Source organism: Myotis daubentonii, chromosome 4 (assembly GCF_963259705.1).
Source record: "Myotis daubentonii chromosome 4, mMyoDau2.1, whole genome shotgun sequence".
Taxonomy (NCBI): Eukaryota; Metazoa; Chordata; class Mammalia; order Chiroptera; family Vespertilionidae; genus Myotis; species Myotis daubentonii.
The window spans coordinates 47,963,284-48,107,061 of NC_081843.1; the positions used below are offsets into that span (position 1 = coordinate 47,963,284).

General features: G+C 40.6%; 2 protein-coding genes and 1 pseudogene across 6 annotated transcripts; 2 read left to right on the forward strand and 1 right to left on the reverse strand.

Moving 5' to 3' along the window:
• Positions 1 to 2,375: 2,375 nt before the first annotated feature.
• Positions 2,376 to 55,985, forward strand: TICAM2 (TIR domain containing adaptor molecule 2). Of its 4 annotated transcripts, XM_059693855.1 has the most exons (4): positions 2,376 to 2,866; positions 7,593 to 7,838; positions 14,978 to 15,105; positions 53,412 to 55,985. In XM_059693855.1, exons 1-4 carry the CDS (start codon positions 2,669 to 2,671, stop codon positions 54,055 to 54,057), a joined length of 1,218 nt encoding a protein of 405 aa, XP_059549838.1. In that variant the 5' UTR covers positions 2,376 to 2,668; the 3' UTR covers positions 54,058 to 55,985. The 4 variants fall into 4 exon arrangements, with proteins under 4 accessions (XP_059549838.1, XP_059549836.1, XP_059549835.1 ...); XM_059693854.1 differs by lacking the exons at positions 2,376 to 2,866; positions 7,593 to 7,838; positions 14,978 to 15,105 and adding exons at positions 44,585 to 44,697; positions 47,639 to 47,694 and having other exon boundaries at positions 53,298 to 55,985; XM_059693853.1 differs by lacking the exons at positions 2,376 to 2,866; positions 7,593 to 7,838; positions 14,978 to 15,105 and adding an exon at positions 37,179 to 37,425 and having other exon boundaries at positions 53,298 to 55,985.
• Positions 55,986 to 88,954: 32,969 nt separating this feature from the next.
• Positions 88,955 to 123,797, forward strand: FEM1C (fem-1 homolog C). Of its 2 annotated transcripts, none has more exons than XM_059693830.1 (3): positions 88,955 to 89,258; positions 90,119 to 90,859; positions 120,535 to 123,797. In XM_059693830.1, exons 2-3 carry the CDS (start codon positions 90,316 to 90,318, stop codon positions 121,842 to 121,844), a joined length of 1,854 nt encoding a protein of 617 aa, XP_059549813.1. In that variant the 5' UTR covers positions 88,955 to 89,258; positions 90,119 to 90,315; the 3' UTR covers positions 121,845 to 123,797. The 2 variants fall into 2 exon arrangements, with proteins under 2 accessions (XP_059549813.1, XP_059549814.1); XM_059693831.1 differs by lacking the exon at positions 88,955 to 89,258 and adding an exon at positions 89,548 to 89,912.
• A 2,861-nt stretch (positions 123,798 to 126,658) lies between these two features.
• LOC132232493 (ubiquitin-conjugating enzyme E2 C-like) lies at positions 126,659 to 127,074 on the reverse strand (annotated as a pseudogene).
• Positions 127,075 to 143,778: the final 16,704 nt, after the last annotated feature.

Sequence of the window (143,778 nt, forward strand, 5' to 3'; positions counted from 1 at the left end):
TAAAACACATGTGATTTAACAAGTAATTATAAAGTTGAAATAAATGTAACTACCTCTAGGCAAAAAAAAAAAGCATTGCAAGCACCGAAGAGCCCCCACCTCACAGGCCACCCTGTGTTGCTTCTCACCTATTACCCTGTTCTTCCCTACTACCCTGACTTTTGAGATAGTCATTCCCTTGCTTCTTTGGATCACTGTATTAGGGAAAATAGTATCATTTAGTTTTTCCTGTTGTCAGCCTTCGTATTCTGTGTATGAGGGGTCTTGTTGCTTTACATGCTCGCCCAATCTGGTAGTGTTGCACTTTAAAGTTTTTGCCTATTTATTTCTCTTTTGCCTAGCTTCTGTTGCATTATGTTTATATAATTTTCCTATGCTGCTATAATGTTCATTTTCATTGCTATGTAATGTCCCATTTTATTAATATACTCAAATTTATGGGTATTTGGGGTATTTCCAGGTTGGGATTCTTATTAGGCTTTAAATATTCCTGTATATGTATCATGATATACCTGTGCATAAGTTTCTCTGAAATAGCTGTTCTCAAATTTGTGATCCCAGAATTTTTAAAATTAAATAAAGTTTTTTTAAATTTCAAATTTTAAATAATGCCACATTGTATCCCAACGCGGTTGTAACCAGTTTCCACTTCCACAAGCAGTGTATGAGGGGTCTTGTTGCTTTACATGCTCGCCAATATCTGGTAGTGTTGCACTTTAAAATTTTTGCCTATCTGGTGGTGTGTAATGTATTGCATTGTGATTTTAATCTAATTCACTTTCATTCTTTGTTTATATTGCCATTTTATGTATAAAGAAATTGAGGTTTAGAAGAGCAATGTTACTTTTCCGAAGTCAAGAGTTGGAAAGTAGAACCCACAATTTCGACTTTGAAATTGTCTTCTTCCCACTCACAGATGAAATAATGCTTCTTTTTAGCCCAGTTCTCAGGAAGGTGCGATCTCCCCCAAATTTCAGCTCCTTGGAGCTCCTTCAGCCTGCCATAGAAGTTCTGCGACTCGCTGCCCAGGAACACCCCCTCCACCCCATCCCTTTACCCCACCTCCTCACTGCCCCCCTCACTTCCTGGCTCCCACCTACCTGCCTCTGTTTCCTTCTCTGCTGACCATCTTAAAGCGCATGAGCCTCCCCATGGTCATTTATTTTAAAAAGGTATAATACCTAATTCATGTTTATAAACACGAGAAAATGTATAATTTATGAAATCAACACCTGCTAGCTACTATTAATATTACCCTCTATTATTTTTACGTACTCCAAGACAAACTTCCTCCTCAGTAAAACAGGCATCATACCTACTTTCTAGGGTTACTTGAAGGATCTAAAAACATAATAAATGTAATGTGCTTAGCACAGAGCCTGATGATAATGAACACTCAATAGACGGTCCCAAAATTCACGCTCCTCGCTAAACTGCTTTCCCCATATTTGTTATCATTTAAGAGAAAACTCTCTGCAAATAGCTAAGCACTCTACTACCCGTGGGTAGTCCCCTACGGTGAAAATGAGAAAATGAGCTCTTCACCACTCCCCGGGAGCGCTCAGCTCTCACTGCACCAGCCCGTGCAGCTCACTAGTACTCTCCCTGGCGGTAGCTCGCTCCTAAGTCCGAACGCCCTGACAGGGGCCCGCCGGCCACACCCCTTCTCCTAACCCTGCCCCACCCGCTCCCGACACTGGCCCCGCCCTACCCGCTCCCTACGCTGGCCCCGCCCCACCCGCTCCCTACACTGGCCCCGCCCCACCCGCTTCCTACACTGGCCCCGCCCCACCCGCTCCCTACGCTGGCCCCGCCCCACCCGCTCTCTACGCTGGCCCCGCCCCACCCGCTCCCTACGCTGGCCCCGCCCCACCCGCTCCCTACGCTGGCCCCGCCCCACCCGCTCCCTACGCTGGCCCCGTCCCACCCGCTCCCTACGCTGGCCCCGCCCCACCCGCTCCCTACGCTGGCCCCGTCCCACCCGCTCCCTACGCTGGCCCCGTCCCACCCGCTCCCTACCCTGGCCCCGCCCCACCCGCTCCCTACACTGGCCCCGCCCCACCCGCTCCCTACACTGGCCCCGCCCCACCCGCTCCCTACACTGGCCCCGCCCCACCCGCTCCCTACACTGGCCCCGCCCCACCCGCTCCCTACACTGGCCCCGCCCCACCCGCTCCCTACGCTGGCCCCGCCCCACCCGCTCCCTACGCTGGCCCCGCCCCACCCGCTCCCTACGCTGGCCCCGCCCCACCCGCTCCCTACGCTGGCCCCGTCCCACCCGCTCCCTACGCTGGCCCCGCCCCTCGTCCCAGGCTGCGGCGGAGGCCTCGCGAGCTTCCACGTATACACTCCCACGTCTCTCCCCTCAGTCCGAAGAGAGTACATCCGGGTCGCTGGGGCAGGTGCCTCAGGCCCCGCCCCTTCCCAAGCGCTGGCTCCTCACTTCCGGCCACCTCAGGCCTTTCTGCCGGTTCCGTGCGGGTTTTAATGCCTGCTCCCCAGGTGGCTCTCGGCGCCAGGTCTGGGTCTCTCCGCACCCCCATTTGCCCCCAGCGGCTGGCTCCTCGTCCCCAATCTCACCGAGGCTGAGGCCTGCGGCGCGGAGAGTCCGCGCACACCCGACTCCGCGTCTCCTCTGCTGCGTTGAGGCCGCCGCCACCGCCTCGGGATGCCGCGGCTGGGTTCTGCCCCGCGCTGGGCGGCCGCTGCGGGCCGTTGGGGCTGCCGGCTGCTCGTGCTGCTGCTGCTGCTGCTCGTTCCGGGACCCGGCGGCGCCTCTGAGATCACCTTCGAGCTGCCCGACAATGCCAAGCAGTGTTTCTACGAGGACATCACGCAAGGCACCAAGTGCACCCTCGAGTTCCAGGTACTCCGGGCTCGGCCCGGGGCCCCGCCCTCGGGTCCGGGGTCGGGAGGGATCTGCAGGTGCCCCCCTGCTGACCTTGTGTCTTTACCCCGTGGCCGATGCAGGAATCCGCTCTAGGTAGCTGAGAGAGCTTCTGGTTTCCCGCTTCTAAACCGTGGACGAGAGACATTTAACACCAGATATTAAGATACAGGAGTTTCACAAATGCTTTCCGTAGCTGTGGTTTTCCCCCCATTCTCTAATGTCCTTCATGAAGGCCATTGGACTTTCTTTTTTAAAAAGACTTTACTTGTTTAAAAAAATTATTCATTCCTGTTCGATAGTGCCCAGTGTCTGTCCCCACTCTCTACTCCCCACCTCTGCTTTAATCAGATTTGAGATGCTGCCAATACCTACCTCCATTGCTTTTTAAGTTTTTTCATTGATAGTAGACCTGTTGGTTAACGCCGCCCTCTCTTTGGAAGAGCATCCTTCTAGGCCAGATGACCCTCAAGGTGGTGTAAAAAGAATTGCTGCAATAAATGAAAGGCCCCTTCTGTCTTAGGGAGTATAGTTTTAAAAAAAGAAGCTTTGTTTGGCAGGATGCAGTTTAAGTTGGTTAGGACAATCTTTGCTCTTGTTTCTATTCTCTTTGGTAGACTTAACTTCACGTGTTTGAATAGCTGTTCGGTGCTGTGTGCTGTGATCAAAACACCGAAGGGTGTTGTTTCATTCTTGATTCCCCGCTTTTCCTACCCTTCTTTTCTTAATTAGTACCTGCTCATTCATCAAAACTGCTGTAAGAGCAGAAAATGGGGGATAGACAACCTGGTCTTTGGGATCAGTGAAGGCCTCCTTTGGGAAGTGATTTTAAGCTGAATTGTAAAGAATGAGTTGCACATAGTTCATTAAGGGGGAAGAGGGAAAAGGCTTTGCAAGGACGCTGTGTACCTGATCATTTGAAAACCATAGAGAGGTCCTATATGTTTGGGAATAAGAAGCCAGAAAGGGGGGCAGGGAGGAGGGGGGTCAGCAGGGGCCAAACCATATAGTACTACAAACAGCACCTGTTATGTGGCAGACAGTATGCCAAGCATTTCAGGTATATTAATTCTCAGGGCAACTCGATATGAAATAGGTATATTTCTTATTCCTTTTTTATTGATGAAGAAACTGAGGCTTCCATAGGTTAAAACACAAGGACATAAAACATAGCAAGTAGCAGAATCAGTATGCAGTTCCAGGTTAAACTCAAGACTTACTTTGACCTCAGGAGCTTATGTAGACATGTACAGTCATTTAATATTAAATGCAACAGTGAAAGTACACAGTAGGTATTGTGGGGCCATAAAAAAAAAGATAACTTTCCCCCACCTTCAAAGTTCTTCCAGCTGGACTTATAATCAAATTAACAGAAACAAATTAACAGGAGAAAATGTACAAAGTTTATTACGAATGTATATGCAGGGGTACCATATATGAGACTCAAAACCCATTGGGCGGTTGAGGCTTATCTCCATGTTGGACAAAGCAGAAGGAGTGGTCAGGGTCTGGGATTTCAGAGGAGAAATAGGCAATTCACAGGTAACCCAGAAAGAGCAGAACATGTGGCAAACAAATGCCTGCTAGGCAAACCAGGGACAGTGGGCGGAGGCTAGGAACAAACTGGCTTTGCTAAACTATTTCCTGTCTTATGTGATAAAGTGAATATGCTGAGGTTCCCTTCCTGAAGCAGGTTTTTTAATCTGAATCTCTTTGGGAAAGGGGGTGGAGATGGGAGTCAGCAGAGGCCAGACCCTGGGTGGGAAAAGTGGAGGTAACAGCCTTTGAGAGTCTTTTGTTTCTTAACCAGCTTAAAAATCAATATTCCAAAAGGCACATTTTGGAGTGGCAAAATTTTGGTGCTGCCTGAAGGAGGAAGGATCATGGGGAAACTCAGCCAAGGGGCTGATGTTTGGTCTGAGTCAAGGATTAATAGGAGTTACAAGGCCGAGGGACGAAAAAGGACATCCTAGGCAGATGTGTTATGTTTGTAAGACTTAAATCCAGCAGGCCTGAAATTAGCCTTAGCTGGCAATGAAATAAATACACGGAGTGTTAGTGTTGCTTTGTAACTGTGGACCCAAGGGCTTTGGGGGTAATTCCTACTAGTTTGTTGGCATTTTTTTATTGATAATAGTGAGGCTGATGATTTGCACCTGGTCTCTTTGAGACCGCCCAGAGTCTTGGTATTAAGACTGGTTACCTATCAGGAATATGCCTGTGTGACCAGCAAAATATAAAATACCCAGCCAACACTCTTTTAGGTTAGTTCCAAGGTGTTCCTGCGCGCTTGGTGGTACCTGATCTGAGAGAGAGAGTCCTAGTATATGTCTAGCCACACCCCTCACAGAGGGAGGACAAAGAAGCCAAAACCTGACCTCTCCTTGACCGGTTTCTGTGAGACAGCTTTTAGCTGTGATGTTTTCTTTTCCTGTAAAAAAACGGATTTGTAAGTATTGTCATTTTGAGTCCTGTGGTTCTTCAGCAAAAAAACTCTGTTAACTGTTAGAAAAGATTTAAAGCAAGGACTTCTTCAGAGAACTTCTGGCAATCTGCTATTTTTGGAACACAGAATGAGAAAGGGTATAAAAGAAGAGCTGAGGCTACCTGGAGCAGGTACAGAGGAAAGGTATGCCATTGTTAACAGGTTTGGATTTTTCTGTAGAGGAAATCAAAAGGGGATTTCTGAAAGGAAATGTAATTATCAAAAGGTTTTAAGCAAACGGGGGATGGAGAAGAAGAGGGAGGTTGCCCCACCTCCAGGAGACATGTGAGGAAGGGGAGACTATTGGCATCTGCACAGGCAACACACTCCCCACAACAAAGAATTATCAAGCCCAGAATTATCTAATCCAAGTTGAGAAACACTTGATTAGAGGGATGAGCGATTGGGTTGTGGGAAGAACTTCAGTAAATTGTGGCAGTAGTCCTCTCTGGGTGTGGATTAGGAATGGAAAAGATGGGATGAATTTGAGAAAGGCAAAAACATCAAGAGATTCCTTTGATTTAGCTGGACTGCTGCGGCCACTTAATTTGAGATGATTTCCAGTTTCTATCTTATGTGACTAGACAGGTTGTAAAGGGGTTACTATTATCTGAACTGAGAATACTTGTTTGAAAATTTGTTGGAAGAAAAGTGGCAAGATTATAAGTTCTGGCCCTATTCAGTTTGTATGTATGTACTTATTTGATTATTTAAAGTACAACAGTCAATATGAATAATTGGGTGTATAAAATGATGTAATATTTCTTCCCCCCTCCCAATCCGGAAGAAAAGTTGTTGACTTTTGAGGGGAGGGGTAAAATGATAAGACACTGTTTTTATGTCAAAACATTATGTCTCTAATATTAGTTTTACATATTTTTATTTATTTATTTATTTATTTTTGGCTCTTAAAGTTTTACATATTTTTAGTTTCCTAAGTGCATAATTTCATTTAATTATCAAAATGATCTTGTAGCATAGTACAGTTATAAGAGGTCATATAAGTAACCCATTCTTCTCTGAAGTCCAAAGTTTGATCTCTTTTCTACAGATCTAGAATGTCAATAATATGCTAATAACCAAAGTGTTAAAGCTTGAAAATACAGGCTTGTGTCACACAGTCTCATGTTGTTTGGGAACCCTCCAACCCATTGTCTCTTCCTCATGAATTCTTACCCAAGTGTTTATGTGCACCCTGATTTCTTCTCCTGTCCCCTCCCTCTTCCCACTCAGTTCTTTCTCATATAAGGAGGCCTTTCTCCTCTTTAATCCTTTTCCCCTTTCCTCTGGTGATTGTCCAGTTACTTCAGGAAAAATCTCCCCCTCCTCTCTTCACTTGGACAACACAAGTTGCCCAAATGGTGACCGATTAAGCATAAGCCTTTGAAAATAGCTCCAAAATCCTCTTCAGAAACATGTTATCTCTTCCCAGCTTTCCTTTCAATGTACTTGCCCTTAAATACAAACTTTCCAGATAAAAGACCTTTTTGTTTTTATGTTGGTCTGTTTTTGCTTTAGTCATTAATCATTTCTGTTTCTCTTGGAAACCAGTTTATAAATGATAATACTCTTAGAACAGCCGGTAAGTCTATTCAATTCGCAATGTATGTATCAAATTCTATGTAACTGACTTGTAAAATAATTTAAACACAACCTATTTGTAATTTGGCAATAAAATTAGTTTGAGTTCTGTGATGGGGTGTAATGCTAAGGACTGACCTACCTTACTATTTCACTCCTCTATCTATGGGTGTGCTTGGATGATACTAATAGGAAACTAGATGAGAAAATTTACAGAAGAATAATATTACATGACACTAAGCTTAAGGGTAAAGAGTACGACTTTGGAGGTCAAGTTTCATCTTAACTCAGTTTCTCAGTTTGTCAGATGGAAGGGTGAAAAAAACCTCTGGTAGGGTTGTTTGGGAGAATTAAGTGATATAAGAGATCTACATTAACCAGAATAGTTGTCTGGCTAGTTAGCTAGTTCCTTCTCTCCTATCATGAGGAAATTTGTTCAGTTTTTATAAACCTTTAGTTGAACTGAAATCTGCCTCCCCAAGTTACATCCACTGGTAGAAATAAAAAAATGTAAAATTGTCTGTGATAGTAAAGGTCCTTAGCCTATAACCTTATTGCCATTTTAACAGGAAATCTGGTTATTTCTAAAACATGTTAATTGCAATGATCTCTTTTTTCTCTCTCTCTCTTTCTTTATAGGTGATTACTGGTGGTCACTATGATGTAGATTGTCGATTAGAAGATCCTGATGGCAATGTGTTATACAAGGAGATGAAGAAACAGTATGACAGTTTTACTTTCACAGCCTCCAAAAATGGGACATACAAATTTTGCTTCAGCAATGAATTTTCTACATTCACACATAAAACCGTATATTTTGATTTTCAAGTTGGAGAAGACCCCCCTTTGTTTCCTAGTGAGAACCGAGTCAGTGCTCTTACACAGGTAAATAAAAAGTCAACGATACAATGTTGGTGTGTGAAACACATAGTTTATGTGCATTAACTCAATAAACACAGAATTTTGATTTTTTTTAACATAATCATTAAGACTTATCTTAACTCTTACAGTAGATTAGGCATTTTACAGAGAACCTTAGACTTTTCAGTGAAGACCAGTGTTAAAGGATTTTATGAACTTTTAAGTATAAGGAAAATAAGTATTAAAATAGGAGGATCATTTGAGTAGAAACATAGTGGCAAAGGAAATTTAGGAAGTCTAACCAGCTTCCAGCATTCTGAAGCATTTTCATGGAGGAATGTTGCTACCATAGCTTAGCAGATTAATATAACTAGATGCAAAATGATGCCTTAATTAATATATAAAGATACCACAGGTGGTATACCAATATTTATGTTCTTCAAGCTACTGTTACAATAACTTTTGCTGTAACTTAGGTAAAATATTAAAAGATTAATGATAAGTCATCTAACAAAAATAGTTAAGGAAGCTAAATTGGGTTTTATTTTGAAGAATAGCTCAATGAGAAAAAGATAGCAAAATAAATTTAAAGTCAGTGAACAGGTACTGTTGAGGTGATGAAAGGGCTAATTTAGTTCTAGTTCAAATACAGTATGAGCTCAGATTATATCTAAAAGATACTTAGGTATTCAGAGGAATTACTTAACCCCTGCTTGTTAAAACCTTAAACTGGTATTTTATTGTTCCCACGTTTCTTGGCAAAATCATGTGATAATAGAGGCAGTTTTTAAGAATGTGTAAGAAGCCCTAGTTGGTCTTGCTCAGTGGATAGAGCATTGGCCCTCATACTGAGGGATCCGGTTCAGTTCTGGTCAAGGGCACATACCGTGGTTGCAGGCTCAATCCCCGGCCTTGGTTGGGGAGCGTGTGGGAGGCAACCAATAGATGTGTCTCTCTCACATTGATGTTTCTATCTATCTCTCCCTCTCCCTTCCACTCTCTCAAAATCAGTGGAAAAATATCCTTGGGTGAGGATTAACAACAACAAATTAATTTTTTAAAAAAAGGATCGTTTTACTAAATCACCATTTTTTAACCAGTAATAAAATACTGGATCTAGAGTAGGCAGTAAAACCACTGCTAAAATCATCAGGTGAAAGGCAGATGGGAAACCTTATAATGGGTAGATGAGACTGATATCACTAAATCTAATGATATTTCACAAATGGAGAGGTAACTAGACATGTGTCTTCTGATAATAGGCAGTAATTGAGTACACAACATTGCCTCTGTGATGTTCCCACTAAGAACATTACACCTGAATTCCATCAAATCTCTAGTTCCAACTACCAGTTTATAAGAAATACAAAGGATAGAAGAACACCATGGGAATACAATTACCAAAATTCAGAAAGTGGGAAATGCTACAGAATTGAGGCCCCAATTTCTTCAATAAATGGATGAGAAAGGAAAAAAGGGAGAGAATCAAAAGATTAAAGAAGACCTAAAAGACATGTCAACCAAATTATTGTGTTGACATTGTTTGGATTCTGACTTGTAAACAACTTTTGAGGCATTTGGGGAAATTTGAATTCTAATTTTATATTTGATATAAAGGAACTATTTTTAATTTAAAGTGTTACTTTTCAGAAATAAATTAAGTATAGAAGTATAGCTGAAATGATAAAATATCTTGGATTTGCTTTAAAATAATTGGAGTGGGGAGGAAAATTGGTGGGGAATAAATTGGTGGGGAATATAGAGAGAACAAGATTAGCCATATGTTAATAATTATTGACATAGAAGTTCATTGTTCTATTCTCTATACTTTTGAATATGTATGAACATTTTCACTTTAAAGGTACAGGAAAGAGAAGAAAACAACACTCTGAAAAATTGTACTCAATCTATTTTCTCTAATCCAACTGTGTTCTTTTTTTTTTAATATATTTTTTATTGATTAAGATATTACATATGTGTCCTTATCCCCACGTTACCCTCTACCCCCCCCCCCCCCCGCTCATGCGCTCATCCCCCCCCCAACCCCCCCGTTGTCCGTGTCCATTGGTTAGGCCTATATGCTTGCATATAAGTCCTTTGGTTGATCTTTCCCCCTTACCCCAACCCTCCCCTACCTTCCCTCCAAGGCCCGACAGTCCAATCAATGCCTCTCCGTCTCTGGAACAGTCCTTGTTCATCAGTTTATGTTGTTCATTATATTCCACAAATGAGTGAGATCATGTGGTATTTATCCGCTCTCCACTTCCATCCATGCTGTGGCAAATGGTAAGAGTTCCTTTTTCTTCTTCCTCTTCTTAAAGAATACCTTTCAGCATTTCATATAATGCTGGTTTGGTGGTGATGAACTCCTTTAGCTTTTTCTTATCTGTGAAGCTCTTTATCTGACCTTCATTTCTGAATGATAGCTTTGCTGGATAAAGTAATCTTGGTTGTAGGTTCTTGCTATTCATCACTTTGAATATTTCTTGCCACTCTCTTCTGGCCTGCATGGTTTCTGTTGAGAAATCAGCTGACAGTCGTATGGGTACTCCCTTGTAGGTAACTGACTGTCTTTCTCTTGCTGCTTTTAAGATTCTCTCTTTGTCTTTTGCTCTTGGCATTTTAATTATGATGTGTCTTGGTGTGGTCCTCTTTGGGTTCCTTTTGTTTGGGGTTCTCTGCGCTTCCTGGACTTGTAAGTCTATTTCTTTGACCAGGTAGGGGAAGTTTTCTGTCATTATTTCTTCAAATAGGTTTTCAATATCTTGCCCTCTCTGTTCTTCTGGTACCCCTATAATTCTGATGTTGGTACGCTTGAAGTTGTCCCAGAGGCTACTTACACTATCTTCATATTTTTGGAATCTTTTTTCTTTTCTTTTTTTTTTTTTTATTGCTTAAAGTATTACAAAGGGTATTACATATGTATCCATTTTATCCCCCCGCCCTAGACAGTCCCCTAGCCTCCCCTATCACCCAGTGTCTTATGTCCATTGGTTATGCTTATATGCATGCATACAAGTCCTTTAGTTGATCTCTTACCCCCCTATCTCCTGCCCCCCAACCCTCCCCGGCCTTCCCGCTGCAGTTTGACAATCTGTTTGAGGCAGCTCTGCCTCTGTATCTATTATTGTTCAAAAGTTTATAATGGTCTCTATTGTCCATGAATGAGTGAGAGGAATCTTTTTTCTTTTTTCTTTTTTGGTTGGGTATTTTCTGTTTCTTCGTATTTCAAATCTTTGACTTGATTCTTGGGATCCTCTTGTCTGCTGTTGGATCTCTGTATATTATTCTTTATTTCAGTCAGTGTATGCTTAATTTCTAGTTGGTCTTTTTTCATATCCTCCAGGGTCTCACTAAATTTATCGGCGATTTCCATAAAATTCTTGAAAAACCTTAAAAGTGTGGTTTTGAACTCTATATCCAGTCGTTTGCTTTCCTCCATTTCTGTCATTTGTGACCTGTTTCTTTGTCTCCGCATTTTTTATGCTTCCCTGTGTTGGTAGAGTGGTTTTGTGTGCTAGGTGTCCTGTAGGGCCCAGTGGCTCAGCCTCCCCAGTTACCTGAGGTGGACAGTCTTGGTGCACCCCCTTGTGGGCTTTGTGCACAGTCTTGTTGTAGTTATGCCTTGATTGTTGTAGGATCACTGGGAGGAATTGACCTCCAGGCCAATTGGCTGTGAGAATCAGCTGTGTCTGCAGTGGGAGAACTTCTGTGCTGGAGACACCCTTCTGGGGCAAGACTTGCTTCAGTGGGGCTTTAGTGCTCACTGAGTCTACGCCCTGAGCGTGTGTCCCTTATGGATCTGAGGAGTTGTAATCTGGATGGTCCCCCTCTGACCACTGGGTACACTGGCTCTTGGATCTAAGGAGGTGCTAATTTAGCCTCTGCCTGAGGTTACCCAGCAGGAGCTACGAAGAGAACTGCAGATTCCCCTTCCATTTTTGGAGTTTGGAGGTGCCCTGATGAGGCCCTGCTGTGGGGCCTCTGGCCTTCTCTTGGAAGTTCTGGGTCTGTCTGGCCCCACTGCAATTTGTTAGGTAATTTTCAGGTTGCAAAGGGCCAGGGCATTCATATGCAAAAGCCTCTGCTGCAGCCTGGGTGGGGCGGGGTCTCAGGGAATCAAAGGGCGGAGCAAGCAGCTATCGCTGGTCCTCAGCCCTGCCGTAAGGGGCCCCGCGTCTCAGTGTTCCTTGGCAATTGCTGCAAGCACCTCTGAGGGAAAGCTGCCCTCCAGTTCCGAGTTCTGCCCGCGGCCAGACAGTCCAGTTTCTCCCCGTATGAGTCCTGGGTCCCCAGAGACTTCCTGGAACTGGAGTTCAGAGCAGTCGGGAGCTTGTGACTCCCTCTCGATTTAAAAAGACAGCCGCGTCCTCAGGTACCAGCCCCTTTCCGCGCGTGCGCTCGAGCCTCCGTACCTTTGCACTTTACTTCCGCAGCTCCTCTGAATCTCAGTGTGCTTTTCTCTTTTCTTCTAGTTGTAGAATTTACACTCAGCCAGCCTTCCTGTAGTTCTGGATGATGTCCGTTTTGTCTTTTCGTTGTATTTTTGAAGTTGTGGGAGGCAGCAATTTCCTGGTGTTTACCTATGCCGCCATCTTAGTTTCTCCCCAACTGTGTTCTTAATCCATACCCCATGGTCAGGCTTCAAGGAATCCTTAAACTTTCTAAATTTGTGCTAAGTCCTTGCTTTTATGCATATTTTCCAGGGGAAGAATCCTTAGACCATGTATTTTTGAGGATACATAGAAAGCAAAGAAATGCTAAAGCACTTCTCTAGCCTCTTATCACAAATTAGAAATCATTTTAGCACCATTTTGCTAATCTTTCATTCCTAGGGGCCAAACTAAAACAAGAACAGCAAAAATATTTGAGTATTCTAATAGGTAAATTCAACCTGTAGATCTCATAATTTTCTACTTTTTTTTTTAATTGTTTAAAGTTTTACATATGTCTCCTTTTTCCCCAATTGACCTCCCCCGACCATTCCCACCCAGGCAAGCCCCCACCGCCCCAGTGTCTGTCCATTGGTTATGCTAATATGCATGCATACAAGTCCTGTGGTTGCTCCTAAACCACGCCCCCCCCCCATTTGTCTCTGGATCTATTCTTGTTCATCAAATACAATTTTCTACTTTTTAAAAGTATTTTTAATGGAATATTTTTGTAATTCCTTTTATACATACTTTGGTAGAACTTTTTTAAATATTTGAATTATTTTCTAATGTCTACACTCCTTATTTAAAATTAAGACCAACTCAGATTTTTTAAATTCTTAATATGTGTTTTGTGATATAAAATAAGTACAGTATAATAAAGCATGTATTTCATCACCAGGATTACGTTTTCAGCAGTAGAAAAATATTAAGCTCTGGGATACAAAAAAAAAAAAATTAGACATTTAACCCTTAAAAGGTAAGTTGTCACCCTGGCCAGTGTGGCTCGGTTGGTTGGGCATCATCCAGTGCATGGAGAGGTTGCTGGTTCGATTCCCAGTCAGGGCACATGCCTGGGTTCTGGGCTTGATCCCTGATGGGGTACGGACAGGAGGCAGCCAATCAATGTTAAAACTCTTATTGATGTTGCTCTCTTCTCCTTTCTTTAAAAATCAATAAACTGTTCTTTTTATTTTTTATTTATTTTCAATATTTTTTTTATTGTTTTCAGAGAGGAAGGGAGAGGGGGAGAGAGAAACACCAATGATGAGAGAGAATCATTGATCAGCTGCCTCCTGCACACCCCCTCCCTACTGGGGATTGAGCCCACAACCTGGGCATGTGCCCTTGACTGGAATCAAACCTGGGACCCTTCAGTCTGCAGGCTGGCGCTCTATCCACTGAGCCAAACCAGCTAGGGCAAACTGTTCTTAAAAAAAAAAAAAAAAAGTAAAGTGAAGGCTCACAAACTGATTACACAGTGAAACTGAAACTTGTATCCCATTGAGAATATATATATTGGTTTGATTGATTGGTATGAGAGAAGAACTTATTTAACAAATTGGTAACTATTTTTAAAAAAAAGATACTCCAGTTTATAAGAAATACAAAATGTTCAGATTCACCAATTTTAAAATAGGTAAATAACTTTTGACTAACAACCTATTTTTGTGCCATACTTGATTTGTCTGACTAGAGACACAGCACACGAAATTTGTACATGGGTATGGTCCCTAGGCCTGGCCTATGATCAAGGCCATCTTCCCCCATTGCAGGCAGCCGGCCCCGCCCCCTGCCACCACCCACCCCTGGTTCCCCATTCACCATCGGGCGATTAATCGGAGCCTGCTGGCCAGGGCAAGGAACTGAGAGGTTGGCTGTTCCAGCCCCCTCGCCATCCCAGTCCCCTGACATCGGTCGTCCTCTGAGTGGGGGGCAACCGGTGGGGCAGGGCCCTTGACCTGGCACTGCCCACATCTGCTGCCACCCACCCCTGGTTCCCCATTCGTCATTGGGCGATTGGAGCCTGCAGGCTGGGGAGAGGGACTGAGAGATTGGTCATCCCCCCCCCCCCCCACCAGCCCCATCCTGTGTGTCCCGACCCGCGCCACCCTCCGCCCCGCCTCTCCCCCCCGCAGGTTGCCCTCTGTGTGTTGGGTGATCAGCAGGGTGGGGGCTTTGGCTTGGTGCCGCCCACCTCTGTTGACACCCACCCCCAGTTCCCCGTTCCCCATGGGCAATTGGAGCCTGCTCTCCAGGACCTGCGGCCTTGGGAGCAGCTCCTGCGTTGAGCATCTGCCCCCTGGTTGTCAGTGTGCGTCATAGCAACTGGTCTTTCCGCCATTTGGTTGATTTGTATATTACCCTTTTATTATATAGGATTGGTCAAATATGCTGATCTACCCAATTTCTTCTTCCTAAGCTTTCCTTTTTGAGGAATCTGGGTTTGAAATTTCATAGCCACAAACCTTAGCTGATTAGTACTTCTGCTGCTGTTAGCTTAGTGTTCCATCCTTACAGATGCCAGAGCTGTGACATTTTAGTTTTGGGCAAGCCGCTGCTTTATGGGATCTGTAACTTTACCAGTTGTACTAGTGAGAATGAATAAATGGTTGCATTGCCAGGACCTCAGACATAAATGTGTGAATGTTAATGAAATGAGAAATTAAAAATGAAAGATGGAGTGTACAGAAAATATTAAACATACTAACTGGAAATATTTCTCTTTAGATGGAATCTGCCTGTGTTTCAATTCATGAAGCTCTGAAGTCTGTCATTGACTATCAGACTCATTTCCGCTTGAGAGAAGCTCAAGGCCGAAGCCGAGCAGAGGATTTAAATACAAGAGTGGCCTATTGGTCAGTAGGAGAAGCCCTTATTCTTCTGGTGGTTAGCATAGGGCAGGTATTTCTTCTGAAAAGCTTTTTCTCTGATAAAAGAACCACCACAACTCGTGTTGGATCATAACTACGTTTTGGGAATTGATGCACCATTGCCACTGTAATATTGCTGTCCTCTGATTAATTTTAGGTAACTGAAGAACTTAATATTGGCAACATTTTAAAAACATTACTCATATACTTGTTTGGGGGAATACACAATGCATATCCCAAACTATGGAAAGGACACCTTTTTTTATTTGTAAAGGTATAAAAACTTTGGAACTTATTTTGGGCTATTCGTGTTAAATATTCAACACCAGTATACCAGTGATCTCTTTTCTTGGTTGTTTATATCTATTCTTCGCACACTAAACTTTGGTATTTTGATTCCTTTTTGCCATTTTAAAACTACTTTTCTTATAGGTAGTGAATATTTTTAAGACCTTCGATTTAATATCTACATGTGTTATGGAGGAAGAAAATTGCCTTTTAATTGTTTATAGTAAATTACGTTTTGTTTTTCAGAAAACCAAATGTGACTCACTATAGCCCAAGCCCTATTGTGCACTGTTTAATTTTCATGGGGGAAATATCTACCGTAGAAATGTTTGTTAATATTGATATAATTTTTAATTGATACATCATGGTATAACTTATTTTTCACTAGCTTGGAAAATGTCAGATTTTTGGTTTTGAGGTTTATTTTATGACTTATAACCAGATATATTATTTTTTTCATAAAGACATTCTTACCACGTAGAAAATAGTATGTTTCAGTAGCAAAATAGAGTTTTCAGGCCTTAAAAATCAGATTTTCATACCAGTTAGAATAAATACAGAATAATTTAAGGTACTGCAATGTCTTATAGTGTAGGGGCAAATGAAATACGAAAAATTTTATTGAGTTATCTGCACCCGTTACATTTTCGGTGCTTTTACAAAGAAAAAAGGTGATCTGTTTCATTTAAACATTTAATTGGCTCGTTCTTACCATTATGTGGCTTTAATGTTTTTGAGTCATTCCCAGCTTAAATTGATAATTGTAATATTAGTATCATAAAAGTGCCATTCATTTAATCCCAATAGGTGTGATGCACTGAGAAGTTGATTTCTTTGGATTTTTTTTTCTTTCTCTTTTCCTTTTCTATTGTTTTTTTGTCTTGCATATGTAATTTGTATAATTTCTGGTTAGCATCCCAAAGATTTAAAAATTTAGAATGCTGTGTGTATTTTTTATTTGATTGTACTGCATTTAATGAATATTAAATAGTGCATATTCTGTACACTGTATGGTTTAGAATGTGTTTGTATTTCATAACATAGATTGAGCTGACTGGAATAAGATTTTATTCTAAGATAGAATACAAGATATTGTAAAATTGTGTAAGTGTTTAAAGCTTTTCTGCTATAAAAAATATATATATGCAACTACTTTTTGCCATGCCTCCCTTCCCCACCCAAAGTGATAAGTGCTGAAAAAGACTCATATTGTACAGACTTTGATATGTGGTGCCATGGAATACTGATTGGATAGCAATTCTAGTCACCACTACTGACTAAAAGTGAACTCAACTTTGGCTGTCTTAAAATGCGTATATACATATATTACTGCATGTAAGAGCAAAAAGGAATTAAAGTTGTCATGCTGGCTAATTCAAATGCTGCAGTGTAGCAAGGGATAAACATGTTTTCAACTTTAACCCTTTAATTTTAAAATTTTTTAAGACCAAATAGGCTAATCCTTAATATCAGATTAAAAACTGAAGTTTAAGATTTTGCAATTTTATCACTTGGATTCTTATGTTGGAGTTGTCCCACAGCTTTGTAAGTGTCCCTCTATATTTAGATTTGGAAATTTTAAACACTAATGTTAATGTGATTCATAAGCATGGGTGTGTCTTAAATGTCCTTTCTGGTTACCTGTCTGCTCTGTTTTGTTCAGATACTGAGACCATAAGCAGAGTCAGGTACCATTAGTGTGCTGAGTTTGGCATAGATAATGTGATTTCATCTGTGCCTATCAGAATTTCATAATATTAGACTATTGCTACAAATAACTTTTGATGAAACTATTGAGATATATTAATATGTTTGAAATCACCACTGCTGCCTGTCGTAGAAAATAGTACAGGCTTAGTCTAATCTGTATGTAACGGGTTAATGTTTGATGGCTGCCTATACTCAACTGAGTATGTATATATAAATGAAAGAGTACAGATTTAGCCAGACATAAGTGTTAAGTAAACTTTTTTCTTCCTCCTATATAATTTGTAGCTCATTTTTCTTCTTTAATTCTTTCATAACTTGATGCAACAGTTTGAATTTCTCAAATATTTATATTTGAACACATGGTTCAGAATATTTAAACATCATTAGCTGTATATATTTTTAAAATAGACTAAATAGTGGAAAAGGACTTTGATATACAAGTGTATCAAGTGTATACTTAAATTTCAACTGTGAAGATACATTATAAGATTACTTTGCTAATAATCTAAACATTCTTTTTACTATTAAAAGAAATAAACGGTGTGTGGTCATTACTTTTCTTCTGGCTTGATGCTCATCAACTTTGAAAATACAATGGGCTAAAATCAATTTTATTCTTTTAGATTTTGTTCAAATCTCTGTACTACCCATATTTGCTTAGTTTATAAATGTGTAACATTGATAGTTAAAAAGGACAAAGCTGACCTTATGACTATTGATTTCAAAAATTAAATTAATATATAAATAAATCAGAGAGACTTTTTAGTTACTTTTGAAAAGAAAAATAAATTTCTCTAAACAGGTGTTGGTTCTGTAGGGTTGCACCAATCAGTACGTGTAGAATTAAAAAATCAACAAATTGACTTGTTTCTGTCAGGATTTAAGCTCCTTATGAACTTGCAGCTTGGAGTACATTTTTGTAACCACAGAGTGATTATTTATTTGGTATTTCATCAAAACATCTTGGACCGGCCAAGAAAAAATAAATGAAGAGAAAGTTCACAATATACCACTTCCCTTTAACAAAAAGTTTTACATTATATGTTCTTGTTTTCACTAATGAAGAAATCCAAAGAGGATTGTCCTTTTATGAGAAATTAGAGGCTCAGTGCACAAAATTAGTGTGCTCAGGGGCGTCCCTCAGCCTGGCCTGCACCCTCTTGCAGTCTGGGAGCCCTCGGGGGATGTCTGACTGACGGCTCTATGGGGAGTGGGCCTAAACTGTCAGACATCCTTAGCGCTGCCACAACGGCAGGAGAGTCTCCCGCCACTGCTGCTGCACTCGCCAGCTGTGAGCCCTGACTTCTGGCTGAGCGGTGCTGCCCCTGTGGGACTGCACTGATCACCAGGGGGCAGCTCCTGCATTGAGCATCTGCCCCCTGGTGGTCAGTGTGCACCATAGCAACTGGTTGTTCCGCTGTTTGGTCGATTTGCTTATTAGCCTTTTGTTATATAGGATAGTGAAAATAGCATTCAGCTATTTTGCAGGGAGCCATTATAGAGGCAGCATGCACCCTGAGCAGCATGAGTGGCACTGCTTTCATTATATGTTCATGTTATTTTAGGTTTCATGTGTTATTTAGTACGTTATTTTTTGGGTCTGGGAATGCTTAAAATTTTTTCCACATAAATGGTAATGGCTTATTTTCTTTACCCCATTTCTGCTTAGGAAAGGTTTCATAGGAACACTCAGCTTTCAGATAGCACAGGAAACCTGTACCACCTCTAAACTGCCTCATTTTTAACCTTTTTGCATTTCTTTTTGTTAATCCTCATCCAAGAATATTTTTTCCATTGATTTTTAGATAGAGTGGAAAGGAGGGGGAGAGACAGAGAGAAACATCTATGTGAGAAAGATACATTTGACTGGTTGCCTCCCACATATGCCCTGACCTGCAGCTGGGGTTCGAGCCTGCAACTGAGGTACATGCCTGTGCCCTTGACTAGAACCTTTCAGCCCATGGGGCGACACTCTTAACCACTGAGCCAAACCGCCTAGGGCCCTTTGCATTTCTTACTGAAAGTTTGGGTGAAAGGCAGTTTAGCCTACAGTTTCCTAAAAAGCTCTTGGTTGTTAAGTAAATTAACCTATATAATGCAGTGATGGCAAACCTTTTGAGCTCAGCGTGTCAGCATTTTGAAAAACCCTAACTTAACTCTGGTGCCATGTCACATATAGAAATTTTTTGATATTTGCAACCATAGTAAAACAAAGATTTATATTTTTGATATTTATTTTATATATTTAAATGCCATTTAACAAAAATCAACCAAAAAAATGAGTTCGTGTGTCATAGGTTCGCCATCACTGGTATAATGCCAAGTTGCCTCAAGTTTTTTCTTTCCCTTTATAATGTAGTCATTGGGGGACTTTCTGGGTTCTGGGCACAAGCCTATAAAAAATAGCAGTAAATAGAGATTAACATTTATTAAATGCTTACTTTGTGCCAGGTGTGCTAAATATTTTACTTGTATTGATACATTTCACCTTTGCAATAATCCTATGAACCAACAAATTCCCATTTTACAGATGAGAAAACAGGGGCACAAAGAGGTTAGGAAACCTGCCCCATATGACAGTAATTAGTAGAATCTGAATACAAACATTGCAATCTGGCTCCAGAGCCCTTTTTCTTATCCACTGTGCAGTATTGCCTTACAAACACCAATTAAAGGATAGATTTATGAAGGCTTACCTATCTTGATTTCAGGGTAGCTCAATATCAGTTTAGTGCTTTAACGTCAAGTTCAAATCATGGCTGCATGACTTCACACAACTGATTTTATTAGTATGTTTCTTCATCTATTACTAAGGTGATATCTACTATAATGATAATATAATGAGATGTTTATTAAATACTAGAGGCCCAGTGCACGAAATTCGTGCACTCGGGGGGTGAGGGTCCCTCTGCCTGGCCTGCACCCTCTCACAGTCCAGGAGCCCTTGGGGGATGTCTTAAGCTGTCAGTCAGACATCCTTTGTGCTGCTGCGGAGGAAGGAGAGGCTCCCACCACTGCTGCTGTGCTCGCCAGCCATGAGCCCAGCTTCTAGCTGAGTGAAGCTCCCCCTGTGGGAGTGCACTGACCACCAGGGGGCAGCTCCTGTGTTGAGCGTCTGCCCCCTGGTGGTCAGTGCACGTCATAGTGACCGGTTGTTGTGACCAGTCATTCTGCAGTTCAGTCAATTTGCATATTAGCCTTTTATTATATAGCATTAAGAACAGTGCCTATGATATACAAGCACTCAACAATAGCTGTATTTTTATCATTGGTCCAATTCTGGTTTCCTGTTCTTTTGTTTCTAAAGTTCTTACTTTGGTCTCTACTCATATGGTTCTTAAGTAGTATATAACACACATATGAAAGTGTTTGAACATCTATCATGTATATAATAGTCTGTTAAAAGTTTCAAAAATGAATAAGATAGTCTTACCTCCAGGAATATAACTTAGTTGAGGGAGGCAGGACAGCTATATGAGCAACTAAAGTTTCATAAGCAATGAAGCAGAATGACCTTGAAGGGGCTAAGGCATTTACAGGGTGCTATAGGAGGAAGAAAGCATATAGGTTGAAAGACTTATATCCCAAAGAGTTTAACTTTGTCTACCCACAGGGGAGGTCTGTGGTCTAGCTAGGTCAGCAATTGAGTGGAGTAAACTCTAATTCAGGGATAGGGACTATTAGCCTGTCCACATTGCTACAGGTGGGAAAAACATGTTCTTTAACTTTGTTAATAATAAAGGTGATGACCTCTTAACCTCTCCACCTCAGTTGTTTCCAAATTCTGGAGGAATATACAGAATGTTATCCCTAAACTATCAAATGTGCAATTTTCAGTCTGCATGTCTTGATTTTATCCACAAGATATCATCATTAGAAATTATCCCATTCCTTGCTGAAATCGAGATTATACCAGAAGTAACACTGGTTTAGCATAATCTGTTTTTAGTGCTGCTATTTGCTAGTGATTACTACTACCTTAAAAAGAAAAGGCAGCACAAGAACTTAAGAAATAATGTTTCAGCCCCGCCGGTATGGCTCAGTGGTTGAGCGTTGATCTATGAACCAGGAAGTTAAGGTTTGATTCCAGGTCAGGGCACATGCCTAGGTTGCAGGCTTGGTCCCCAATAGGGGGCATGCAGGAAGGAGATCCATGTGTCACTCTCACATCGATGTTACCCTCTCCCTCTCTAAAAATAAAATACTTTTTTTTTTTAAAGAAATACAACATTGCCAGCATCTTAGAAGGTTCCTATGTATCTTTTTCTGAACACATCCCTGTATTTCTCCACTAGACATTACCAATGTTCTGCTTGTAATGAAAATAATTTTATTTTTCTTTATGTTTTCACCCGTTATGTATAATAGTTCTCAAACTACTTTTTAAAATAATTTCCACATGTCACAGATACTTTTATAAATACAAAATCAAATACTTGAATGTTTTGTCAATGTCAAACTCACTTGATTTGCTTATCTCAGCATCAGCCTGTAACAGTTTGATATGGTCTATAGACCACACTTTGAATAGTACTGATGTCTGTATTACTGAAAAAATATTTCTTTTTTAATCAGGCAAAAAGTAAACTAATAAGTAAAATTTAATGGAGTGTTAAGTTCTATTTAATAAATTGCATATTACATGTCTTCTTTTGTGACTGTTTTGCTGAATCGTCCATGTTGATACATATGGCTGTAGTTTGATTTTGTTACTGTATAGTAGTCCATCATATGAGTGTACCACAGGTATATGTCTCTTCTACTATAATAGTTTTGGGATTGTTTCATGTTCTTTATTAATATGAACAAATCCATTATGAACACTCTTGTATATGTGTCCTATTGTACATGTGTATGATCTTTTGAGAATACATCTAGGAGTGGAATTATTTGCTCCTAGTGTGTGTGTATCTTTACTAGGTAATAGCTAACTTTTCTAAAACAATTGTACCAACTAGTGCTTTCACCAGCAACAACGAAGTATGTTCCACATTTGGTATTGTCAGACTTTAAGACTTTTGAAAATCTGAGTATTTCAGTTATTTTTATACATATATGTGCATATTGTTAAACTGATATTAAACTTCATCGTTGCTTAATTTGTATTTGTATTTTCAGGTAAATTTTTTTTTCTCGTGGGCTTATTTACCATTTTTATTTCATCTCTTGTGAAGTCCCTGTTCAAATCATTTGCCCATTTAAAAAAGTTGCATTAGTTTGTCATTTTTTAATTAACAGGATTCCTTTATGTATTCAGGAGACTCAATTTTTTGGTTATAACTATTTCAAATATCTTCTCACTGTCTGTTTTTATTTTTCTGTTCCTACTGTATCAATTTTTCCTGTATTGATGTTTTTATGTCTTGTTTAAGAAATATTTTTCTTTCCTGAAGTCATGAACATCTTCTCCTATACTATGTTCTAAAATATGTATAATTTTACCTTTTATTTAATTTGAGTTTTGTATGATAAGGTAAGGTGAGCAATCAGGTTTCTTTTTTCAATTTCTTGAAAACTCATGTTTCTCTATTGACTTATAATGCCAATTTGGTCATCTATTAAGTGCCCATATTTACATAAGTCTATTTTTGTGCTCTCTGCTCTATTCCATTGATCTGTTTGTCCTTACACCAGTAACATATTGTATTAATTTCTAAAGCTTTTTAAATTCTTGATAATTGGTAAAACAGGTCTTTATACCTTGTTCTTCAAGATTTTGGCTGTCTTTTCCATTTTTTGTACAAAATTTAAATTAGCACAATGCTCTACCACCAAGCCACACCGGCCAGGGCTATGTTAGTTTTCTATGCTACGTAACAAATTACCAAATCTATCAGTGTCAAACACATACTTTATTAACTCACAATACCTATGGGTCAAGAGTCTGGGCAAACCTTAGCTGAGCCCTCTTTTCAGGGTCTCACAGGCTGCAATGAAGTTGTCACCTGGACTGTGCTCTCCTGTGGAACTTGGTGTCCTCTTCCTAACTCGTCAGGTTGTTGACGAAATTCAGTTCCTTGCAGCTGGAGAACTGAGGCCCTCAGCCAGTGAGGCTTCCCCTCCACATAGGCAGTTCCCATCGTGACTGCCGCTTCCAGGCCAGCAGGAGAAAGAAGCTGCTGTTTCGAGTCTCTCCTTTCAGGGAAGGCCTGACAGGTCCTGACTGGGTCAGAGCCACCTGGAATATTCTCCCTTCAGAGTCAACTGAATAGGGACCTTAATTGCATCTTCAACATTTTTCCACCTTTGCCATATTCTATTGATGAGAAGCAAATTACAAGCTCTGCCACACAAAGGCATAGATAAGGGGCTGGGGAAGGATTTCAGGGACCATCTTAGAAGTCTGCCTACACGAGCTCCATTCTACAAGTCTTGATATCTACTTATCAATTTCAAAGAATTTTCTGATTTTATTACTCTAATTTGACCCCTAGATAGTATTTGGAATTATAATTCTTAATTTACAAACATAAGTATTTAAGTTCTTTTGTATTGATTTCTCATGTAATTGCAGCATTGTGATCAGAGGCCATATTCTCTATTATTTTAATTATTTGAAATTTATGGACAATTGCTTTGTGACTCCATTTACCTTCTTAATTTATATGTTGTCATATATTTTGTATACCTTTAAATATAAGTTATTACTATTTTATATAGTCAATATTAATTTAGATTTGCCCATATATTTACCATCTTTGTTTTCTATTCCTTGCTGCTCTTTGAGCTTATCTGGAATAATTTTTCTTCTGCTTGAAGAATACATTAGAATTTCCTTTAGTGCAGGTCAGCTGGTGGCAAGTTCATTTCCTTCTTTTTTTAAAAAATGTCTTTACTTGGCCTTCATTTTTTTTACCCTTCATTGTTGAAGGAAATTTGTGCTGAGTATAGAAGTGCACCTTGAAAGGAACTGTGGGTCGCTAGGCTGCGGTGGGCACAGGGGCAGGTCTCGACCCATCCTCCGTGCCCCCGCCCTGCCCCTTCCACCACGGCCCCGTCCCCTGTCTGCCAGCAACTCTGCTCCCACCACCTCTCCCACACATTGACAGCACCATACCCGCTTGCACCCGCTGACTTAGGAATGATTGGGGCCAGCACCAACAGCGGTGATAGCAGGGCCAGCGCCAGCAGAGGTGCAAGCGCCCAGCGGGACTGCAGCGTGCAGGAGCAAAGAATTTTCAGTAACCACCAGAGGCTCGCCCTGATGACAGCCACCGGCACCCCACCTTGGTCTGGTGCCCCCACTCACCTGCTCCACCATCTGCCGCAGCCACAGCCAATGCCCACCATGTTCCACGTGTGCCCCCAGGTGGTCAGCGCATGTCATAGCAACTGGTTGTTCGGTTGTTCTAGTCTATTTGCATATTAGGGTTTTATGTATATAGACCAGTGGGGTCCTTTGGCCTGGCCTGCGGGATCAGGCCAAAACCGGCTCTCTGACATCCCCCGAGGGGTCCCAGATTGCGAGAGGGCCAGGCCAGGCCAAGGGACCCCACCAATGCACAATCAGGGCTGGGAGGGACTGTGGGAGGGCTCCAGGGCATGTACAGCCCATCTCAATCTGATCGGCCAGAGCCCAGCAGCAAGCTAACGTACCAGTCGGAGCATCTGACCCCTGGTGGTCAGTGCACGTCATAGTGAGCAGTTGAGCAGTCTTAGCATATCACTAGCATATTATGCTTTGATTGGTTGAACGGATGACTGAACACTTAGCATATTAGGCTTTTATTATATAGGACTAGAGGCCCGGTGCACAAAAATTTGTGCACTCGGGGGGGAGGGCGGTCCCTCAGCCCGGCCTGTGCCCTCTTGTAGTCTGGGACCCCTCAGGGGATGACCACCTGCTGGCTTAGGCTTGCTCCCCGGGGAATTGGGCCTAAGATGGCAATCAGACATCCCTCTGGCAGCCCGGCAGCCCTTGGGGGATGCCCGCTTGCCAGCAGGGAGCAGACCTAAGCTGCAGTTGGTCATCCTTAGCGCTGCTGAGGAGGCAGGAGAGGCTCCCACCGCCACCGCTGTACTGGCAGCCAACAGCCTGGCTTGTGGCTAAACAGAGCTCCTCCCATGTGAGAGTGCCCTGACCACCAGGGGGCAGCTCCTGCATTGAGCATCTGCCCCCTGGTGGTCAGTTGTGTCATAGTGACCAGTCATTCCCAGTCCTTCTGCTGCTAGGGTCAGTTTGCATATTACCCTTTTACTATATAGGATAGAGGCCTGGTGCATGGGTGGGGGCCGGCTGGTTTGCCCTGAAGGGTGTCCCGGATCAGGGTGGGGGTCCCGCTTGGGTGCCTGGCCAGCCTGGATGAGGGGATGATGGATGTTTACAGCTGGTCACACCCCCTTCAGGGTGGGCATCCCCACTGGGGTGCCTGGCCAGCCTGGATGAGGGGATGATGGCTGTTTGCAGCTGGTCACACCCCCTTCAGGGTGGGGGTCCCCACTGGGGTGCCTGGCCAGTCTGGATGAGGGGCTGAGGGCCGTTTTCAGGCTGGCGGGTGACTGAAGCTCCCAACCTCTCCTTTTTTTTATTTTTTATTTTTATTCTGGGATTTATTTTCCTTCTATGGCTGTCACTGGAGCTGAGAGCCAGCTTTAGCTCTGAGGCTCGGCTCCAGCTCTGAGACCTCGGCTGCTGAAAGCAGGTATCTGGGTTTGTTTGGGTTCTATAATTGCAACATTGTTTCTTAGACTGCAGCTCAGAGGCCGGCAGCGGCAGGCAGGGAACATTGGCTTCCTCCATCACTGGAGTAAGCAAGCCTCCTGTTCGCTTTAGCTGCCTGGCTGCCGGCCGCCATCTTGGTTGGCAGTTAATTTGCATATCTCGCTGATTAGCCAATGGGAAGGGTAGCGAAGTTACGGTTAATTACTATGTTTCTCTATTATTAGATAGTATATCTTCCTGTTGTCTCCTGGCTTCTATTTTATTATGAAGAAGTCAGCTATCCATCTGTTGCTTTATTGAAACTAATCTTTTTTCTCTGGCTGCTTTCAAGATTTTCTCTTTGTATTTGATTTTCTGTCGTTTCATTATATTGTAAGTGAGGATTTCATGTATTTGATTACTTGGGTTTATTTGACAACTTGGATCTGTGAATTTGAATGTCAGTTCTGGGAAATTCTCAACTCTAATCTCTTTAAATATTGCCTCTGTCCAATGTGCTATCATTTTGCCTTCTGGGACTTCAAGAAGATATATGTTAGGCCTTCTTGGTGTATCCCCTATATCTCTATATTTTTCTTCTATGTGTTCTGTATTTATTTTCTCTGCATCATCTTAGATAGTATCTGATATAGCTTATAAGTCATGAATTCACTTTTTAACTTTAATTTATTGTAAGAGATTCATTGAGTTTATGATTTCTGTTTTTATTTATTTTAGTTATATTTTTTTCAGTTAGGTTCTTTTTTCTTATGTGCTCTGTTACTTTTTATGGCATCCAGTTCCTTGCTGCATTTATAAAATGAGGATTTTATTTCCACGGATTATCCTTTGTATCTGGTAATTTCATTATGTACAGCCTGTTATGATTATTTTTGTGCTATTTGTAGTCCATTTGCTTCTAATTAATGTTGTCTTGGTTATACTTATACTTCATTATCTTTGATTGTTTACTTGAAAATCCCAAAGAAGAAAAAAAAATAACTTAAGATCTGAGATGATTTTCTCTTCCTTAAGAGATTTATGGAGTTTGGTTTATTTGTTCATTTGTTATGTAAATTAACCCACTTATTAAAAGCTTAGCAGTGTTTCAAATGACAGAGCTTCTACTGTTTTTTCAGTTCCTTCAGTCTTCTGAAGGCAGACTTCACTGTGATGGCAGAAGTGTTGTAGGTCCAAGTACCACTAGCTATCATTTTCATGCAGGAACCACAGCCACACCCACACAATTCACCTCTTCATCTTGGTTTTGCCATAGAAAGAGCAAGTGTACTTGGCATGTTGGCTGACTTCAATTTTCTTCACCATTTCCCTGACGGAGGCACTATAATGGGTCTTTACTTACCAATAATTCTGACCTTGGTGCATTAGCATTGAAGCTGCTAAGTAGATTCAAGGCCAGAAGTTTTTTATTCTTTCTACCAAGTACAGTCTGGAACTTAGGCTTTAGATTTTCTGTGCTCCTCTAGATGACACACTGCACTGCAGTTTGTAACCCCCACTCCAGGATACAACCCTTGGATACCAAACCCAACCCTTGTCTTTCCTATTGTAGTTGATGATGAAAAAACAACTCTGGCCCCGGCCACTGTGGCTTAATTGGTTGGAGTATCCCATACACTGAAAAGTGGCTGGTTCAATTCCTGTCAGGGAAGTCAATCGGTGTTTCTCTCCACATTAATGTTTCCCTCTCCCCACTTCCTCTCTCTAAAACATCAATAATAAAAAAAAGACAGCTCTGCCACTCAGCTATTTCCTCTAAGATTGGCAATCCACTCCAAGGGCAAAAGTAGTTCTGGCACTGCTTCCTGAATTCCAATCCTGTCCCTGATTTTGACTTGGGAAATTCTCTCTCTCATGTCTTCAAGAAGACATGTGTTTCATCTTCAGTGGGAACGTTGGTCCCAATGACCTGTTTTCTCATTACCCACCTCCAAAAATTCAAGGTTACATTTGGGTCATGAATGAAATGTGTAACTTCTTTTTTTTTTTTAAATATATTTTATTGACTTTTTACAGAGAGGAAGGGAGAGGGATAGAGAGTTAGAAACATCAATTAGTTGCCTCCTGCACACCTCCCACTGGGGATGTGCTCCCAACCCAGGTACATGCCCTTGACCAGAATCGAACCTGGGACCTTTCAGTCCACAGGCCAATGCTCTATCCACTGAGCCAAACTGGTTAGGTTGAAATGTGTAACTTCTGTACTTTCATTTTCTACATCACCCTTGGATGACTCACAGAGTTCAGATAATGCCCAGATGATATCTTTTTATTAGTGACTCATTTATTCATTCAACAAATATTCATTTAGTGCCAAGTATGTTCTATCCTTTTTTCTAGAAATAGAGATTCAGTGATAAACAGCTTAATTATTTTGTTCTAGGAGTTAGCCAGTTTTCATGAGAGGCTCGAGGCTTGATCCCCAATAGGGGGCGCGCAGAAAGCAGCTGATCAGTGATTCTCTCTTGTCATTGATGTTTCTATATCTCCATCTCCCTTCCTCTCTGAAATCAGTAATTAATATATATATATATATATATATATATATTATAAAGTATTATTCTGTATGATGTTAGAGTAATTTTAGCCTTATAAAGTTTTAAATTCTAAGTCTATTTTGTTATTTATTCTACATGGTGGGAATTGGAGATTAACTTTAAAACGTTCTACTATTCAATAGATGTTTGACTACATGTCTACTGTGTGCTAGGAAATGGGAATACTGAAGTAAATATGGTAATTTCTTATTCTCAAGGCATCTGGAAACAGATCCCAAACAGAAAATTGCAATAGTAAACTTACAAAACTACAACCTGAAAATAGTAGTTCTCAATCATTGTGATATAAGAATCGCCTAGTCTACTTGTAAAAAACTGATCTTTCTCAAGTTTCTTCCCCTGACCCTGAGACTTTGATTCAGTAGATGTGGAGTGAATCTTGGAAATCCTCACGGAGAGTTCGATGCAAGTGTTATACCACATTTTGAGAAATAATAATAGTAAAACACTTTTGTAATACTATGTACCTACTATACTATGTTCTACATTCATGCTATATAGTTTATTTTCTCTTCTAAACAATGCTTTCCCACCATTTTACAGATTAAGAAACTGAAGCACAGAATGGTTAAGTTCACTTGTATAAGGTCACACAATTAGTGCTAGAACCAGGGTTCAAACACACACATATCTGCAGGGGCAGGCTTGTGTCTCCCATGTGTATGTGTAGCCTTCCAATCATGCAGAGACCTGTAAAGAGCTAATTTTGACTCTCAATAGCTCTCTCATTTCCAGGACCTTCCTGATAAATTGCTGGCTATTCCACTGGGCTGCTGCTCACCTCATGTGAGACCACAACTTCAGACTAACAAAGTGATGTCCCCATGTATTTCCTCCCAAGTTTGTGATTTTTATTGACAGCACCACTGGGTATGAACTTTTTGCCACCCATCCACTCCAAGTCAAGTTAGCTCCCTCCAGCAGCTTTTTTTTTTCTTTTCAATACATTTTTATTGACATCAGAGAGGAAGGGAGAGGGAGAGAGAGAGATAGAAACATCAATGATGAGAATCATTGATCAGCTGCCTCCTGCACAAGGGATAGCCCCACACTGGGGATCGAGCCCATAACTTGGGCATGTGCCCTGACCAGGAATCAAACCATGATCTGGTTCATGGGTCATTGCTCAACCACTGAGCCATGCTGACTGGCCTCTCCAGCAGCTTTCTTTGTTGGCCTCCCCCTGGTACACCAACACTGGAAAATGTGCTGAGTTTGGGAGATGAGAGCAGCTTCTAGCAAGAATGCCACAGACTCCTACCAAAATTTCAGCATGGTTTTTTTATAAATGAATACATGATTCTCAATTTGTTGTTATCTCAATTTCCAGAGCCCTTGAATGATTATTTTAGACAATTTTGTCCAGTGTATATTTGTTTTGGGGAGAAAATTTGATTTTCTAGAAGTTCCACCTACCAATTTTGTCAGGTCTAGGATTTGGTTTTACCCCACTTACAGTCTAATAAATTAATCTGTGACTGTTTCATGGATGCTGGCAGAAGACAGAATTCCTGGGTCAGAGACAGAGGACTTTAGTTACTTATGACACAGTAAGCAGCACCACTATCAGCACATTTGCATTGGTTCCTCCTCACAAGTCCCATGGGGGTATCATGAAGAGATCCATGTAGATATTGCACACACAGTGGACTTGTGTCACATCTGAGGAACACTGAGATTGAGGAATCCACCACTGTTATAGCAAGCAGTAAGTAAGCCTGTTCTTTGGTCCTAGTGGGAGACATTACCTTTTATCTCAAGATTGCTCACAATAAATACTACCCTGTGATATGGCTCACGTAAAGAGCAGTCAGGGTCTTAAATTATTGGTGTACTCAGTAAAACACATAGAAACACAAGAGCCCTAGCCAGTTTGGCTCAGTGGATAGAGCGTCAGATTTTCAACTAAAGAGTCGCAGGTTCAATTCCAGTCAAGGGCACATGCCTGGGTTGCAGGCTCAATATCCAGTAGGGGACATGCAGGAGGCAGCCAATCAATGATTCTCTCTCCTCATTGATATTTCTACCACTCTATCCCTCTCCCTTCCTCTCTGAAATCAATAAATTACATATATACATATATCTATATATATATATCTATATCTATCTATCTATATATATATATATCTATATATATATATGTATATTAAAACACACATAAGAGGCATATAGACAACTGTCTCCCAGCTCATTTCATTTAAATTTATTGGAATGGAGTTATCTTTTATCTTTTAAATGTCTTATGATCTGTAGTGATGTTTCCTTTTTATTTTTAGTATTATGTCCTTCCTGTTTCTTTTATTTTTTTCTAAGTAGTTTCACCAGTAGTTTATTAATTTTATTAGTCTTTTCAAGGAACTGTCTTTTGCTCTTGTTGATACTATGATAATTTTCCCCCCGATTTTCTAGTCTTATTTTATTTCTTTTTATTGGGATTTCATTTTCTGTGTTTTTCTAATGTCTTGATGTGGATGTTTAGATAGTTGATTCTCTGGCTTTGTTTTTTGATATGTATGTTTAAGACTAGAAATGCTGCTCTCATTAGACTTTAGCTATGTCCCACAAATACTAATATGTAGCATTTTTAGTAACATTCAGATAAAAACATTTTATGATTTTTGTTGTGGTTTATTTTTGACCCATTGGTTATTTTTAAATGTCTTTTGATTTCCAAACATGCAGAGGCTTTTCTAGTTATCATTTATTTTTGGTTTTCAGACTAATATGTAAGTGGTAAGAGAACATATTCTATGTTATTTCAGTCTTTTGATTTGTTTTGATTTTGCTTTATTGAGATTTGCTTTATGGCAAAAAATACAGACTAATTTTGTTAATGTCTCATTTTGTTAATGTCTCATGTGTACTTGAAAAGAGTATGTGTCTTGAAATTATATTGGATGCCATAATCTATGTCTGTCAATCAGGTCAAGTTCATTAGTCATGTTCAAATCATTCGTATCCTTACTGATTTATGTGAGAGTCTGCTGGGCATATGTAAGATATTCAGGGAAATGGTAAAGTAAGCTAAAGTGGACAGAGGATCAAGACCTTGAAAACACCAGCATTTAATGTCAAAGATTTCAGGGGAAGGAAGCCACAGGAAAAACGTTTTACATGTCAGAGAAGCCATCTCTTCTCTGATTTAATTAGCACTCCTTCCCATTTTACTCTGCTTCATTTCATTCATTCATTATCAATGAATGGACCTGAAATTTTCTTACTTGTTTACATGTCTATTGTCTGTCTCCTGGACTAGACTACAAAATCTCCAAGAGGACTGGGACCATGTGTGTTTAATTCACTCCGTATCCCTAGTGTAGAAGACACCAAATATTTGTGGCAGATGTTATCGGTGTACTCTCTTGAAAAGTATACTTAATAATTTGGATAGAAAATTCAAGTAATGGTCCGGCCTGCGTAGCTCAGTGATTGAGCGTCGACCTGTAAACCAGGAGGTCACAGTTCAATTCCCGGTCAGGGCACATGCCTGGGTTGCAGGCTCGATCCTAGAGTGGGGTGTGCAGGAGACAGCCAATCAATGATTGTCTCTCATCATTGATGTTTTTATCTTCTCTCCCTCTCCTTTCCTCTCTGAAATAAATAAAAATATATTTTTTAAAAAGAAAATTTAAGTAATAGAACTCATAATCAATTTAAAATATTTTCTTAGTACAGCATGTGAAGATGAAGAACAATGCAAAATTTGGAGCAATTTGTGACATAAAATGGAAAAATTCAAGTGAATTTGTCCTTGACATTAGTGATTTTAGGCTTATTTGTGCATGGGATGTGGGTGGTGAATGGGGAAATAAATGTTTATGGCATTTGCCATTAGTAGCATTGCAATGAAAAAAAAAATGGAAAAACACGGATTTGAAGGATTGTGAGAGGTACAGGCAGAGGAGACTGAAAGAAGAATTTCAACAAGTTTGATAAGCATAAAGTCCACATGGGTTTGTTGACACATATCTGCCAGTGCTTACCTTCCATGGCCCATCCTGTTGTTGGGTGGGGGTAGAGGAACAGGAAATAACTCTTAACTCTACCTGTGGCAGGAAGTAGGGATTGCCTGAGAATTAAAAGAGAAGGAGTAGGGGGCTATTTTTGAACTGGGTTCTTAGGATATGACTTGGATTGGGAGCCTGAAGTAGAGATGGTAGGATCAAGTTTTTGGCTTTGTAAGTGTGAACAAAAAAGGGGCCACATACTAAACCTGACAAGCTCCAGGGAGGCCTGCATGGCAGCCTTACAAACTCCGAGACCTAAAATAGGACTATAAGACAATATGACCCTTAATGGCCATTTATAAGCCTCCTGCTGCAGGAGAACGAAAGACCAGGAAGAACTTGCTAGACACCAGGAGTTGGACTAAAGAATTGAAACTGTCCTGAAGGCACATGTTGGACACCTGCATTCCATCGCATTCCAAACCCACCACCTCAGCCCCCAAACCCACTGACCACAAAAGCTTCCCGCCAGTGACTGCATATAACAGTGATGGTGAACCTTTTGAGCTCGGCGTGTCAGCGTTTTGAAAAACCCTTACTTTACTCTGGTGCCGTGTCACATATAGAAATTTTTTGATATTTGCAACCATAGTAAAACAAAGATTTATATTTTTGATATTTATTTTATATGTTTAAACTAGTGGCCCGGTGCACGAAATTCGTGCACGGGAGGGTGTCCCTCAGCCCAGCCTGCACCCTCTCCAATCTCGGATCCTTTGGGGGATGTCGACTACTGGTTTAGGCCTGATCCCAGGATATCCGACTGCCAGGATCGGGTCTAAACTGGCAGTTGGACATCCCTTTCACAATCCTGGACTGCTGTCTCCTAACCACTCACCTGCGTGCCTGCCTGATTGCCCCTAATTCATGCACGGGAGCGGGGAGTTCCTCAGCCTGGCCTGCACCCTCTCCAATTTGGGACCCCTCAGGGCTCCTGGCACCTAACTGCTCACTTGCCTGATGGCCTGATCCCCCTAATGCTCTCCCCTGCTGGCCTGACCCCTCTAACTGCTCTCCCCTGATGGTCTGATACCCTTAACTGCTCTCCCCTGCTATCCTGATCCTCCTAACTGCTCTCCCCTGCCTGCCTGATCACCTCTAACCGCCTCTGCCTCAGCCCTGCCACCATGGCTTTGTCCGGAAGGACGTCCGGAACCTCGTCTGGAAGATGTTCAGTCTAATTAGCATATTACCTTTTTATTAGTATAGATGCCACCTTGCCTAAAAATGCAGGTTGTTAGCAGGTTTTCCCATCATGGAAGGAGAGCCTGCAGTAGCATCCTGGGTTCTGACCAGGGCTTAAGCACTCGATGCTTTATCTCAGCAGATGAGATTCCTAGAAGACTCTTGGATGTACCTTGAACATTTCTATCGATTTTGCCAAATCATCCTCCAAAAATGTTGAATCACTTTAAACTCCCACCAGCAACCATGCATGTGCCCTCTGTCCTACTTTGATGCCAGTATCATTGATTTCCCCCTAGAAGCTTCCCTCCCCTCAGCCAGGACTGCTTGGCACTTGAGCCAAACTCACTGTTCAGCCCAGGACTTGATTTCCCGAGATAGAATTATGGAAGAGGAAAAATAGTTGTCCTCTACCCTTCTGAGTTCTTAGTGGAGGCCCTTGTAATGAAAGACAGATTACCAAGAGAAAAACCAAAGTTCATTAACATGTGTACCTCGTGTATATGTGGGAGATCCCAGGGAAAAATGAATAACTTCCCAAAGTAGCTTAGAATCCAGATTTAAATACCTTCTTTCTAGGGAAAGGGGACGGGATATGTAGGCCTCTTAGAGGAGAGTACATTATTTTTAGGAAAGATGTATGGGGGTGGGGGAGATAGTTTGTAACGAAGTTTGGATGTGATGTCAACTTCTAGTCTCCTGTCCTGTGACAGGAGTCAGTCTTCACTGGCTGATGGCACTTTTTCCATCAAGGGAACCTTTTGCGGGGTCCGATTTTAGGCAGAGCAGGAGACTTCAGTGAAAACCTCTCCTTGCATTTGCTGTTTTTCAAGCATCTGCAGGTCAAGATCGTCAATATAACAACATGGCATATGTTGGGGTGGTCTGTTCTCTGACCTTCAGAATAAACCCACAAAAGCTTGTTTCCTCTCTTAGATAATTTGCCACAGTAGTGTTATTCCCTGGAAACAGTATTCTGACCAGTATTCTGATCACTTCCTGGGAGTGATCATAACATACCCTGTGCTTGTAGAAAGGTGTGGGCCATATCACTAAATAATCAGGGTCAGTTTTCTCATCTTGTGGAAAGGGAGATAAAGTTATGATAGTTTATCTCCCTTTCCACAGGTTTCCTGCCGGTTTGTGTCTCTGGTGCAGCCCCAGTGGCCCCAGCGCCTCTACGGCCTTGGGGTTAGGGGCGGCTGGGTGCCGGCCCCCCTGCGGCCTGTGTCTCTGCTCCTCTGACCCCAGCCCAAGGCGGGGTTTGGGGCCACTGCCTGCCGGGACCCCTGAGGGCTGTGTTTCTGTTCCTCCTACCCCAGTGCTGAGGCAGGGGCTTGGGGTGGCTGGGTGCTGGTCCCCCTCCGGGTTGTGTCTCTGCTACTCTGACCCCAGCGGCCCCAGCGCCTCCGGGGCCATGGGGCTTGGGGTTGCGGGCTGTGTCTCTGTTCCCCCAACCCCAGGGCGAGGATGGGCTTGGGGCTGCTGGATGCCGGCCCCCCTACGGGCTTTGTCTCTGCTGCCCCAACCCCAGGGGAGGTGGGGCTTGGGGCTGCTGGGTGAGGCCCCCTTGCGGCCTGTGTCTCTGTTCCCACAACCGCAGCGCCCAGGCTGGGCTTGGGCCGGCTGGGTGCCCGCCCCCTGCGGACTGTGTCTCTGCTCCCCCAACCCCAGTGCTGAAGTGGGGCTTGGGGTTTCTGGGTGCGGCCCCCCCTGCGGCCTGTGTCTCTGCTCCCCCAACCCACCGGCAGCGCGCTGACCAAGCAGGCCCAGAGGCCCTCCACCAGCGGGTTGAGGCAGAACGCCTGCGTCCTCACCAGGCTTCCTCTGCCACTTGGAGCCTATGTATGCAAATTAGCTGCCATCTTGGCTGGCAGTTAATTTGCATATTGTGCTAATTAGCCAATGGGAAGGGTAGCGGTTGTACGCCATTTACCATGTTTCTCTTTTATTAGATAGGATGCCATTTAACAAAGAAAAATCAACCAAAAAAAAATGAGTTCGCGCCCTGACCGGTTTGGCTTAGTGGATAGTGGCTCAAGGGTCCCAGGTTCCATTCCAGTCAAGGTCATGTACCTTGGTTGCGAGCACATCCCCAGTGGGGAGTGTGCAGGAGGCAGCTGATTGATGCTTCTCTCTCATCGATGTTTCTAGCTCTCTATCCCTCTCCCTTCCTCTCTGTGAAAAACCAATAAAATATATATTTAAAAAAAAAATGAGTTCGCGTGTGATAGGTTTGCCATCACTGGCATATAAGAATGAAACTCTAGCTCCTGAGTGCTGCCATCATCATCCAATGTCCCCTTGTCTCAGTGCTGTGCAGCCCTTCCCTTGGGATATCCCATCCCCTACCCCCTCAATTTTTCTTTATCCACCATCTGAGATGGCTATTTAGCCTGCCCGTGTGCATCACCCATATTAACCTTTTAGTACCCATATAGGATGGTCTAAAATTAAAACTTTTTAACCAAAAACAGGTCCTGGCAGGTAGTCATATCCTGGGCCAGGATCTTTCTCGACCAAGGTCAATTTTTACCTCAACTGAGTCTGTCTGCATCTAGGATAACATGTGTTTGGAATGTCAGGGTAATTTCCTTGTTCCAGACCCCCTCAGGGCACAGTCTCCCACCAGAGCGGGAGACCGCAGAACCCCTCATTGTTATTGTTATAATGTTAATTGTTAACTATCCTATACCCACCTCCTAAAAAGAAGTATGTGTCTATTCGCATTACTTTTTATTGTCCAGGAGATTTCTCCACTTTGCCTTCTCCTACTTTCCCTAATCTATCACCAATAAATTTCATGTAACCCCCTTATGCCTCCTCTTTTGATTGTAATGTATAACATAAGATGCAAAACTGTAATTTTCTGGAGCATTTTTCTCAATTCATTGAGATTTTGCTTCCTGACAATTGTCATGTTTGGCTCAAATAAAGGCATAACTGTTCTTACAGGTGTTTCTTCCATAAGGCTTTTTATGCTTCTTTTACTTGATTGCTTTTTTATTTTCTTTCTTAATTCAGCGAAGTTTCCATCTGTTTCGGTTGTGGGAAAGGAACCTGAGAAAGGTGACTTTGCAGGGGCCTGGGCGGTGCGCTATGCCTCCCTGGCCAGGGATGTGGTTGACTGCAGGAACGTTCGGTGGCAGGGCCCCAATGGGAAAGGAAACGCCAAGGGACCCTCTTGGAGGACCAGGGGAGTCCCTGTACCTCGGAAAAGGTCTAGGGTCTGTCTGTTTGGGTAAGACAGGCCGTTCCTCCCTTTGGAGTTCAGGGGCTCCCGTCTGGGAAGCGACGGTTGATATGGTAGGATCAGGTACGTGGCTTTACTGGCGGGTTCAGTGTTGGGCGCGCGGGCAAGGTGGAAGCAGTGCACCCAGGTCTGTTAGGAGCAGATACAGTGCAGTCCCCCGCACGCCCGAGCCTCAAAGTCAGGGCTTAGGGGTGGGGGTGGGAGGGGGATGGGAGGGGGTCCAGGGACCAGAAGCCGCCGCAGCGCAGGGGGAGTCCATGTTTGCCTGGGCCAGAGTTCTGATTTCTTATCCGCTCTTCTGAATGGCCCGCCTCCCCCTCCTGCGCGGAGAGGTCCCGCCACGTTATAACCACCGCCTGCACACACACTCGCACTGGGGAGCTGCGCCGCCCGCACTGCCGATCTCCAAAGGTTGAGTCAGCGCGTCTGCGAGGGGTGGGGACTCTGGGTGCCGGGACTTCCGCGCGCAGCGCCGCGGGGCGCAGTGAGTGGGCGTGGGCACGGGCCCTGCAGCCGGGCGGGGACTGGACACTCGCCCTCCCGACGCCCCGGGGAAGTCGCGCCCTGAGTGGGTTCGCTCAGCGGGAGACGAGGACCAAAAAGCCCCGAGGGTGGGCCCGGTGTGGCCCGCACTCCTTCCAGGCAAGTAGGGCGTCGCGGGGCGGCCGCCGGGCTCTGGTGCGCTGGGGGGCCGGGCGGCCGCGCGCAGCTGCCCCAGCGGACCCGGCCCCTTGGCGAACGGGGCGCGGCCCGCTCCTGGGGTCCCCGGGTGGGCCCAGCGCCGTCTCTTCAGGCCGACGGTGCCTGACTCTGAAGGGAATAGCCACGAACTTTCTGCTGCCCTTGTAAGTTTCACGTTGACTGGAAAGCCCATTTTTTAAAGAAAAGAAACCTGAGAGCCATATGCAAATAGCCCCGCGTCTTAAATAGTTTGGTTCTGCATGAGCCTCAGCCAAGCACAAAATGCTGAAGGTTTCCATTGTCTTATTTGGCTTCTTGTCCAAAAATTAATTTGGATAAAAATAATTTGGGCTGACAACTGTATTATATTAGTTAAGGCCTCTCCAGTTTTTTCTGGCAGTAAACTTTAAAAAAGAAGGGAGGGAGGGGGGTGTCTTTAAAATATGAGAGAGTTGAACACTTTAAATAGTGTGTTGGTTATAAATGGAGTTAAGCAACTCCAGTTTATATTTCATTTAAATCTGAAAGTAGATGAGCTGGAGTAGAATAATGCCTTACTTCCTTTTGACAAAGTAAATGTTACGCATGCCCAGCTGTATGGCACTTGAAGTTTAAACCACGTTTATACTGTTGAATCATTTGCTCCTCGTGTAATTTTTTTAAAAATTCATTTAACAAATTCGGGACTGCTGATAAATCTTGTCTTTAAATAATTCTTCCCTCCCCCAGACCAAACATCCTTTCGAGGTCCCACCCATTTCTTTGCTCCCTTTTAAACAACAGCAAAAGGGGACATCTGTAATACTTTCAACAATAAAGATTTTAAAAGACAACAGCACTTCTTTCAATGACTTGGGGCCAAGTCTCTATTTCCACTCCTCCAGTTTCCTCCTCCACCCTCTCCTCTGGGCTTTTTGTCTCCATTACCCCCTGGCCATTGGTGAAATCCAGTATCTGTGCATAGTTTTCACTTCATATGACGAGGTTGACAGCTCCTTCTCCTTGATACTCTTTCTTCCTTTGGCTTCCAGGTCACCAGTTCTCCTGCTTTTCCTTCCACCTCACTGGTACTCCTGTGTCTGCAGGCTTCTCCTCTCCCAAACCACTAAGTGTTAAGAGTACCACAGAGCTCAGTTGACCATACAGTGGGGCCTTGACTTACGAGTGTCCCGACTAACGAGTTTTTCGGATACGAGCTGTCTCTCCGCCGATTTTTGCTTTGAGTTGCGAGCTAAAACTCGGGTTATGAGCCAGCTTCAGATACCCCACCGCTAGTTGGTGCAGCGAACATCACAGTGAGCGCCACGACATCAGCCCAGCATCATGCGTCTCACTTGTTCACTTTAAGCGGTTAGCTCTTTGTTGAAGCATCAGTGTTGTGCTCGCATTTGTGCTTGCAGTTATTTTGCAAAACTTCGTTTTTTGGGTGTCCGGAACGGATTAATGGCATTTCAATTCATTGTAATGGTGAAAATTGATTTGACATACGAGTAATTTGAGTTACGAGCTCCGTCACGGAACGAATTAAACTCATAAGTCAAGGCCCCACTGTATTCTCTTTCTAGCCATATTCATCCCAAGGCACTTTCTGTCCCAAGCCATACCCCATGGTGTGAATAACATCTGTAGCTGAAAAACTTCCATATTTTTATCTCTAGCTTTACTTCGCCTGAGCACCAGGTGCATACGTCCACCTGTTTACACGCCATCTCTACTCGGAAGTCTAAGAAGCATTTAAATGGAGTTAGTCCAAACAGAGCCCAGTCCTCCCTTCCATTTTCCCTCAGTTACCTTCCTCATCTCAGTAAATGTTAATGCCATTCAACTAGGCTGAAACTCCAGGAATCATCCTTGATGCTTCTTTTTAGCTCAGACCCTACATCCAAGCATCTAGCAAATTCTTTCTGTTGATTCTACCTTGAAAAGATGCCTCAAATCTGACCACATTTCACTGCCTCCCTCATGCAAAACACAATCTCTCTCTTACCTACATGACTGAAGTCTAAGATTTACTCTTCTTGCTTCTGTCCTTATTCCTCCTCAGTCTTTCTACAAATAGTAGTGACTTTTTTCAAGTATACCCAGAATTTTCACTTCCCTTAAAAACCTTTTGATGGCTACTTACCACAGTCATGAAAAACAAACTCTTCATATGGCTTCAGAGCCTTGTGTGATCTAACTCCTGGCTGCTTCTCTGATCTCATCCCCTACCTTCTCCCTTGCTTACTCCACTGTAGAGACACTGACCTCGAGGCTGTTCCCTTGGCCTGCGATGGCCTCTGGTAGACATCACAGGCTGTGCACCTTCACTTCCCAGTGCAAGTGCTCTGTCTCAGTGCTGCCATAGTCCTGTTGTGCCATTTTATTTATTTATTTATTGCTACTGACCCTCAGGTGGGTTGCTGTTAGATACTGGTATTCCATAAAGCATATGGCACCTTTAGAACATTGTAGGTTACTAGGACTCTCTAATATATTTTTTATATTTTTAAATTGATTTCAGAGAGGAAGGGAGAGGGAGAGAGAGATAGGAACATCAATGATGAGATAGAAACATCTTGATCAGCTGCCTCCTGCATGTCCCCCCACCCCCCTTGGGGATCCAGCCTGCAACCTGGGCATGTGCTCTGACTGGGAATCAAACTGTGACCTCCTGGTTCATAGGTCGATGCTCAACCTTTGAGTCATGCCAGCCATGCTGGACTCTCTATTATTAAAATGCACAACCATCTTTCTGTTGGGCCTCATTTTGATAAGATATACAGTTTACCCTTAAATTCTGTGTTTTTATAAAATGTTCTTCCTGTTTGGGGAGAAGATTTGCCCTTTAATGCCAGTTCTCGTTTTTAAATATAGGAAATGAGAGAAAAATACCATCCAGTTTACTGAAAAGAATATGTAATAATTATTTTTGTTAATTCCTTTGCTTCAGCAGGAAGCAGTGGTCTCTAATTTAAAGAATTTCTTAAAGGTACAGTAACAGGTACTTTAAACAGAAAGAAGAAAAATGAAGTAGCTTGTTCAGAAAATATTATACAAATTTTTAAGTGACTAAGCAGACATCAGATTATCAAGATTTTATAGCAAAATCTCCATTTAAAAGTATAAAACCTAGAAAACAATTTTTTTATTTACTAAGTTTTTTTCCAGATTGCATTATCATTGTAGAAAAAGGATATATATATATATATAGAATGTAGATACACGTACATTCACACACCTATGAAACACAGATAATCAACGTTACCTTTTTGGTGTACTTCTTTCCAATCTGTTTTCTCCAGTTTGTTTTACAAAGCTGAGATCACACTGTATATGCTATTTTACACTCTACTTTTTTTTCTCTTATTATTATGGAAGCATTTCCTCATGTCATTAAAATTATTCATAACATTCATAAACATTTTAAATGATTTAATAGGATTCAATCATATAAATAATATAATACAGTTTATGTTATTGCCATTCCCCAGCTTTTGGACATTCTGATTATCTTCAATAGAATTTTGGTTAGTCCATGATACTATGTTCAAGTTCTCTAATAAAAGGAAAATATAGTCATATAACACATTCTTCAAAATTGCAGTAAAATGTCTTCATACATCCTGTGGCAGGAGAAAAGCTGAACAAATTGGAGGATCTGGGAAAAAAAAAAGACATGTGTGCGGACTTGGAGGAACAGTGGGGAGCGAGACAGGAGCTGAGGTTGGAGCTGAAGAAGTCAGATACAGGGCAGCATTGACCATGTTAAGAAATTTTTATTCTAAGAGCAGTAGAAAGCCATTGCTGGGTTGTAAGTGGAAGTAACTTGATCCAAAGTATGTGTTTAAAAAGATCATTGCTGTGAGTGGAGAAAGGATTAGGTTGACCAAAGTACCTACAGAGACCAATTGGGAAGCAGTGCCGTGGGCTAGGGGAGAGATGGTGATCTAGAGTGAAACTGTGGCACAGAGGGAAAGGGGAACAATTAGAGATGTATTTTGGAGGTTGAATGACAGGATTTTTGATAGCTTGAAGGGAAAGTGTAGAGAGGAAGAGGACTGTGCCAGTGATGCCTCAGGTTGCTGGCCGTCATAACTGGAAAGTGGTGAAGCCATGTACCTTGACGAAGTATGAGAAAATGAGTGGAAGCTGCCTCCCAGGCTACCAAGGAAGACAGGTGAAGATTGCTGTGCTGTACATATTATAGGAGATGTGAACAGGACATTATGGGTGTCCAGGGGAGGAGTACTTAACCTAGAGACAACAGAAAATGCTTTCTGCCAAATTTGATCCGTGAGCTGTGTCTTGAAATGAATATGCCATATTTATGTTCACATAATTTTTTAAAAATGCAACATAATTGCTCTTTTAAAATCCAAGATATATTTGGATTGGCTAGTCCTATTCTGATTGAATCAGTGATTTACCTAATACAGTTGATAAAAAGCTATCTGTTTGGTTATCTCTCTAAACCAAAAACAAAAACAAAACTGTTAGTCATATTTGGAATTGTCTCATTCATTCATTCAGAGGGGTATTCTTTTTTTTTTTTTAAATATATTTTATTGATTTTTCACAGAGAGGAAGGGAGAGAGAGATAGTTAGAAACATCGATGAGAGAGAAACATCGATCAGCTGCCTCCTGCACATCTCCCACAGGGGATGTGCCCGCAACCCAGGTACATGCCCTTGACCGGAATCGAACCTGGGACCCCTCAGTCCGCAGGCCGATGCTCTATCCACTGAGCCAAACCGGTCTCGGCCAGAGGGGTATTCTTGAGTGGTGATTGTAAGTGAGACTTTGGAGGTATAGTGGTGAACAAGGCAGATTTGGTCATTGTTCTGGTAGACTTTACAATCTACTAGTTTACAGCCTGCCAGTGGGAAAAATGAGAAACTAAGCAGAAAATAATATATATCATTAGTAAAGTGTAATTATGATTAGTGCCATGAAGGAAAGATGCAGGGTGCTACACTCCTAGATAGCCTGTAACCTTAACTTTTCTCATGCAAGCTCTGGTATCCCATATGAAAAATACAGGCACTAATTAGTTGGGCTATAAATAAGTATCATTAGGTAATATTTGCTAATTATTTTATTTATACTGGGCCTCTGCCATCCTTATGAATTCTGCACGACCTCTAAAAGAAGAAAATAGATGACAGCTGATTCTTAATAATATTATTTCAGTATAAGATCAGGATAGATTAAAATTCTACCTTTTGTCCTAGTTGGTTTGGCTCAGTGGATAGAGTGTCGGCCTGTGGACTGAAGGGTCCCAGGTTCGATTCCGGTCAGGGGTACATGCCTGGGTTCCAGGCTCGATCTCTAGTAGGGGGTGTGTAGGAGGCAGTCACTCCATGATTCTCTCTCATCACTGATGTTTCTATCTCTTTCTCCCTCTCCCTTCCTCTCTGAAATCAATAAAAGGAATTTTTTTAAAATTCTACCTTTTTATGCTGGTGTTGGTTACCATAGTTGGGATTTTAAAAATATTTTCAGTGTGAAGAAAGACAAGTCCACATGTTCCTTGTCTGGCTGATAGGTCTGTTCCCTTGTGTCCTGGCATTCCTGGGCTGTCATCTTGGGGTTGGCAAAATTTTCCTGGAAAAGGTCAGATAGTAAAAATCATCAGCTTTATGGCCACACTCAGGAGCTAAGGCTTCTCTCTGCTTTCCTCAGGAAAGGGGAAGTTGAAGAGAGGCAGAACTGCCCAACGACCAAGAAGATAGCTCAGCTCTAAGAAGCTCCCACTCCTATTTTTCATCCTCTTTCTCTCTCCTAGCAAATTCCTTCAGTTCCTAGGCATTCCAAGTATCACTTTTCTTAATGAAATCTCTGGACCCTATGTTCATTTGTAACTATTGGTCTCTCCTTTCCTTCTCCAACCCCCCCCCCCCCCCCCCCCCGCCTCCTTGAGCCCTCACTTCCTGGACTCTTAAGCACACTGCAGTCTGGTGTGGTGGCTCCCGTCGTTCCATCATTGCTCCCCCCAACCTCCAGGTGCTAGAAGCAGTGGACACCACTCACTGCTCAGAACGCTCTCCTCCCTCAGTTCCAGGTACTGATCTGTGTCTGATTTTCCTGCTGCTCCAGGGCCCCTCCTCCCTCTCCTTTGTGGGCCCCTCCTCCTCTGGATGCCCGTCTGGCCTCGGTTCTGTCTCTGTTCTCTCACCTTACTTTCTGCCTAGGCTCAATTCCTCACAGAATTGAAGTAGTGACAAACTTTTATCCCTCATGAAGATGTTCTCCTATTTGTGCATCGAACCTATCTGTGCATGTGCCTACTGGACAGCTCATCTTCTAGGTTATGGGGACCCCAAGCTCCCTAGATCCCAAGCTGGATTAATTGTTCACCCCCGCCTCCACCCCCATTCATCTAGGCAAATGGCAGTACCACCAAATTACAGCAGGCACAGGTTTGGAAGGCATACCTGATTCTGCTTTCTGCCACCCACCCGCCTTTGTTACCTACTATAGGTCTTGTCTCCATGATCACTTCTTAGGGCAGGACTCTGCTTTCTCACCCAGGTTATTGTTGCACCAGCCTCCTCTCTGACTGTTCTGCCTGTCTAAGGCCGTACAGCAGGGGTCCTCAAACTACGGCCCGCGGGCCACATGCAAATACAAATACTGTATTTGTTCCCGTTTTGTTTTTTTACTTCAAAATAAGATATGTGCAGTGTGCATGGGAATTTGTTCATAGTTTTTTTAAAAACTATAGTCCGGCCCTCCTACGGTCTGAGGGACAGTGAACTGGCCCCCTGTTTAAAAAGTTTGAGGACCCCTGCCTTACAGGCTTCTAGCCTCGTCTCCTTACTGCAACTATTTTAACCTGCCTAAACTCCCCAACTGAACACCTACCAGGGGCTCCCTTTCTGCCAGCATGATCAGATTGGAAGTCCTGAACAGAGTAGGCCCCTGTGCTCTCAATCCTGTTTATCTCTCCATTCTAATCTCTCATCACTACCTTCTGCCCACCCTCATATACGTGGACTCGAGCCACATAAACACCTAGTGCAAAATGATCCTAACAAAATTTGCCCTCTGGTGCCTGTGTTTTTGCTAATGCTGGTCCCGCTGCGTGGAAAACATCCACCTCTCTCTGTGCCGCGCTAACGCCGTGTTCCCCACTGCAGGTGTCCTTCCCGAGTGCTTGCGTAGCAGCTGCTCTCCTGAATGAAGCCCCAGTGCAGTCGTCTACTTATCCTGGCTTCACAGCCCCAAAGTCCAGCAGGTTTTGGTACAGAGTAAGTTTTCAACAACACTTACTTATTAATAACATGAAAATGTATTAACTGACAAGAACCCATTGGTTTTGCATGTATTCGCCACAAGATGGAGCTGTTTAGATAGGACAGAAAACTAAAAGGCTGGAGGATTCAAGGCTAGTCCTAGATCAGTGATGGCGAACCTATGATACGCGAACTCATTTTTTTGGTTGATTTTTCTTTGTTAAATGGCATTTAAATTTATAAAATAAATATCAAAAATATAAGTCTTTGTTTTACTATGGTTGCAAATATAAAAAAATTTCTATATGTGACACGGCACCAGAGTTAAGTTAGGGTTTTTCAAAATGCTGACACGCCAAGCTCAAAAGGTTCACCATCACTGTCCTGGGTGCATTACTTTTAAATGTGTTAAATTTCAGAGGCTGTGATTTAAACACAAAAACTTTTTTTGTGGTAAATACATGGACAGATTTAAAAATTGTATATATGCTTGTATTTTATCAAATTATTAATGATTTTTATTTTATTTATTGTTTGGGAGCCTCTCTTCCCAAGTGGTCATAATGTTTTAAAAATGCAAACATTAACTCTTAATTTTAGGGCAACAAACTTTTAAAGAAGGTGGTATTAGGGTTCTCCAAAGAAACATGACTAATACTAGGTTAGAGGAGGGAGAGAGGGGAGAGATGGAGGGAGGAAGGGAGATTTATATTAGGAATTGGCTCACATGATTGTGGGGACTGGCAAAATCCACTTCCTTTTTCTCACTCCCTTAATAATTTCATATAATCTTTAGGTTTTAAATGCCAAATACCCACCTCCTGGCTAGACCTCTCCCCCAAACCCAGACTATATGCTGTTACTCGGCATCATTAGCAAATCTTGTCATACATTATGCTGTACATATCATATCGAATTACACCAGGAGGTACATAATGTCTAGTTGTCATCAGTAAGATTGATCATTTGGATTAGGGTGATGAATTTGTTATATCTTTGAATGTTTTTGTTATGATCATTGGGTTTTCTGTTTCAGATGCATTGGTTTTCATTTTATTGGTTGTCTTTTAAGAGAAATCTCCAGCCCTGGCTGGTTTGGCTTAGTGGATAGAGCGTTAGCCTGTGGACTGAAGGGTTCCAGGTTCAATTCCAGTCAAGGGCATGTGCCTTGGTTGCAGGCACATCCCCAGAGGTGTGCAGGAGGCAGCTGATCAATATTTCTCTCTCATCGATGTTTCTAACTCTCCTTCCCTCTCCCATCCTTTCTGTAAAAAATCAATAAAATGTATTTTAAAAAAAGAAATCTCCATAGCTATATCTTTTTTTCAAATTGCTTTATTGGGGTGGAGCGTGTCTTTTTTTTCCTTTCCATATTCTTTGATTTTTTTTTCAAGTCTTTCCCCCATGTTTAGCTGATATGGTTTTGATTTCATATTTACTTCACTCTTTGCTGTTTCTATTTTTTTCCTAATAGTGTTAGGTCCTTGATTTGTCTATAGCGTTCCTTTCCATCTAATTCTGTTAATCTCATTTTTAATATTTTTGTTTTTTGAATTACATATTCTCTTTTGTGTCTCCTAGAGCAGTATTACTCAAAGTGCTTGTCTGTAATGTAAGAAGCATGCATCCAATGTAAACTATGCTGCTTTCTTCATTGAGAATGTCTTACTAGGAAAAATAAGTCTGCAGAATTAAACAGCATATTTAACTGATGTAGTTGATGGACACTCTGGCACAATCTCCTTATCGTGACGTAGACTGGCACCAAAAAGTTCAGAGACTGGCAACTTGTCCATGCACTACACTTTGAGTTGCACTGTCCCAGAGCATAAGCATTTGTTGTGTAAATTTTTCTTTAGCTTGTTACGTATGTAATAACAGTAATAGCTGCTAAAATTTTGGGGGCATTGTTCTAAGCCATTTTGATCTTCATAGGTACTATAATTATATACTAAGACCCCTAAATGTAGGTACTATAATTATTACCATTATATACATGGTGAAGTCAAAGCACAAAGATATTTGGTAACTTGCACAAGGTTTCCCAGTGTTTTTTTTTATAGCAGAGCTGGGATTTACATTCAGACAGTCTGATTCCAGAGCCTTAAGGAAAATGGAATTTTTTATTTGTCTTTTGCATGCTATGGTTCTTCTTTATATTCTTTTTTATTTCCTGTAATATTTTTGCATATTTGGCAAGCTGTTCTTTCCATCTTACTCCTGTTTAATATGGGGTCCTATCGGAACCTCTTTAGCCTAGATATAAAGTGGGTACATTGTGGACCTTCATTCCCTCTTATCTCAGACCTGTTCTGATCTTTCCTTCAGAACCTCAGTTTCGGCTTCATTGGGACGGGTTATATTTTTCCACGTTTCGCTTGCCTAAGGGGATGTGATTAGCTCTGTTGGGCTGTGGTCAGTATTAATTGGTGGCTTCCATGGCCTTAGGTCTTTGCTGGAGCAAGGGAGGGGAGATGGGGGTGTCATTGTATCAAGTTAAAAACAAACAAACAAAAAAGGTTCAATCTCATAGAGAGCAATTTGGCCAAATCTATCATTATCACAAGGCCATTTGTTATTTGATATATAAATCGCATTTGGTAGAATTCTGCAACAGATGAACTTGCACACATATGAAATGACTTTTGCCCAAAGTTATTCATTAAAGCATTGTTCATAAGAGTAGTAGACTGGAAACAACTCACACATGCAGGAACAGGGGACAGTTATAGTACATCCACATGCTGGGAGATTGTGTCATTGTAAGTAAGAGTGAGGAAGTTCTCTATGTGCTGATATGGAAAGGAGAGCTTTAAAGGGAGCTTCCCGAGCTGCTTTTTCACTCTTCCTCCTTTCCCTTCAGCATTCCAAGCCTTCCTGCTGATCTAGTAGGGCCCTTTATCAACGGAGTTAATGGCTCAGAGTGAGCACGCTCAGGTTCTCTCCTGTCTTCCAGCCTTGCGAACCCCAGTGATGAATCTGGACCATCTGCCTGGCTGTGCATCATTGATGGTAGGAAAGGCAGGTCTCAGCACACAGCTTTCCACATCCTTTCCCCCTGGCCATCTCCTTACTCTCTCCCTTCAAATTAGAAGGTCACAGTGAAGCTTTTCAGACACTGTCATTCACTTTTTTCTGCTTACGGGTAGGTGGGAGTGTTTGAAAGTTGAATAGCACACAGAGGTTTCTGGAGTGTTTTGCTCTTTTTGCTGACTGGTATTTAAGAAAACTAAGGCATAAAGTTGTAATTAAAAAAAAAAATTTTTAGTTTAAAAGACTTTGTGATCTGGCTTGACACAGCATTTTACCTTAGAAGTTTTCGACATTTTTATGAATATCGTTTATTACTTAAGTGCACTTCCCTGCAGCAGCTAGTGATCAAGACAATGATAGTAAGTTGCTTTAACAAACCTACTCAATGAAGAAGTGAAGATCATTTTAATTGGCACAGTAAATCGATGTCTCTGAATGGCTTAACAGTTATTTTATTAGGCAGGGGAAGCTTCTTTCTGCAACTTTGCATGGTACAACCGGTTTTCATAATGCAGTAACAAAGCTGGCAGTTAATCCTAACCAGTGAAGAGAGTTCAGATTCATTTGATTTTAATTACTTGGAATGTACATATGTATGTATGTAGCAGTTTAGAATTATTATGCCTAGAATATCTCTTGGTAGTTGGCATAATATGCTATGGAGTGAGAACCTGAAGTACAGATATAATAAATGACAGACAGGAGCTGGCAGTGCCTTCACTGTTCAGGGGCAGCAGCAAACCCTTTCATGCTTTATATATATGAGAAAGAAGTTCTAGGTGTTTTTTCCTTATCTTTTCTTCCCATAACAATTTTTCACCATTTTGAATGGTTTCTTCTAAACCTGAATTATTTTGGTATATGAAGCTGTGTTTTTTGTGTCATTATCAATGTAATTCTGATTTCTTCCTGAACTATGGTCTTTGCCCATGACCAATAAACAAAAATGCTCTGGAAAATAAACAGAATGGGCCCATATTTGAAAATATGGAGCCTATAGTTATGTATTCTGAACTTTCTGTCTTTTGATAAAAGAATCCCCCTTGTCACTGCCTATTTTGGAGTTACATTACCAACATTATCTGAACATTTATTTAAATTAGATTCACATGGAATACTTTTTTTTTAATGTCTGATTTAATTCTTCCACTCTGAAATTAGAATCCTGTATAATAAAAGCCCAGTGACCAAACAGCAGAATGACCGGTCAACCAGTCACTATGATGTGCACTGATCACCAGGGGGCAGACACTCAATGCAGTGGGAGCGCCGCTGGGCTGACTGGGATGAACGGCACTCCCACAGTGGGCGGGTCCCTGAAGGCCACGCCCCCCACCAGTACAGGAATCCCATGCATCAGGCCTCTAGTATTTCAAATAAAAGAATGAATTTAGACAATAATGATTCTTTGTTGATTTCATTGGAGAAAAATCACAAGTGTTTGTTTCTAGATTTCACTTCCAAACTGAGATTTTTCCTCATGTAAATAAATACTTTTATTCAGTTTTCCCACAATTAGCTGGAAAAAAGTATTCCTTACTTTTTACAACCCTTACTATAATTTCTCCAACAGCCCCACTATAGCCATAATGGCTGATCTTAGACAAACAAAAAAGCTCTGAACCAGTGAGATTTGACATTTTTCATCTTTTTGTGCTGAGTCAGTAGGGCTGCCTGTGGCCAACTTCAGAATATTTGTATTATGTTTTGTATTTGATGCAGATATAAATTTTGTACTTAATATTTGAATATTCTATTTCTTTAAATGTTCATGTTTCTAGTCTATACAATAATTTGATAATAGAGAAGTTGGATTTTAACTGCAGATGGATAGAGTGGTATGATACCTCCACTATAATACCAAAGTAATTCATTTTTTTAAAATTAAATCTTCATTGTTCATATTATTACAGTTGTTACTCTTTTTCCCGCCCACAGCTCCCCTCCACCAGGTTCCCCTCCCACCCTCCGCCCTCACCCCCCACTCCACTGTCCTCATTCATAGGTGCACGATTTTTGTCCAGTCTCTTCCCGCATCCCCCACACCCCTTTCCCCCCCAAGAATAGTCAGTCCACTCCCTTTCTATGTCCCTGATTCTATTATAATCACCAGTTTATTCTGTTCATCAGATTATTTATTCACTTGATTTTTAGATTCACTTGTTGATAGATGTGTATTTGTTGTTCATAATTTGTATCTTTGCCTTTTTCTTCTTCTTACTCTTCTTAAAGGATACCTTTCAGCATTTCATATAATACTAGTTTGGTGGTGATGAACTCCTTTAGCTTTTCCTTATCTGTGAAGCTCTTTATCTGACCTTCATTTCTGAATGATAGCTTTGCTGGATAAAGTAATCTTGGTTGTAGGTTCTTGCTATTCATCACTTTGAATATTTCTTGCCACTCCCTTCTGGCCTGCAAAGTTTCTGTTGAGAAATCAGCTGACAATCTTATGGGTACTCCCTTGTAGGTAACTAACTGTTTTTCTCTTGCTGTTTTTAAGATTCTCTCTTTGTCTTTTGCTCTTGGCATTTTAATGATGATGTGTCTTGGTGTGGTCCTCTTTGGGTTCCTTTTGTTTGGGGTTCTCTGCGCTTCCTGGACTTGTAAGTCTATTTCTTTCACCAGGTAGGGGAAGTTTACTGTCATTATTTCTTCAAATAGGTTTTCAATATCTTGCTCTCTTTCTTCTTCTGGCACCCTTATAATTCGGGTATTGGTATGCTTGAAGCTGTCCCAGAGGCTCCTTACACTATCTTCGTATTTTCGGATTCTTTTTTCATTTTGCTTTTCTGGTTGGGTGTTTTTTGCTTCTTCGTATTTCAAATCTCTGACTTGATTCTTGTGATCCTCTAGTCTGCTGTTGGAACTCTGCATAATATCCTTTATTTCAGTCAGTGTATGCTTAATTTCTAGTTGGTCCTTTTTCATAACCTCGAGGGTCTCACTAGATTTCTTGAGGGTCTCACTACATTTATCGGCGGTCTCACCAGACTTTTTTTTTTTTATTGCTTAAAGTATTACAAAGGGTATTACATATGTATCCATTTTATCCCCCCGCCCTAGACAGTCCCCTAGCCTCCCCTATCCCTCAGTGTCTTATGTCCATTGGTTATGCTTATATGCATGCATACAAGTCCTTTAGTTGATCTCTTACCCCCCTACCTCCTGCCCCCCAACCCTCCCCGGCCTTCCCGCTGCAGTTTGACAATCTGTTTGAGGCAGCTCTGCCTCTGTATCTATTATTGTTCAAAAGTTTATAATGGTCTCTATTGTCCATGAATGAGTGAGATCATGTGGTATTTTTCCTTTATTGACTGGCTTATTTCACTTAGCATAATGCTCTCCAGTTCCATCCATGCCGTTGCAAATGGTAAGAGTTCCTTCCTTTTTACAGCAGCATAGTATTCCATCATGTAGATGTACCACAGTTTTCTAATCCATTCATCTACTGATGGGCACTTAGGCTGTTTCCAGATCTTAGCTATGGTGAATTGTGCTGCTATGAACATATGGGTGCATATATCCTTTCTGATTGGTGTTTCTGGTTTCTTGGGATATATTCCTAGAAGTGGGATCACAGGGTCAAATGGGAGTTCCATTTTCAGTTTTTTAAGGAAACTCCATACTGTCTTCCATAGTGGCTGCACCAGTCTGCATTCCCACCAGCAGTGCACAAGTGTTCCTTTTTCTCCACATCCTCTCCAGCACTTGTCGTTTGTTGATTTGTTGATGATAGCCAGTCTGACAGGTGTGAGATGGTACCTCATTGCTGTTTTGATTTGCATCTCTCGGATGATTAGTGACTTTGAGCATGTTTTCATATGTCTCTTGGCTTTCTGGATGTCCTCTTTTGAAAGGTGTCTATTTAGGTCCTTTGCCCATTTTTTGATTGGATTGTTTATCTTTCTTTTGTTAAGTTGTATGAGTTCCCTATAAATTTTGGAGATTAGGCCCTTATCAGATATGTCATTGGCAAATATGTTTTCCCACACAGTGGGTTTTCTCGTTGTTTTGTTGATGGTTTCTTTTGCTGTGCAGAAGCTTTTTATTTTGATGTAGTCCCATTTGTTCATTTTTTCTTTAGTTTCAAGTGCCCTATCACCAGACTTTTTGAGGGTCTTACTAAATTTATCGGCGGTTTCTAGAAAGTTCTTGAAAAACCTTAAAAGTGTGGTTTTGAACTCTATATCCAGTAGTTTGCTTTCCTCCATTTCTGTCATTTGTGTCCTGTTTCTTTGTCCCTGCATTTTTTATGCTTCCCTGTGTTGATAGAGTGGATTTCTGTGCTAGGTGTCCTATAGGGCCCAGTGGCTCAGCCTCCCTAATTACCTGAGGTGGACACTCTTGGTGCACCCCCTTGTGGTCTTTGTGCACAGTCTTGTTGTAGTTAAGCCTAGATTGTTGTAGGTATCACTGGGAAGAATTGACCACCAAGCCAATTGGCTGTGAGAATCAGCTGTGTCTGCAGTGGGAGAACTTCTGTGCTGGAGACACCCTTCTGGGGCAAGACTTGCTTCAGTGGGGCTTTGGTGCTCACTGAGTCTGCCCCCTGAATGTGTCCTTTATGGATCCGAGGAGCTGCAATCTGGATGGTCCCACTCTGACCATCGGGCACACTGGCTCCTGGATCTCTAAGGGGGTGCTAATCTAGCCTCTGCCTGAGGCTACCGAGCAGGAGCTCAGCCGTGAAGCAATGCAAGTTGCTGTGGGGCCTTGGGCCAGCTGCAGTTTGTTAGGTAATTTTCAGATTGCCAAGGGCCAGGCCTTTCATATGCAAAAGCCAGCGCACATCTTGGGCGGGGCGGGGGTTCCAGGGGATCAACAGTGCGGAGCAAGCAGCTATGGCTGCCCTCAGAGGCCCCGCTTCTCAGTGTCCCGGCAATCGCTGCAAGCACCTCTGAGAGAAAGCTGCCCTCGAGTTCCAACCGATGCCAGACAGTCCAGTTTCTCCTGTATGAGTCTGGGTCCCCAGAGACTCGCTGGAACTGGAGCTCAGAGCTTGAGACTCCCTACTGATTGAAAAAGACAACCGTGTCCTCAGCCGCCAGCCCTCTCCGCGTGCGCCTCCGTACTTCTGTACTTTACTTCTGCACCGGACCTCCTCTGAGTCTCGGTATGCTTTTCTCTTTCCTTTTAGTTGTAGAATTTCTATTCAGCCAGCCTTCCTGTGGTTCTGGATGATGTCCGTTCCATCTTTTAGTTGTATTCTTGAAGTGGTTGTGCTAAGCAGCAATCTCCGGTGTTTACTTATGCTGCCATCTTGGTTTCCCCCCAAAGTAATTCATTTTAATTTGGAGGTTTATAGTGCTAATAGAATGTCATTTAAAACTTCCAAATGTCTCCTATTATATTTGCCTGCACACTCGGTTTAACTTATCTTTGACTACCTGTAGTAGCCCTTGTGAAGCTCACAAAAGACAGTTGATTTTGTTTCCCAATGATCTGTGTGGCATTTCTTCCTTAGGACCTATATATATATATTGTCATCTTTTTGAGCTTTTGATGTTGAATGCAAGTTTCTATTTTTAATGTTTTGATTAAATTTACAATGTTCTTCTCTTTGTTATTTCTTCTTTTAGAATGAAAAGAAATGCTGAGAAATAAAACTTTTCTCTTCTAACTTGAATATTTATCATGGGTATCAGGAAGTCTAAAATAGATCCCTGCTCTCTTTCTCTCTCTTTGGGAAAAAGCCACAGTGTGGCTACAAGTCAGAGACATCATGAGTCGAATTCCAAGAAATCTGACATCTCCCTGCATGATGTTGCTGATCACAGCTGCACAACAGAGATGCCAACAGGAGAGCTGGCGGGAGCTGCGGGCGTGGATGGGATGTCTGAAGAAGAAGCAGAAGAAGAGGTGTTCTTCAAATTTGTGATATTGCACGCAGAGGATGACACAGACGAAGCTCTCAGAGTCCAGGATCTGCTTCAAAATGACTTTGGCATCAAACCTGGAATCATCTTTGCTGAGATGCCATGTGGCAGACAGCATTTACAGAATTTAGATGATGCTGTAAATGGGTCTGCATGGACCATCTTATTGTTGACTGAAAACTTTTTAAGAGATACCTGGTGTAGGTTCCAGTTCTATACCTCCCTAATGAACTCTGTGAACAGGCAGCACAAATACAACTCTGTTATACCCATGCGGCCCCTGAACAATCCCCTGACCCGGGAAAGGACTCCCTTTGCTCTGCGAACCATCAATGCCCTGGAAGAAAAAAGTCGTGGCTTTCGTACACAAGTGGAAAGAATTTTTCAGGAGTCTGTGTATAAGACACAGCAAACTATATGGAGAGAGACAAGAAAAATGGCACAAAGGGAATTCATTGCCTGAGGTGGACCACAGAACACGTGGCTGGCTCTCAACTTATAAAACAAATGATTTATCTTCGCTTGAGAAAGTAAATCCAGGAAAAGTTTAAATAAAAGAGATCCTATTTTTATAGGAACCTAGAGAGCACAAGGGAGATAAATTTCTGCCAGACAATCAAAGAACTGTGGTACTTTTGAATTTTCAGTAAACTCGAGAAAGTTTCAAGAACTTTGCTGTCACAGTTTTCCTAATTCATGAATATGACAAAGGATAGTCTCAATTCACAGTTCTTGTGTTGAATCTTGAACAAAAACTTGCATGATAGACATTTAAAAATATAACACTTTCGTCCTGGCCTACATGGCTCAGTTGGTGGGAGTGTCGTCGGATACACTGTAAGGTTGCAGGTTTGATTCCTGGTCAGGGCATATACCCAGGTTGCGTGTTTGATCCCCAGTTGGGGTGCAACAGGAGGCAACTGATTGATGTTTCTCTCTCACGTCAATGCTTCTCTCTCTCCCTCCCCCTTTCTCCCCCTCCCTCCCTCCCTCCCTCCGTCCCCCCCTTCCTTTCTCTCTGAAATCAGTAAGAACATATATCCTCAAGTGAGGATTAAAAAATAATAGTAAATATATTCTCAAAGGAAACACATAAGAATGGCCCCAAGAGATCTGACCACTCTCCCTCTTGGGACACCTCATGAATATTGTGATAAAGCATCCCCCATATTGTCACCCAGAAATCTGGTTAGCCAGAATAAAACATATGGAATGTTGAGTGCTGATGAACATGAAATCAGAAATAGATGTGAGAATGGTGGGGCTTTTCAAAATAATCCAGTTAAATGTGTATTTCTGTTTGCTGAAATGTACATACTTGGAAGCAAGTCCCACTACTGATTAGTAGCTCAATTGATCGTGTGCTGGTTAGAGACTTCATGGAGGAGGGTGGAGATGTCCCCTGGAGCCTGAAGCTCCTCATATTGGACATTTTCTGTAACCAGGACTTTAGTGTCCCACACTCATAGCAACCCAGAAAACCCCAAACAGACCTGTCCATTCCCTCACAGCCCTTCTGCCCAGCTGAGATTCAGGGAGAATCATTAGGTACAGACCAGGAGGAGTGGGGGTATGAGCCAGGTCATGTTATAATGTGAAGAGCACCCAATGGGAGATCAGGAGACCTGGTTCTAGTCCAGTCTCTGCCACTGAGGATGAATGTGACCGTGGGCAAGCTGCTTACCCTCTTTATCTATGAAATAAAAGGACTGGATTGATGGGTCTCTAAAAGCCTTGGTTCTCTCCAAGAATGTGAACAACTAGGAACCAGAAAAGGGAACAGCAAAAAATAGAATTTTGTAATATAGTATCAGGAGGCTTTATATATGTTTACAATGAAAGGGGATTCTTATGTTTACAGTAGTTCTCATGCTGTTTATTATATTTTTATAGTCACAGAAAAAATTATAATACATGTTTACTCCGATTTTTAAAAATATGTTTTTTTATAGGGACCCTCGAGCAAAGACATTCTGATTTTTTCTTTTTCCTTATCCCACTTCTCTGTGTCTCCTTCTAGTACTGGGGTCTGCTCACATCTTTGTACAGTCCACCTCTTTATAGTCAAGAACCAAAATGTTCCATGAGGAACATTCACCCTTAATCTTGCAAGTAAGTCTAGCCTCCTTCTCTACTAGTACTTATTAAAGAGATGATTGTTTTCATTGCATGGTGACATTTTCTTAATCTCAAGTTCTTTTCTATCATAGTAGCTTACTAACTCTTCTTTTTCAGTTTTAATAATAAGTATTCTTTTTTTTTTGCCATACTGCTTCCTGTATCTCAAATTTCATACACCAACAAATCATTAATCATCCACTCTTCATACTTGCCAAACTCAGAGCTATGGATGCTGGATGGTTTTCCTTAAATAAATGTTTTTATTCTTTACCCTCAACTAAACTTGATTATTACTAACTCTATTGAAGATGGTGGAAAAGTATTTTCAAAAGAAGCATTAATCTGTACGCCTCTGTAGAGCACCAAACACAATGTCTTACTTGATTTGGAGTTCAATGTAGTTTTTTTATGATGAAAAATGTTAAGTACTGAATAATTATATATGTTGAACTCAAGAGTTTTAACAAAAAGTTATCAAAATAGCTGGTTGGTGTGGCTCAGTGGTTGAGCATCGACCTATGAACCAAGAGCACCAGTTTGATTCCCCATCAGGGCATATGCCCATTGTTGGCTTGATCCCCAGTAGGAGGTGTACTGGAGGTAGCTGATCAATGTTTCTCTCTCATTGATGTTTCTATCTCTCTATCCCTCTCACTTCTTCTCTCTCTAAAATCAATAAGAACATTTTTTAAAGAAAATTATCAAAATAGCTAAACTAAGGATGAAAAGAGGTAAAGGTGTGGGCTAGGTCATGTGTTTGTGTGCCTAGACATACGTACACATACATAGATTTAGATTTACACGCACACCCAGAGGAATTGCTGGAGAATTGTGCCACATGCTGGATGGAGAGCTTCCATTCTGAGTACTCTAGGCCTATTGCCCACCCTAGAGCTTCACAGAAGAATCTGAATTGTGCCTTATGTGTCAATTAGGATTCTTTCAGCTGTAAGAAACAAAACCCAATGCACATGACCTACTCCATAAGGTAAACTTATCATCCACCTTAACAAGAGGTCCCCTAACATATGGTGCTTCAGAGGTGTCATTAAAAACCCAGCTTCTTACATACAGTATAATATTGCACCTTAAAAAGGAATAAAGTTCTGATACATGCTACAACATAGATAAAACCTTGAGAACACTATGCTAAGTGAAAAAAAGCCAGACACAAAGGGACAAATATTGTATGTACTTAGAAGAGGCAAATTCATCGAGACAGAAGAATAGAGGTGACCAGGGGCTGGGGGAGGGAAGAATAGAAAGTCATGTTTAATGGGTACAGAGTTTCTTTTTTGGGATGGTGAAAAAGTTCTGGAAGTGGATAGTGGTGTGATGGTTGCACAACATTGTAAATGTACTTAATGCCACTGAACTGAATGGTTAAAATCATAAATTTTGTGTCTATTTTACCACAATAATTCTAAAACCCCAGGTTCTTTCCATATCTTTGCTCAGCCATCTGCAGTGTTGCAGTCAAGCTCCCCTCAGTTGTACCATGATTGTTCCATTGTCAGGCACCATATACAGACACAACACTGTCTAGCCTATTAAGATGATGGGAGGGATCCACCCAAGTAAGGAACAATATTTCGTCACTGCTATATTGAAAATAATTTATACCCGGCGTAATTATTTGAGTTGATTTTATTATTTTAAAATTCTCTCCACCTGCAGCTAAGTGGATTCCTCCCACCACCTCCCCTGCCCCGTCCCTTCCAACGCCACTGCTGTGGAGCCAGCCCATCTGGGTTTGAATCCCACCCCGTCCTCATAAAATGTGATCTTAATGAAGATACCTAGCCTTTCTGAGTCTCAGAGTCCTTCTCCGAAAATAAAAGATAATACCTCCCTGGTAAGGTTATTTGGAGGATTCAGTAATACATGGGAAGCATTCAAATAGTGCCTTACACCTAGCTACTATGCCAGTTCTGTGCTACTAGAACTATTACTGTTGACTATGCACATTGAATCTGCACCACGGGATGGGGGAAAGGGCAGGTAGGAGTTTATAACCACTCATGCCCCAATTCTTAGAACTCTTGCTCCTTGCAGGAAATAGATTTTAAACAGAGAAAGAAGGATGTTGGGCCTTGTTTTTAGGTAAAGTACCCATCGGGACACTGAAAGTTGAGAGAAGCCCCCGAACAGCAAGAGGTGTGTGAGCTGTTGTGGCAGGAGGGAGCCTAGGCCACGGGGATGAAAGAGCATGGCTGGGACTGTGACAAGTTAGGGAAGTGGCGCCATAAGCTAGGAAAGCAGGGTGGTGGGAGCCCAGGAGTGCCAGCTCTGAAGCAGTTCCGGGGAATAGCCCAGATGCGGATGCCTCCGCTGTTCTTGCTCCTCACACTCAGAAGCGGCGGACAAATGGAGCATGCAGTTGAGTTGGGGTTTGAGGGCCTCATTTAACTCGATTATTTTCTGGGGTCGAGCAACACCTAGATAATTTTGCCTCATTTGGGAACACAGGTTTGATGAAGTAGCTAGACTGTTCCTTCTTAGGGTGGGCAGAGGGGGTAGTGAGAAAAGAACTCATTCACTTTGCTCCTTCCAGACTAACTGGATCTCTACCCTGAATTCAGGTTGCTTGCTGGGCTTAATCCCTTCCAGTGAAAGGCATGGCTGTTTTCCATTTCATTCCGTTGTTCTTCACCTTTGCAGATCCTAAGGTATTAGCTGGGCTTTGGGGTGGACCCAAAACCTCCTATGTGGGCCCGAGGCTTCAATGCGTGGGGAGTAACAGGCCGTTACAGGAGCAGCTTCCCTGGGTCCTCACATTGACTGCAGCTCATTCTTAAACCCCGAAGCTGGCTGCGGTTGTGAGTGTTGTTCCAAAGCCCGAAGAAGCCCACTCACTTCATCTCCAGGTGGTAAATATTAAATTCACATGTAGATGAGGGCTTGCAGAGCAGAGGGGAGAGAGGGCAGAGTGATTTGCATAAACTCATAGGGAAATCTGAGCTGGCACCCCAGTTGCTGAGGATTGAGGGTGGCTTAGTATCAATACCCAATTCAGAATTGTCCCAGTCCACGTGCCACACTTCACTGTTGAGTCAGGCTGTTTCCTCCTTTAGGTAAAGCCTCTTGACTCATGACTGGGTGGGGCTGGCCCAAGGTGGAGAGGCTGTTGCCATAGCTGCATTGCTGGCAAGGTGAGATACAGTGTATTTGCCTTGGGCAGTCAGCCCTGTGCCTTTCCTCCTCATCACAGTCTTACATTGCCAGGTCTTAATGTCACCCGCTGGGTGGGTCTCAGAATGTGACCGTACCCTCTGTACGTGAAGGAAAGTCTGAAGGGCAAGGAGGAAATTTCAGAAAGCTGCCAAGCACCTGAGGAAATGAAACCATAGCATCTGAAAATTGATGTCCTTAAGCCAATGACTAAAAGGAATGAGCTAGTACAATGTTGTTGTCCATAAACCTGATTTTTTTTTTTATGAGCTTCCAAGTAGAAAAAAATGTATTAGAATTTGAACACTTAGTAGCTGGATAAGAATAATATCTATGTATATAGAAGCCTAAGCAACCATTTGACCGTTCGACCGTCCAACCAGTAGCTATGATGTGCACGGACCACCAGGGGGCACAGGCACAACGCAGGAGCTGCCCAGCTGTGGTGACTTGGCAGCTGCGGTTCTCAGGTGATACATCCAGAACCGGAGAGGAGGGAGCCCAGTTTTGGTGTGCATTGCCCAAGAACCACCTCTTGCAATCTGGGACTCCTCAGGGGATGTTGGAGAGCCAGTTTCGGCCTGATCCCCACAGGCCAGGCCGAGGGACCTGACCAGTGCCTGAATCCGTGCACTGTGCCTCTAGTTTTTACATAAATTTTTATTTTAAGTCATATTTGACAACCCACATTGTCAATTAACACATTAAGTTTGAATTGGAGTAAACAGTATTTGAAAGTTTCATTAATTAATAATTTAGAGCATGAAAATTATTTGATTAAAAGCTCAACAAGCTAACCTGTGTATGTGTGGGGGGAACTGGGGGGAGGATTAAGAGGGAGGGAAATGGTTGCTCTCTTCTCCTTTGCCAATGCACTGGCTTTCACAACTGTTTACTCTAACATCTATGCTGGTTCACACCTCCCTCCCTTTCTGGCTTCAGCAAGAATTGTTCTGGGGGAAAATAACTCCTTTATTTGGTATAACACTCCTCCCATTCTCTTCAAATAGAGTTAGTTCTGAGTCATTTTACTCTGAGGTGAATAAATAGGAATGCTTTTTATAGCAAATAACAGGAACCTGCATTTAAGCAGTTTCATAATCTAATTAGGAGTGTTCCTTCCAGCTACCTACTCAAACAGGTTTAAAACAAGGAAATCTGTACAAACTAGCTCCTCCCAGGGGATTTCCATGGATACACTGGAAAGAACATATAACCAGCTTTACAAAGAGATGTCTTAAGTATATTTATAAATAAAAACACTATTACATGAATCTAAAATTCTATTGGGGTAACAGTTGTACAGTTTGGCAAATACACTAAAAACTATTGAATTGTACACTTCAAATGGGTAAGTTTTATGGCATGTAAAATATATCTCAATAACGAACAAACAAAGAAACCCCACAAACTGCAACAAGAAAGTGCTATAGCAATTTGGAACATAATTTGGCAAGAGCTACTTAGGTTGAAATGGGCATAGCTTATGAACCTAGCAATTCCTCCTCCGAATTTGTACCCTAGAGAAACTCTCCCACGGGTACCCAAAGAAGCACTCATGAGGAGGATGTCTATTGCTATATTCTTTGTAAGCTTAGAAAAACTGGGGGAAAATCTAAATGTCCACCAGTAGGAGAATGTAGAAATACATTGTGGTAGGTTCACACAATTGAATAGTGTAGAGCATTTAAAATAACTAACAAAGCTACATATATTAACCTAGCTAAATCTGAAAAACACAATGCTAGAGAGGATGGAGCAAGTTATAGAATAATATGGGCAATCTGATACCACTTATATAAAGTTTTAAAATATACAAGATAGCTCTATATTTTCAATGGATACATACATAGGTGATAGTATAATATTTTCCATGCTTTTCTGTATGTTTGAAATAGTTAATAGTCATTTTTTTAAGTTAGCACATACTCGAAGTCATGTTAAGTGCTGTAGAATTTTATTACACATGCAATGATTTGAGGAATGAAAAAATGGGCCCTAGCTGATTTTGTGCAGTGGATAGAGTGACAGACTGAAGGATCCCAGGTTCAATTCCGGCCAAGGGCACATGCCTGGGTTGTGGGTTCGATCCCCAGTAAGGGGTGTGCAGGAGGCAGCCAATCAATGATTCTCTCTGATCACTGATGTTTCTCTCTATTCTCCCTTCCTCTCTAAAATTAATAAAAATATATTTGAAAAAAGAAAAAATGAGGAAGACTCAATAGATGCATAAACTAGAGATTAGATGCATGTATTAGAATTTGAATGCTTAGTAGCTGGATAAGAATATCTATGTATATAAAAGCCTAAGGGACCATCCGACCATTTGACTGTCCAACCAGTAGCTATGATGCGCACTGACCACCAGGGGGCACATGCTCAACGCAGCAGCTGCTGAGTTGTGGTTTCATTTTTTACCACCTAATGTGTTGGTCACTTAATTTACATCGTCTCCATGTATTCACATGATTAGTCTTATTAGTCCCTGGATAATGAAGCTGGAGACATAAGTAATAAGCCCAAGATCACAGGCTGGTAGATAGTGGAGTCCTTGGAATATCAAGTGATCTGGCTCTAAGTCTGGTGCTTCTCTGGAATCTGTCTGCTCTTCCCAGGGTGGAGAATCTTCGGAGAGGTGGGTCAGTAGCATGAGGAGAAGCCATAGCAATTTCTAGGTAAAATCAAGAAATGGCATGGTGAGGTAAAAGTGCCCTGTTTCTAGTTTTTGCCTAGTATGAATAACTCATGACTGGGCGTCAGGACATACATGTTCCAACTCCACTGTGCTTCTGTCTAGCTAACTTTTCCAGTCTTCAGTCTTAAGGACTCAAGTTTTGTCCTAAATTTTGCTGAGGACTCCTGTTTTGCTTTATTTGCTTTCTTTACTCACACTAGATGATATATATGTTAAATGAAACACTGCCTTGATTTAGAAGGAAGAAGAAAAATGAGTGGGAATCATGTCTATTTCAGGAAAATTAGTGTTGCAAAGCTTCTGGGTACATATAACTATGTTGTTTATTATGTCTTCAGAACAAAATTCAGCAATGTACAAAACACTGACTAAAGGAAATATAGACTTTCACATATACTCTTATCTATGAGTTTCAGTAGGGCTGGTTCTAACAAAAATTATTACTCTTCATGCTTAGATCACGCTACAGGTAAAATTACTATGACTTAATGCCAAATGTTTTCATAAGAGTGCAGCTTTTGGAGCCACATTATCTGGGTTCAATCCCAGTTTTGTTATTTACCCCTTGGGTAACTTTGGGTCAATTAATTTTCTATGTTTCAGTTATCTCATTTGTAAAATGGAAATCATAGTAATGACTACCTCTTAAGAGCTGTGAAAAATTAATGAGTTATTACAGGTAAAGTGCTTAAAGTCCTAACCGGTTTAGCTCAGTGGATAGAGCGTCGGTCTGCGGACCAAAGGGTCCCAGGTTTGATTCTGGTCAAGGGCACGTACCTCGTTTGCAGGCTCCTCTCAGGCCAGGCCCTGGTCCGGGCACCTGCAGGAGGCAACCCATCAATGTGTTTCTGTCACATCGATATTTCTCTCTGTCTTTCCCTCTCTCTCCCACTTTCTCTAAAAATCAATGGAAAAATATCCTCAGGTGAGGATTAACAAATAATAATAAAAATAGAGTGCTTAAAGACAACATGAGTAAGGCATTCTAGGAAGTCATTTTTATCGTGAGCTTGCTCATTAATCATGGCCGACTGCTAAGCGATTAGCTAAGTAATTCGATCCAGATCTTGATAGTCGCCCTATTTTTTTTTCCTACCAGACCATATGGGTTCACTTTCCTCACATAAGTTTTCCTAAAGCCAAAGAACAGCCCATCTGCCACTTAAACAGAAACAGATTTATTGCATTTAACTTTAAAAAGAACGTCTGTAAAGATGAGCTGCACTGCCTGCCTCTAGCCAAGGCTAGGTGCCTGATGTAGTCAGACATCCAGACATTGGAGCAGATCCAAGGGAGAGAACTCAAAGGCTGTGCTCTGAAGATGAGGTGACATAAGGATTGGTAGTAACTGGTCCTAAGGACTCCAATACTTTCGTTTCTCTGAGTTTTATGTCAGCTAAAGAAATGGAAGGCTCCAGCCATTCTTTCATTGATCAGTCTAAGTGTGTGCTGTGGTGGCTTCTCCATTGCTAGGAGGCAAGGAGAAGAAGGTGAGGGCAGCTGTAGCCCTGATTTCGGTTGCTGGGGAAATTCTGGCATTGGTTAGTACTCTGCCACGGGGTTGGCACGGGGAGTAGATAATTCAGTCTACCTGACAACTGGGAACTTAGGGGAACAATAGGTCTTGGTTATTATGCTCTGCTGAGATATTTCTCTTATTCTTCCTTGGACTACCTCATTAGAATCCAAGCAATTTTCTGTGGTTACAAAGGCCCACTCAACTTAAAAAAGTTAACGTAGTTCTATTTAATCTTTAAAACAAATAATACATTCAAATGCTTCAAAATTCAAAGGATACAAAGAAGCAACCCAGTTACCATTCTCAAAGCCCATTAATATTACCAGTTCCTAGGTTGCTCTTCCAAAGATACTCTATGCATGTTGTCAATAATACCTATATGTATAAGTATGGATAGATATATTATGTATATATATCTATCTATACTTATGAATCAATCAATCTCAGAGGTCATTCCATATCAAAACATAAAGAGCTCCCTTATTTTATTCTTCTTGACTCTCAAATATTTCATTATTTCAATGTATGATGATTTATTTTAATCAGTCTCTATTGATAGGCTTTTGGGTAGTTTCCAATCTGCTGTTACAGTGGTCCTATCTATGTATATAAAAGCCTAAGAGACTGTCTGACTGGTAACTATGATGCACACTGACCACCAGGGGCAGACGCTCAACGTAGAAGTTGCCAAGCTGCAGTGACTTGGCAGCTGCGGTTCTAGGGTGATGCACCGGGAACCAGAGAGGAAGGAGCCCGATTCCGGGGTGTGTCACCTGAGAACCGCCCTCTCACAACCTGGGACCCTTTGGGGGATGTCGGAGAGCTGGTTTCGACCTGATCCCCACAGGCCAGGCCGAGGGACCCCACTGGTGCATGAATTCATGCACCGGGCCTCTAGTAACAAATAATATGTGTGAAATTTTGCACATGCATGAATGATTATGTCAGTAAGATAAAAGCCTAGTAGTGGGCTTGCTGGGCAAATGTCTATGAAATTTTTACAGATACTGTCAAAATACTCTCCACAAAGTTTGTATCAATTTATATTGCCACCGACATTATACAAGAGTGACTGTTTTCCCAGATCCTTTTAAGGATGTTACCAAACTTTTTGATCTTTGCTAATCTAGTAGATAAAAAAATAGCATCTCAAAAAATAGTATCTCATCAAAATTTTAATTGGTATCTTTTTAAAAGTGAGGTGGAACATCTTTTCATATGTTTAGGAGTCTTTGGTGTTCCTTTTTTGTAAACTATCTGTGTATGCCTTTTGCCCAAGTTTTTATTGGATTATTGGTCTTTTCATACTGATTTATAGGGGCTTTTTATGTGTGGGATAAATTAGCCACTGAGTGAGGTTTAAGTTGCAAATATATTTCTCATGTAAGTTTTGACTTTACTTATGGTAGTTTTTTCCACATAAACTTTATTTTAAATGTGTAAATTATAGAATTTATCAATTTTTCTTTTATCTGAGTTTGTGTGTGTGTGTGTGTGTCTGTCTGTCTATGTCTGTGTCTGTGTGTCTGTGTGTTTTGTTCTTGTTGTTAATCCTCACCCGAGGATATTTTTCCATTGATTTTTAGAGAGAGTGGAAGGGAGGGGGAGAGACAGAGAGAGAAACATTGATGTGAGATAAACACATTGATTAATTGCCTCCCACACACACCCCAACCAAGGTCAGGGATTGAGCCTGCAACCGAGGTATGTGCCCTTGACTCGAATCAAACTTGCAATCCATCAGTCTGCGGGCCGACACTGAGCCAAACCGGCTAGGGCTTATCTGAGGTTTTTTTTCCCCCTATCCTTTTTATGCTTAGGAAGGACTTCCTAATGTAAAGATTATTAAAAATTATCCTATGGTTTCTTCTAGTACCTTTGTGGGTTTATTCACATTACAGTCTTAGACTTCTATGGAATGTATTTTGGTGTAAAGTGAGAAATGTTGATGTAATTATTTTTTTCTAGTTGCTATAATACCCTTTTGTAATAATTTATCTTTCTCCAGTACTTTTAAATGCCACTTTACCATCTATTAAACATAAACATGTATTTTAGGTCTGTTCCTAGACTCTGGAGTGTTTCCTAGTTCCCAGGTGTTGCAGTATAGAGCTATTTGTACACCTTCATTCAAAGTCTTTTTATTGAGCACACACTATGCATCATACATTTAGTGATATACTAAATAAGAGGCTGATGATATAAAGAAGACGCTGTCCCTGCTCTCAATGAGTGTTCAGATATGTGAAAGACACAAGTAAAGTAAAAGTATGGCCACAGCAATGACATAAACTCCCTGTACTAGGTACTGTGAAAGATGGAGGAAGAACATTTGAGCTCTGAACAACCATCTAGAAATTTTTGTTTGTTTTAAACTCCTTCACCTTTTTCACTAGGCCCCCAACCACCCTCCCCTTTTACAGTTGTCGGTCTGTTATCCGCGTCTGTATCTGTTTCTATTTCATTTGTTAGTTGATTTTGTTCATTAGATTTGCCATATAAGTGAAGTCATATGGTACTTGTCTTTCTCTGGCTTATTTCACTCACCACAATACCCTCCAGGTCCATCCATGCTGTAGCAAAAGGTAAGATTTTCTTCTTCTTATGGCTAAGTAGTACTCCAAAGAGGCCCATACCAAGACACATCGTAATTAAAATGGCAAAGGTTAAAGACAAAGACGGAACCTTCAAAGCAGCAAGAGAGCCCTGGCTCAGTTGGTTGGGTGTCATCTGGGCACCAAAAGATTGCCTGTTCAATTTCTGGTCAGGTATATGCCAAGGTTATGGGGCTCAATCCCCAGTGGGGGGTGTGTAGGAGGCAGCTGATGAATGTTGCACTCTCACATCAATGTTTCTCTCCCTTCCTCTCCCTCTAAAAATCAATAAACTATTATTGGGGGCGGGGGAGAGCAGCAAGAAAAAGAGAGTTAGTTACTTACAAGAGAGTTACCATAAGACTGACAGCTTATTTCTCAACACAAACATTTCAGGCCAGAAAGGATTGGCATGAAGTGATGAAAAGCAAGGGCCTACAACCAAGACTACTCCACCCAGCAAGACTATTATTTAAAATTAAAGGAGAAATAAAGAGCTTTTTCCCAGGTAAGAAAAAGCTAAATGAGTTTGTTACCATCAAACCAGTATTACAAGAAATGTTAAAGGGTCTTCTTTAAGAAGGAGAAAGAGAAGAAAAAGAAGAGATCAGAGGGACATAGTTAAAAGAATAAAATGGCAATAAATATGTACCTATCAATAATTAACTTTAAATTTAAACAGCTTAAATGCTCCAATCAAAAGACACAGGATAGCTGAATGCATAAGAAAACAAGATCCATATATAAGCTATTTACAAGAGACTCACTTCAGAATGAAACATAGACTAAACGTAAAGGGATAGAAAAGGATACTTCATGCAAATGGAAAGAAAGAAAACTGGGCCCTGGCTGATGTGGCTCGGTTGGTTGTCGTGTCATCCTGTACATCTAAAAGTGGTGAGTTCAATTTCTGGTCAGAGCACATAGCCAGGTTGCAGGTTCGATCCCAGGTCGGGGTGCACATGGGAGGCAAATGTTCAATATTTCTCTCTCCAATCCATGTCTCACTCTTTCTCCCCCTCCCTTCGTCTCTCTAAAATCAACTTTTAAAATGTACTCTTGTCAAGCCCGATTCCTGTTTTTTTTATAAAGAAAAACTGGGATAGCAATACTTATATCTGACAAAACAGACTTTAAAAACAAAGGCTATATAGTAAGAGACAAAGAAGGACACCACATAATGATAAAGGGAGCAATCAAATGAGAGGATATAATCCTTGTAAATATTTAGGCACCCAACATAGGAGTACCTAAATAAATAAAGCAAATCTTGATGGATATAAAGGGAGAGATCAACAGTAATACAGTTATAGTCAGGGATTTTAACACCCCATTAACATCAATGGATAGATGTTCCATACAGAAAATCAACAAGGGAATGGCGGCCTTAAATGATTCACTAGATCAGATGGATTTAACTGATATCTTCAGAGCATTTCACCCCAAAGCAGAAGAATATACATTCTTTTCAAGTGCACATGGAACATTTTCTAGGATAGACCACATGTTAGGACATAAAACAAGTCTCAATAAGTTTAAGAAGATTGAAATCATATCAAGCATCTTCTATGACCACAATGGTATGAAATTAGAAACCAATCACAAGAAAAAACTGAAAAACACACAAAAACATGGAGCCTGAATAACATGCTACTAAACAATGAATGGGTTAACAATGAGATCAAGGAAGAAATAAAAAGATACTTTGAAACAAATGAAAATGAGAACACAACAACCCAAAATCTATGGGACACAGTAAAAGCTGTCCTAAGTAGGACATTTATAGCATTACAGGCCTATTTGAGAAACAAGAAAAATCTCAAACAGTTTACACTTTACACTTAAAGGAACTTAAAAAAGAACAACAAACAGAGCCAAAAGTGAGTAGAAGGAAGGAAATAAAGATCAGAGCAGAAATAAACAAAATAAAGTCTAAAAAGAAAAACATAATGTTCTGTGAGATGATTTATGTCTAGTAGGAGAATAACATGGCCTAATTGTGAGGGTAAGGCAAGCTTCTAAATGTCAGGGACTGTCATTTTTGTTTTCTTTCTCAATGCAAAGTGCAACACTATAAGATGCACACATTATTTTCTATATATAATGCTGTGTTTTGAAATTCAGATGATGTTACTTTAATATAAAGGGAGAGAAATGCTGTTGTTCCTTTTAATGGTTAACATTATGGAAATTTTATAATTCTCTTTGGCTGATTTAAGGAAGTTAGACTGGGAGTACCCCAACGATAGCAGGAAAATATTTCCCCAGAAGGGTGTGTCTCAGACTGGCCATATCTTTCATCCTGGTATGAAAGAAGAACAAAAAAGGTGTTGCTCAGTGGTTGAGCATTGACCTGTGAACCAGGAGTTCCTGGTTGGATTCTGGGTCAGGGAATATGCCCAGGCTCTGAGCTCAATCCTCAGTAGGGGATGTACAGAAGGCAACCAATCAATGATTCTCTCTCATTAATGATGCTTCTATCTTTCCCTTCCTCTCTGAAACCAATAAAAAATATTTCTAAAAAAGGAGTTTCTACTTTATGTTTTATTCAGCCACACTTATTATTCTTTGGCAATCAAATACCAGTAATCATTCTTAGTTAAAAAAATAATAATTTGACTATTCCTGGTTTCTCTTTTTATCTATTTTTGTTTTCATTTAACAAAAGATTACAAAGGATCATGGTAATAACTTGTTAATCAATGTACAGAGAATGATATTATAAGTCATATATATGTGTTTCAGTTCTAGAAATAGTGTAATGCCATGTGGCTAGTTGCACACTAATAATAAACCATAAAGACACAGAGGAATAATGATAAAAGCTACAATTAGAGTCTGGATTATAAGTTGTACAATATATTATGTAAGAAAAAGTCAAGGAAACAATCAAAGCGTTTAGTAAATATTATTTCTTCGATGTTTCATAAATGATAGTACTTGGATAATAAAGTGACCCAAAATAGGCACGAAATTCTTTCTCACACACACACACAACACTCCTAATATACGTGCTTTTAACTTAGACAGGATCTTCTTATTTCATTCATTCATTCATTTCACCCACCTACCTCTGCCCTCCTCTCCTTTGGCAGCCATCAACTTGTTCTCTATATCTATGGGTCTGTTTTTGTTTTGTTTTATTCATTTACTTTGTTTTTTATATTCCACATATAAGTGAGATCATACGGTATTTATCTCTGTCTAATTTCCCTTAGCATAATATACACTAGGATTATTATGTTAATGTCCTTCATTTGTGTTGCAAAACCATTTTCTTCAGTCAGAAAAACTATATAAACACTAATATTCTAAAATATTTTTGTTTTTCATGTGAACAATATGACGGGTGAGAATTGCCTTCGAGCTTTCTCCCTGCTTTGTCCTTTTGCTTTTGTGCCTGGCTATAGTAAACTACTGTTGGTCTTTCCCCCTTCTCTTCCAGATCATATTCCACAGACACTTGTTCCTGCAGTAATGCAGGGTGGGGCAAAAGTAGGTTTACAGTTATTCATATGAATAATATTACAATGATTAATAAATAATAATACAAGATAAACTGTTTCGCATACTCACAACTGTAGTTATAATCTGTTATAAACCTGTCCTGAATTAATATGCATACATGGAGCTCAACAGTAATCTACTTCATGACATTCCCAAAGTGAAAAGCAAAATGGACAGCATGTTGACCATTGCTCCCCTTCCACATGCCCTGACAGAAAGATTCTAGTGTGAAATAGAGGAACCAGGCTCAGGAGGAAGGAGGAAGCTAGGCTAATGGCTTGGTCCTGCAGTTCTCGAGATACTCGTCAGTGGAAGGTAAGGGTGAAGACACTATTGCTGTGGTCCTCAAACTTCACTGCACATCACAATGACCCAGAGGCTGTTTTAAAACACCGATTGCTGAGCCCTGCCCCCAAGAGCTTCTGATTCCTGAGTTCTCAGGTAAGGCTGGAGAATTTGCATTTCCAGTGAGTTCCCGACTGATGCCCATAGTGCTGATAGAAGCCACACTTTAAAAACTTTTATTAGTATATTTCTATCTGTTGAACCCCCACCCCCCATCCCCCAGCTGTGTGGATTTTATGTTCCTTCTTTTAGATTTACCTTTCAACATGCTGAGATCAGTTCTGGGTAGCCTAGTCTCAAGTCTCCTCTTGTTGCTAATCTGCAAGTCTCTTTCCTGGACTCTTGTCTAGAGCCTGAGTCTTGGATCCCAGAATTTTGCAGGCTCTTTTCTCATGTCCTTGACCCTTTGTTTCTCTAATATCTTAGCCCGGGCTCTGCATCCTTAAAACATTTGAAGGGCTCTCTCCTTTGAAGGGCTCACATAATGTTCCTTAAAACATTTCTTGGCCTGACTTCAAGCCTGCCTCCCACACCCATGTAATTTGCAGTGCCTGCCAACCGTCTTCTGCCTGCATCAACCATTCTTGGCCTGACATGTTCTTTTATCACCCAAGTCCCTTGTAAAAGTTACTACATATAGAATTTTGATTTAGTATAGTTCCATTGCTGTGATTAACATGATGAATTAAAATTTCCTTAGGGGTTAAAGGGAAATAGAAATGCGTGATTTGATTGAGTTTGGAAGTACAGTAGGGATATGTGATTGTTAGCTGTTGAATTATTATAACTAAAAAGAGAATCAGCAATTGATGACTTGAATAATAATCGGCTTCAATTATACAAATGCAAACTTACATTGAATATAGTCATATGTATTTAAGAATTGTATTGGTTTTCTCTTGCTACATAATAAAATTACCACAGACTTCATGTCTTAAAGTCATACCCCTTTATTAGCTCACGGCTCTGCCTGTCAGAAGCCTGGAAAGCAAGAGTGGAGTTCCCTGCTTGATGCTGGCTGAGAAGTTCGTGAATCAGTGTCAGCGGGCTGCATTCTCCTCTGGAGGCTCGACTAGGGAAGAATCTGCTTCCATCCTCATCCAGGTTGGCAGAAGTCAGTTCCTTGTGATGGTAGGACTAAGGTCCTTGTCGTGCTGACTGTCGGCCGGGGATAAATCTCCTCTCTCAAAGGTCATGGATGTTCCTTTCACAGGCTCTCTTGCAACATGGCCGCAGCAGAACCCTTCAAGGCCAGCAGGAGAATCTCCTCGCATTGAAGCCTCTTATGCTTTGAATCTGCTTCCACCAGCCAGAGAAAACGCTCTCCTTTGAAAGGCTCACATAATTAGATTAGGCCTAGATGGATAATCTCCCTTTTGAAATTAAAGGTGACACAGTCATAGGAATGATATCTCATCCTATTCACAGGTTCCACCCACACTCAAAGGAGGGTGATGATACAGGACTGAGGGACACTGCTTCAGTCCACCCTCTGAACCCCAACCATCTATGCCTATTCCACATGCAAAATACATGTACCTCCTCCAAACTTCCAAGGACCTTATCCCTATATAGCATCAGTTCAAAGTACAAAGTCTCATATAAATATTATCAACTCAAAAGTAAAAAGTATCATCGTGTAAGTCAGGCACTGATGAGGCTCCTGGGCACAATTCCTCTCTATTTGTAGACCTATGAAACTAAAGAGACCAGTTACCCGTCCCCTCACTTCCAACATCCAATGGTGGGACTGGCATAAGCTAACAGTTACAGCATTTCAGTTCAAAAAGGGAGTGGAAGGTACAGAGGAGTTATCAGTCCAAAACAGTTTTGGCATCCAGGTGGGCTGACTCCATTAGGTTTCAAGGCTTGGGACTATTTCTCCCTCACTCTTTGCTTCACTATCTAGGCTGTTGGTTTCTCTCTCCTGGCTTTTGGTTCTGCCCTCTGGGTGAGTGTCATTATTAGAATAATGCTGCTGGAGAGGATGTGGAGAAAAAGGAACACTCGTGCACTGCTGGTGGGAATGCAGACTAGTGCAGCCACTATAGAAGACAGTATGAAGTTTCCTCAAAAAAACTAAAAATGGAACTCCCATTTGACCCTGTGATCCCACTTCTAGGAATATATCCCAAGAAACCAGAAACACCAATCAGAAAGGATATATGCACCCATATGTTCATAGCAGCACAATTCACCATAGCTAAGATCTGGAAACAGCCTAAGTGCCCATCAGTAGATGAATGGATTAGAAAACTGTGGTACATCTACACAATGGAATACTATGCTGCTGTAAAAAAGAAGGAACTCTTACCATTTGCAATGGCATGGATGGAACTGGAGAGCATTATGCTAAGTGCAATAAGCCAGTCAGTGAAGGAAAAATACCACATGATCTCACTCATTCATTGATAATAGAGACCATTATAAACTTTTGAACAATAACAGATACAGAGGCAGAGCTGCCTCAAACAGATTGTCAAACTGCAGCGGGAAGGCCAGGGAGGGTTGGGGGCCAGGAGGGAGGGGGGTAAGAGATCAACCGAAGGACTTGTATGCATGCATATAAGCATAACCAATGGACATAAGACACTGGGGGGTAGGGGAGGCCAGGGGATTGTCAAGGGCGGGGGGAAAGAAAGGACACATATGTAATACCCTTTGTAATACTTTAAGCAATAATAATAAAAAAAGAATAATGCTACTGTAGCAATTACTGGATTTTTTGTGTGTGTAGCCCACATTTCAGGTCTCTTGAGGAAATTAAAGAACTGAGAGAGAAGTTCACAGTAAATGCTATTTAAAAATATATATTTCTGTTGATTTCAGAGAGGAAGAGAGGGAGAGAGAGATAGAAATATCAATGATAAGAGAGAATCATTGATCGGCTGCCTCCTGCACACCCCCTATTGGGGATTGAACCCACAACCGGGGCATGTGCCCTTGACCAGAATCAAACCTGGGACCCTTCAGTCCACAGGCCCACGCTCTATCCACTGAGCCAAACCAGCCAGGATGACACAGTAAATGCTTTAAACAAAGTCCACTAGCAGTTCTTTAAACCAAGGATTCATCTAGAATAGTCAAATCTCATCAGTAAGAAAAAGCCAACCAAATCTCATTTGTATTTGGGTAAGTCCCCAAAACCTAATCTCAGTGGCCAGCATCTGGAAGACTCTTTGGTGCTGGTCGGCGGGGGGAGTGGGGGGGAGGGTGTTTCAATCATACAGCCTTGGAGACTATTTCCACGCAAGGCTGTCCTGAGTGGGACCTTGGGACAGAGTCATGGGAGGGCTGATATGGGCAAAAGACAGAGAGAATATTTAGTTTAATAATTTGTAGCAGACAGGCATGAGATAAGGACCAGCTGGAAGGGAAAGCCTAGAACATAATTATGAGTCTGATTCTGATTGAGAGGAAATCTTTGATATTTCTAAATGGAGGGAATAGGGTTAATGTTGCTGGAACAGCAGGTAAAATATAACGTTGGCAGTAGAGTAAAAGATGGCCTAGTGGGAAGAAGTTACAGCGACAACGTGGACATTTTGTTCTTCACATATTAGAACAATGGTTCATGCTCATTGTCAGCACAGGATGTTCTCTGGGGTGTTTTTTGCGTAGCAGCTATGGATTTGTGCTGATATTGTCATCATTTCTTGTCCACACTCTCCTGTGAACAAGGACAAGTATCACAGTGTGTTGATAAAATGACTATAGTGCATAGGCTTTGTGGTGGGAGAATCATACAAATTTAGCCAGCACAGATAGAACAAGAATTCTGGCTTCTGGACTTATTACATAATGAATGGATACCATTTACTGAGTGCCTCCTGTGTGTGAAACACTGTGCTGTGTATTTTACAAATGTTATCTCAGTTCTCAAAGCAATCCTTTGGCAGTAAGAATTGTGGACCTATTTTATAGTTGGGGAAGCTGGGGATCTGAGAGAGGTGGTTATTTGCCCAAGGACACAATTATAAGTGGTGGCTGCCTCTGAAGCACTCTGCGTAATTTCCTCATAGCTTGCCCATTAAGTTGAAATGACCTACTTATGTGTCTTTTACCCACTCTAGACTGTAAGTTCACCAGGAGAGGGACTCTCTTATTTTGATCCCAGGCAATGCATGTGTGTTGACCTGAATTGTCTTCTGCTAAAGCCTGTGCTCTTATCATCTGCCTAAGCTTAGTCGATGTAAGAACACTATAAAAATGTGGCAGGGACACCATTAAGGCTTGCAGGCAAGGACAGTGCAGAGTTTTAGCATTAGAAGGCCTCCGAGTAATGACCTATGCCCACTTTGGAAGAATTCTTGAAATTCTTCATTCATGCAAATTTTTCTTGTTGATGGTAAGAAACTGGACTCCATGACAACACATGGAAAACTGTGGTAGAAATTCTTTCTTCCTTTAACTTCCTCTCCACCCCCACCCCCACCCTCACCCCCACCCCACCTTCTAGAGCACATAGACTATTAAACAGATAATTACTGCCTGTTTCGCATGTTCCTGGCACTACTGCTTGACACGAGGAAACAGAAAAGGATGGGGCACAGGCCCATGGAGCTCACAGCGTAGCAGACAGTAGCCAAGGCCTGATAATGGTGAAGAGCAAGGGCCTATGGGAATACATATTAGGGAGACCCCAGTTAGTTTTCAGAGTTTGGGAATGTATGAAGGATATTTAAGTGGAGGCCTACGGCAGCGTGGTTACGTGGGCATTAGCTGGAAAGGCATTATGAGACCTGAAGCCAAGTGGTGAGCAAGTGTGTGACACAGAGGCAGAACTGCAAGACCAAGGTGGCGGGTGAGAAGGCACGGAGAAGAATGGTAATCATGAGACTGTACCGCGGGTACAGGCCAGATCCTGGAGGGCCTTTAAGCCACATTAAAATCTGTAGACTTCTTCCTAAGAGCAGTGAGAAGCCACTGAATTTAGAAGGGTAGCTGGATATGTATGCTTTTCTCTCTGGCTAGCTGAGTGGAAAATTGGTTGGAGGAGGCAAGAGCAACTGTTAGGAGATGAATGCCTGAGTCTTAATGGGACAGTCTTTGAACGAGTCTGCCCCCTGGCAGCACCACTACTACATCCACCGCCAAGTTATTTCTCTGCCGGGTGAAAGCTACTTTGCATCCGTCAGGAGTCTGGACACAGAGCAGTACTGCGGCTGCTTAGTCTGGCCCCTGCCTACTCCACAGCCTGTGCAGTCCAGACTCTCATCTGCTACGTTATGCATGGTTTGGCTTTCTTTCACTCTCACAAGTGCACTGAGCTCTTTTTTCACCTCGCCCCCACCGGGCTCTTAGTGACTGGTATTTACTTCCATTTGGACCACTCTTTCTCCCGGCTCTTCTCATCTCCACTAGTTAACTGCTTCTCCTCCAGCTTTCTTATCAACGGTCCTTTCCTCAGAGCAGCCTACCCTGTGTGCTAAAAATAGGTCAGGCCCCCTCTCATACTCTCTCAAAAACATCCTGTGTTTCTCCTTCCTAGTGTTCGTCTCAGTTTGTATATATTGTTTATTTGTTTTGGGTTTTCCCCCCCAGAAATCTTTTGCTAGCAAATGAATGAAACCCTACTGAAACTGGCTGAAGCAAAAACCAGAAAAAGTGGAGGAGGGATGTATTGGCTCACATAACTGAGTGGCTGGGACAGGGTTAGCATGGAATCTTACTCCAGGGAGCACCATTCAACAATTCTGGAGGTAAGCAACCCAGTGGCTGGAGGAGATCTGCCTCTGAAATTGCAGGATTCAGGGGCTTAGGCAAGGCCATCAGGCTAGTCATGGTGTCTGTCCACATCTCCTTCATGTATGTTGATTTCTGGTAGGCTTGCTTCATGTGGTGGCACCCAGCAGCTTCAGGCTGCTCTTCTCCCTGCTGAAAACCCCTTGGAAAAAGATTTATTATTATTATTATTATTTAATCATCAGATGTGCCAGAAGTCCCCAAATTAATTTCCAATATACCAGTAAGAGTATGATATAAAAGGAAGTTTAGTTCTCTCTCAGGTAAAAGAGATCCAGAATTATGTAGTCTCTGGCTTGCATGTTTCTTCTCAAGACTCAAACTCCTACATCTTCCTCAGTCCACTTCTACTCGATGGCCCCATGCAGCTGCTCCAGCTTTAGCCATAAACACATGAGAGGAGGAAAGACACGATCTCTCCCCTTAGAAGCGTTTTCCTGAAATCTAACACAAAACAAATGAGTGCTATTATCCAAAGAAAGGAGAATGGTTCCTGGGTCTTGAGATTTAAGCTCCATGCATCAGTTAGGTTTTAAGTTTTTAAGCAATGGAAAACTCAACTCAAATTTTTATAAACTTAAAGGAGATTTATTGAATTATGTAAATGAAAATTCCATAAGTAGAGTGAACTTCAGGACAATTTGATTTAGGCTCTGTGATCTGTTGGCTGGGTTTACATTTTTGGGTAAGCTCCATCCTGTCTGGATTTCTTTATGGCAAAATGATGGCAGCATTTCCAGACTTTTTTTTTAATCACCAGATGTACCGGAAATCCCCAAATTGATTTCCAATATAGTTCAATTATTTTACATGGCATCCACACACCACATCACACCAGAAGGACTGTGGCATATAACCACTCTTATTGCCATAGACCAGTTGGGCCTTCACCATTTCCCCATCTGCAGGAGGAGGGGGTGATATCCACCCCGTTGAAGTTTCAAGGCTAATATAAAATGAGAGAAGGAGAATTCTCAATAGTGAGGTCTGGGTGCTGTTAGGGAGTGGAAAGAGAGTTGCCTATTGGGTAGGCAACCAGAGTCTCTCCTCCATGTGAGCAGAGACTAAATCTCTAATGCCTCGCACTATGCTTATACAAATAGATGCTCAATAAAGATTTGGCTAGTGGGTAACAAAGTACAAATTAAGTAAGTACTTACCTCTATCACAACCTTTGCCATCTGGCCCCTGGAGCTAATACTACCCTCAGTTCCTTCTTACCTTGTGGAACAAAAATGTTCCAGATTTACCCTGACCAGAGACCAAGGCCTGACATCTAGCCCCCACACTAGCATGGACACCCTCATGGAGGCCTCACATAGGCGGCCAGGTTCAGAGAGTGGAATTTCCTGGATGAGGTGTTTACTCAGAGCAGCCAGAAACATCAGCATGCAAGGGATGAGTGCAAACCATAATCAATAGGAGCCATCCACGATGTTCCAGTGGCACATGGTCACATGTCAGATCTAAGGAGCAAATAAGTCTACAAATGGGCAGTGAATTCAGGGAGCAGGAGTCTAGGAGTCAGGAATGGTGAGAAGGCAGATAGGAAACAATGAAAGAAATAGCTGAGGATATAAACTATGAGCAGGACCAAGGTGGAGGGCCCATTCTCACTGGTATTTCCCCAGCAGCAGAGGGGCAGGCCTGCCACCTGAAGATTGTAGGGCAGGTCGCAGTGAGGTGGGAACCCTGTCAGGAGGCAACGATAAGCAGAAGCTCAACTCCAGCACCTGGGGACTTAGGGTGGTGGCAGCCTGGGAAGCAAACACCCATTACAGAGGAAATGTAGTGGGGAGGCTGTGTAGCACAACGGATAGGAGATTAAGTTCTAGAGTCAGATTGTCTAGATACCAATTCCACCTGTCACTGACTAACCATGTGATTTTGCTCAAGTTACTCAACCTTTGACCCCTTGGGTTCCCCATCTGTGTAGTAGTACTTAACAGTATTTGCTAGGAAAATTTGATGCAGTAACAATCCTAAAGCTTTTATGCACAACTCCTTACACACAGAAACACTAAATAAATGCTGATATTGTCAGCAGCAGCAAGTACTAATTGGGAAACCCTCAGAGGCTACCTCTGAATCGCCATGCCCCTCTTTCCCTTCAGGACTTCACGTACGATATTCCACATGCCTGGAACCTCATCTCCCTCCTCAGTGTCTGGCTACAACTTCCCCATCTCCTTCAGGTCTCAGCTGACACATCCTTTCCTCAAGGTCAGGAGCTCTTGCTGTTCTGACGAGTAAGGACCTTTGGGTTTGCCTGCCTGTGTCAGGTTTGGTCTGGGAAGTAGGGCAGAGGCTGTCTTCCTGCCCAAGTCCAGCTAGGTACCTGACATAGAAAGAGACTCAGACTCGGACTCAGACATGAGTTATATTTTTAGAGCTAAGGGACCCAGGTTAATGGTTTTACTTAAAATAAAACGAACACCTTAGATATTATTGTTTATTCTGAGGGCAGATGAGATAGAACTTTAACAGATAGGGCAGGAAAAATATGGGGTTCCAGTGCCAGAACCTACTGAATAGATGCACTGCATTAGAGTTTGGGTGTGTGCTGTTGTCTGTTTTTTTTGCTGTTGTTGAGAGGGAGATGGAACATGGAAATATTGCTTTTTTTTACTCACTGATCCAGAAGGCCGACCTGGAGATCTAGGTAAAGACTTGTCCTCGGGCTAAGGAGCCAGTGACTTAGCTAGTTTCCAGCATCATATCCAGTTTTCTACCTGTAAAAGCAGAAGTTGGTTTTTACTTGGCACCCTTTAGGCCACACCTGGCCCTGCCCCATTTGCTCAGGTTTGAATTCCACCTGAGGAAAGCTGTATGGCATCAAGTTCAATTATTTTACGTGGCTTTCTAAGATACTCCATGACCTGACTCCTTCAAAACGTTGCCTGTATTTCTCATCACTTTCCATTGCAAGTTATTTCTCAGTCTTACGGAACTTCAATTCTTTAGCGGCCAGGCATTCTCTTGCCTCTGAGTCCTTCCCTCTGCCTAGAACTTTCTTCATATCACCTCTTCGCCTGTGCGGATTTCTGCATAATCATCGCTGCCTCTGGAAAGCCCCCGGCCCCTACCCCACTGCCCAGCCCAGGTGAGGTGCTGCAGATGCTGCACGAGGACACGTTCAGCATGACCTTGCTCACACACCCTGTATTCCCAGGCCTCATCACTGGGCAGAGCAGAGTCAGCAGAAAATGTGTTGAAAGAATGTGTGACTGAATGAATCAGTAAATGAATGGATGCATGAACTATGCCTGTCCTCTACAAATGACCAAGAGGGTTACTTTGAATAGAGGCCTAGAAGATGAGGGATTTACTTTTATTTTTATTTTTTGTATTCTTAGGTTGGGTGCCCTAGACTAAGGAATTGAAGCCTGCCCAAAAGGTATGGAAAATACTGATAGAGCCAAAATAAAATAAATCATGGAAAATGGATTGAACTGAGCCTCAACAGGATTGTGCTGAGCACAGCAGTATTCCGCTTTAAGGATACATCCGCCAGTCTGTTCCTGAGGATTTCATCTCTACTTCTCAAGGGAAGCACCCTATGCTTATAACACAAATCTACCATCAATGTAAGACTCCAGACAGTTCCTCAGGGGCACTCCATAAGAGTTTAGCTTCACAAAACTGACAATAGGGCCTTATCCCCTTCTGACTGGGGATCCTAAATCAAGATTGGATTGTAAGTATGGTGGGCTACTCTGGCTTTACGGGGCGTGAAGAGAGGCTGAGACTTAGCATGAGACATACCTAGTAGCATGGGACAGGCTTTAAAGGACTGCAGAGAATAATGACAGTAGAAGAGCTAGACAGGAGCCACTATTATCAAGAAATACTGTAGCCTCAGTCACAACAAAGACAACAACTGGCAAGGGGTTTCCAATCAGAAGTATCGGGAGCTTGAAGGTGTGTTCATGAGTGCCTCCAGCAGGAAAGAGTCCTCACCATCATGGCTGAGTTCCGAGCTAGAGTAGACGCAGGACATATTGAAACTGCCAGTTGGTGGCAGATAAAAGAAGCCAGAAACAAGTGGAATTGGGATCACCAGAAAGTGACTCCGCTGCAGTACTGGCCTTTTTAGAGAGGGGTCAGCACTGAAACACACTGGGGCCGTGTAGAAAGGACCCAAAGAAGGAGTGGGAGGCACAAAATCAGTGGACACGGTCACTAGATGCTCAGGAAGGCAGAAGGATAGGAAATGAGGTGGAGTTGAATCACCTTACAGAATTCTACACTAGGACATAGTGGATTTCACTGGGAGGACAAATGGCAAGAGGTTTCTAGAGCTGTGAGCACTGAGGAGGTGTTGAAATAGCTCTGGAATGTGTGGTGATCACCTTGGCAGAGATGGGATCAGCAATGATGATTCATCCCTATGTATGAAGAAGATGGCCTTCAAGGTGAGTGTCCCAGGAAGTGGAGGGGAGCTCCTGTGTGGGGATGTATAGGTGGTGTGAGAGCATTTTTAAAATGGCTGGTACCCCAGGGATGTATTCTTGCTTTGAAGTAGATTCTGGAACTGAGGCCAATATGAAAACACAAAAGGAGTGAAGGCTGTGAAAGCAACATGTAGTTCCTGGACACCAGAAAATAAAAAAAAGTCAGGCACAGGAGGTCATTTGGATGTGTAGGCCTGGCCAACAGGGACTTTGGAGTGGTGTCTGAGGTAATGTCCCCAGGGCTGGGAGAGGGGGTTGGAATGCCCTAGACCAGGGGTGGGCAAATGTTTTGACTCGAGGGCCACAATGGGTTCTTAAACTGGACCTGAGCGCCGGAACAAAAGCATGGATGGAGTGTTTGTGTGAACTAATATAAATTCAAAGTAAACATCATTACATAAAAGGGTACGGTCTTTTTTTTCAATAGTTTTATTCATTTCAAACGGGCCGTATCCGGCCCGCGGGCCGTAGTTTGCCCACGGCTGCCCTAGACCCAGGTTGGGGAGGCACTAGGGGACCTAAATGGACTACTGGGTTAGAAGCCATCTGACTCCTCCTAATGAAGTGTGGCTCCTAAGACTTTGGGTGGGGTCTCATATGTTTGTAACTGACAAGAGCCTGCCTCAACTCACATCAGTCTGGGCGATGTCAGAAAACTCAACATCATGGTTCCTCATTTAGGATGTGACTCATCAGACTATCAACCAGGTTGGTAAATCCCCAATAAGCAAATCCCACAACATTGGTAGGGTGAGCCATCAGCCATAAAGTCATATCCTTGGGCTAAAGATCTCTAGAGCAGTCTTGAGTTTTCTACCCAACGTGTCTACTAATGTAATTGGAGGAAATGTGGTTGGGAAACACACCCGTGATGTCACCTTCTCTTTAGAAAGTTGGAGGACAGGGTCCTATAGACCATGGTTCTTATGAGCATAAGAATCATTTCTAGGATTTATTAAAAATGCAGACTCATGTTTCACATTAAAACTAGTGAATATTCATTACTGAGATATGTCCCAGAAATCTTCATTTTAAACAAGTTTCCTAGGTGGTTCTTATGCTTGAGATCTGTGGACCATATTCGAAGAAACATTAACGTGGAGGCCCATTCTGCAATAGCAAGTAGAGGTAGATTTTTTATTATATGGGGATTGGATGAAAACTGCCCTGATTTGGCTTATTCATGATGGCCTAGATGTGGTGGTATTTGGAAGAGATGCGGTCATCAGGCAATGCAATATTTGATAAAAATTATATAAGATGGGTAAATATTGAGGCTGGATAATTTCTGGATTACTCATTAGGTTGACTGGCTGCAGCTAAGGAGTCATGGTGAGGTTGGAGCTAGGTATTCCTCGGTGATTGGATGGACACCCACAATAGCATGGGCAGCCAGTCAGGGGCATGGACAGAAAGAAGAACTGAGACTGAAGCTCTAGCCAAGATCGTCAGTACATAAGGATCATTTCCAGCTGTTCTTTTTTTAAAAAAACATTTTTTAATTGATTTTAGAGAGAGGAAGGAAAAGAGAGAAAGATATTAAAACATCAATGATGAGAAGAGAATCATTGATCAACTGCTGCCTGCACGCCCCCCACTGGGGATTGAGCCCAGATCCTGGGCATGTGCCCTGACCGGGAATCGAACCACTGAGCCATGCCAGCTGGGCCCAGCTGTTCTTGATGTATGACAGGAGAGTGCTGCTGACAGCGGTCTCATATGTGAGGTGATTCTGGTCTCCTTCATCTGTCTCACACCTAAGAAACTCTTTTAAGCTATAAAAAATTCCTCAGGACAGATCCCCTGCACTGAGCTACCAAATGCATCCTCATCTCTCCAGGAAACTTTGGGCTTCTATGCTAGAATTGCTGGACAATATTGGGTGGGCTGGGTTGAGATGTGAGGTAGACGTTGATTCTTAAGACTCTTCAGAATCTTTCTCATCCATTGCTCCTACAGAGCTAGAGTTAGGGCCCTAAAAACTTCAGGAAATGAGGTAACAGAGGAAAGAAACAGTTACTTTTATGACACAAGATTTGTAGTTTGTAAAAATGTGATGAGTAAAATGATAGAACCATACCAAAGTAGGAGACAGTGTCAAGAGAAAAACATGGCTGGGATAATTATCTGAATGATCCCATTATCTGAATTTGGTGATCAAGTTGCTACCTCCTCATTTTGTATTATTCAGGGAAATAAAGAGAGGTTAATGATACATCTGATTAGGGTTAATCTCCAAAATATACAGGGAACTCATACAACTTAACAAAAGAAAGATAAACAATCCAATTAAAAATGGGCAAAGGACCTAAATAAACACTTCTCCAAAGTGGACATACAGAAAGCCAAGAGACATATGTAAGAATGCTCAAAGTCACTAATCATTTGAGAGATGCAAATCAAAATAACAATGAGAGAAATGAAGTAACTAAACTTTTTTGCCCCTCCATCAAAGTGGCATGAGCAACAAAGCCAGAAAAAAAAGAAAGAGTAAATACAAACAAACAAACAAAAAACCCCGACAATGAGATATCATCTCACACCTATCGGAATGGCTATCATCAACAAATCAACCAATGACAAGTGTTGGTGAGATTGTGGAGAAAAGGGAACCCTATCACCGCTGGTGGGAATGCAGACTGGTGCAGCCACTGTGGAAAAGTATGGAGTTTCCTAAAAAAATTAAAAATAGAACTCCCGGAAACCAAGATGGCAGCGTAGGTTAACGCAGGAGATCGCTGCCTCGAACAACCACTTCAGAGATATAACTAAAGGACAGAACGGACATCATCCAAAACCACAGGAAGGCTGGCTGAGTGGAAATTCTACAACTAGGAGGAAAGAGAATATCATACCCAGACTCAGAGGAGGCGCAGTGCTGAAGTGAAATACTCGGGTGCGGAGCGGGCTGGTGGCGGAGGGCGCGGTTGTTGTTTTCAATCGGGAGGGAGTTTCAGACTCTGAGCTCCAGATCCGGGCAAGTCTCTGGGGAGCAAGACTCAAACGGGAGAAGCGGGACTGTCTGGCTTCGGTCGGAACTCGAAGGCAGCTTTCTCTCCGAGGTTTGCAGCCATTGCTGGGACTCTGAGAGGCAGAGCCCCTGGGGAAGGAACTGAGAGCAGCCATAACTGCTCGCTCCGGCCCGTCCTGTAGATCCCCTGGGACCCGCCCCGCCCAAGCCCTGCACAGAACCATTTGCCGGATAGCCTCAGGCAAAGGCTAGATTAGCACCGCCTTAGAGATCCAGCACAGAAGCCCTCCCACTGCAGACCCAGCGGACTCTCATAGCCAGTTAGCCTGGAGGTCAACTCACCCTCGGTATTGCCGACATCAATCAAGGCTTAAAGGCAACAAGACTGCACACAAAGACCACTAGGGGGTGTACCAAGAAAGCATAAAAAATGCGGAGACAAAGAAACAGGACAAAACTGTCAATGGAGGATATTGAGTTCAGAACCACACTTTTAAGGTCTCTTAAGAACTGTCTAGAAGCTGCCGATAAACTTAGTAAGGCCCTCAAAAAGACTGGTGAGACCGCCGATAAATGTTGCGAGATCCTCAAGAAATCTAATGAGACCCTCGATGTTATATTGGGGAACCAACTAGAAATTAAGCATACACGGACTGAAATAACGAATATTATACAGACTCCCGACAGCAGACCAGAGGAGCGCAAGAATCAAGTCAATGATTTGAAATTCGAGGAAGCAAAAAACACCCAATGGGAAAAGCAAAATGAAAAAAGAATCCAAAAATGCGAGGATAGTGTAAGGAGCCTCTGGGACAGCTTCAAGCGTACCAACATCAGAATTATAGGGGTGCCAGAAGATGAGAGAGACCAAGATATTGAAAACCTATTTGAAGAAATAATGACAGAAAACTTCCCCCACCTGGTGAAAGAAATGGACTTACAGGTCCAAGAAGCGCGGAGAACCCCAAACAAAAGGAATCCAAAGAGGACCACACCAAGACACATCATAATTAAAATGCCAAGAGCAAAAGACAAAGAGAGAATCTTAAAAGCAGCAAGAGAAAGAAACCCAGCTACCTACAAGGGAATACCCATACGACTGTCAGCTGATTTCTCAACAGAAACTTTGCAGGCCAGAAGGGAATGGCAAGAAATATTCAAAGTGATGAATACCAAGAACCTACAACCACGATTACTTTATCCAGCAAAGCTATCATTCAGAATTGAAGGTCAGATAAAGAGCTTCACAGATAAGGAAAAGCTAAAGGAGTTCATCACCACCAAACCAGGATTATATGAAATGCTGAAAGGTATCCTTTAAGAAGAGGAAGAGGAAGAAAAAGGTAAAGATACAAATTATGAACAACAAATATGCATCTATCAACAAGTGAATCTAAGAATCAAGTGAATAAATAATCTGATGAACAGAATGAACTGGTGATTATAATAGAATCAGGAACATAGAAAGGGAATGGACTGACTATTCTTTGGGGGGAAAGGGGTGTGGTAGATTCGGGAAGAGACTGGACAAAAATCGTGCACCTATGGATGAGGACAGTGGGTGGGGAGTGAGGGCGGAGGGTGGGGCGGGAACTGAGAGGAGGGGAGTTATGGGGGGGGGGGGAAAGAGGAACAAATGTAATAATCTGAACAATAAAGATTAAAAAAAAAATAGAACTCCCATTTGAGTCAGTGATCCCACTTCTAGGAATATATCCTAAGAAACCTGAAACACTCATCACAAAGGATATACGCACCCCTATGTTCATAGCAGCGCAATTTACAATAGCTAAGACTTGGAAACTGCCTAAGTGTCCATCAGCAGATGGGTGGATTAAAAAACTGTGGTACATCTACACAATGGAATACTACGTGGCAATAAAAAAGAAAGAACTCTTACCATTTGCAACAGCATGGATGGAACTAGAAAGTATTATGTTGAGTGAAATAAGCCAGTCATAGAAAGATAAGTATTACATGATCTCATTCATATGTGGAATCTAATGAACCAAATAAACTGATAATCAAAAATAGACCCAGAGTCATAGAAGCATGAACAGACTGTTGAACCTCAGAGGGAAGGCAAGGGAGGGTGGGTAGGAAGAGAACAACCAATGAGCTTGTAGGCATACTAGTATACATAACGGGTGGACACAGACAATGGGGTGGTGAGGGCCTGGGGGGTGGGGTGGGGAGGATGGGAGCGGGCTGGAAGAGGTTAATGGGGGAAAAAGAGGACCTATGTAATACTTTCAATAATAAAGATTTTATAAAGAAAAAAAAAAAAAGAACGGCTAGACCAAAATACACAAGGGGAATCTGGAAATTTCCTTGCTGAAAGAATTCTTCCCTGCATACTTCTGCAAGTTTTAATGGTACCCCAGGAATGTATTCTTGCTTTAAGTAGATTACTTTCACCCAGCCAGACTCCTAAAATGTGTTTTTTTTTAAAATATGTTTATTGATTTCAGAGAGGAAGAAAGAGGGAGAGAGAGATAGAAACATCAATGATGAGAGAGAGTCATTGATTGGCTGCCTCCTGCACCCCCCCCCCCCCCCCCACTGGGGATCGAGCCTGCAACCCAGGCATGTGCCCTTGACTGGAATCGAACCTGGGAGGCCAACGTTCTATCCACTGAGCTAAACCAGGTACGGCTCCTAAAACCTTTTAAGAGAGCAGCTGCACTGAGAGAATGTGAATTCTGGTTGAGCTGCAGAAATGGGAAATGGTGAATTATGATGCACTTTGAGAGAGGGAAGTGGGGGATTTTGGATCTTCAGAAGGTCACTTAGGGTACCACCCTATATGTGGGGGGTAAGTGAGGAAAAGAGAAGGGGCCATCTCTTGTATTTGCTCACCCTCTGCTTTCTCCATTGGGCCTCCTCCCTTCTCCCACTGCCCTTTGGCTGGGCCTTTGCCCACTAATCACTTAGGATCCAGTTTAACCATCACCTCCTTCCCAGACTTGCCCAAGGAGAGTTAGAAGCTCCATCCTTTGGTCTATCACATTTGTTTATATACATATTTGACTCTGATCTGTTTATAGTTATATTTCTCTCACAGACTATAGATTCCTTGAAGGCAGGGGTCATATTCATTTATTATTTAACATAGTACATAATAGGATTCAATAACGTCATAAATTATAGGCACATATCCCTTTAAAGACCACTGCTGTAAATTTTTACACCAATTTATTGAATTTGATGAGAGAAAGGTCATCTCAGATTAGGCCTCTGTTGGGGACACTGTGCCCTGGTGTCTTTACCTTGGGAGTGTAGAACTGAGAACTGAGACCTGTGTACTAGGCATCAAACAGCCAATCCTCTTGGTTGTTTCATTTTTATAGATGGCTGATCTCATCCTTTATATTTGTTCTATATTTTCTTGTCAGTGATAGTAACCTTACCTTCATATTGGAGTACTTATGTTGAGCCTATACAGTAGGTCCTCGGGTTATGTCAGAGGTCCATTCCTACAGCTCGATGTAATGCAATTTTCGCTATAATTCAGAACCCACCTACATAAGCACCTAGGTCACTCACATGGAGCATATATACAGCAGTAATGAAGTGAAACAGTAAAAAAAAATGTAAAAAAAAATAACAATTCCTGACCTTTACTTGTAAATAAATAATATTAAAAAAAAGCACATATGTACATACGTCGAAATGATGGAACTTTTTTTTTTTTTAATAAATCAATGGGAGATGGTGACGTAACCACAAAACGATGTACGTCGAGTCGGACGTAACCCGAGGGCTGTCTGTATACTGACTGCCTAAGGGAAATATGCTGCACTTAAAAATGATTATGTCAGCCCTAACTGGTTTGGCTCAGTGGATAGAGCATCGGCCTGCGGACTGAAAGGTCCCAGGTTCGATTCCAGTCAAGGGCATGTACCTTGGTTGCTGGCACACTTCCCAGTAGGAGGTGTGCAGGAGGCGGCTGATCAATGTTTCTTTCTCATCGATGTGTCTAACTCTCTATCCTTTCCTCTCTGTAAAAAATTAATAAAATATATTTTTTAAAAAAATGATTATGTCAGTCTGTAGTTGTTGGTGCCAACTCAACTCCAGATTGGGGTTTTGGTGAAAAGAAGGAAACTTTATTCAGGACAAAGTGCTGGGAAACAGCACAGCTGTAGAACAGCTCTGGGGCCAGGCCCCTCAGACAGATCTGCACTGCTCCTGGATTATTTGCGCTGTTCTGCTCAGGGCAGGTCTGCTTTGTGCAGCACTGCAGAGTCATCTGTGGGTGTTTTTCTTTTTTAAATTGATTTGAGAGAAAGAGAGAGACACAGATTGTTGTTACCCTTATTTATATATTCATTGGTTGATTCTTATATGTGCCCTGATAGGGGAGGAGATTCTATTATACTGATGCCCTAATCAACTGAGCTAGTAAGCCCCGCCACATGTGTGGGCGTCTCAGCTCAGTAAGTCTTCAGTGGGAAGGGAAAGTATGCTCTCCCAGCCATAGGGGAGAAGGTTTTTATAAACAGGAGTCCCCTCCCTGCCTCATGCAAATGAAGACTCCAAATCCTCACAGTTTGATTGGTCCAAAAGGCACTGTCCTGATTGGTCAGAATAGAGCCACTCTAATTGGTTAGAGCTTCACAGTTTTGACTGGATGGGGAAATCCTCAATCCTATTGTTTGAAATAGGATGCCAGGAACTCCTTTATAGGCTCGCTCAGGTGGCAAAGATACAGTACAGGTAGAAAGTTCAGCATAGAGGCAGGTAGTTCAGTGCAGGCTACTCCTTGAAGTGCAGTTTGTGCCAGAGGCCTCTGTGCAGAAATGGCTACTAGGGTCTGTTTTTAAAAATTTGAGCCCAGTTAGCCACCAGGAGCCCTTATTAGTTAGGTGTCTTTTTTTTTTTGTTTTTTCTTTCAGGATTCACAATTAAGACCACTAAAAAAATAAGAAATCTTTAGAGTATGGTAAGGTATATAAGCAAAATATAGTTGTATGAAAATTATAATTTCAATTATGCAAAACTACATAAACTTCTGGACAACACTATAAGTGAATATGCAAAAATGAAGTGATTTTTTGTAAAATGTCTTCAATGTTGCATGACTCAATAATGATAAAATTTATGATGCTGGGGGGGGGGCAGGTAATCTGTCAAATGTAATATTCTCTTTCTTCCAATGGCACTAAGAAACCATGTGTGAGTTTAAATTCCCCAAAATAAAGTGTTCAAGAAATTGAAGATCCTTTTTTTTATATATATATTTTATTGATTTTTCACAGAGAGGAAGGGAGAGAGATAGAAAGTTAGAAACATCGATGAGAGAGAAACATCGATCAGCTGCCCCCTGCACATCTCCCACTGGGGATGTGCCCACAACCCAGGTACATGCCCTTGACCGGAATCGAACCCGGGACCTTTCAGTCCGCAGGCCGATGCTCTATCCACTGAGCCAAACCGGTTTTGGCGGAGATCCTTTTTTTAAAAACTAATTTCTCATCATGATTCATTAAGGATGTTATTTCCCAAATATATTTAACCTCTTCTTCAATCGAATACATACCATGCCTTAATGGGACGAGTTACAGATGTTTATTTCCTGCTGTGTGAAGTAATAATCTCATTCATATTAATTTTTTAGCTTTCTTTCATTTCCTGGTTGTTCAGAGTTCAAGAACTCGACGTTGCTAACTTGTACTGCTCTTAAGTTTTAGCATTCCTCATAGCCTTTATATTTTTTAAAATCCGTTCTTTAAAAAGGTAGTCATGTTTGGCAGCCTCCAAAACTAATCTTTTTCTCAAATTTGTTTCTTGTGGGTTTTTTATTTTATTTCTTGAGATCGGATCGGAATATTCTTGGGCCCACCGAAGGAAGGCGAGAACAGGCTAGTCCGAGAGAGTTTACTGCGTGTGAGAGAGTAACAGTGGTTACTACCACCCTGGGTTCACGGCAGTGGGACCCAAAACTTCCCCGAAACAAGCGCCCAGAAAGCTGAAGACCCGAGGAGTCCGCCAGGTGACCGCAGCCCTGTCACTGACCTTCGGCGGCCGCGGCGCTGGTGGCCCCGCCCCCTCGGGGCACGCAGTTGCCCCCGCCCCCACCCCTCCCGCCCGCGCTCCGCACGCAGGCGCGTACTCCGCCGGCTCGTGGCCACGCCCCTCCGCGCCGGCCCGCCCCGGCCGGCTGCTCCGCCCCTAGGCGGTTGCTCCGGCGGCCGCCGCCCTCCCCCGGCCCAATGGCGCGGCTGCCGCGTCAGTGATGTGGAATAGTGCTCAGGCTCGTCCGGCCCCAGGCCCGCAGCCCATTACACCACCCGCCGCGGCAGTCGCTGCAGCCGCTGCAGCCCGCGCAGACGGAGGGCGGGAGGCTGCTCGGCGTGGCGGGGCGGGGCGAGCGGCGCGGCCGCACTCATTCCTGTGGGGCGCGGGGCATGGAGGAACTGAGCGGCCGCAGGCGGAGCTGGGCGGCGCAGGCGGCGGCCGGGACAACGGTTTCCATTTGAAGGGGGCGGCTGGAGCCCGAGCGGCCGGCGGCGGCGGCTGGAAGGACTAGCGACGGGCAGGTAGTGGCGGCGGCGGCGGCCCTGCCGCGGCCCGAGGCGCCCGCGGGGAGGCCTGGGCGGGAAGGGGAAGGAGGGCGTCCCGGGCAGCTGAAGGTGGCGGCGGGCTGGAGGCCGCCGGCCGGTCCGCCCGCCGGGAGGGGGTCCTGGTCAGCGGAGGACCTTGGGGAGGGGCTGCCCGCGTCCGCAAAAGGCCGAGGTGAAGGTTCTGTGAGGCGAAGGGGCGGCTGAGGTGTGGGGACCTGCGACCCCTTGGGGGCGGGGGATCAACATGGGGCGGGCGAAGGGAGCTCCGCGGCGGCCGGATTTCCTGAGAGCCTCTCGGAGTTTTGGAGGCGAGAGAGCCGTGCGGAGGGGGGCTTGGCGCCGGCTGGCCGTGGCTGGTGGTGTCTGACTTTTTGTTCCTCCACGACACCCCTTCTGGCCACCATGAGGCCTCCCGGCCTCGCGCCCTTGGCCGGCTCTCCCCTGCGGACCGGAGAAGGCGCGGTCCCGGACCCGCGCCTCACGCCCCTGTCGGTCGGACTCTCCCCGGGCGTGTGCCGCACCAAACTAGGGCGAAGCTTGGCTAGAGAGGAGCCGAGAAGCCGGGTGCCTGTGCGTGCGTAAATGCACCGTATGTAGCGAGGAGTCCGCCTCCCACCGAGCCGTTCGGGGGTGTGTGTACCTTTGTGTGTTCTTTTTCACCTTTTGGGCGGGGGTGGGGGGGTAGGGGTGGGGCGGTGTCGGTGGCGTGGGAGCCCCTGAACTAGGACTTTTCCTCCCCACAGGAGTAGAAATGACGAAAAACCAAAACAAATCTTTTTTTTTGCTCTTACCTATGACAAATTCAAAACTACTGTTTTGTTTCTTCCTTTCTCCAGTTTGTTGCTCTGGTTGTCAGATGTCGGAAGGCAACAGGACAGAACATACTCTCCGTGTTGTTTTTTTTTTTTGATATCCGTCCTGGGGTTCTGTGATGAAAAGTGAACTTTGGTTCCTGTGACTCGTGCCTGTTGTCGATAGAGTTGAGCTTTGCATTGAGGGATAAATAAAAGCACCGCCTCCCACCTGGACATAAATGGATCTGAAGACAGCAGTGTTTAACGCAGCTCGCGATGGCAAACTCCGGCTTCTCACCAAGTTGTTGGCCAGCAAATCCAAAGAGGAGATTTCCTCCCTGATCTCCGAGAAAACGAATGGGGCCACGCCGCTCCTGATGGCGGCCAGGTATGGGCACCTGGACATGGTGGAGTTCCTCTTGGAGCAGTGCAGCGCCTCCATAGAAATAGGGGGCTCGGTCAATTTTGACGGTGAAACCATCGAGGGGGCTCCCCCTTTGTGGGCCGCTTCTGCAGCAGGACATCTGAAGGTGGTCCAGTCTCTGTTAAATCATGGAGCATCTGTGAACAACACGACTTTGACCAATTCAACTCCTCTAAGAGCTGCCTGCTTCGATGGCCACTTGGAAATAGTGAAGTACCTTGTAGAACACAAAGCTGACTTGGAAGTGTCAAACCGGCATGGGCATACCTGCTTGATGATTTCATGTTACAAAGGACACAAAGAGATTGCGCAGTATTTACTTGAAAAGGGAGCAGATGTTAATAGAAAGAGTGTTAAAGGTGAGTTTCGCTTTTTCGTTTGAATTTTTGTTTACTACTTATTTTCTGGAAGTTTGGTACATAAATATAAGCAGTGATGTTGAGTAAGTCAACACTGACTTGTTTTGATTAGGTGTCCCTTCCAGTATAACCTTGTTGATGTTTCTCTGTTATTTGATAACATTAAACAAGTGTAATAGGAAGACCTATGTTACTATGTTAAGCAGCATTTTCTGTCTCTTTTTCGAATAACTCCTAATTGCTGGAAAATGCGTTCTTCAAAGTTACAGAGCATATTAATGGCAGTTGGATCTGAGCCATTAGCTTGTATTTCATCTTCCTCAGAATATACTTCAATGTATTACGTTTTTCTTAGCTTTAATTTTTGTAAAACACTCTTGGAGTAAAAACTATATTTAGTGAGTCATCTTGTTTATCTTAGGTCGGCATTTCTTTTGTTATTCTGTCAGGGAAGGCTAGAGCAAATTGACCTAGAAGGATAAGTATCACTGGAAAAGGAGAAAAATCTGTTCCCTTATTCCCTATTTATTGTTTGGCCAAATTTTTTTTAATAAAGAATAGTATTAAATATAGCAAGAAAGAAAACGTTTTTTTAAACTGCTAACAATACTGAGAGCAAAACAAGGATTAGGTTAAACAAATGTGGATTTGTTGGCTAGCAACAATGTAAATAACCTTTGTCCACAAAAGTTAAGGTTTACAATGGAGTATAATTTCCAGCGATGGTAATAAACTTAAAACAGCAAATGATAGTTTAGAATTTTTTTAAATTCTTAAAAAACAACTGTCCTGATACTACAATTTTTATACTTGAAGACCTATTTTTCTTAAACGTCTATTTATATAGCAGCAAAATAATTCACTGTCTAATGAAAAAAAACTATTAAAACTTAAAAGTAGCATACATACATGGTAAAAAAATATTCAAACAGCACAAATTGGTTTACAGTGTTTATAGTGAAAATTAAGTCCTATCACCCCTGATTTCTAGACCTCCAACCCACCCGTAACCACTATTTACTGTTTTTGTGTGTGTCCTAGAGATAGTCTATGCAAATACAAGGATATGCCTCTATATCAATCTCACCTTTCCTCTGTTAGTTGATACATACTGTTTTAAAAAAAAATTCCAATTTATCTTGGATGTCATTCAACTCCAACACACATAGCTACCTCAGTCTGATTCATAGCTACACAGTACTTCATTGTATATAATTTATTTATCTATTCTCTATTGATGGACAGTTCTGTCACATCCAATACAAACAATGCTGCTGTAAATATTCTTGAACAAAAATGTTGCACATTTGTGTGAAAGTAGCTGTATTATAAATACTTACAGGTGGAATTGCTGAATCAAAGTATATGTGCATTTATCACTGAATAGTGTCTGATTGCCTTTCAGACACTCTAAACTACACAGGGCATATAGTTACTTGATATATTTATTGAAGTTAGTTAGTATCATCTTTTAAAAAAAGATTTGTTATTAAAGTGAATCAGACTCATTGTGATTTTTCTGAAAATGTTCTTCCCAGAGGAAATATAAAAATATCACAAAATCCAGACATTTAGAGTTAATCCTTCCAAGATGTTTCTGAATTTTGTGAATAGATATATTATGCAATTTTATTTTATGTCCTCTTCTATAGTCTGTTTTTAGCTTACTAGATGTTATCTTTAATACCATTAATTATAGCTCTTTAATTTCAATAGCTGCATACTCTAATGGAATTTTATGTTGCTTCTAGCTTTTCAGTATGCTATACATGTCTCTGTTAGCATTCTTATATATGTTTGCAACTGTTCCTGATTGTCTTTGAGATAGGTTGTTAGGTCAGAGGACAGTATGACTTTTTAAACACTCATCATTTTTTAAAAAACACTTATTTTTAATAGAACAAATTGCTGCTTAGAGACCATATTCATACTAGGAATGCTTTGAAATCATAACTAAAAGAGGGATAAAAGGTGTGGCTGCTTGTTTAGGCTTGTTGGATTTTTTGTTTCTTTGTTTTGCATTTTTTATTTATCAGCCTAATGATGAACAGATTGTTAATAAGTTCATATATTTAAGTAAAATTGGCATATGTTTTAAACTCTTATATATCATTGGAGAGATGAGTACTGGCACTATTTTCCTTGTGTTTTTCAAAGCTGCTTTATATATTCCTAGATATAGAATATTTGAGAGAACTATATTGTAAATAGCTCATTATTTTGTGAGCATTTCCCTTAATAAACTCTGAACAGTATTTAACTTGATTACCTTTGCTATTTTAGAAGAATATTCCTTTCTAATCACTATGTATAGCTGTGTAATCCTTCCTCTTTTGGCCAATGGTCTGCTTAGTCTCTAGAGTCATTTTTCCCCCAGTGTCAGTATCATATATTTATGTCTCTAAAAAATATACATAGCCCCAATTTTATAAACATACATATATACACACACATGTATGTGTATTTTATATATACAGGGTGTCCCAAAAATGTATATGCACTTTGTTTTTTGTTTTTTAATTAAATCTTTATTGTTCAGATTATTACAGTTGTTCCTCTTTTTTCGCCCCCATAACTCCCCTCCACCAGGTTCCCCTCCCACCCTCACTCCCCACCCACTGTCCTCATTCATAGGTGCACGATTTTTGTCCAGTCTCTTCCCGCATCCCCCACACCTCTCCCCCCCCCCCCAAGAATAGTGGGTCCACTCCCTTTCTATACCCCTGATTCTATTATAATCACCAGTTTATTCTGATCATCAGATTATTTATTCACTTGATTTCCAGATTCACTTGTTGGTAGATGTGTATTTGTTGTTCATAATTTGTATCTTTACCTTTTTCTTCTTCTTCCTCTTCTTAAAGGATACCTTTCAGCATTTCATATAATACTGGTTTGGTGGTGATGAACTCCTTTAGCTTTTCCTTATCTGTGAAGCTCTTTATCTGACCTTCAGTTCTGAATGATAGCTTTGCTGGATAAAGTAATCTTGGTTGTAGGTTCTTGGTATTCATCACTTTGAATATTTCTTGCCATTCCCTTCTGGCCTGCAAAGTTTCTGTTGAGAAATCAGCTGACAGTTGTATGGGTATTCCCTTGTAGGTAACTGAGTTTCTTTCTCTTGCTGCTTTTAAAATTCTTTGTCTTTTGCTCTTGGTATTTTAATTATGATGTGTCTTGGTGTGGTCCTCTTTGGATTCCTTTTGTTTGGGGTTCTCTGCGCTTCTTGGACCTGTCAGTCTATTTCTTTCACCAGGTGGGGGAAGTTTTCTGTCATTATTTCTTCAAATAGGTTTTCAATATCTTGCTCTCTCTCATCTTCTGGCACCCCTATAATTCTGATGTTGGTACGCTTGAAGCTGTCCCAGAGGCTCCTTACACTATTTTCGTATTTTTGGATTCTTTTTTCATTTTGCTTTTCTGGTTGGGTGTTTTTTTGCTTCTTCGCATTTCAAATCTTTGACTTGATTCTTGCGATCCTCTATATTGGGAGTCTGTATAATATTCTTTATTTCAGTCAGTGTATGCTTAATTTCTAGTTGGTTCTTTATCACAACATCGAGGGTCTCATTAGATTTCTTGAGGATCTCACTACATTTATTGGCAGTTTCTAGAAAATTATTGAAAGACCTTAAAAGTGTGGTTTTGAGCTCTATATCTTCCATTTCTGACATTTGCGTCCTGTTTCTTTGTCTCTGCATTTTTTTATGTTTTCTTGGTGCACCCCCTAGTGGTCTTTGTGCGCAGTCTTGTTGTAGTTAAGCCTTGATTGTTGTAGGTAATACTAAGGGGGATTTGACCTCCAGGCCAAGTGGCTGTGAGAATCAGCTGTGTCTGCAGTGAGAGAACTTATGTCATCTAGGGAGGTGCTAATCTAGCCTTTGCCTGAGGCTATCTGGCAAATGCCTCTGTGCAGGGCTTGGGCGGGGGGCAGGTCCCAGGGGATCTACAGGGCGGGCAGGCGGAGCGAGCAGTTATGGCTGCTCTCAGTTCCGTTCCCAGGGGCTCTGCCTCTCAGAGTCCCAGCAACTGCTGCAAACCTTGGAGAGAAAGCTGCCTTCGAGTTCCGACTGAAGCCAGACAGTCCTGCTTCTCCCGTTTGAGTCTGGGTCCCTAGAGACTCGCCCGGATCTGGAGCTCAGAGTCTGAGACTCCCTCCCGATTGAAACAGACAACCGCGCCCTCAGCCGCCAGCCCGCTCCGCATGCACTCTGCACCTTAGTATTTGACTTCAGCACTGTGCCTCCCCTGAGTCTCGGTATGCTATTCTCTTTCCTCCTAGTTGTAGAACTTCCACTCAGCCAGCCTTCCTGTGGTTCTGGCTGATGTCCTTCGGTCTTTTAGTTGTATTTTTGAAGTGGTTGTTCGAGGCAGCAAACTCTGGCATTAACCTATGCCGCCATCTTGGTTTCCCTGATTTTATTCTTTATGCAGTGGTAAGCTAGTGAAAGTTTCCATCAGAGGAATAACTGAGATTTTTTTAGAGAAACTCATCTAACTACATTCTACTTAGCTCTTTGAGGTTAGATGCCTGGTGTTTGTATCCATGCATTAGAAAGAGTATCTGGCCCATGATAAATATTTAGGAAATAGGCTTGTTGAATGAATGTCTTGGATTTAATAGAAGAAAGAGTATAAGTTACTTGATAGCAAGGACTCTGTTTTGTAGTCCTTTCAATATGGAAATAAAAACATGCGTGAAAAATTTTCAATAATTGTGAAAAATGGGTGGTACAGGTGGAATTCTATAGGGTTTAGAAAAGGGAGAAATCCACATAGGCTCATGTTAAGTGTAGCTAGCATGTAAGGGTTTGTAGAGAGCTAGTTCATGCAGTGTTTTTATTTTATTGAAACTTTCTAATTTATATGTAAGTATAAAGAAGAATACATTGAATCACTATATACTTATCACCTTGCTTCAACAATTATCCACATCTACCAGAGTTTTAAAAAATGTGTATTCTCCTCTCTTTTTGTTTTCTGCAGTAGTTTAAAGCAAACCCCAGGAAATACATTATTTCTCTCCCAGAGTATAGGCATTTTAGGGTATAGATGTATTTCAGTCAAGAAAATTTTAAAAAGGGAAAGATTACATATATATAATCCATGTTCATTCGTTTCCCTCTTATATCTCCTTGCACACTTCCCTGTATCCTCAGGGAACTTGTTATCCTACTTGGAAAGCTAAGCTGTAGATGATGTGTAAATTGAGTTCAGTAGGAAAATAGTGGAGATTGGATTTTTAAAAGTGAATTCTCACAGAATTGAAGTTGAATTGACATGAATAGATCATTTGCACTACTGCTATTTCAAGAGCTGTAGGCAACACCACGAATTGTAGGCAGAGATTAAATTTTACTTAATGACTTGTGGGTACATGTGGTTCTCTCACTGAGTTCATCTGTATCACATTTTTCTAGATTGATGAATTAAATTTGTTTAAAACAAAATTCTGGAAGCCCTTGGTATTCTAGAGATTTATGCTACTGAGACATCAGGAATCTATGTGTTGGAAGATGGAGGTGGAAGTGGTGGAGAGGCCCAAGTAAAGTTACAAGGGTGCAAATCTGACTGAAACATCTCTTTCTCTTTTTTCTCTCTTTTTGGGAAGAGCTACAGTTGAATAGAGTGAACTATCGAGACCAGAAAGGAAATTTTAATGAAGTTAGAATTATAATGTTGATGCTTTTATCAAGTTTCATTGTGTAATTTTTATCAAATTATGCTATTATTAGTTGTTTTAGTCCTGATTCCTTAGCTCGAGTGTGCTTAGCCTTGAAAATTCTACTTATTTTCAAGAGCCATTTCAAAGGCAATTTTTCATCCCTAGTTGAACTGCTTACCCTTTTCCCCATCTTTATAAGTAGTTCTCTTATGGAAGCTTAGTCCCAGCTACAAAGTTGAAGAAGAATGATGCCAAACACAGTAGGCTAAAGAGGTCCTATTGTAACAGATGTGGGCATTTCCAGACAAATCTGTTAAAATGAAAGACACTTTAATTGCTGCTTCTGTAAGTCAAAACTTACCAAAAACACAGGTACTTTGACTTTAAAACAGCTTTCACATACCATTCACTGACTTAAAGTGTATAAATAAGTGGTTTTTAATATGTTCACAGAATTGTGCAACCATCACCACAGTCACCTTTTCACCCCCACCTACACCCTAGCAAAAAAAACTCCATATCTATTAATATTCACTGCCATTTTCCCCCTCCTCCCTCATCCCCAAATATTACTGGTTTTAGACAACCAGTAATGTTTCTGTCTCTTGTCAATTTATCTGTCCTGGTCATTTCATATAAATGAAATCATAATATTGGTCTTTTGTGACTTGTTTTATTTAGCATAATGTTTTCAAGGCTCATTTATTTTGTAGCATTTCAGTACTTTATTTCTTTTTATTGTTGAATCCACTATATAGATATATCACATTCATTCATCAGTTGACGGACATTTGGGTTGTTTCTATTTTTTGGCTATTAGGAATAACGCTGTTACGAATATTCGTGTAGAAATTCTAAGGATGTATGTTTTCATTTCTCTAGCATAGGTAGGGATAGAATTGCAGGGTCACATGGTGACTCTCTGTTTAACCTTTTGAGGAACTGCCAAGCTGTTTTCCAAAGTAGCTGCACCATTTTACATTCCTGTTAACAATGTAGGAGGGATCCATTGTTTACATACCCTTACTAATAACATTTGTTATTCCCCTTCTTTTTAAGATAGCCATCTTAGTGGGTGAGAAATTGTATCTCATTATGGTTTTGATTTTTATTTCTCCAATAGTTAATGACTGAGCATCTTTTCATATGCTTATTGGCCATTTGTATATCTTCTTTGGGGAGTGTGTACATATCCTTTGCACCGTTTTAAATTGGGTTCTGTATCTTTATTTCTGAGTTTTAAGAGTAATTTATATATTCTGAATACAAGTTCTATAACATATAACTTGAAACATTTTTTTCAACATTTTGTGGATTTTCATTCTTTTGAAGATATTTTTTTCAGCAATATTGATTATATTTTACAAACTAATTTAAAAATATTGGAGTGTGGGTCATATACTTAGATTTGACTTAAACAAGAAAATTGGTAGGAATAGATTTCAGAGTTTACTGATACTCTTTACTAGATAAACAGGAACTTTTCTGTGGATCAACTGTGTAATCTAGTTGTATAATATACCCTGTGTCTGCTATGTGTCTGCTATGGCATGTAAGTATTTAAATTTAGAGTAAAGAAGAAGAGTGAAGTTTTGTTTCTGTATCGTGTAAAATAGGGCCATGACCTAACTCTCCTTTTAAACTTATATTCATATCACTTGATAGCTCTATTAGATATGTTAGCTATATGACAAATATATATATATAGTAAGTCCTCACTTAATGTCATCGATAAGCGACTTTAAGCAAAAGGATGTACAATGAAACCAATTTTACCTTGGGCTAATTTTTATAAACAAGAGTTAAGTTCCTAGGACATCTCATCAATGTTATAATTAAACGATGATGAATGAAACATTGGTATTTGAGGACCTGCTGTATAAGATTCTTTCTATTTCCTTGCTGCTCAATTAGCAAAGGCCAGCAGCATAGGCACCATTTGGAACTACCTCTAGATCACTGACTCGGATCTGCATTTTACTGTGATCCTCTGGTGTTTGTACACTGAAGTTTGAGAAGAACAACTTTATGTGACTTACACTAACAAACAAAAAACTTGAACTATGTGAAGACTTTATAGGTAGTGGAATCTGTTGAATTGATATTGCTAGAAAAAGTAATTTAAGTTATAACAAACATTTTGTATTTGTTAAATGTTTTATTGCCTTATGAGGACAATTTTGTTTCATTAAAAAGATAAATTCTGTTTACTCTTTGGGAGTGGTTTAGAAATGGACTGAATTCTGATTCTGGTAAGTAATATTACCCAAATTGAGATATTTATAAATACTCTATTGAAGTTTGTCATAATTTAAGTTGTTAATTGATAACATTCAGTTGCAAACAGTCATTTATTTATCATTTAGTCAAACCCAAACCATCTAGTTTGGAGCCAGGAAACTCTTGGGATCCAAAATAGTTTTCACTCAAAATACTAGTATGTTTCAGATTGCTTATTTAAAAAAAATCTTGATCACATTGCTATGCACCTAAACTATTACAATTCAGCATGAATTCCTATTTTTTCTGTGCCTGCTATTAAGAGATTACAGGTCTCTTTAAAATTATAGCAACTAAGATTGGCCCTTTAGGTCTTCGTAATGAATACTACCATGTTTTAATGCATGAGTACTTCCCATAATTTCCTTCCCTTAATAGCCATCTCAGAAGTATCACAATGAATATGGATACTTAAAAAAAGACACACACAACACACACAAAAACATTTTTATTTTAGAAAAATTTCAGAGAGGGAGAGAGAGAAACATCAATGATGAGAGAGAATCGCGGTCAGCTGCCTCCTGTATGCTCCCTACTAGGGATTGAGCTTGCAACCAGGGCATGTGCCCTGACTGGGAATCTAACTGTGACCTCCTGGTTCATGGGTTAACACTCAACCACTGAGCAAAACCGGCCAGGCAAATATGGCTTCTTTTTATTCTTCTAAATGTTCTTAACACTATTTCTATGTTAAGTTATATAGTTGAAAATTAGTGTATTTGGATCATACTATTTTAACTTCTACAACAATACTTTAACTGAGTTAACACTTAGGGTACTATTATCTTGAGTTTTAAGAATTGTCCATTTAACAAATACGTATTTTGAGAAATCATAAAAGTTTTCCATTATGAATTCAGTTTCAGAAATTTAATTTTTTCTCCAATTTAAATTTTTCTTAATTGAGAATTATATAATACAACACTTACCTGTTTTTTAGATAAAGGTAAGTTCATTTAATATTATTGCTTAATATCCTTAATTTTATCTAAGATGCCTGGTAGTAGTTATTTTTGACTTTGTTTTATATTTTCATTGTCTTTCTCTAAGGATACAAAAATAAGACATTAAAAGGTGGAGATACAAAATTTTTGAAAGTGCGCTTATTGCATTGTGGGAACATTTGTAAGGGGCATGTAAACCAGAAAAAGTGCCGGGACTAAATTTTTCAAAAGTGCTTGATATATATTATTATGCACCCAAAGTTTAAATCACCGAAGTTACCTAACTAAAATTAAATATGATTTTATTGGTCTTCGGCATGTAACTTAGCATAGACTAGTCACAACATAGTAACTTATTCAGCTTGTTATATTTTTTGCAAGAACTTGCATTTAATACTTATAGCATATCTAACACTCTTTAATGAAATAACTGATAGAGCAAAATATACAGCCATATTTCGTCCTATTGCATTTCACTTTATTGCGCTTTGCAGATACTATGTTTTTTACAAACTGAAGGTTTGTGGCAACCCTGCATCAAGCAAGTCTGTTGGTGCCATCTTTCCAACAGCATTTGCTCGCTTTGTGTCTCTGTGTCACATTTTGATAATTATCTAATATTTCAGACTTTTTCATTATTATATTTGTTATGGTGATCTGTGATCATTGATTTTTGATACTACTATTAAAATTCTTTTTGAGTGCCACGAACCATGCCAATATGATAATGAACTTAATAGATAAATGTTGTTTGTATTCTGACTACTCCACCAACTGACTGTTCCCCTATTTCTCCTTCTCCTGGGCCTCCCTTGTTCCCTGAGACTCAACAGTATTGAAACTAGACCAGTTAATAATAACCCATTAATGACCTCTAAGTGTTCAAGTGAAAGGAACAGTCACAGGTCCCTCACTTTAAATCAAAAGCTAGAAGGCATGTCAAAAGCTGAGTTAAGTTGAAAGTGAGACCTCTTTGCCAGTTAGCCAAGTTATGAATGCAAAGGAAAAGTTCTTGAAGGAAATTAAAAGTTCTCCAGTGAGCACAAATTATAAGAAAGTAGAACAGCCTTAAATGCTGATAGGGAGAAAGTTTTAGTGGCTTGGACAGAAGATCAGACCAGCCACAATGCTCCCTTAAGCGAAAGCCTAATCCAGAGCAAGGCCTTAACTTTCTTTAATGAAGAGAAAGAGAGAGGTGAGGAAGCTGCAAAGAAAAGTTTGAAGCTAGCACAGTTTGGTTCATAAAGTTTAAGGAAAGAAGCTGTCTCCATAACATGAAGGGCTGATGTAGAAGCTGCAACAAGTTTTCTGGAAGACCTAGCTAAGATGATGAAGGTTGCTACATTAAACAACAGATTCTTTTTTAAAAATATATTTTATTGATTTTTTACAGAGAGGAAGGGAGAGAGAGAGAGAGTTAGAAACATCGATGAGAGAGAAACATCGATCAGCTGCCTCCTGCACATCTCCCACAGGGGATGTGCCCGCAACCCAGGTACATGCCCTTGACCGGAATCGAACCCGGGACCCTTGAGTCCGCAGGCCGACGCTCTATCCACTGAGCCAAACCGGTTTCGGCAACAGATTTTTAATGTAGACAAAACAGCCTTATATTGGAAGAAGATGCCATCTAGGACTTTCATAGCTAGAGAGAAGTCAATGCCTTTTGCCTTATTTTAAGAAATTGCCAGTCACCCCAACCTTCAGCAACTACCACCCTAATCAAGAAGCAGCCATCAACATCAAGTCAAGGCCCTCTGCCAACCAAAAGATTATGACTTGCTGAAGGCTCAGATGATGGTTAGTATTTTTTAGCAAGATATATTTTTAAGTTATGTGCATTGTTTTTATAGACATAACACTATTGCACACTTAATAAACTATAGTATATTATCATAACTTTTATATGCACAGGAAACAAAAAAAATCATGTAACCCGATTTATTGTGATAATAGCTTTATTGCAGTGATCTGGAACCAAACCTGCAATATTTCTGAGGTATATCTGTATACAGTAAATATAATAGACAACTTATCATTTACTGATCTCAGAAAAGAACATAAATAGACATGTCATAAAAGAAAATGAAGTTTGTGAACAGACATGGAAAATGTTCTATATAACTAGGTATAAAGGTAATATAAATTAAAATTCAAAGATTGATTCCAGCGCTAGAAACAATACTATAAAATTGGAACTTTTGAAATATTTTATAATTCCTTTGAAAGTGAATTAAAGGTGTGTTAAGCTATCACACGTTTGTGATTCTGTTTTAAGGTTGGCATTTTTTTGTTAATGTGTTTATTGAAGTATAATTTATATACAAATAAAATCCACCCTTTTTAGTGTATAGTTCTATAACTTTTGACAGTCATATACTATAATTTAACTGTAATCAACCCCTCTTTCAATACGCACTCCCTGGCAATCATTGGTCTGTTATCTGTCCTTAGTTTTTAGGCACTAATTCTAATAGTGAAAATTCAGAAACAGTGTGTATGTCCATTAACAGGAAAGTGTTCATATAAATTAGATGTCCATTAACAGGGAAGTGTTTATGTAAATTATGACATGCCTCCTTATTTGAACTTTCACCATAAAGATATTAAGAATTATTAAGTAGTAACTGTGTAGTTCATGTAGTAACATAACATGAAAAAAATGACCAAGATGTAGGAGAAAAGCATGCAGTAGTTGTATATGTACTGATTACAACTTTATCAATGCATACTATGCAAAAGAGACTTGGAGACATGAAACAAAAATTATGGTTGCTTTAAAATTTGTTTTCTTTTAAGCCTCTGTTTTCTAAACTTCTAAGTAATGCTATAATTTAGAATTTTTTTTAGGGTTTCCAGGGCATGAAAGTCATGGTTTGATATACTTACGTTGTTAGAATATTAACTAGATGCCCTCAATTAAGAAGATCCCCTTCTTAAGATTTTACTTTTTAAACTTCTGTATCTTCAGAGGCTAAGTTTGAATCACTTTTTGTGATATAAAGTATTAAAAATGTAACAGGTTAATCTCAGGTTTAACAGTGTGCTAACTGCTATCTGGGATATAAAGGAAATATAGGATCTGTGTACTTTAGGAATATCGACAGTTTAGGTAAGAAAACCTATTTTTGAAGCAGTGACATTATACTATTAAGGTATTGCATAATATTATAATAGTAGATGCAATATGAATACCTACCAGTATGAGTTATACATTTATTTACCAGGCTTTCTGAACATGGCAAATTGATACGATATAACTGAGGAGACCTCTTTGAGCAGCTAAACTTCTTGGTGAAACTTGAAGGACAAGAAGTTAAAAAGATAATAGCATATTACAGGAAAAATTAAGAGCAGAGGTTTGGAGATGGGAGTGAGCAGACTGTTCCTGGTGTTGGGAGAGATACTTAGGATGGAGTGATGTGAAGCATAAGCAGAATATCTGCGTTATGGATGGCAGGTATTAATAATGTCTTTTTAAAAATATATATGTTTTATTGATTTTATAGAGGAAGGGAGAGGGAGAGAGAGATAGAAACATCAATGATGAGAATCATTGATTGGCTGCCTCCTGCACACCCCCTACTGGAGATCAAGCCCGCATCCCAGGCATGTGCCCTTGGCCGGAATCGTACCTGGGACCCTTCAGTCCACAGGCCAACACTCTATCCATTGAGCCAAACCAGCTAGGGCTGGTAATGTCTTTTGAATTAGGGCAGGTGTTGGCAAACTATGGCTCAGGGGTCAGATCTTGCTTACTCCCTTTTTTTGGATTGCCTGAAAGTTAAGAAATGGTTTTTATATTTTTTAATGGTTGGAGAAAAATCAGATGAAGAATAATAATATTTTTTATGTGAAAATTACAGGAAAATCGCACTTCAGTGTCCATAAGTAAAGTTTTGTTAGAAGAACACCATGTCCATTAATTTAACATACAGTAGTTCCCTCTTATCTGAAGTTTCACTTGCCATGGTTTCAGTTATCCAAGATTAACCACGGTCTAAGAATATTAAATGGAAAATTCCATAAGAAACAATTCATGAGTTTTAAATTACACACTATTCTGAGTAGTGGAATGAAATTTCTCACTGTCCCACCTGGAACGTGAATCATTTCTTTGTCAGACATGTTCACACTGTATATACTTCTCACTTGGTCACTTAGTAGACTTCGGTAAGCACATTGCAGTGCTTGTATTCAAGTGACCCTTATTTTACTTAAATGGCTCCAAAGTGCAAAAGTAGTTTAAACATTATCATAGGTATATATGAGTAGGAAAAAACAATATACTGTGTGGGGCAAAAGTAGGTTTACAGTTGTGAGGATGTATTATATTTATTATAGTTTATTGTATTATTTCTTAATTACTATATTATTTTTCATACGAACAACTGTCCTCAGTTTCAGGGATTCACTGAGGATCTTGGAATGTATCCTCTGTGGGTAAGGGGAACTACTGTATTGCCTATGGAGCCTTTTAGACTTATGGCCTACAAAGCCTAAAACACTGCTTAGCCCTTTACAAAAAAAACTTTGCCAACTCTGCCAAAACTTTGGGCTAGATTCACTGTGCAACATTCATAGTTGAGGTAATAAGAAATGAGGCTGGAGAGGTAGGGTAGGAAGATCTGTTTTTCAGTCTTTATTTTTTAAAAAAATACATTTTATTGATTTTTGTTTTACAGAGAAGAAGGGAGAGGGATAGAGAGTTAGAAACATCGATCAGCTGTCTCCTGCACACCTCCTACTGGGGATGTGCCCGCAACCAAGGTACATGCCCTTGACCGGAATCGAACCTGGGACCCTTCAGTCTGCAGGCCGACGCTCTATCCCAGGGATGGCGAACCTATGACACGTGTGTTAGAGGTGACACACGAACTCATTTTTTTGGTTGATTTTTTTTTTGTTAAATGCCATTTAAATATATAAAATAAATATCAAAAATATAAATCTTTGTTTTACTATGGTTGCAAATATCAAAAAATTTCTATATGTGACATGGCACCAGAGTTAAGTTAGGGTTTTTCAAAATGCTGACACCCCGAGCTTAAAAGGTTCGCCATCACTGCTCTATCCCCTGAGCCAAACCGGTTAGGGCTATTTTTTATTTTTATATTTAAAATAGATTTTACTGATTTTTTTACAGAGAGGAAAGGAGTGGGATAGAGAGTTAGAAACATTGATGAGAGAGAAACATGGTTCAGCTGCCTCCTGCACACCACCTACTGGGGATGTGCCTGCAACCAAGGTACATGCCCTTGACCAGAATTGAACCTGGGACCTTTCAGTCCTCAGGCCGACACTCTATCCACTGAACCAAAATGGTTAGGGCTGTTTTTTCGTCTTTACAGTCCATTTCCCATAGTATTATCTTATGTGTATTCCCACTAATCACAATTAAGCTTTACTTCATATACCATGACTTCCTCATAGATTTCTTCCTTATTGCCCTCCCACAGATGGTGCATTGAGAATCAATGCTGTAGAATTTCTAAAGCCATCTTAAAAAATTTTCAGCTATTTCCTTATAGGAATCATGAAAGCTTTAGAGTTGGAAAGTAATGTGATTGGTGAGAGTTTTATTATGCGGTTTGACTTATATTTGGTACTAGAGGCCCAGTATACGAAATTTGTGCACTGGTAGGGTCCCTAGCAGCCGCTGGCTGCCGGCTGGGTACTCCCTCCCTTCCCCTGGCTAGCCTTGCCCCCTGGTCAAACTCCTGGTCGAGGGGACAATTTGCATACCACTCTTTTGTTATATAGGATAACTTATTCATTGGAATCTAGCATTTAAAATATGACCAATCCTAAGAAACAAGTGGTATTCTGAAATGGTGACTGGGAAATGTAGGTTTATGTTTTACTGCTAATGTCTCTGTTTTCTATTTGGAGAGTAAGTTTCTCTTCTCTCCTTTGTGCAGTTATTAATATAACAAAGGGGCAATAGTTAAATAAAATTTAGGAAAATAAAAACATTCTGTGCTAGCATGTTGATACCTTTTTCTTCATTATTTCTGCTTTTTATTATTTGCTTTTACTTTCTCTGGTTTTAATCTATTGTTTTTCCCCTATAACTTCTTGAGATGGAAACTCAGGTAATCTTTTAAAAGCCTTCTTCTCTAATGTACATTTAATTTAAGCACAGTTTTAGCCATATTCTACAAGATAATGTGTTCATTATCATTCAGTGAAAAGTATTTTCTATTTTCCATTGGAATTTCTTCTTTGACCCGTAGGTTATTTATAAATTTGAAATATGTGGAGATTTTTCTAGTTTTTTGTTTTTTATATCTAACTTGTATTGTGAATTGAAAACATACTCAGTGATTTCAGTCTTTTGACATTTGTGTGAGACTCATTTTATGGTCCAGAATATATGATCAATATTTATATACACTCCATGTATCCTTGGGAAAAAATGGTATTTTATGGGTATTGAGTTCAGTGGTCATTTATATATGTCAGTTAAATCAAGTTTGTTAATTGTGTTCAGATCTCCTATATCCTTATTTGTTTTGGTCTTTTATTCTGAGAAAGGTGTGTTCAAATGTACTGTGATTGTGGATTAGTCTCATTTTCCTTGTAGTTCTGTTGATTTTTGCTTTCTATAATTCAAACCTATGTTTGTAGATGAAAACATTTAGAATTTTTATGTTATTTTGAATTTTATATCATTTACAAAATGTTTCTTCTTAAAGTTTACTTAGTCTGATCATTTAATATCAGATAGCTTTCTTATGATTAGTTTTTGCGTAGGAGCTATATATTTTTTCCATCTTTACACATCAACCTTTTTCTTTCCTTGTATTTAATGTGTGTCTTTTATAAGGAGCATGTAGTTCAGTTTTATGTGTTTATATTTTTAGTCTGACAGTTTCTGTCTTTTAATGGGAACTTGCAGTTTGTTTGCATGTAATGTAAGTACTAATATATTTGGGTTTTAATCTCCTAGCTACTTTTTGGTTTTTATTGCCCTACTTGTTTTATATTCTTTGCCTCTCCGTTTTTCCTTTGTTTGGATTATTTTTCATTTTATTTTTTTCTCTATATTAAGAGAATATGTAGTAATTACATGCATAACCATCATTATTTTAGTGGTTACCCTAGATAGTTCTACTTTGTCTTATCAAAGGCTAACATAAAATTTCAAATTTTACCTCTTTCAGAAATCTTAGAATACAGAGTGCGGCAAAAGTAGTTTTATAGTTGTTTATATGGAAAATAATGCAGTAATCCTATCTAATAAAAGAGAAAAATGGTAATTGGCATACGACGATACCCTTTTCATTGGCTAATCAGGGCTATATGCAAATTAACTGCCAACTAAGATTGGCAGTTAACTGCCAACAAGATGGCGGCTAATTTGCATATGTAGGCACAATGCAGGGAGGAGAAAGGGAAAGCAGGAAGAAGCCCCCTGCCACTGACAGTGATCGGAAACCCGGGGGGAGCTAAGAGCTGGGGGGCAGGGCAAAGGCGGCCCTGGGGCCGCCTCTGCCCTGCCCCCCAGCCATGATCGGAGAATCAGGCGCCTTTTCCGCCCTGGCCAGTGAGAGCAGGAAGTAGGGGTGGAGCCAGCGATGGGAGCTGGACACGGTCGAAGCTGGCAGTCCCGGGAGCTAGGGGTCCCTTGCCTGGGCCTAAAGCGAAGCCACGATCGCGGGGCCGCTGCAGCTGCGGGTCCCCGCTGCCCGGGCCGGATGCCTCAGCCAGAGGCGTTAGGCCTGGGCAGGGGTGGAGCCTGCAACCGCGGGGAGCTGGGGGTCCCCTGCCCAGGCCTGACACTTCTGCTGGAGGCCTCAGGCCTGGTCAAGGGGCCGATCCGGTGATTGGTGATCGGAGGGTGATGAGGGTCAACTCCTCTGGCAGAGGCATCAGGCCTGGGCGGGGGGCGGAGCCAGGGATTGGGGGGATATGATGGTCCCCTTGCCCAAGCCTGAAGCCTGGGTCAGAGGCGTCAGGCTTGGGCGGGGTGTGGAGCAAGCGATCAGAGGGAGATGGGGGTCCCCTGCCCAGGCATGATTCCTGGGCCAGAGGCCTCAGGCCTGGGCGGGGGCCAGAGCCAGTGATCGGGGGGAGATGGGGGTCCCCTGTCCAAGCCTGACACCTCTGGCGGAGGCGTCAGGCCTGGGCAAGGGGCCGATCAGGCGATCGGAGGGTGATGGGGGTCAACGCCTGAGGGCTCCCAGTATGTGAGAGGGGGCAGACTGGGCTGAGGGACACTCCCCCCCCCCACACCCAGTGCACGAATTTTGTGCACCAGGCCCCTAGTTAATAAATAATAATACAAGAATAAACTGTTTTGTGTAGTCACAACTATAAACCTACTTTTGCCCCACTGTAGTTTAACTCCAAATACCCTTCTCACTTTTCTGCTGTTGCTGTCGAGCATTTTATTTACATATGTATTTCAAGCCCTATAAGACATTATTTTTAAAGTCAATATTTATTTAGTATTTTTAGAAATTACCCTTTTTGTTGATGTTTATGACCACATCCCCAGGCTTTCATGTAGCTCATCTTCTTTTAGCCTAAAGGATGCTCTATAGTATTTAATCTGCTGGTAATAAGTAGTCTTTATTTTTTCTCTTGCTTTTCTTTCTCACCTGAAATGGTATATTATTTCATACTAGGGGCCTGATGCACGAAATTCATGCAAGAGTAGGCCTTCCTTTCCCTGGCTGCCGGCACTGGCTTCCCTCTGGTACCTGGGACCCAGGCTTCCCTCGCAGCCAGGCTTCATTCAGAAGGATGTCTGTCTAATTAGCATATTATGCTTTTATTATTATAGATCTATTCTTTTTTAAAAATCCTCACCCAAGTATATGTTTATTGATTTTAGAAAGAGGGAAGGAGAGGGAGAGAGAAAGAGAAACATCGATTAGTTGCCTCCTGTATGTGCCCGGACTGAAAATTGAACCCACAACCTTTTGGTGTTTAGGATGACACTCCAGCCAAACAAGCCATCCCATCAGGGCTAGTTCATATTTCTTTTTTATTTATTTTAATTTATTTTAAATTTTATTTTCTTGTTTAAAGTATTACAAATAGTAGTATATATGTCTCCTTTTTTTTCCCCATTGACCTTCCCCCGGCCTCCCCTACCCCCCGGCACATGCCCTTACCCCATCCCCCCAGTGTCTTGTGTCCATTGGTTATGCTTATATGCATGCCCAAAGTCCTTCGATTGATCTCTTACCCCCCCCCCCAACACTCCCCAGCCTTCCCGCTGCAATTTGACAGTCTGTTTGACGCTTCTCTGCTTCTGTATCTATCTTTTTGTTCATTAGGTTATAATGTTCTTTATTACACATAAATGAGTGAGATCATGTGGTATTTTTCTTTCACTGCCTGCTTTATTTCACTTAGCATAATGCTCTCCAGTTCCATCCATGCTGCTGAAAATGGTATGACTTCCTTCTTTTTTATAGCAGCGTAGTATTCCATTGTGTAGATGTACCATAGTTTTCTAATCCACTCATCTGCTGATGGGCATTTAGGCTGTTTCCAAATCTTAGCTATTGTAAATTGTGCTGCTATGAACATAGGGGTGCATATATCCTTTTTGATTGGTGTTTCTGTTTTCTTGAGATATATTCCTAGAAGTGGTATTACTGGGTCAAATGGCAGTTCCATTTTTAAATTTTTGAGGAAACGCCGTACTATTTTCCACAATAGCTGTACCAGTCTGCATTCCCACCAGCAGTGAAGGAGGGTTCCTTTTTCTCTGCATCTTCTCCAGCACTTGTCATTTGTTGATTTGTTGATGATAGCCATTCTGACAGGTGTGAGGTGGTACCTCATTGTTGTTTTGATTTGCATCCCTCAGATGATTAGTGACTTTGAGCATGTTTTCATGTGTCTCTTGGCTTTCTGAATGTCCTCTTTCGAAAAGTGTCTATTTAGGTCCTTTGCCCATTTTTTGATTGGATTGTTTATCTTCCTTTTGTTAAGTTGTATGAGTTCCCTGTAAATGTTGGAGATTAAACCCTTATTGGAGATAACATTGGCAAATATGTTTTCCCATGCAGTGGGCTTTCTTGTTGTTTTGTTGATGGTTTCTTTTGCTGTGCAAAAGATTTTTATTTTGATGTAGTCCCATTTGCTTATTTTCTCCTCAGTCTCTCTTGCCCTAGGATCTGTGTCTGTAAAGATATTGCTACGACATATGTCTGCAATTTTGCTGCCTATGGAGTCTTGTAGGGGTTTTATGGTTCCCGTCTTACATTCAAGTCCTTTAGCCATTTTGAGTTTGTTTTTGTGTATGGTGATCTAGTTTCATTTTTTTGCATGTATCTGACCAAATTTCCCAGCACCATTTATTAAAGAGGCTGTTTTGACTCCATTGTATGCTCTTGCCTCCTTTGTCAAATATTAATTGAGTATAATGGCTTGGGTCAATTTCTGGATCCTCTATTCTGTTCCATTGGTCTATATGTCTGTTCTTGTGCCAGTACCAGGCAGTTTTGAGAACCGTGGTTTGGTAATAGAGTTTGATGTCTGATATTGTGATCCTTCCAACTTTGTTCTTCTTTCTCAGGACAGCTGTGGCTATTCAGGGTCTTTTTTTATTCCAGATGAATTTTTGGAGAGTTTGTTTTAGATCTTTGAAATATGCCGTTGGTATTTTAATAGGTATTGCATTGAATCTATAGATTGCTTTAGGTAGTATGGACATTTTAATGATGTTGATTCTACCAATCCATGAACATGGGATGTTCTTCCATTTGTTTATGTCTTCCTCTGTCTCTTTTTTCAATGTCCTGTAGTTTTCTGAGTACAGGTCTTTTACATCCTTGGTTAAGTTTATTCCTAGGTATCTTAATTTTTTTGGTGCAATGGTAAATGGGATTGTTTTTTTCATTTCTCTTTCTGAGAGTTCATTATTGGTGTATAAAAAATGCCATAGATTTCTGGTCTGGGCTTTAATTTTGTATACCGCTACATTGCCAAATTCATTTATTAGATCTAGTAGTTTTTTGATGGCGTCTTTGGGTTTTTCTATGTATAATATCATGTCATCTGCAAATAAGGATAGTTTTACTTCTTTTCCAATTTGGATGCCTTTTATTTCTTCTTCTTGTCTGATCGCTATGGCTAGTACTTCTAGTACTATGTCAAATAGGAGTGGTGAAAGTTGGCATCCTTGTCTTGTTCCTGTTCTTAGGGGAAATGGTGTTAGTTTTTGCCCATTGAGTATGATGTTGGCTGTAGGTTTGTCATATATGGCTTTATTATGTTGAGGTATGATCCCTCTATTCCCACTTTGCTGAGAGTTTTTATCAAGAAAGGGTGTTGGATTTTGTCAAATGCTTTTTCTGTATCAATTGATATGATTATGTGATTTTTGTCTCTCAGTTTATGTGATGTATCACATTTATTGATTTGCGGATATTGTATCATCCTTGCATCCCTGGAATAAATCCCACTTGTCATGGTGTATGATCTTTCTAATGTATTGCTGAATCCAATTTGTTAGAATTTTGTTGAGGATTTTAGCATCTATGTACATCAAGGATATTTGAGGTTCTCTTTTTTTTTGGTGTCTTTATCTGGTTTTGGGATTAGGGTAATGCTGGCTTCATAGAAAGAGCTTGGCAGTGTGCCTTCCTCTTGAATTTTTTGGAATAGTCTGAGGAGGATAGGTTTTAGTTCTTCTTTGAATGCTTGGGTAGAACTCCCCTATAAAGCCATCCGGACCAGGGCTTTTGTTTGCTGGAAGATTTTTGATCGTTATTTCAATGCCTTCGGTAGTTATTGGCCTATTCAGGTTTTTCGATTCTTCTTGGTTGAGTTTTGGGAGCTTGTATTTTTCTAAGAATATGTCCATTTCGTTGAGGTCAGTGGTTCTCAACCTTCCTAATGCCGCGGCCCTTTAATACAGTTCCTCATGTTGTGGTGACCCCCAATTTCATTGTCACAAATTGAACATAATTAAAACATAGTGATTAATCACAAAAACAATATGTAATTATATGTGTTTCTGATGGTCTTAGGTGACCCCTGTGAAAGGGTCGTTTGACCCCCAAAGGAGTTGTGACCCACAGGTTGAGAACCGCTGGTCTAGGTTGTCCTTTCTGTTGGAATAGAGTTGTTCATAGTATTTTTTCATAATGTTTGTATTTCTGTTGGATCGGTTGTTCTTTCACCTCTTTCATTTCTTTTTTTTTAATTTTTATTTTTAATTTTTATTGCTTAAAGTATTACAAAGGGTATTACATATGTCTCCTTTTTTACCCTGCCCTCATCTCTTTCATTTCTGATTTTGTTTATTTGAGTCCTCTCTGTTTGCTTCTTGATGAGCCTGGCTAGAGGTTTATCAATCTTGTTTATCCTTTCAAAGAACCTGCTCTTGGTTTTGTTGATCTTTTGTATTGTGTTTTTGGTCTCTATTTCATTTATCTCCATTCTGATCTTTATTATTTCCTTCCTTCCGTTTACGCTAGGCGTTTCTTGTTGCTCTCTCTCTAACTCTTTGAGTTGTAGGGTTAGGTAATTTATTACCATTGTTTCTTGTGTTTTCTGGTAGGCTTGTAGAGCTAAGAACTTCATTCTCAAGACTGCTTTCACTGTGTCCCATAGATTTTGGATTGTTGTTCATTGCCATGATGCTTTTTATTTTTTCTTTGATCTCTCTGGTAACCCAGTCATTGTTTAATAGCATGATATTTAGTCTCTAGGTTTTTGATTTTTTTGTTTTTATTGTAGTTGATTTCTAGTTTTATACCATTGTGGTCTGAGAAGATGCTTGGTATGATTTCTATCTTCTTGAATTTGAAGAGACTTTGCCTGTGATCCAATATATAGTCTGTCTTTGAAAATGACCCATGAGCATTTGAGAAGAATGTATATTCTGTGGCTTTGGGGTGAGATGTTCTGAAGATGTCAATTAATTCCATCTGATATAGTGAGTCATTTAGGATTGATGTTTCTTTGCTGAGTTTTTGTTTAGAGGATTTGTCCAATGGTGATAGTGGGGTATTAAAGTCCCCTACTATGACTGTATTGCTGTCAATCACTCCCTTGATATCCTCCAGAAGTTTTTTTTTTTATGTATTTGGGTGCTCCTATATTGGGTGCATATATGTTTACCAGAGTTATTTCTTCTTGTTGGATTGCTGGTTAGTATTATGAAGTGGCCTTCCTTATCTCTTGTTATATCCTTCACTTTGAGATCTGATTTGTCAGATATAAGTATTGTTACCCCAGCTTTTTTTTTTCATTTCCATTTGCCTGAAAAACCTTTTTCCATCCTTCACCATCAGTCTGTGTGAGTCCTTTTTTCTAGGTGGGTTTCCTGTAGACAGCAGATATGTGGGTCATGTTTTCTTATCTACTCAGCTACCCTGTATCTTTTGATTGGGGCATTTAATCCACTCACATTTAAATTTGTTATTGATAGGTACTTGTTTGTCGCCATTTTTGTTCTTTACGCCTGTGTTCCTTCTTCACTTCCTATTTCTTCTTTTTACAGCAGACCCTTTAGCATTTTTTTGCATTGCTGGTTTGGTGGTAATAAACTCCCTTAGTCCTATTTTGTCTCTGAAGCTCCTGATTTCCCCCTCAATTTTGATTGATAACCTTGCCGGGTACAGTATTCTTGGATTCAGACCCTTCCTTTGCATGACTTTGTATATTTCATTCCATTCCTTTCTGGCCTAATGTGTTTCTGTTGAGAAATCAGTCGCCACTCTGATGGGGGATCCTTTGTAGGTAACTTTCTGTCTCTCTCTGGCCGCTTTTAAGATTCTTACTTTGTCATTGGTGTTTGCCAATTTAATTATAATGTGCCTTGGCTTCAGTCTTTTGGGGTTCATTTTGTTTGGGACTCTGAGCTTCTTGGATTTGTGTGAGTTTTTTCTTCCCTATATCAGGAAAGTTTTCTGTCATTATTTCTTCAAACAGGTTTTCTATTCCTTGCTCAGTTTCCTCTCCTTTTGGCACCCCTACTATGCGGATGTTGGTTTGTTTCATGTTGTCCCAAAGTTCCCTTAGGCTCTCCTCCTGTTTTTTAAGTTTTTTTTCTAGATGATGCTCTGCTTGGGTATTTTTTCCTACCTTGTCTTCTAACTCACTGATGCGGTCCTCTGCTTCTTCTAGTCTACCATTGATGCTTTCTATTGAGTTTGTTATAGCAGCAATGCCATTTTTCATTTCTTCTTGGTTCTTCCTCATTTCCGCTTGGTTTCTACACATATTGTTGAGTTTGTCTTCCGTTCTTTTCAGTGACCTTATGACTTATTTCTCTGAATTCTTTCTCTGACATATTGCTTGCCTCCATTTCATTTACTTCCTTTTCTGGTGATGCCTCCTTTTCTTTCATATGTGGGTAGTTTCTTTGTCTCCCCATGATCTCTCTTTTCTGCGTTGGTTTAAAGGCACAAAATACAACACAACAAGGCATAACGCACAAGGCACTGAACACAAATGTATTCACGATACTAGTAAACCCAAATAAAGATGACCACTAAAGAAAAAAGAATTAGGGGATAAGAAAGAAAGAACGAAAAAAAGGAGTGCAAAAATGATATTGAGAAAAGGGAAAAAAAAAGTAGGAGGGAAAAGAAAGAGAGTAAAAAAAGAAGTGGGGAAAAACTATTTATATGAGGAGAGTTCTCCAATAGAACAACCACTAATCCCAAAAAATGCAAACAACAAAAGCCCAGAGATGAATGAAACTACAAACAACAACTTATAACAAGCGAGGAGAGGAAAAACAGAAGAAAAAATAAACAAAAACAAAAAAAAGAGAAAGTCTCACAAACAAGCACTAAAAACCCCCAATCTAATCAACAATCAAACAAACAACAATAGGACAGAGAGAAAGAAAGCAAATCAAAACAAAATAAAACACAAAAACCTATAACAAAAAAACAAACCCACAAAACAAAACAAGAATGATAACAAGAACAGCAAAAACAAACAAACAAAAAGAGGGAAGAGAAAAAAGAAAAAAAAATTGGGTAGTAAAGAAAGAGGAGAGAGAGGTGTGTATGGACTTAGAGCAGGGGATCGGAAATTAGATATATAAGTAGGATGAATTTTTAACGGGGATAAAAGAAGGAATAGGTAAAATTTAAAGCAGGAATAGGGTAAGAGAAACAGAACAACAAAATGGGAAAAATGAGGTAGAGCATGTGGGCATAAAGGTAAAGTTGAAAGGAAAAATGAAAATAGAATGTAGAACACTAATCCCAAAATAAAATAAAGAGAAAATAAAATACTTTTTTAAAAAATAAAAGTAAAATAGTAGTAGTAATAATACTGATTAAAAATAAAAATATAATAATTAAAAAGGTAAAAATCAAGTGAGAAAAAAGAAAAAAATTAGTTTCTTAGGTAAAAGATGAAAAAATAAAAATGTGCAGTAGTGAAAGTCATTTACTTCCTCTACTGTTCTGTTTGTCATGCCTGTTTCCTGTAGGTAGTCAGGACAGTATTGAAGTTCCCTGTGTTCCACTGCTCCTCTGTATTGTAATCCACAGTCCTGATTTTCAAGCAGGCAGTATTTCTTTGTTAGATTCCTTTATTTGTATTTACACAAGGGTCAATTTGCGATTCCACCCCTGGGTGGCAGTGTTTCTGAATTGACCTCTGGGGCTATAAGTCCTCTCTAGCCAGTATTTAGCTTTTGTTTTCCCTGTCACGCTTCATACTGGTTTGGGAGAATGGACTGCCCCAGAGCTGATTCTTCCCACTCTGATCCCCAGGTTCCACAGAAACAACTTTCCCCTGTAGTCTCTTAGAGTGTCCCCAATTGGGTGATCCTATGTACTGGGTTTAGTAATCAAAAGCAAGGATTTAAACAGAAAAAAAGAGCCAGAGTAAGTGCACGAACTTGCAACTTTTACCCTTGGCACTGCATGCTTTATTCCCTGGCACTAAGCAGCCGTCACACTGGTAAAAATTTCAGGCTGCCTTTTTCCGCCCAGTCCAGCTATGGGTTGATTTTTACAGTTCACTTCTGCCAGCAGCCCTGAGGATCCCCTTCCACATTCGTGGATCATGCTAGCCCCAACGGCTGCAGATTTTGTGGGGTGCAGACTTCCTGAACCTCTAGATCCCATTCGCGCATTTCTCTCTCGGGCCTGGATCGCAGACCTCACCTTTCCCTAGGCGAAATCTGACCTTTCGGTGAGAAGGTGCAGAGCTCATCCAAGTCTGCGTATTCACACTGCTAGAGATCCAGTGTTCCTGGGTTCACAGCTGGTTGCTGGGTGTTGTGGTTGTAGAGACCCGGGCTGTATAGACTTCTGATAACAGCCACTCTCCCCTTCAAGATGGCATGGTCTCTGCAGCAGAGCTGGGCGCTCCAGGAGAAATTTCAGCAGCAGTGGAGGCTGCCCTGTCAGGGGAGCCCGGTCCGGCAGTCCCCAACAGTCCCTTGGAGTATAGCTGTCCCTCACCCACAAATATACACTCCCCGTACATCCACACACTCTCTTTTTGTTCTCCCTCTCACACTATCTTGCAGTCTGCCTTCCCGTCGGCAGCCATCTTCCTATCTAGTTCATATTTTTGATATGGGTATAGAATTCTAAGTTGGCAGTTATTTTTCTTTATTGCTTTTAAGATATTCTGTTGATTCCTGGCTTCTGTTTTTCCTGATGAAAACTTTCCTGTCAGTTTAACTGTTGCTCTTTTGCAAGTCATTTCCACCTATTCTCTGATTTTAAGATTCTTCTCTTTGTCGTTTGTTTTCAGCTTTTGCACTAGTGTGCTTCAGAGTGATTTTTAAAAAGATATATATCTTATTGATTTTAGACAGGAGGGAGAGGGAGAAAGAGATAGAAACATCAATGATGAGAGAGAATCATTGACTGGCTGCCTCCTGCACACCCCCTACTGGGGATCGAGCCCACAATCCAGGCATGTGCCCTTGGTGGGAATTGAACCTGGGACCCTTCAGTCCTCAGGCCGACGCTCTATCCATTGAGCCAAACCAGCTAGGGCCAGAGTGATTTTTTAAAAAATGTATCTTGGTGTTTTTAAAACTTATTAAATTTATACTTTAATCTCTGATCAGCTTCAGAAAATTTTCAGACTTTAACTTTTTAGGTATTGCTTTGGGCCAGTTTTCCTTCACTAGAATTCTGGTTTTATGTATGTAACTCTTCCAACAACATTCCCTCTTTCTCTTATAGTCTCCTGCTTTGCCATCCCTTCACCTCCATGCTTCTTTTATTTTCTCGTTCACTAGTTCTCTGTTAGCAGTATGTAGGCTGCTTTTAAAGCCACCCACTGAGTTTTTCAGTTCTAGAATGCACATTTGGTTTTTTCTTTTGTAGTTTCCAATTTCCTGTCTCATTCTCAAAATTGTTTTTTAATTTTTTTGAATATGCTAAGCATAGTTATTCTTTTTAAAATCTGTGTTTGATAAGTGTATTATCTTGATCTTCTGTTGGACTTTTCTGTTAGCTCTTAGTTCTCTTGGTTTGTCTGTTATGGTTCCTTTTTTTTCCTTCTGTTCATTATTTTTGATTGGAAACTAAAAATGTTATGTTGAAGAATCCTATATAAAAAAAGCCTAATATGCTAAGTGTCTGGTTGTCCTGTGGGCCGTTCAACCAATCAAAGTGTAATGCTAATGATATGCTAAGGCCGCTCAACCGCTCGCTATGACATGCACTGACCACCAGGGGCAGACACTCAGACTGGTAGGTTAGCCTGCTGCTGGAATCCAGCCAATCAGGACTGAGCGAGATGGGCCGGACACGCCCTGGAGCCCTCCCGCGGTCCCTCCTGGGCTGGCCAACCTCCTGGGTCTCTCCCCACTCTGATTGTGCACCGGTGGGGTCCGTCAACCTGGCCTGCACCCTCTTGCAATCCGGGACCCCTTGGGGGATGTTGGAGAGCCAGTTTCGGCTCAATCCCACAGGCCAGGCCGAGGGACCCCGCTGGTACACAAATTCGTGCACCGGGCCTCTTGTATAAAAAATAATTTGAGCCTTAGTATGATAATATCTTCTTCTAAATAGTATTTTGTTTGCTTTTTGGTTTTTTATTATGTATATGAGCAGTCCTGGATTACTTTAATATTGAGATGATTAAAATTGGATTGTAGTTCCTATGATGTTTGCAATTCACCTTAACTTCTATAGTATAGACCTTCAGAGCTATAACCCAAAGTGTAGGGGGATTTTGAAATTCCCTTCTTTTTCTTTTAATGTTTTAATTGATTTTAGAGAGAGGGAGAGAGATTTAGAAACATCACTGATGAGAGAGAATCATTGATCAGCTGCCTCCTGCATGCCCCCCACTGGGGATCGAGCCCACAACCCAGACATGTGCCCTGATTGGGAATTGAACCATGATCTCCTGGTCATAGTTCGATGTTCAACCACTGAGCCACACTAGCCAGGCTCAAAGTTCCCTTTTCAGTGGGCTCTGGACTCCAACTTCTTCTCTAGCTCTGTATGGTTGTCAAAAGCTCTACTCAGTTTTTCACTTGTCTCTCCAGAATTGGTAGCAGCCGTTGAGGGAAGCTTCCCTAAATTGTAGGCTTTACTTTTCTTATTTTCTTTACTTTCCTGGATGTTGTTCCCTTGTTAGCGCTTACATGAAGTCAAATAGATTTTTAAAAATACATTTTTTCAGTTTTTTTAGTTCTTAGTGGGAAGGTGATCATATTACCTCTGCCAATTCTAAATGTGAAACTCTTCCTTATTCTTTTTTTTTAAACTAACATTTTTTTTTTATATATATGGGGCATTCAAAATATGTATATTCTGTATTTTCCCAATACATCAACTCAAACAAAACTGGCTTTTGCTGTATAATTATTCTTGATTTTGTTAGTGAATAGAGAATGCCATCTAAGTCTTCTCTTTTATGGGGCAGGCAGAAGTATAATTGTGAGTACACAAAATACAGAGTTTATTCTTGTATTATTATTAATTATTGTATTTGCATACAAACACCTGCAAACCTACTTTTGACCACCCCTGAATTTATATTTCGTTTACATTTTCATTTCTTAGAGAAAAATAAGAATATTAGGAATTCCTAATTCAAGAGTTTAAAAAATATACTTTGTGTAGTAGTTACGTTTAAGTGAAATTATTTTCAGCAAATTAACATCAGTAGTTTGAAGTTCTGTACTCTTTCAGCGCTTGGTTACCATACATACTGCTAAACATTCTATCAGACACCATTCCATTGTAGACCACTGAAATCCTCGATCAGAATAAACATATCCAAATAATTAGTCCCTGCAGATACTATTGAAGACTAAACTTGTGGACAGATAAAGTCCTAGTCTATTATTATCTTTACTGTTTGGGAATTTTAGTTATAGGTTTAAACCATTTTCTTAGTATACATGCTTTGTCCAGGGTCCCCAGGGCCACCCCAATGTTTGGAGGTGAGTTAGCATATAATTGTACTCACAGCTAAGACTTAGTACAGTGATGTAATAAGGAGATGCAGATAGATCATAATGAGAAAGGCACAGGTGGGGTCTAGAGAAATCTGTAGGTAGGGTTTTTATGCTCTCTTCTTCTCATGAGAGGTCACAAAGGTTACAATCTTCCCCTAACAACACAAATGCATGTGTGCAATGTTTCTGCCTAGGAAATCTCATTAGAGACTCAGAGCCCAAGATTTTTATTAGGTGCTGCTGGTCATGTAGGCACCCTTTCCTGAGCACATATCCAAAATTATAAACTCTCAGAAGGAATGCAGGTGTTCAGCATAAACTGCATACGGTGAGCCACCTTTATCATTTAGGAAAAGTTTTATGTATGTCTTGGAACTGTTTCCCAGATGGTTGTCAGATTTCAGCCAATGGCTTTGCAGGCAGGCCTTTCTTAGGATAGCTGTCTTCAGCCGACTGTGTTATAAGCTTTTCTGTACACATGCCTAAAATGACTAATTGTTGAAATTTTCTGTAAACATTGTATGTAAATATCAAAGGCCTCTGTAATAATTCTTGTTTTGATAATTAGTAAAATGTTTATTATTAAACTTATGTAGCTAAAACAGTTGGGTGGTTATAATGTCTTAATATGTTTTATACATGTTTTTACTAATGTGCCAGTGCCTGTTGTCAGTTTTAATCCATATGTGGGAAGAACAAGACAGTGTTAGGACATTTAGTACATCTAAAAAGACTGTTTAAAAATTAAATTATAGTGGGAAATAATATATTATGAAAAGACACTTCAGATGTCTCCTTTTAAAGTTCATATTGAACCACCCACATATTTTTCAGATTTCAGTGGACTTGTTTTTCTATGGGAGCTTTTTGAGGAAAGTACTTTGCTATTAAGAATTTTGATTAAACAGTTCTTTTGACAACCAGAAATAATTTCTGACTACTATTAGAATCAAATTGGAGAACCTTAGCTATTATGGACTAGATTTCTTATTTCCAAATATGAAAGCTGACCCAGGAAATTAAGTGACTATCAGCAAAACTGTGAATAGCTGGTTATTTTCATTTCATTAGGTTTTAGTTATAGATATGCACTTAGAAACATTATTTAAAAATATCAAGAGGCCATGAATTAATTTTGAATTTCATTCTTGGATATCTTTTCATGCATAATTTGGTCATTTCATTTATTCAACAAATTTAACAAGTATTTTTTTAATCCTAGTTGTGTGTCAGACACTAGTTTTAGATGCTCGGTATCAGTTTATTTATTTGTAATCAAATTAAAATCTGTCCCATTAAGGGTAGGTTGGAGCTGCCTGTTATTCTGTAGGTTCTTAAGTATATGCATTTATTACACTGGATCCTGGTCCCTCAAGATATTTTATCTCTTTTTTTTCCTCCCCTTAAGGTAATACTGCATTGCATGATTGTGCAGAATCTGGAAGTTTGGACATCATGAAGATGCTTCTAATGTATTGTGCCAAGATGGAAAAGGATGGTTATGGAATGACTCCCCTTCTCTCAGCAAGTGTGACTGGTCACACAAATATTGTGGATTTTCTGACTCACCATGCACAGACTAGCAAAACAGAGCGGATCAATGCTTTAGAGCTTCTGGGAGCTACATTTGTAGACAAAAAAAGAGATCTACTTGGGGCTTTAAAATACTGGAAAAAGGCAATGAACATGAGGTACAGTGATAGGACTAATATAATTAGCAAACCAGTACCTCAGACACTAATAATGGCTTATGATTATGCCAAGGAGGTAAACAGTTCAGAAGAGCTAGAAGGTCTTATTGCTGATCCTGATGAGATGAGAATGCAGGCACTATTAATTAGAGAACGTATTCTTGGTCCTTCTCATCCTGATACCTCTTACTATATTAGGTATAGAGGTGCTGTCTATGCAGACTCTGGAAATTTCAAACGATGCATCAACCTATGGAAGTATGCTTTGGATATGCAACAGAACAATTTGGACCCGTTAAGCCCAATGACCGCCAGCAGCTTATTATCTTTTGCAGAACTGTTTTCTTTTATGTTACAGGATAGGGCTAAAGGCCTGCTGGGTACCACTGTTACATTTGATGATCTTATGGGCATATTGTGCAAAAGTGTCCTTGAAATAGAGCGAGCTATCAAACAGACTCAGTGTCCAGCTGACCCCTTACAGTTAAATAAGGCTCTTTCCATCATTTTGCACTTAATTTGCTTGTTAGAAAAAGTTCCTTGTACTCTAGAACAGGACTACTTCAAAAAGCAGACTATATACAGATTTCTTAAGCTGCATCCAAGGGGAAAGAATAACTTCAGCCCTCTTCATCTGGCTGTGGACAAGAATACTACATGTGTAGGGCGGTATCCTGTTTGCAAATTTCCATCTCTGCAAGTTACTGCCATACTGATAGAATGTGGTGCTGATGTGAACGTCAGAGACTCCGATGACAACAGTCCCCTACATATTGCTGCTCTGAACAACCATCCAGACATCATGAATCTCCTTATCAAATCAGGTGCACATTTTGATGCCACAAACTTGCACAAACAAACTGCTAGTGACTTGTTGGACGAGAAAGAAATAGCTAAAAATTTGATCCAGCCCATAAATCATACCACATTGCAGTGTCTTGCTGCTCGTGTCATAGTGAATCATAGAATATATTATAAGGGGCATATCCCAGAAAAGCTAGAGACCTTTGTTTCACTTCACAGATGATAATTTGACTGTATTTTAGCACTGTTAAAGCACGAATTATTAACAGTTGTTTCATAAATGAGCACTGTTGTGATAACACCAGCATTCATTTAGCTTGATATCATCGTGCTCTCATTGGCTAAAACATTATAAGCATCAAATTTACAGGATTGGTTTCCCAGTATTTACTATAAATATACCATATAATATATTGTTTGTGAATTATTGAAAAATGTAATGTCATAATTCAAATTTCTAAAATTGTCTGCCAAAGGCTTATTCATTCTAGTTTTGTTTGCTGTTTGGTGTTTGGGACAGAGTTAACCATTCTTCAGTGGTATCTTTATACCCTTCTGGTTTGTGAATTTTATACAATTGAAGGTCTTTCTTTTCTGCTTTTTTCCAAGCTTCTACCATTTTCACTTTATATTTTTTCTAACCATTTCTACTTATCATTTCCCCATCCTCTTATGGACCCATAAACTTTATGTACAAACTTTATGGACTCGTTACCATATGCAGTTACCATAAGTGCTTTATCTTCTCTACGCACCGGCTTAAACTTGACTGTTGTATATTAGCATATTTTCTATGCAGCAGTTGATCAACTTCAACTCAAAACACTGTTGAGTTTGTTACAAAGTTCATTTTATGAAAGTACTCTTGTAGCATGGCAATTTCTACAGCTATTGGTTAGCTACCTGAGCTCAAGCTTTTTTTTTCTTCCACATCTGAGATTTCTTTCTCTAATCCACTGAAGTTATTATGTGCTAAATTTGGGAAACAAATCTAACTCATTAACCCAGTTGAAATTTAGGTCTGTCATCTTAATATATCATGCAGTAAAAGGAGGAATCTTTTAAAAGTGACCCACCTTTCATGCTGTGCCAGCATTGTCCTGCTTGTGCTGATGAAGTGATTAGGTATAGAGAAGCTTAAATTTAAACTCAAATTTATCACACAGCTTAATGAGTCACATTGAAATATTCAGTAATTGAACTGCAAATCATTTTTAGTTACAAAAAGAGCTAAAGCATGTCAATGGCATGATGCTTGCCAAGCCAAATCTAGACATCTAGGATAATTAAGATATTTTAGTATGCAATTGACTGCCATTGTATCAAAGGTCAGTAACAATGTTCTTTCTTTCTTCAAGCTTAAGTATACCTTTAAAGATAACTTGCATGAATTATTTTGGTCTCAATTATTTGTCACCATAGTTAAACACAAAAGGTTGCAGTGCTTTTCCCTTACTGAAAGTTAGTTTTTCTTGACTTTTTTTTCCCCCCTCAGTGTTTTTTAAACAGCTTTACTAATGCCACAGAAAGGGCTCTTTTAACTTAAGATAAATGAAACATACTAAAAAGATTCAGGTAATTATTATTCAGCACTTTATTGTTTTTCAGAATAAAATTTATGATGGCATATTTGCCCTGCAAATGTCTTACTTAATGAAATTGTTATAAATAAAAACTCCTTATTGGTTTGAGAAAAACTCGGTTTACCTGTGAGTTTAGTGAGCTGGATCACTGGGATTTTTCTGTCATTTTATTCTGAGGGTTGATGTACTAGTATTTAAGGAGTCATCATTGCAAACAGTCACATTAGGTTTATTTCATCTTTACTCAGTAAAATGCTTTTAATGAAGAATAGTAAATAAAACAGCATTAGACTTTGTGGTTAAATAATTGAGGTTTAATTTTTAAAAAGATATCCTTATTTTACTAGGTTGTAAATTTAATTTCACCATTAAAAGAGGTGAATTGGATTTAAATGGTTCCTCTCTAATCTTTTGATGAAGAGATTTTAATATCTTACCATGGGCAAATTCGATGAAATATTTGAACTGCCACATATATTAAGAATAATTTGTGATTTAGACAAGTATTCTAGAAATATCAGACATCAATATTTTAAATAATTGACTCAACTGTGATACAAGAATTATATATGCCTGAGCTATTTTTTTTTTTTTTTAAAGAAACTGTTGCCAGTAGAATAAATCTACACTAGTTGATCGCATTAATTTTTGGGTAAAAGGTGAGCAATTGGATTTTTAAGTGATTTAATATTTCCTCCTTTTTTGGGAGTGGGTAGAAGGGCCTACATGCTCTTATAGTAAGGCACATCTCATACTGTTGTACAGGTGAACTTGAATTGTACAACCCTAGTATAAATTAAGGATTTCTTCACTTAGCATTTTTCCACCACTAACTTTAGATAACTTAGAACTGTTCATCAATCTTGATAACTTCAAATGCCTTATTTCACTTAAAATGCAATTCTACTCTGTTTGCCATTTCCCCAAATGTCATTAGGAGTGCTTGAAAAATCAGTTAGTTTAATAGCTAAAAATTGTCCATGATTTTTAGAGGAGGTTGGTAATGTGACCTGAGACACTGTTTAGGCCTTTGTCAGAAAGTATTCTCAAAATTGTTGTGAGACTGAATAAGATAAAAATTTTGTGGTTTTTTTTTTAAAACCACAAATGAATAATTTAATACTTAATGAGCTAATTGTCATTTGAGTCCATCTAAACTACATTGTAGCATGGTGATATTGGCTGGAGTTAATATGTAAGTTTTTATTACATTTCTATAAAAATGCCCTGTTAAGGCCTGCTGAATTTTAGATGTTCCACTAGTGATCATTTCTGTAAAAGAAATGGTCACTCTACTCAGATTTGATACTAGTCCACTTTATAAAGACAAGTGGATTATAGATTTAAAAGATCGTCATTTTCTTATCCATAAATATGACAGGCACAGAAACCCAAATCAGCAACAGATAATTTGGTGCCCAGTATGATTTTGAAGTTAAGTAATTGCTCACTTGTAAAAGTGACTACCTAATGTATAATATTTTAGAGACCCCCCATCTACTGTGACTTGGGAAAATTGTTAGGCTATATTTGAAAAATTAGTTCTTTAAAATCATATTGCCCAGCAGAAACCTAGGTTGAATTTTACAGGTATAATAATCCTTGTAAATTAATTTCTCAGCATTGTGGGGGCTGAATGAGAGAATAATCATTCTTGTGCACTCTAACAGCATTATTGCTTGGAACTTTAACCATTTTAGAGTTAGATACTAAGGAAACTAAAATTAATTGGTCATCATCTCCCCCCCTTCCCGTTATATGTCATTAAACAACTAGTTTCTCTCCCTTTTGTCCATTCCCATTGTGTATTTTTCAGAAGAAGTACTGTATTCAGGTGCCAGCCAATTTGTCACACAATGGAAAATGATATGCCACAACATTCATTGTAAGGTCTAATAAAATTAAATTTGCACCAAATACAAGTGTATTTTTATTAACTCTTAATACTTGATTGATGTTATTATAATGCTTTTTGATAGCAGACTCTTGCTTCAAAAAACAATTTATGGTTAGAACTTAAGACAGCATTTATTATTAATATTTCTATGTAAAAAAGATGACTTAGGTACAGGTTTGTGTGGTTTTTTTTTTTGTTTGTTTGTTTTGTTTTGTTTTGTTTTTTTCTTCAGTGAAGACCATAGAAACTAAAGATGGGAAGACTTGTTGTCAAATGCATGGGAGAGGGATTGCTTTTAACTCTTTGTTTTTAAACTGCTTTGGTATTAGGTATCAGAAGCATGTCATAAATATATTACTATGAAGGTAAGTTTTAGAAATTTATTTCCATCACTTTTAAATCATAAAACCTAAGTGCTCATTGTCTTTTCCTTATATGTAATCTTCCTAATACAAAAAGATTTAATAGGTCTAGAAAATGCACTGGCTGTAATTTGTACTCTCTCATGCATAGACAAAATATTCAATAGAATAGGCTTTCCCCTTTTGAATCATTAACCTGCCACATCCATAACAACTACATGCTTTGCCATCCTTTTGACAGGACCCTTTTAAACCATAGTTTTCTATACCCTTGGTTCTGTGGTTGTCCCTGAACACCACCACCAATATTTAAAAGAAAATTGAAATTTATAGGGAAAGGATGTTATATTTTTAAGGATTTGAACAAAAGTCTTATGTCCTCAAGATACTCCTTTTAAAATATTTTTTTAATCCTTTCTCCCATCTCTGTACTATCAGCAGGTTCTTTCTTGAATAACTTGGGGTTATGGGAATTGTGAAATAATTGGTTCCTTGGTGCTATGCTACCTTACATTTTGTTTATTGTAAAGACTTTTAAATAAGATCTCTAGTAAAATGAACTCAACTTTATATAATTATCTCAGATGTATAATTTTCCTAATATTTGATATAAAAATTAAACTATGGTTCTCTGCCTTAAAAAATTGAAAATTTATACTTACAAAAGGAATACATTTAAAACATTCACATTAAAGAGGGATTTAAAGAGTAGTAGTTAAACTAAAACAATTTAGGTGCTTATTAACCACTGTATACTTTGCTGTAAATCAAGAAGTGAAGTGGTTTAAATTATTTGACATTATTGCCAAAAATAAAAATGGAAAAAAAGATTCAGTCTATTCTAGAAAAAATATTTCTAAAACTTTCCAGTAAACAATCTCTTGTAAAATGAGATCTACTTTAAAGACATATTTGAGCCTTATTTATTTCCTTTTTTCCTTTTCTGAAAGACCAAATATAACTTTGGCTGGTTTACATAATAGTTAACCAGTATTAATTGATCCTAGCATTGGTACTTACAATTGAATATCTTTGTACGTTATAAAACTTTATTTGTGGTAATATTTAGTCCTAGAATTTAGCAGCCACCTTGATTTCTTAAGACAAAATATTTAATCTACTCATTACAAGGGCTCAACTGGAGACATTTAAAAAACCAGAAAACGAAAATGACACTGCAGCTTCATACAACGTCCTACACAGCAATCAAAGAAGAGACCATCAGGAGAAAAAACAGCAGCTCTTGGAGGGAGACCTGCTCTGAGTAGTTTCCTTGCAGGTTCTCAAAGGTTGTGGGTGTTTCCAGAACTTAGCAGCATGTGTGTTCAAAGGGCTATTGGTGTTGGGTTCTGAGCAGGCCCTGCATGGAGAGCAGGATGGGCTGACCATTTGTCCTCCAGGATGTCCAGGCAGAAGTGACAGGTGTCCACGTGGTAGTGGTGAGTGGGCTGTGATGGCACTGTGACAGTAGGTAGGCTCTCTAACTGTAGCCATTGGTGAACTCCCTGGAGAGGCTTCAGATCTTTACTGACTGTTCTGGCTGCTCTGTGGATTGTCCGCGCATTTGAAAAGGACCAAGTCAGGGAAGGCAGAAATTCTCTTGTCGCCAGAGAATTATCATGAGGAGTATCAGCTCCTGCTGGAGCCTCTTGCCCAGGAACCCACTCTCCCCCTCCCCCCACCCCCAGCCCCTCACATACCTCTTCCTGGGCCCCACTCCTTTACAGGTATCTGGGTCTGGATTCTGGGTCACTATACCCACCTCGATTCTTTAATAGTAAAAGTAATGCTAGTTGAGTATTCAGTCAATAATATTGAATTCCTGCAGGACCAGGCACTGTCAAATGATAATTACTAAGACTTTGGAAAATAAGCAAAAAGAAAACCACCAATCTCATCTCCCAGGTATACACAGTTAATCCTTAGGTATATTTTATGTATGTGTTAAATTCTTTCAGGACAAATTGTTAAAGTAGTGGATGGTAGCTAAATTTTGGGAAATTCTGAAAATAGAATTAGGTCAAGGATGAATTTGAATGTGTGTGACTTGTTTATAATGGAGTTTTAAAGGAAAATTGGAGATAGTCCTCATGCACTTTCAAGGTAATCTTAAACAAATATATGTACCAAGTAGCAAAATAAGTCCACATTCTTTGTTAGTAGGTAACAATTCCTTGCTAATCTGGTGTAGTTGATGTTAGGATACCTTCTATTCATCTAAATGTAACTTTTTAAAGAAATTGGAATCTTTAGTTACACATAAAGAGCTTATACATTTAAACCTTTCTGATTTTTCTATAATCTTAAAAATAAACGTGTTTATAGTGCTTAGTTTTCTAACACTGACTTACTTTTGAACAAGTCTTGATTTGTGTGAATTATGAAAATTACTTGTTATTTTACAGATGAATTACATAAATTAGTAAGATTTATAGAATATTTTTATTTCTTGAATACTTTAATACTTTTTAAAAGTTTGGAGTAATTTCAGTTGTACAGAAAAGTTGCAAAGGTAGTTAAAGAGAGTTCCTATATATCCTTTCTCTGGCTTCCCCAACTGTTAACATATTACATGGTACCTGCTTATCAAAATTAATTTATGAAAACTAAGACGTTAACATTGGTACAATGCAATTAACCAAACTATAAACTTTATTTATATTTCACAGTTTTTCTAATAATCTACTAATGTCCTTTTTCTGTTCCTGGACCCAGTCTAAGACACTACAGTGTATGTTGTAGTCATCATATCTCCTTAGTCTGTAACAGTTTCTCAATCTCTCCTTGTTTTCCTAGACATTGACATTTTGGAAGACTACTGGTCAGATATTTTCTAGAATATCTGTCCATTAGAATCTATCTGATAATTTTTTATGATTTTACTAGGATTGTCATTTTCTAGGGAAGAATATCACAAAGGTGAAGTGCCTTTCTCATTACATCACATCAGTGGGTACATGATACCAGTATGACTTATCACTGATATTTACCTTGATCACTTGGTTAAGATGGTATCTGCCAGGTTCTTTCTATATTTGACCATTACTTACTAGTACACTCTAATTCTTATTTTTAAGAAAACAATTTCTTACCTTTCATTTGGGTACTCATTTTTCTCTCATTTACTTTGAGATTTTTCTCTGTCTTCAGCATTTTACTGTTTCTTTGTGGTTTGATTGATTTATTCATCCTCTGGTGACTCAGCATGAGTCTAGTCTGTGGACTCATGCCTTTCTTTAATCCTGGAAAATTATCGCCCATTATATCTGTCTATCAGCTCTTCCTCGTTCTCTTTATTCTTTCCTTCTGGAACTTTTATCATACATATTGTTAGATTTTTCCAATCTCTTCTTTGTCTCTGAACTTTTCTCATATCTTTCTCTATACTAGATTCTGTAATTTTCTTAAAACTTTCTTCCGTTCACTAATTCTATTATCTCTAATCTGTTAATACATCTATGAAAATTTAAAATTTCAATGCCTATGTTTTTATTTTTAGAAGTTCTATTCAAGTTTTCTTGCTGATTTTTCAATTTCTCTCTCACCTCCTTAAACATTCCTACTTTATGCTCCCCTGTAGTTATACTATGAATCCTCTTATTTATAGTGCTTTTTTTTTTTTCCATGATGAAGCCTTTCCTCCTGGAGGCTGTAATTTTATTTTTGTTGCTATCCTCAACAGGTGCTATTTCTTCAAGTGGAAGACCTCTGTGTCCAGGACTTTGGGAATAAATATCTCTCCAGACCAAACAGGCCCCTGGGGTTTCAGCATTTATATAAAATGTTCAGCTTGGGCATCCTATATGAAGAGAGTGAAGTAAATTTGGATTCTGTGCAACAAGTGCAGGCTTAAAGTTCTACTTTCTCATTGGAGCATATTGTTTTTAATCCACTTTGTATTAATGGATAGACAACCAAGGCTCCTAGCTGTTTCACTGGACTAGAAAGATAAGGTGGTCTTGGTTCCTCTACTCAAGGAATAGTCTTTCTTGGTTCTTATATGTACTAGTAGAATTTAGTTTCAGCTCTCTGTCTAGTTGGGATTCAAGGAGATGCCTTCTGTAGGTCTAAACCTTCAGTCCTGGCCATTAGATACCCCACCTCCATCAATGTTGGCATTAGCTTGCGCACTTACACTTTAGCTTTGAATTCCCCTCTTTATTTCTGAAACTTAAGTCTTCCTTTCTTTCAAACTCAGCTATGTATTAAAACAAATTGGGGGTTTGGGAGGCAAGGTATGTTCATCCACCATTTCCATGTGCTTGGAATGAGTGGGTACTCTCAAAGCTAGTCCACCAGTCTCATTTCAAATTGTCACAAGTACCAGAGTTACTAAGGGATTTCAGTTTTATAAATTAGAGTTGAATCAAGGTCATTCTTACATTGATATTTTCCCTAGAATTCAATTATACTTTGTTAATGGATCAGCAAAGCATAGAATTATAATTGTGTTGAGAGTCCTATATGACCTTGGTCATGCCCCTGAATTTAGTTTTGAATGTGAACATTGTTTTTTTCTCTGCCACAATAAAAAGCAAAGTTGCTTAGAGCAACCTGTAATGAGGCCAAGATTTGGGGCTGAGAATCTTTTGAGCCACAGAGCAGTCTTCATTTTGTAGTCACTGTAGACCTAGCCCAAGTAAACCTTCCTGCAATGTCCAGGCCAATAGGGAGGATGCAAGTTTGTATATTGCATTTCCTCTAATTTACTAGAAAAATTCACTTGGGTTATTTTGGTGTACAGAGTACAATTTTTATTTTTTTTATTTACACATATTTAGTGTTTAATGTTTAAGAGAATATCTTATGCCTCTAGCAGTGGACTAACATCACAAGGTAGCTGAAAGAAGAAATGTTTATTTAATATATATTTTCATTACAAGCACCCCTTATACTATGTATTACATATTGACCCCCAAGATACTTCATTTAATATATACATCTATATTGAAATACATACATGTTATATATATTTATATAGAATATATTTAAGTTTACATTTTACATATATGTATGTATGTGTATATATATATGAGAGAGAGAGCAATCCCTCTCAAGATACTTTAATATATGGCTAAATGATAATGCACTTTGCTGGACTGTGCCAACAGCATAACACATAGTATATTTGCTGGAGTACTTGTGTAAAGTTCAGGAGAGGCCTATTAAGTTATAATGGCAAGAATTTTTTTTAGTCATAGAAAATGATAGCCATTCAAATGTCAGGTGTCTAAGAAAAAATTAGATCCATCAGATGGGAACACACTTTAAATAATTGTGACTACATTTGTTATGCTTGCTGGTCTCCTAGTTACCCACAGGACAGGACAGAATTGCAGAGAAGATGTGGTAAGTTACTCTGATTGTCAAACAGCTGAAAAAAATAGTCTGGCTCTGGTGATGAGAAACTTATCTGTTCCAAAAGCCATCAAAGCTCATTGGGGCCTTTTTAGTGCATTCAAATCATCCAACATGCCTTCTTTGTAACAAACAATTACGGAGTTAAAGGATTAAGTATTAATTATGAATGTGTTCAAGTTCCTTCGGTAATACTGAAGACTACCTTTCCTAGAAAAAGGAAATTACAGGTGGTTTTATTTATTCATTTAATTAGATTCAACAAAATAGGTCATTATTCAAGTATAAAGATTAATATATTACTTACATGTATGGGTCTCTATTACTAGCTGTGTGACCATGAGCTGCTTCCTTAATGTTTCTAAGTCTTAGTTCCACAGTTAATGAGAATTAATAATACCTATCACATGAGGTTGTTTTGTTTTTTAAACTTGGGAAACATTTATTTACTTTCCCACATCACCAATCATTGATAAATCTTATATCTCCTCAGGAGAACATAGCACTATTGAGCATCCATTACATCCTATGGAGAACTTCAATCTTAGGTCACCACATAAGGTTTTTATGAAGAGAAAATAAAGCATTTGAAGTGCTCAATAGAACAACTGGCACATAATCTCTTATTAAATGTAGTAACTATTATTATTTGGTGACAAAATTGATAATAAAATAAGATAAATACTGGATTTATTTGGATTTTAACCTTTAAATAAACTTTACATGTACAATGAGCTTACTTTATACTTGACCAAAAATGTAAATTTTTTATTTTCTGAATTCTTGAATATATAACTAAAGAGTGCAGCTGGTGTTCAAAACTAGAAAGCTGTTATACTTTCTTGAACAGTGAACTTGGAAGGTGGTAGGAGGAAACAGCTACAAATTAGAAAAGCTTAATTCTCAATTTTGGATCATGTAAGACCTATTACATTAAAATTTTGTAATATCTTTAAAAACAAGCCCTGAAATAGCAAGTATTGGAACGAAAAATGTTCCAAACTTTTCAAATGCTTTACTTTGAAGGGTCTCAAATGTATTGTCTTTCAGAAGTAGAGAATGATTACTAATTCTGCATCTAAGGGAAAATTTGCCACATTTTTAGTATTGTGAACAGACTCCTAATGCCCAAAGGGAATCATATTCTGTCTTTTATTGCTTGTGGGAGGGGTGTTGCTAAGAAACAGAATTCCTGATACGTTGTGAGGAATGAAACTTGTCATTTTAGTGATGCACTGAGAATAAATGCAGTCAAGGCCATGTATTTTCAAAATCTAAAGCTGTTACCCTCCAAAGAAGACTGCATCTCTGGCTGATTAGGCATAACTCATCTGATTATGTGAGGCTCAGAAAACAAACCTTAAAAGCCAATACAGTGGTTCTCAACCTGTGGGTCGCGACCCCTTTGGGGGTCAAACAACCCTTTCCCGGGTCGCCTAAGACCATCGGAAAACACATATATAATTACATATTGTTTTTGTGATTAATCACTATGCTTTAATTGTGTTCAATTTGTAACCATGAAAATACATCCTGCATATCAGATATTTACATTACAATTCATAACAGTAGCAAATTACAGTTATGAAGTAGCAACGAAAATAATTTTATGGTTGGCGGTCACCACAACATGAAGAACTGTATTAAAGGGTTGCGGCATTAGGAAGGTTGAGAACCACTGCTCTAAAAGCATATATAGCATGCCAGATCATTCTCTTGTAAGTGTTTAAAGGACAAAAGGAAAAGAGCTACAGAGTTTGAAGGATGGAAGGAAGCTAACATGCACTGAGCGCTTCCACCCAAGTGCTGGACTGGGCTCTGTTATGGCCACATCTTGCTGACTCCACCTGGTCACCGGTGAAGTAGGTGCATCATTTCCACTTTACAGATATGGGAATATGTTCATCTGAAACTTGACCAATGTCACAGGCTGTTAAGTGTTAGTGCTCCTAATGATAAGCCTTTGTTATTTGACTCCAAGTGTGGAGTTCTTGCCACTAGAGCTTCCATCCACCAGCTTCCATTTTTAAAAGACTAAAGAAAGTAGAGTCAGAGTTAAACCACAACTGCAAAGGAAATTAGGCAAATTCTATACTGTCAAGACATAGGCCTACATTTTTAAGAAGGCCCAGATTCCTGGTTTCTTCTGTCTGCCAAAGAACGGCACTTTCTTATCATTTTTCATCCTGTAAGGTACTATACATACAAGTGACTATGCATTCTTGCTAGAGATCTTTAAGGCACAGAGAATAGGGTATTACTGACAGTCTTTTAGGGATAATGGGATTTGGTATGATGCAGGAGACTATCTGAGATGATTGGGATCTCTAGGGTCCTTCCAATTTTGTTTCTTTTATACCACCACATTTTCAGACATCTATTCTCACATCTTTAGCACTGAAATAAGTTTTCTCTATGATGACAACTGGGAATAGGTCATGGGAATAACCATTGTATCCAGAAGTAGGAGAATTCATTCATCCAACATGTATTGATTGAGAGCATATTATGTGATAGGCAGTATCACAGGAGCTGGAGAATTAGCAGCAATTAAGGCAGAATTCCTATTCTCATAGAGCTTATCTTCTAATGGAAGAGCGACATATAGAAAATAATTTCAGATAGTAATGTGTGCTCTTCAGGAAAAGAAATATATGTGTGAACAATATAGAGGGATGGAGAATGAATAGGAATGGGACTGTGGTGGCAATTTAAAAAGGGTGATCACTTCAGGTCTCTTCATGGACCTGCCATCTGCACTGATACCTGAGAAATAGGAAAGAGAGCTGTCCCACCTTCAGGAGATAGAGTGTTTGAGACAGACTAGCTAGTGTAAGGCCCAGAGGTGGGCTCCAGCCTGGTTATTTAAGGAATGACAAGGACAAAACATGTGAGTAGGAGAGGTTGACAGGTGCATTACATCAGGCCTTGGTGGCCGTGTGGAGGAGTTTGGATTTTATTATGGGTACTAGGGGCCCGGTGCACGAAATTCGTGCACTGGGTGTGTGTGTGGGGGGTGTCCCTCAGCCCAGCCTGCCCCCTCTCACATACTGGGAGCCCTCAGGCGTTGACCCCCATCACCCTCCAATCGCAGGATCGGCCCCTTGCCCAGGCCTGACGCCTCTGACAGAGGTGTCATGCCTGGGCAGGGGACCCTCATTTCCCCCCATCACTGGTTCTGCCCCCAGCCCAGGCCTGATGCCTCTGGCCCAGGCGTCAGGCCTGGGCAGGGGACCCCCAGACCCCTCCGATTGCTGGCTCTGCCCCTTGCCCAGGCCTGATGCCTCAGCCAGAGGCGTAGACCCCCATCACCCTCTGATCACCTGATCGGCCCCTTGCCCAGGCCTGATGCCTCCGCCAGAGGTGTCAGGCTTGGACAGGGGATCCCCATCTCCCCCCGATCACTGGCTCTGGCCCCCGCCCAGGCCTGAGGCCTCTGGCCCAGGAATCATGCCTGGGCAGGGGACCCCCATTTCCCTCTGATCGCTTGCTCCACCCCCCGCCCAAGCCTGACGCCTCTGACCCAGGCTTCAGGCCTGGGCAAGGGGACCATCATATCCCCCCAATCCCCGGCTCAGCCCCCCGCCCAGGCCTGATGCCTCGGCCAGAGGAGTTGACCCTCATCACCCTCCGATCACCAATCACCGGATCGGCCCCTTGACCAGGCCTGAGGCCTCCGGCAGAGGTGTCAGGCCTGGGCAGGGGACCCCCAGCTCCCCGCGGTTGCAGGCTCCGCCCCTGCCCAGGCCTAACGCCTCTGGCTGAGGCGTCCGGCCTGCGCAGCGGAGACCCGCAGCTGCAGCGGCCCCGCGATCGTGGGCTCCGCTTTAGGCCCAGGCAAGGGACCCCTAGCTCCCGGGACTGCCAGCTTCGACCATGTCCAGCTCCCATCGCTGGCTCCACCCCTACTTCCTGCTATCACTGGCCAGGGCGGAAAAGGCACCTGATTCTCCGATCATGGCTGGGGTCAGGGCAAAGGCGGCCCCAGGGCCGCCTTTGCCCTGCCCCCCAGCTCTTAGCTCCCCCCTGGGTTTCCGATCACTGTCAGTGGCAGGGGGCTTCTTCCTGCTTTCCCTTTCGCCTCCCTGCATTGTGCCTACATATGCAAATTAACCGCCATCTTGTTGGCAGGTAACTGCCAATCTTAGTTGGCAGTTAATTTGCATATAGCCCTGATTAGCCAATGAAAAGGGTATCGTCGTACGCCAATTACCATTTTTCTCTTTTATTAGTGTAGATGATGGGAAGCCATTAGAGCAGTGGTTCTCAACCTTCCTAATGCCACGACCCTTTAATACAGTTCCTCATGTTGTGGTGACCCCCAACCATAAAATTATTTTTGTTGTTACTTCATAACTGTAATTTGCTACTGTTATGAATCATAATGTAAATATATGATATGCAGGATGTATTTTCATTGTTACAAATTGAACATAAAGCATAGTGATTAATCACAAAAAACAATATGTAATTATATATGTGTTTTCTGATGGTCTTAGGCGACCCCTGTGAAAGGGTTGTTCGACCCCCAAAGGGGTCGCGACCCATAGGTTGAGAACCATTGCATTAGAGGGTCTGACCTACAATTAACATGCTATATGTTATTGAAATATAACTCTGGCTGCTGTCTGGAGAATTAGTTGTAAGTGGAAGTTGGTAAATTTTAGAAGGCTGTTACTATATAGTCTAGATGAAAGATGATGATAGCTGGGCCTAGGATTATAGTAATGAAAATAGAAGTGGAAGGATATAGGCTAATGCTTAGAGGAAGTTCCTAAAGGATTGTTGATGGATTGAATGACGAGTGTGAGGGTAAGATGAGGAATCAAGAACTCAACAAATGCTTGGCAACTTGTCACTTTCTTAACAGTTATAAAACAAAAGGCAACCTGCTGATGATTACCCAGTCATTTCTGACACTCCTAGAAACAGCGGCAGTGACTGGCAGTATATTTGCACTTGTGAGTGATGATGGGATTTTTAAAATTGAGCTTCAAAATGTTTTAAATCGCCCTAACTGGTTCGGCTCAGTGGGTAGAGCGTCGGCCTGTGGACTGAGGGGTCCCGGGTTCGATTCCAGTCAAGGGCATGTACCTGGGTTGCGGGCACGTCCCCAGTGGGGAGTGTGCAGGAGGCAGCTGATGGATGTTTCTCTCTCATCGATGTTTCTGACTCTCTATCCCTCTCCCTTCCTCTCCATAAAAAATCAATAAAATATATTAAAAAAATGTTTTAAATCATTATTTTAATTTTGTCTCAAAAAGGAAACAGCAAATATTTCCTTAGCTGTCAGAATCTTAAAGAAGAAAATAAATATCCATCCATACACACTCAACACACACATACACATACCACCAGAAATGATTTGGTTTACGTAGAATACTGAAAGTATCTGTTAGAATCTTAAAAAAGAAAACAAAAAAACCCATAGGCATAAATAAATGAACTGTGTAAATAACTCTGATTCACATGGAACATAAATATGAAATCCACAATGAAAATGGCTTTAAAAAAAATGTTTCCCTACTTAAAGATTCATGGGAGGAGATAGTAAGGCAGTCTGACCATCCATGTTTGGAGCATATATTTCTCCCCCAAATAACAATAGTGCAAAAGTTAAAAAAGAAAAGAGTAACAATATTTAGCTTATGGGAGCTATAAAACAAAAAAAGAAGCACAAACTAAATGTGCGGGTTGCACACCATGAGAAATAGATGAAAAGAATTTGTGAGCTAACAGGAAAGGAAGACAATGCCTTCAGGGGACATATGATATTCCCTCTGGTGCAAATTCAAGACAATCACCATGCAAAGTTGCTGTCCCTGATTGCTAAGCCAATGCATAAAGAGACTTTTCTTAGTGTATTAAATTACTCATTGTCATCAAGTTAATACTTAAAAGTATACAACTAAGATGAAAACGTCTTCCATCAGTAAATCATTGGTGGCATAGAGTGGACCTTTATCCATCCCTGCACCATCCAAATCCTAACCCCACCGCCCAGCGTCATCCATTCCTAGCTTCTCGTAACAGCTTTCTGATTTTGTTTGATAGAGTAACCCTCTCCCAATGATTTCAGTCTTAATGTGACATTGACCAAGGCAGGGCATTCAGATGCACCATCTCTGTGGATTTAATACAAACAAACAAAAATGACTGAATTCGTTAAACTCAACAATGACATCTTAAAGTGACTCCCTGTTGATTTCGATTACCTAGATTCCAGAGCAGCCTGATTCCTGTCCCTGTTGAGACTTGGTTCTTTAGCTTTTCCCTAGTGAATATCACCCCCTCCCCCCATATCCTATCAATAAATCCCTTTTCTTGCTAAGTTAGGTGGTATTAGTTTCTATTGCTTGCAATAGAAGAACCTTAGCTGAAACAGTTAAATTTTATCTTTTTAGTAACACACCCTGGTGGTTTAAAATTTTTTTTAGTTAACTCTCACCAGAGGACACTTTTCCCATTGACTTATAGAGTGGAAGGGAGGGAGGGAGGGAGAAAGAGAGAGAGAGTGAGAGAGAAACATGGATGTAAGCAAGATGCATTGATTGGTTGCCTCTGGCACAGGCTCCAACTGGGGATGGGCAACCCAGGTATGTGCCCTTGACCAGGAATCGAACCCATGACGCTTTGGTGCATGGGCCAATGCTCTAACCACTGAGAAACACTGGCTAGAGCAACAAACCCTGGTTTTAATAAAACCTTGGCTTAACTGTTTTGCAAAAGAATGCTAAGAGACCCTTATGCTCTTTAAATGCCTAGTGATAGCTAAGGCTTCAAAGATAGTAGTGTTACGAATCTGCATATTTAGAAATGGCTTTAGATGCCACATCAGTTCCCATGACTTTCTCAGGTCGACTTTTGTTGTGATACGGATATTCATTTACTCTAATGCTGCCCTTGTTTCTATAAATCTTTTTTATATGTGTTTTAAAATAACAACTACATGTCATACATTTTAAAAAGGTCCATATTCAGTTTCAGTTGCTTTTCTGTCTTCAGAAATGTTCACAATTAACTAAGATGACACTTTTTTCACTTGTGATTTGCTGTCAGGAGAAATGGTAGATGTGCAGATCAAACACAAGGCACAGATCAGGCCAGGGTGATCAGGCTTGCAAGGTCATGTGACTTAACAGGGCCAAGGCCTAGCCTAGCATTCAACACATGGGGAATGATGAGGGTGCATTTGAGAAGATGGAAGAAAGAGTGGGTGTTCAGGTTTTTTTCTTTTCTCTACCATTTTTTTAAGCACCTTCAACATGGTGTCATTCTGCATAGTAAGTCTGTTACTGCCGTATTGCTACCTCGGATGAAATGAAGAACCTACAATTTAGCACAATAGTCACAGAGATACAGAAGGATAATAAAGCCACCAAAGAGAAAGGCAACTTAATTTGCAAATGACAGGAAAGACAGGAGAAGTAGGAAGATCATTAGCTTACATAACCAGGTTCAAGTAGAATAGGTGTTGGGTATGGGAGCAGGGCAACGTGTACTTTAATTTGCCAAAGATAAGTACCAGTAAAATGTGAGCAATGTTCATATAAAATAATAAGGGGTTGGATGCCCTCACTGAGCTTGCATTTCTTCCAGCATTGAGTTGTGATTGGAGGAGGGTCTTCTAGAGATAAACTAGTCAACTTGCTTTTCAGCCCTTCACACAAACAGTATTTTCATTACCTTAAATTGATGGAGAAATTCCTACTCCCCAGGCTGTGTTTCCATGAGCGATCTTTCATTTGCAGGCCACCTCTCTATCCCTTACTCGAGGAGAAGTAGTATCCGATGGCTCAGCTCCAGCAGGTTTCTCCCTGGCCGGCCTGTGCCTCGCAGTAGATGCGTTCTCCTTTCACTCCTGTCCTCCATGCAGTCAGCACATCTGGGTCAGGCCGAGAACCCACCTTCTGTACGTACTTCGGGAGATTTTTTTCTCTTTGTCCTTGCTATCGCGGCTCTGTATGTTATGAGGCAACAATGACTAGGTCATTTTTGGATAGTCTGGAGACCCAGCCTCTTTTGTAGGTGGATCCAGGAAGCAAGTGATATGGATTCCATCTAGAGGTCAACCTGTTCAAACCATTCACGAGGGCTCTGCCTAACCACCTCCCAAAGGCCCCACCCCCAGATACCATCACACTAGGGATTAGGTTTCAACATGAACTGGGAGAGGGTCTCTGTGTTCTCAGTTGGATGGGTGTTCAGGGATAGTTATCAGCTCTCCATTTCTCTTTATGCTGAATGGGTTTGGCCATAAAGTTAGAAATCATGTGTAAGTACTTATGCCTGGGCCAATGCCTAATAGTGAGTGGGCAGGATGAAAAAGCAGCAGAAACATAACCCAGAGAATGTAGTCTCAGGTTACCAATAACAAAGTACTCTATTTGGAGAACCTAAATGAAATAATAGAGCTGCAAAACTAAATCCTAGCTCTAGGTTTTAGACTTCTTTCTATATCAGAACACACACACAAAAAGTTCAAAAACCAAATGTCTTGCCTCCACATAGAACATTGTGTTATAGTTTTTTATTTGGGAGGGACACATACTTTTGTGTATTTTTATATGCTTTATATCTTTTTCTAAAGTGGCTGTGGTGGAGGTGGAAACATCTTCCGATTAGGTTGGAAAACTCTTAAACTAAATAAAAGGTGATCCTGAATTGCCAAGAGCATTATGGTAACTTTGTTCTCAAGAGAATGATGGTTGCATACTGTAAGCTAATTTATTTATTTTTCCTTTTCTCTCATTTAAATAATAAGGTATGCATTTATTCACTCTATTTTTTTTTTAGCAAATCAATATCACAAAATAAACCAGTATAATTAAACTCATCTATCCCAGCCTAAATTTCTGGTCAGCAAAGTTTTAAAGCAAAACAAAACAAACAAAAAAACCTCTCAGTCTGATTTTCGAACATAAACAATAATAAATTTCTTTTCAGAAAGGGGAATACATTTTCTTGTTTATAGTTTCCTTTGATCTCAGATCAGTAGCCATGCTGAAATATAGTCTTGACAGGACCCCCCCCCCCCCTGCAGCACTGGGATTGATGTTAAAAAGTGGACCAGAAGTGCCTGATCTTTTGCTTGTTTTGAAACAATAAGCCTCATGTTGTAAAAATGGCAGAGTTCTTACTGTCCGTGGTTGAACATAGTTAAATCCTGATCCGTGGGAGCATGTTTGTATTGCAATGATCCTAATTTCCCATAAATTATTCTCCCCTGAAGCCCATAATAACTATAGTTTTAATTGCATGCCAACTGTTAGACCCTAAAATTAGACAGCTTTGGTCATCCTTTGCCAAAGGGAGGAGGTGTTCAGGAATATTTGAGTTGAGATTTTCTGTGGCTCCAGAGGCACTATGGGAGAGAGAAGAGGCAGCAGTATGTATGATGAGTAGCTGAACAAATTTCAGTTGTAGAAGCCTTATTTCTGGGTCAGAAGCCATGTTCAAAACACCTTTCTCAATCAGTTAAAGGATGGTGCCCCAGCCGTGCCGTTTATCATCTCTCTTCTTTTGAATCTCCAGGGTCCATTTTCATAGCTGCAGCTAAAGAAGGTGAGTTAGAGACTTGTTCCAGTGCTCTTCTTCCTTAATTAGCGGAAACAGTTCCCACTTAGGAAAGATGCTCATGCCCTTGTGACGAGGAGCCTTCAAATAGTCACTCTCTAAAGGAAAATGTAGGACAATCTTACAAATTAATTTGAGCACAAGGGAATTCAGGCCATGTGTGAAATTAGGTTGGCCCCAATAGAAGTGAGGTTAGGATCACCTGGGAGATTTTGAGTCTCCTCACCCCCGCATCAGCACGCCTTTCCCAGCCCACTCCCAATGGAGCAACTTGCTCCTCTGCTCCAGCTGAGTGGCTCTGGGCAAATACTTAACCTCTTGGTGCCTGTTTCCTCATCTGACAAATAGGGAGCATAACAGTACCTACCTCACTGAGTGGCTGGAAGGATTAAAGCAGATGCTGTTTATCAAGTGTCCACACACCAAGTGTCCTTTATTCCTTAATTCACATTTTTAACAGAGAGGAGCATACTTTTTAAAAACAATTATTCCAGCAATGTTGGAGGATTCATATGTTCTTTCAAATAGCTGATATCTTTCTTTCCTTTTTACTATTAAAAATATAATATAGATATATTCAAAATGTCAACAATATACTTGCAACTCCTTATTTTACAATTCTAGAGTAGTCTTTAGTTAATAGAGCAATAAGTTGAATTCCCCTTTGGGAGGCATGTAAGTTTTCCCTTTCATAATGGTTTTCAAATTTCCTTTCTCTTCAGCAAATCTGCTCTTCCATGGTCCTGAGTATGTTTAAGATATTTCCCAGGAGTCGATGAAAGCATTTGGGTGCTGTTCTTCTTGTGCTTCTTGGCTTCTTAGAATCTCCTTCACCCACATCTCATTGTTTATCCAAAGGTTAGAAAGTCATGTTGCTGATGCTTGTGCTTCTACTACAGAAGGAATAAATAAACAAAACAAAACAAAAATTTTTTGAAGCAAATTCCAGGTCTCAATCATACATCAATCAAGCAATCAGGATTTCTCGATGATTTCTTTTAAAAGATCCTATTTGCTCAAGACTTCGCTGCTAGGAGGGTGGGTAAAGGCTGTGTTCTCTGAAAGGGTCAGGGTCGTCTTTGTGAACCCCCAGCACTGTGGCTTACTTTCCTGCTGGCTTAACTGTGCAATGCGTTTCCCTCTTTTTCCATCTACAGTTTTGAATAGATAATAAATATATGTGGATGTTCCCTTCTTCTGTAGATCTGTGGTGCAATATAAACCAGTGCATTTCAAATTTTTTCTTTGCTTTCACAACACTTTCAGGAGGAACTGCACCAGAGAAAGTGGTGAAAAGCATCCCTTCATTCCTAGTCTCTCACTTTCCAGCCCCTGCCACCACTTTCACCAGTTTACTCAAATACTCTTCCGAGATATTTTAAACATGTACAATTATGAATGTATATGTAATTACTCCTTATTTTTACACAGCGGGTACCATTCTCACCACAGTGTTCAGCAACTTGCCTTTTCTATTGAACAATGTCTTGGTCATTATTACAAATCTGGACACAAAAGTTTCTATGTTTCTAAAGGATGGTCTTCTTCCCCTCCTGTGTATATGCATGTGCATGTAAAGCTTTCTTTAAATAATATTCTGGCACACTTAATGCCGATCTCTCTCTCTCTCTCTCTCTCTCTCTCTCTCTCTCTCTCTAAGTTAAGGAATAGACATAGAAGCCTATGATGTCTGACTATTTAGTGAGGATTCTCTCATGCTCTCAACTTCTTTTCTGCTGTCCCCCACCCCCCATCCTGCCTTGGATCTCAGGCATGTGTCTGGAATGGTATTGTTGTCAGGAGTGTCCCAATATGTTACTGGGAAACCCCCGGTTGGGCTCGGGTTTCCTGTTGCTGTGTCCAATAATGAAAGTTAAATCATAAAGGGTGTCCCAAAATTCACACAAGAAGTAATTTTGATAGAAAACACAGGTTTATAATTAAAAATTGTAAATTTTTTATTGATTAATAAAGTATACAGTATAGGGTTATGTATGGAATAGCATATCAGGTAAATGGCCTCCATGGCTTTGCTGGCACATATGCACTCTTTTGTTGAAATTTTCCATGACCGTTTTGCATAAATGCGGCTGAATTTCGATGAGGCTCATTTTCATCTTGATGGCTTGGTTAATCGACAAAATTGTCACGTTTGGGGTTCAGAAAATCCACGAGTGATTGTTGAGAAACAAATGCATCCACAGCGTGTCACTGTTTGGTGCGGATTTTGGGCTGGAGGCATCATCGGACCATTCTTCTTCGAAAATGTGGCTGCTCAGGCAATAACGGTTAATGGTGCTCGCTATCGCGACATGATAATCCAGTTTCTTGTGCCTAAATTGCAAGATATGGATGTGGACGACATGTGGTTTCAACAAGACTGTGCCACATGCCATATGGCCCAAGAAACAATTCAATTACTGCCTGAGTCATTTCCTGGTCATGTAATTTCCCGTTTTGGTGATCAGAATTGGCCGCTCAGATCATGCGATTTAATGCCATTGGACTTTTTTCTTTGGAGTTTTTTGAAGTCTAAGGTTTATGCCAACAAGCTTACAACCACCCACACCTTGAAGGAGGAAATTGAGCTCTGTATCAACAAAATTCAGCCATATTTATGCAAAACGGTCAGGGAAAATTTCAACAAAAGAGTGCGTATGTGCCAGCAAAGTAATGGAGGCCATTTACCCGATATGCTATTCCATACATAACCCTATCCTGTATACTTTATGAATCAATAAAAAATTTACAATTTTTAATTATAAACCTGTGTTTTCTATCAAAATTACTTCTTGCATGAATTTTGGGACGCCCTTTATTAGGTGTTTATTGAGAAGGCTAGCCAAGCAAGAAGACAGGGCGCTTACAAGCATTCAAATCCTGTCTTACAGCGAGTTTTAGGGGAAAGAATTATAAAGGGGAAGGGGCTAGAGCAGCCATGGGCAAACTACGGCCTGCGGGCCAGATCCTGCCCGTTTGAAATGAAGAAAACTAAAAAAAAAAAAAGACCGTACCCTTTTATGTAATGATGTTTACTTTGAATTTATATTAGTTCACACAAACACTCCATCCATGCTTTTGTTCCGGCCCTCCGGTCCAGTTTAAGAACCCATTGTGGCCCTTGAGTCAAAAAGTTTGCCCACCCCTGGGCTAGAGTGAGGCAGCCCTGGAGGTCCACAGACATCAGCTAGTATCCTTTAGTCATCAGGTGATGAGATGATGTTGATGAGATGATGTTTTGACTGCTGGTGGGTTGGTCTGACCATGCTTATTGGTTCTGCTTGCTGGATTCACAGCTGAGTCACCTCCTCAATCGCTTAGCACAGGCCTTGGAAAGGAAACTTAAAACTTAACCCTCTACCCACGTATAAGAAACTTAAT

Bases quoted from the DNA above. Each gene is read 5' to 3' on its own strand.
- TICAM2 (XM_059693855.1), top strand. From the start codon at position 2,669: ATGCCGCGGCTGGGTTCTGCCCCGCGCTGGGCGGCCGCTGCGGGCCGT. The intron at 2,867-7,592 runs GTACTCCGGGCT...CTTTCTTTATAG, and splicing joins AGTGCACCCTCGAGTTCCAG to GTGATTACTGGTGGTCACTA. The intron at 7,839-14,977 runs GTAAATAAAAAG...ATTTCTCTTTAG, and splicing joins GAGTCAGTGCTCTTACACAG to ATGGAATCTGCCTGTGTTTC.
- FEM1C (XM_059693830.1), top strand. From the start codon at position 90,316: ATGGATCTGAAGACAGCAGTGTTTAACGCAGCTCGCGATGGCAAACTC. The intron at 90,860-120,534 runs GTGAGTTTCGCT...CCTCCCCTTAAG, and splicing joins TAATAGAAAGAGTGTTAAAG to GTAATACTGCATTGCATGAT.